We start from the raw sequence: 123,925 nt of genomic DNA, 5'->3' as shown, positions 1-123,925 counted from the left end.
TAATCATAATATATATTACATAGGAATCCTATACGCAGAGACTGTAGGCCGCAACCCAGCAATCCCAGCATACTGGAGAAGGACGGCAACAACTCTACTAATTCAGTCGTCAATCCTTATACGGTTTGGTGCGACACCACATCTGAGCCGTACAAGAATCGGGTCTACGGGTTGGGATCATTCTTCATCAACAACCTCTGCATCTCCATATTGAGGGCTTCATCCGCATCTACCACCACTCCTGTTGAAGTTGAGGACAGCATTGATTTGAGGTTCAGCAGCTGCATCAGTCTAAGGAGAGGTATAATGAGATCCTCGCACGCGTGTTAAACAGAAATTCTCTCAGGCTAGAGCTTAGGCAGGAGCTGGAGCAGATTCAGCGGATGTAGCAACAAATAACGATGTACCACAAGAAGATATGCGTTGGTTGCAGCGGCACTGGTAGTGATAGCAGCGCTATTGGAAGGGCACCAACATTACTGCCTAGTTCGCCGCTTCAGTAGGACCAGGAGGATGTCGACGATGATGACTTTTAGGATCCATAATGATTAGGGTTTTGTTTTAGACTATTTGATTGTATTTTATTTATTTGACTTTTTAGTCTGTCCGTACACTTGATATTTAATAAAATCATTATTTGGTTTCTATTATTTAGAATTTGATTACTAATAGTGTAAAAAACAAATTAAAAGAATTAAAAAATTGAATTTGAATACTAATTGTGTTATAAAAACGAAAAAAATGAATTATACCATCGGATTTATCGGAAAAAAAATCCGACAGTGTTAGGCGCGAAACAAAATAGTGTGGCACCAAATTTCGCCGATAACCAAATAGTTTTTGGTCAAAGAATTGGCCGTAGAATTCACCAGTAAATACCGTCTAATTGAGAAATTCGCCAGTAATTGGTTACTGGCGAGAGTTATACCATCCGATTGTTTCCAATAGTAATATGTTTACCAACAGATTATTTTTGTTATTCCGCCAGTAAATCTAACAATATTTAGTGTTTTTCTTGTAGTGGACACCACACTAACCACAATATACATCTGACGGTCAGTCTTAATTGACTGCTAATATGATAAGTTTATGAAATTAGATCAAATCAATCCCAAATTGAGAGGGACCTTAAGGCATTGAAATCCCTTAATTTGGGGTTGATTTAATCTAATTTTATAAACTTATCATATTAGCTGCCAATTAAGATTATTAGATGTGTGTTGTGATATTACTTAACATGCCATATTAGCAAATCTAGATGCCATTAACAACGAAAGTGACAGAATGACTAATATGAACAACTTAAAATATTTGAAAGACGAAGTTAATTAAAAAAATCATTTGATAATCAATTTAAAAAATAAATAATCTCTCAAAAATAAATTTGACCATTTACTCCTAAAGTTTGACTATTTATTCCTAGAATTTCTATTATAGTCAAATTAGTCCTTAAAAAATAGCTTGTTCTTTAAATTCGTCCTTGAAATATTTTATTAATCAAATTAGTCTTTTAAAAATTTTAAATTAATCATTTTTGTCCTTCAGTTACTCAATTAGCAGTTTTCGTCAACGATTAATGATATAAAATGTTAACTCACATTATATATGACACCTAGCATGTCGAATTAAACACTGAACAAATATATTTATGAAAAGTTATCAATTTAGTGTCATTAGGTTATATTAAGATAATAGTTTATATAATTGAAAAATGGACTAAATTGATAAATTTTTATAAATATATTTGTTCAGTATCCAATTAGATATATTAGGTATTATATATGCTGTTAGTTAATATTTTATATTATTAATCATTAACAAAAATTATTAATTAAATGACAGAAAAATAAAAATAATTAATTTATAATCTTTTAAAAATTAATTTAATTAATAAATTTTTTTAAAAATAAATTTAAAAAATAACTTATTTTTTAAAAATTAATTTGACCATTCCCTCATATTCTGTCCGTCCATACATACTATTGGAAACATTTCAAGTGCACCAGAAAGCACTGGTGTACCAGTTATTTTAACCGTTGATTTTAATTAATATATATTATATATATTTTTTATAATTCAGATCGACGGTTAAAACAACTGGTACACCGGTATTCCCGGTGCACTTGAAATGCTTCCCATACTATTATTATACACAAGAAGCTATATAACTTTGGCAACCAGATTTTGCTAATTGTGTGACGTTGCCCGCAGCTAAATTAATTAAGGAATGACAACTGACAAGAGTACCTCGCCACAAATCTCCAAGGAGTTCTGACAAGTAAGAACTAGATCCGTCATTATCTCAATACAAGCATTATTTCCAGTGAAAGAGTACTCCAAAACTTGCGTTTTACTTTTATAACAATTTAAGTAAAAAATAGAGCCTGGGACCTACTTTCAAAAACATAGAGAAAGAGGCCGAGACCAATGCTTAGACTATCTCTAGTAGGAAACTCATCTCAGTTTTTATTTATGGCCTATCTGTCATAAAAAGTAACTTCATATTAGCTTTTACGTCATAAACAGTAAATAGGAACTCAAAGCATCTCTCTTCTCCATTAGAAAAAATTAACTTTAGTCCCTGTTGTGGTCCCACTTAATTAATTAATTAAAATACTTAAAATTAATATAATTAATTTTTTTAATAATATATTTTAATAGAATTATAATTAATTATTATAATTATTAATAAATTAAATATAATTTAATTATTTAATATAATTTTTTAAATAACTAAATTAAATACTTGCATCATATTTAATTTATAATAATTATAATATTTAATTATATAACTAAAGTTAAATAAATTGATATATAATAAGAAGAAGAACAACTTTTCATTGATAATATATTATGCAACGTTATTAGTTATTATATTAATATCATATTATTTTATTTTTTTTTAATTTAAGTGCTAATGAAAACAAAGTAAATCCCTCTGAATAGGGCCTTCCTTACTTTGAAATATGTGCGAGGACTCATGTATGTATTGTTTTAATGGTTGGGTTTCAACTTTTGTTAGAACAAGGCCTTCATTTTTTTGCCGTTGGAGATGCTCTTATGTTCTCTGTCACTGAACTACAAGTACAGCTGACTGCATTGCATGGTTAGAAAGCCCTTTTATTAATAAGCCTTTTATTAGTAAGTTTCGCATAAAAAACAGTGAATTCTAATTAACTAATTTTTATGTACAGTTGTTTTATTGCACGGTTAGTAAGCCCTTTTATTAATAAGCCTTTTATTAGTAAGTTTCGCATAAAAAACAGTGAATTCTAATTAACTAATTTTTATATACCAGTTGTTTTATTGTTGTTTATTAAATTTAATTATTTTGTTAATTTTATAATTGTATCAAACAAAATAATTAATTTTTTTTATTATTATTTAATACATACATAGCATCAAATATTATTGTTTGGTCTGTTTAGATAGCAAATGGACACGTTTTCCAACCAGTTACAGAGTATCGACTTCTGTAAATTTCTAACGAGTGCCCTGCATCTTCAGGCAAGTTGGATTTCCATATATGATGATTGTATAATTCATTGGCGGGAAGTATACAACTTATACAGCGTTGAATAAATAACCCACAACAATACAACATGCATCTGTGTACAAAATCATTTTATACTTAATTAAAGAGTTTAATTTAATTTTGATGCACTAATATTAAAAATTTATATATTCATTCAATTATATACAAGACTTTAAATAATTTTTTAAGTGATAAATTAAAAAATTAGTTATATTGTACTTTTAGTGGTATAATAATACATAAATGTTAATGGAAGTCAGTATAAATAAATGAGGATCAGTGTCTTTTAACCATCTTTTTTGAATTTGATTCTTTTTAAAAAATGGGAATAAAACTTATTTGTTTGAGAATGCAGTATAAAAAAAATTAGTTATTGAACTTCCGTTCTAATAGATATCCTAATTCAAACCAAAAGCAATATATAATTAATCGTTTGTATAAAACTTTTCTTTTATATTTTCAGATTGGATTAGAGATAAATTAAGTCAAATTAAAGTTAAGCTAGTTTGTGAGTTTTTGATGAATTAAAGTTAAACTTTACAACTAAATTCAATAGTAAATAAGTTAAGTCGTGAACCAAATTTGATTATTATGAGCCGAATTTGAGTTTCATCTGACTTAATATATCTCACTTCCAAACGTTGATTAAAATACAAAAAAAAAGTTAAATTTCATTTAATATCATACAACCTAAAACAAAAAATTTTAAGAAATAAAATTGTCAACAATTATACTAAAATCAATATTGAAAATTCGATGCAAAGTGATAAATAATATTAACACATTTTATATTTTTTTAATTTTCTTAAGCCTATAAATTTCATCTTCCCTCAAAGTAAAATAATAAAATCAAAACTATTTTAGGAAAATAAAATGCGATAGTGGGATCCAATTTATAGAGTTCTTTTTTTATTTTTGTCAATAGTAGTCTTATCTCATTTACAAATTTTTTTTTAAGTTAGGAGTGAAATTTAAATTCGAGACCTCTAAATGAGAATGAGAAAACTATACAAATCTTAATATTAAGGTTTATTACAAATTTAATTTTTAGATTTTATACTTTCAATAGAATATAAATTTTGAGTGTGTCCACTACAATTTAAATATTCTATTAGGATTTTGAATTCTTCCAAATTTTCTTTCATGTCAAATCCAAATTTCTTACGTTGATCGTGGAGGCCTTGCCTCTATAATCAATTCTGGTGACAATGGAGGATAGGACAGGAGGTAAAGTGAGTAAGAAAGAGGATTAGAGACTAGAATCCAAGAGAATAATCTTCTTTAATGATATAGATATTAAGAAAGGTTTGGAGAAATATGATAGAAGTCTGGTGAAAATGTTGCTATCAGATGAAATGTTTAACATTGGAACCATTGAACCTGTAATGATTGCTATATGGTGACAACCTAGTGGCTTTCGTGCTACAAATCATGGGAATAATTTTTAATTCTTTTTTCATAAGGAACAAGACCTAATCCGAATAAAAAAAAAAGTTCTTTGGTTTTTCAAGAATTTCATTCTTAATATGAAGAGGTGGAAAGAGGAGATGGAGATCAAGAAAGAAAATTTATCTTACATCCTTGTTTGGATCCAGTTATGAAAAATATCGAAATATTACAAAACAAATCCATTATCAAGTGTTAAGAAAAAAAAACAGTGAGCTTGATAAAGTAGTTGAGTTGCATGGGGTAGAGGTAGTGGATATAGAGACTGTTAAGCTGGAGGAGCGTGCTAATCCAAATTTGACATCTCAACTTCAGTGAAGTTGTTGATGTAGAATTACTAGGAGGTTGAGGAAGTTCATAACAGTTCACAGCATCTAAAGGATTAAAAAATTTCATTTCTCCAAGGTTTTGTTATTATGCGAAACAAAGAACAACTCATTTTTCGTAGAGCAATGCGAGAAATTATTATAAAACTCGCCAAAGTCACAACACGCATCAAACTTGGAGGACACTGAACTTTCACTTTCCTTTGAATATCCTATCTTAATCTGCTTATAAAACAGTCCCTAAGGGTATCATGCGGTTCAATTTGAATACAATTACTTAAAGCAACAAATTCGGAATAATACTCGCTCACTGTTTTATGTTGTTAAAGCTTGAAGAGCAATTCCCTACAATGAAGGTCCGAACTCGAGCTCGATCACCCTCTTAAGTTGAGTCTAAGAACAAAACTGTGCCGCTCGCTGTGATAATTGAAACCATGGAATGGATGATCCCGACATTTGAAGCATTGCTAAACCTACCTGTTCTTCATCGGGAACTCGAAGACATCAAAATATTGATCCATGAAAAAAATCTAACCCAAGGCATCACTCCCATCAAATTTTGACAGATCACGTTCACCCTTTAGGGTTGCAATCCCACACGAAATGGTAGGTCCCCGGCTGAGCTCGCACCATGTGAGAACTCACGAGAAGGAGAGCTAGAGCGGGCAGATTGTGGAGCAGTTGCGTAATAGAGGATTGAAGCGCGTCAAATTTGAGATTCATAGCTTCAGAGGCTCTGGCCCTCTTTGTTCTATGTTCCTTTGATGCCGATTCAATCATCTGGTAAAGTTTTTTTAATATCCGCCTCCATGCCTTTCATCCTCGTGTTGTCCGCAACAGACATGGTCAATGAAAAGCACCAATGGAAGGGTGTTGTAGTAGAAAATTTCACTGATAAAAAAATATTTATTTAATTATTTATGAAAAAGTAACAGCAATTTCAATGGAACAATAAATTGACTAAGTACTAAATGATGTGATAATAAGGAATGAAGTCATAAAGGAATTAAAGAAAAAAAAGTTCAGCTCCATCTCAGCTACAGCGAGCATCTATCAAGGGACTTGGAAGGGGAGGAAGAGATTTAACAATTAAGAAAGGGAGTAGCAGGGAGAAGAATATAAGAATAAAAGGTTTAGAGAAGTTGTCATCAGAGAGAATTTACCACACACACCTAAAGAGCATAACCTTACAACCTCCCATTAATAGTCTTCTTTCTCGCACTACGCCTTGGTCCCGCTATTTATAACTAATTCAGTATTACAATTTGTGACATTCTCTTCATGCATCTCCTCCTTTTCATTAATAACCATAACAAAATATTTAGAAAAAAGCTTTTTATTCATGAAGATATTTACGAATCACTAAAATGTTCAGATGGATAATTTCTTCTATTACAATATATCTATGTAGATTTATAAATAAAAGATTTAAATTTGTCTATATTTCTACTAATTAAAATTAGTTGTAATCGAATATTATGTCTCTTTTTAGTTTATAGTTCAACATAATAAATATTTATATTCCTTTTAAATTGTAAAACTAATTTTTCTTTTTGTTATTTATAAATGCCGGTTAATTGTGTTTATGAGTGAAAGTTTCTTCTTCCGTATAATTAAAAATTAAAAAAAAAAACACTTGAGTCAATTACATGCTAGATGCTACAGCCCGCAAGTCATTTTTTTTTTTTAACTTTTAGTTCTCGTGTTGATTAATCCCATTTGGTCCACATTCCTTCAATTTATAATGGATTATTCCCAGCGAAACCACCTCATCATGCCATCGTGGTATTATTATAATTCATTGACCTAACTTCCACATCCCACATTTTTTGTACAACCAAAAGCTATGCAACATCTTGAAGACTGTACTCTCTACTCTATGAAGTTTGAAATATGCACAGTGCAAGAAGAGAATGTTAAAATTAACACAACGCAAGTTAACTCCTTGTATTCCTCCTAATCCTTGGAGTAGGCACAACCGCATCACGGCCTGTTTTTAACAAGGCTTGACGATCCTTTATTGTTTTGTCAAATAGCCTGTTCTCTGGATTCTCGGCATAGCACACATAATAACAACTCACACAGGCATGAGGCACTGCCATCGCTATCCTAGTCTGCATTGTCAGCAAGTTTATATATAATGTTAGTGGTTCGTCACATGCCAATAAATTATGAATTTGACAATGATGTTCTTTTTTTATTTAATTGGTTTTGGTACACTATATATTATATTTTAATTGGAGATAATCTTATCCGACCATGTGAGATACCACAGGCATATAAAGAATATAACTCTCTTAGAATAGAACCGATTTTTCAATCTGCAACTCGAGGAAAAGGAGTATCTATTATTACAAGCGGATATGTATTGGATGGTAAGAATATAAAACATATCAACTAAAAAATCAATTTGTGTAAAATATATATTAGAATACTAAATACACAATAAAAATATAATATATTATACAAAAGTCCCAAAACGAATAACATTACATATATGCCTCCATTCATATTTTCTATAAATCGAATTGATTGAATTCGATTTATATATTCTGATACTAAGTCGAATCAATATGATTCGAATTAGTAAGATTTCATGTAAATCGATGTTAATAGATTCGATTTAGTATCAGAATATATAAATCGAATTCAATCAATTCGATTTATATAGAAATATGAATAGAGACATACATGTAATGATGTAACGTTATTCGTTTTGAGACTTTTGTGTAATATAGGTTGGTACTTGGTTTAATTAAGTGTTTTACCCTAAATTAAACACTATATGTATTGATGTATAAATTCATAGTGGTTGATTTGATTATTGATTTTTATGTACGTAGCATTTTTTATTTAATAATAGAATAAAATGACAAATAAATCATTGAGAATTTACATTTTAGATAAATTATTCCCTAAAAAAGATAATAATAAAGTCTTTAGGATAACAAATGTGAAAAAGTTACTTCAAATTAAAATCTTCTATCCTAATCATCAAGGCTAATTTGAAGGTAGTATCTCCACCTCTGCTATCTTGGAAGATTTTATTGGTTTTTTTTTTCTTTAGGAATTAATATATCCAAAGTGTAAATTTTCACTTTACCATATATGATGGAGGAAGAGAAGATTTACACCATAGAGAAAATAAAAATTATTAGATTGGTCTTAAATTTTTTGAAAATTTAGCTGTTAAGAGTATATTTGATGCAAATCGAAAAATTTTAAGACAAAATTAAAACAACATAAAATTTAAGGATATTTTAAAAATTTTTACCAAACTTTAGGGACAAAATATATATTTTACTCATTTTTTTCCTACTATTAGTTATCAAAAAATTTATTACTTAGCAGTTCAATTAGATTCCTTAATTTAATGATTTTGAACCAAACAAAAAGTAATGAAAAGAAAAGGTAGGTCAAACAAAGGGTACAAACCAAAAGGTATCCAATGAAGAATGTGAGGAGTGACAAAGTGGCTGTGAAACTTCGGTGCACATGATAGGTCCAAGCAGCCACCACAATGACACATATAGAACCGCTGCAAACTCCAGTAAGAAAACAAATTGAGCTTGTTATATCTGAGTCAACAATCGGCACCATATCTTCCTTCTCAAAAAGGGCCCAAGTATCTTGAGATGCCATTACAAAACCTTTTCCATATGCTGCTATCTGTTACATGAATTATTAAAATCCAGATAAGATCCAAAAGTAATTTAGGTATGCTTTCCGTTCTTTATTAATTGTCACCTTGGCTTTTTGGTTATTTGGAGATATTTATAATATCTAGATATATTCACTTTTTGATGCACCCAAAAAGTGTAGGTGGCATTTAATTAAGAACAAGGGATAAATAATAGGCGCATTCTAGGATGCTTATGCTATGGTGGCTACAGTATCTTAGAAAATGTTGCTAAAATTAAAATTATGTTTTTTTATTATTTAACAACGCTTTAAAAATATTACTAAAGAAAAAAAGTGTTACCAAAATATAAAAAAAATGTGACTTTAATTTTAATAACACTTATATATAAGCCATGACAGCCACCAAAACGTTCTCATACTAGAATTTGCCTAAATAACTTCCTAAATCATGAATTTTTATCATGCATTCAAGCTTAATAATTTATTAAGTTGAATAAAATTGAGGGAAGAGGATCACTTTCACAGCACCAACTATGAGATAGTGATTGCTAGGTAATACCTTCAGAACAAGGGAAAATTATTACAACGCTATTTGAAACCCAGTAGGGACCATATACAAACAAGAATCTTTTATTTCAATAATTTTTTGTGAAATAACTATTCAATTTACAAATAAAAGTATTCAATGAAAAAAATATTTAATGCAATTTCCTGTCCTCTGAACTCTGAAACCAGATAAATGTTGGCTACTTAGGTAGAATGAAAATTCAATTTTAACATTAAGAAATACAGATTCCATTCTTATCTGGAACCAGCCAATCCTGAATATCAGGCTTCAATTTTAATACTAGGCAAAGGAGTAATTTAGTTCCAAACTTACCAATAAAGGATTATTTTCTATGACAATTATCATGGAAGAACAAAAACTCTTCCAGCATACCCAAAAGCATTGATTCTTTTGACAACCTACCCAAAAGTTGAGTAATTTTGTTGGCGACATGAACTTTGGTGGATAATTTTCCTTAAGGCTTCTGAATATTTTGGTTCTTCCATAGATAATATTGGCAGAGACATAGTATTTGTGCATAATTTTGGTACTTTATTCCTAATCAAAGACTAACAATTCATAAACACCAAATGACATAGATTCATTATGTAACATAATAATATGCAGATTATGCGTAGCTACTAGCTATTACTAATGACGAAAACTTTCATGCAGTTGTCTTCATGAGAAGTTGATAATTGAAAACCGTTATATGATTTTTGACATGTTTGACTAAATTATCATCTAACGATTTTCAACTATCAACTTCACAAGTGCATGTAGTTTTGCCATTACTAATTTATTTTGCAAAATTACCTGTACATATGCCCAGCCATTGCCATTTCTAAAAATCGATTCCATGACATTGAGGCAACAATGAGCACAACAGAACATGAACTCATCTTCCCCCTCAAGCAAATTCAGAGCCCTGGCAACAATTCTCAGTGCTTCAATTGCAGGAACAAACAGAGACCCCAAACAAGCACTTCCAAGATTCCGAGTCATCGCTCTGAGGAAGCAGAATTGGGTACTAGACTGCATTCCCCTCAAGTAATACAATGCAATAACCCTGCTAACTGTGATGTTAACCACATTCCTCATAACCTCTGTGGTCCAAGCCAAGCTCAACACCAAGGCAATGATAATCAAAGGTGGGAAATAGAAATTCAATGACCCAATCACTGCTAGAATCCACAAGGATATCCACAAGAACCCGGCCACAAGCATCTGATATGTAGTCTTGTTCAAGTCGCGAAATTTAGCCACAGGCTGAAGTGAAAGACTCAAGACTTTGCAGCAAAACTTGATCCTATGACTAACCCAACAAGCATACAAGCCGTTCCCGATTGCGAATGCAATGAAACACACACCAACAGCATCAGAGGGAGGCATCTGGAAGCAGATTAATAGAATCCCTGCGGCGAGGGACATAACAAAAGTGCACCATAATATGAAATGGACCATAAAAGTGGGCCATTTCCTGATTGCTTCTTGCCAAACAAATGCAAGAATGATGCTCATGAAAGATGCAGCTTCCACTTGAGGAAGCAAATACTTTAAAACATTTTTTTCTTTTCTTTTCATGGAAGAATCTGATGCTTGGATGAGACCTTGGACCCCCTTGAACACAAGAAAACAGACAAGAACAATTGCCAAGAACATATGCAGAACAAAGAGAAACAAGGATATTCTGTTGGTATATTTTTTAGAATTCAAAGTCACCGGTTGATGCTGCTGAAAAAGGAAACAACAAATAAACAGAATCAACTAATTAAAGCTTAAAAAGGTAAAACATGTTCCAAAAATGCAAGTTACGTACTTGATGTTGTTGTTGTGGGATAGGAATGGGAGATGGAGTTGGAATAGAACGAGAAGGAGGAGGAGGAGGAGGGTGAGAGCGTTGAGATTGATGAGAAGGAGGGGAAGGAGCTGCAACTCTGGTGTTACTGTTAATCACTATCCTTAAAGGGTTTGTTGGGTTCAACCTTTGGAACATTGGGAGCTGAAATTCTTCTTCATGATTGTTATTATCACGCTGCTGATTATTACCTTCATTTTCATGGTGAATCACTCTCTCTTCAAAACCCACTTCACCTTTCTCCAAATCCTCAATTATCTTTGCATCCCTTTCTCTCACTTCAACTTCATTCCCAGTTTCATTCCTTCTCTCAACCACCTACCACATACCCAAAAAATTAGAACGAACGAACTTTGCATATATAAATAGCAAGCTGTTTAAAAAAGAAAATGGAAATTTCATTACTGGTTCAGCAGCACCCATTTGATGAAACTTGAGGCTAGTTCCTATGGTGGTGATGCGTGACGGTGTTGGTGATTTGGAATATTATTGTTGATGATGTTGGTGTTGTGGAATTTGGTAGATGACGTTACTGGCTTTCATTGTTGTTTTCATTTTGGACTTGGATTATCAAATTTTTGTTTATTTATTTACACCGTGCCTCGGCATAAAGTGTAGTAATAATGCCACGTAGGACCCACGAGGGGTTTTGTGGAACCAACGCGATGCAGTAGAGAGTGGTGGAACGCGCCTGTGGCTGCGGGACAGGCCACAGGGCAGACAGCAACTTGTTCACGTGTCAGAAAAAAGTGAAAAACACAGCACGTGGGAATGGGGCTCGTTGTGTGTGTGGTTTTGTTAGGTGGATAGGATAAAGAGACTTTAGGTCATTAAGGGCGTGCGTCCTTCTCACTTCTCACACAGGAATTTTATTTTTAGGTAATTGGCACGATGATATATGATGATATGAAACTTAGAATAAAAAAAATTATATGGAAAAACAAATTTGTGGTTTGCAAAGAAATAGTGTTTACTGTTTAGTGAATTTCTAAAATATAGTGAGTAAAATGAAAATACTAAAGATGTCGAAGAATTTTAAATTTTTTTATTTTAAAGATGTAAATTTATTTGAGTAATTTTATTATTTTTTATGAGAAGTGTTAGAACAGTAAATTTTATAATTTATAATTATCAATTAGTTATCATTAATATTTTTAATGATGTTAAATTATATTTAATGTTATAGAATTATTTATTTTTTTGTTGATTAAATATTTGTCAAATTTTAATAAAATTGTTGGTCTCATAATTTTTTTTTAATTTTGAATTTTCTAAACGAACATGTAAAAAATATTTTTAGTCTATTATCAAACTCATTACAAGTATCTATCATCAAGATAAGTTGAGTTCGAACATTTTTCTTTTAAGGTTGAAAAACCTTATCCAAACACCCGGAATTCGAAGAAAACTATGAAATTATTGATCAAAATTGAGATGAGGATGAAGTTAATTGCACTGTCAAGGAAACATGGCATATTTTTTTCTAAACTAAAATAAAAGAAAATTTAATTTTAAAAAAATTCTATCTTTTGAAAATTCATTTTTTTTTGTTTAGGAGAAGTTTGTCTAATCTCCAATGAACTTTATATAATGCGTGAAGTTCACTTATTTTTTGGCGAATTTTATCATATTCGTTTAATTAAATACACGTTATAAATAAAAAAATAATACCTTTTGTAAATAAAAATGTCATCTACTTCTATCGAATATCTATAATAATTTTTTTTGTCTACATGTGTTATTAACCATTAGCATATACTCATAACTAGAAAATTAATTTAGTTTTAATTATAGACAAATTTTTTGTTACCAACAAAATTTGTCCTTCTGTAAAATATTGGCTACAATATCGGCTATGTAATGTTGGCTCCTAAGACTCTTTTTATATATTTTTTGTCCGATGATTAGACAATTTCCAATCTTAAACATTATAATAAACTCACTCATATTATATTCACACACACAATATTAAGAATTCTATCCATTATTTAATATCAGTCAAGTTTTAAACCTGAATACACTTATTGTAAGGTATAGAAGATGATAAATGATCACTAGACTAAGACCTTGCGTGCTATTATTATTTTTATTTACCGGCGCAAATCCATTGGTGTTTAATGAGTAAACAAAATTTGAACCCAAACTCATTCTTAAAAGAATCTCTCGGTTTCGGTCTATGACCACAAAAAGAGGCCCCTTACAAAAATGTTATCGATTTAAACTTGAGATTAAATGTTAATCGTTACACCCAATACAAGTAATAATATCTTACAAATATGCTTTATTCCAAAATCCATAACAGCTTTTTTTAATGTCCATTTTTTTTAGATGATTAAGTACAAGCTCGACCTGAAATAAAAAAAAGAAACAATTAATGAATATTACTAATTCTTTTCGGTATTGCTATCAAGAATCAGTAATCTTCAGGTTATTTCTACAAAAACAGCAAAGTATGAAAGCACATAAAATATATATATATTTTTTATGTCTTTTTTTTAGGTTGAGACACTAAGACACAACTTATAATACATAAAGTTTTTTAATTCTGTCTCCCTTTTTTTTATTCCCACTTTGTTCATTATCCCCTCTTTTTCAGTGGTATTTTTTTTTGTTTTTGATAGGGATAATATTGACATTTGTAATTTATTGTTTTGTCTAGTGTATAATTACTAAATAAAGTAAAAATGTTGTGTCTCATTACGTTTAAGTTTTTTGTGTCTCTGTCTCAACTCATACATAAACCAAACGCAACATTATATAGTTGTTATTTGGATTCGTTTGTTGAAAACTTTTGGGTTCTCACCTATTGTTATTTATTTCTCTTTTTCAGATATTAGCGGACTTCTGTGATAACCAAGTCGATCTGACGAGTTCTTACTCTTTCGGAATGACTACTCTAATCTTAATTGTCTATTTTCATTACCTATGTAATCACCATGTGTATTAATAGTCTAAAAAACAGAAATTTTGTGCATTCATGATCTGTTTGAAAAATTGTTTAGAGTCTTGTATATATACTGTTATGTACTAAATAATTTATATTAATTAGATTCGAAATTATTATTTGAAATCCTTTTATTCATCTACTAGTGCCAAGTCTATTTTACCTCTAGTATAATATATGTGTATACAAAAAATGGCTCACAAGCTCCTACTTACTTACGTATTGTTAATATCATTGATATATTAAATTAAGAGTTACAAGTTAAAAATCACCATAATGTTCTAGCTAATAACCGATTATGACCTAAATATAATGGGTTTATTAGTTAGGATGTTACACAAACTCCATCTGTCTCTACTTATTTCTCCTAGAATATTATTTTTATCTACCAATCCCAATATATTCTTTCAAGATCCGTTAGACCTATTGCACTTATAATCTCCCACAAAGGTACTGGTATCAACATTATAACATGAGTTAGCAACCTTCTTCCATAGTCCCTCGTCTTCATCGGACAAGCTCTCCATCACCACTTAATCAGCATCGCTGCATTTTTCAGCACCATATTGCCAAGCCCCAAATCCCCATGTTTCTTAGGTTTTTGTATAGTGCTCCATTTAATAGCTGGACTCGCTCTCTTTTCTTTATTATATCCCCAAAAGAATTTGATTTGCTAGACATTATATTCTTTTTCACCTGAACCAGCATTTTTAAACAAACCCAAGTAGTACATTGGAAGGATGTTTATCACCTATTTAATTATTACAATCCTCCTGGCCTTTGTTAGTAAACTAGCCGAACAAAACAGAATTGTGTCATTCACAAATTGAATGTGTGTTAGTGTTATTTTTCTGTTTTCCACTTTCAGCCCTTCAACCACATGCTCTGTCACTACTCGATCAATCATCCTATTAAGAGCTTCTGCCACCAGCACAAATAGAAAAGGTGAGATTAGATCACCTAGTCTAGGTCCTCTTTCCATCATAAACAGCTTAGTAGGAGAGCCATTAATTAAAACGAACATTGTTACTGTCTCTAACATGCTTTGTATCCATCCTCTCCATGTCCTCTCAAAACCCATTCTTTGAAACACATGATCAATGAAGCACCACCTCACTGAAACTTTTGAAATCTAGTTTTAATATCACTCCCTCCTTCCTTGTCTTTTTAAGTCATGCGACTGTCTCACACCTGATTAGGGTTTTATATAAAATTTGTCTACTCTGAAAAATGCCGTTTGCGTCTCTCCAATTAATCCATCCATAAACGGTCTCAACCTTACAAGTTACAACCAGTACTTTTAATACCACTTTATAAATGCTCCCTACCATGCTGATAGGTCGTAAGTCCTTGATCTCCCTTCTGGTTTTATTGCCAACGCCACCCACGTCGTGTTAACTTTTCTTGGCATTTTTCTTTTAACACAATTTTTTTTTTTTACCATTTCTGTGAACTCCTCTCCTATAGTGTCCCACGTCTTCTTTATAAACCTCAAATTGTAGCCATCTGGACTTGGCGCCCTTGTTGATTCACACGACCACACTACTCTTATTTCCTCATCCGTTGATAGTACTTCAATGTTTTCAGCTTGACATATTGAAATATTTGGCATCACTTCATAATATACGTTCAAGCTATATTTCTGTCACATTATTTTTATCATTGAACTTCTCTTCATCTTTAGTGTTTATTTTTATGTATAACTATCAAAATGGATCAAATTCACCTAGCTAGCCTATTTACTTGATTTAAACAGACGAATTTATTTTTAAAATTAATTTCAAAAGAATGGGATACATGGCTTTAGCCCGATTAACATGAAAAAATAATGACTTAAACACGCTATCTGTTTAATTTTTTGTATTTTAAAAAAAATCTTTTTTAATTTGTTTCCTTATTCGACTCAAAGATTTGATTTATATACTAAAAAAGTTTTGTTTGTATAAGGTTTTAAGCCAAAAAGTGGCCTTTTTTGTCCAAATATTTTTCTGAGCCCGAAATCGAATTTTGTCTAAACCCTTTTAAAAATAAGAATAAATTAAAAGATAAACAAATCAAGCTATATAAGTAGTTTTTTTTTAGTCAGATAGATTGGATAACCCAATCTTAATTAAGGCTCATTGGCAAGCTATATAACTAGTTAAGCTAGTTATAAATGATTCGAATTTAAAAACCGAGGCCCATAAACAAACAAAAATAAACGGAACAATCCATACAGCCCACAAAACTTGTATAAACGGTTCGTTTGACGGTCTTACTTTTATAGTTAAAATTTTTTAAAATGCCAAATTGATTATTGACCTTTGAAGGCCACTCAGATTAGCCATTGACTTTTGCATCTATTTAATATTAAAAGGAAATATTTTATCATGATTTTTATACTTTTGCAAAACTGGATTTAATTTGTGTATTACTAGTTAAAAACACAAAATTACATTTTTAAATATGATCTCTCTTCATATAAATTTTTTTGAGTAAAGGACAAATCCGTCCCTGACCTTTTTTTTTTGCGGACATTTTCGTCCCCGAGGATTGGAAAATACTTTAATGTCCCTGACCCCTTGAAAAAGTGGACATATTTATCCCTCCGTTAGAGTCGCTCCGTTTGCCCTGACGGAAAACGGTGACGTGGCTCCCGTGGCGCTGACGTGGCCCCCGTGGCGCTGACGTGGCTGTTATGGGCTGCCATGTTGGATGAGCTTTTGAAAATAGGACGTATTAGTCCCCAGGGACCAAAACGTCTTCGTTTCTCCCCCACCCCCAATCTATGAAATCCTATGAGCCCTAATCCTTCAAATGCAGTGTGAAGGTGAAGCGGATGAAGGAAGAAAGGGAGCATTCCAACTCATGGCATCCGACGGAGCTCGGCCCCAAGTCTGACGGCCAGACCATCGAGTGGCTCCTCCGCCAGGCCGAGCCCTCAATCATCGCCACTACCAGAACCAGAACCACTCCCGCCAGCTTCTCCTCCGTTTCCGTCTCCGTACGCGGCGGTGCTGGCTCTCTCTCTTCTCCTTCCTCAACCTCTGCAGCGTCTTCGCTCGACCACAAGCCTTTGCTGGCTCTCAATCCCTTCATACTCGGCAAGCGCATACGCACCGACGACGACACTTCCGCCAAGGCCGACGGCGTCTTCGTGGGGCCCACCATAGGGTCCTTAGTAGGCCCCGGAGCTCCCGCGGGGCTCTGGGCCCTCCCGGCTAGGCCCGATTTTGGTCAAATTTGGAGTTTCGTAGCGGCTGCTCCTCCGCTGGAGATGGTTGTGCAGTCGGCGGCGGTGTCGGTGTCTCAATAGCAACAAGCTTCTTTGTTCGTTCATCATCGGCATCAGCAGCAGCAACAAGCCATGGGAGAAGCTTCGGCGGCAAGGCTAGGAAATTACCTTTCTGGACATCTGAATTTGCTGGCTTCTAAGTCGGGAGGGCCCGGAAAATTTTAGGTTTAGGACTCTTTTGTTTTTAGTTTTTTTAGTGGAGAAGTCCATGAATTCAATTAGGATTTGTTTTAAGTTATTTATTATGATGATGATGAATTGTTGCAGATTGAGGCTGGAAGCGGTTTTCAGAACCTTGATCATCAGTGTTTGCTGTGTGCAAGTGCAAATGCAGCTTGAAAATTCATAATGTTGGTCGTGATTAAAAGAAAGTAAAATTCTCCAAGTTGGAGAGACTAATAAGCTTTGTAATGATAATGGGATTGCATTATTGGTTGCTTGGTTTTTGAGTTTTTCACTTACTCTCGTCCATCATGTCCTAAATCCTAATGGAGTGTACAAGTTTGGTTGTTGTTGCAGCCAACTCAAGTGCAACTAGTAGATTTAGTGTTAATGGTGGTCAAGCTCAACTCAACTTTGTTCCCAATTTATTGGAGTACACAACTCAACACAACACACCACACTACATTCCAATTCCTGTGAAAGAATTCATGTGTTGTTCTTGTTAATCATATGGGTTTTGGCACAGCTTGATGGATGGTGAGTGGTGTGGTGAGTAATCAATGCTATCCTCTCTCTCAATCTCTCTATTTCTTTCACTTTCACATGTATTGTTCTTGTTAATGATATGTTCTTGTTCATCATGATGTTGTTTTCTAAAGTCACTATAGTGTGGGTGAAAGACCAGTGTTTTTTGAGGTTACAAGATTTCATAGATTGGGGATGGGGGAGAAACGAAGACGTTTTGGTCCCTGGGGACTAATACGTCCTATTTTCAAAAGCCCATCCAACGTGGCAGTCCGTAACGGCCAGGTCAGCGCCACGGGAGCCACGTCACCGTTTTCCGTCAGGGCAAACGGAGCAACTCTAACGGAGGGATAAATATGTCCACTTTTTCGAGGGGTCAGGGACATTAAAGTATTTTCTAATCCTCGGGGACGAAAATGTCCGCAAAAAAAAAGGTTAGGGACGGATTTGTCCTTTATTCAATTTTTTTTAATATTTTGTCTAGATCTCACTTAAAAAGAATATAGGGAGAAAAAAATTTAAATAATCTATTTCCTAGGCCATTGTTTGGATGGTAATAGAAAATAAAAAAAAATAAAAAAAAGAAAACAAATAAGAAGAAACAAATAATTTTCTTCTGTATTATTTAGATATAAAAACTAAAAAAATATAAAAAGAGAATATAAATATATCAAATGAGTTAAAATTGAGAGTAAATTTTGAAAACATAACTTTTTTTTTTGGTCAACGATATCTTCCAGCTCAACAGGATAAAGTCTAATTTGTCGCAAATCTAAATTTCCATTTAAAAACTTGTCGTTGCATCCACAAAGCGAGATTCGAACCATCGACACTTGCATAAACAAAGAGTGAGGTGACTACTCGATCAACCCAAATTACTTGAAAACAAAACTTTTAAACATGCTTTCTTCATATTTTCTTTCTGATGGAGGCAAGAAAATTTTTTTATGGTCCCACAACTAAATTTTGTCTAGTCATTTTCTGTAGTGAATCAGACAGGAGAAAATGTCTTTTTCCCACCCATTTTATTTCCCCTAGTTTTTTTTCTTGCTTATTTTTCTCTTGAATCAAACAATGTGCAAGAGAAAATCTTATACGGTGAGAAATTTTACTTGACAACACTTGGGAAAAAATTGATAAATAAATCATAATAGGGAGGCCAAAAAATATGGAGTAAATTACTAGAAAATGAGCATTGAATGACTACAACTACAATTTCCATCGAGTTACGAAAACTTCGTCAGTTACTATCAACAATACATACTCCACAAAATAAAAACACATGGATAGAAAGGCATCCGAATTGCTCTGACATCACAATTCACAACAAACTCGCTGTGTTACATGCAATGTAGAATCAAATACCAAAACCACCCTTCGTATCAACTATTTATTCGCATCACTTGCAGATTCCGGTGGCAATTTAACTATGCTTAGCTGGCCACCATCCTTCTGAGCAAAAGTAGCGGCTTTAATCTCATTGCAGTGATTAATGAACTTGCTCACCTCCTAATTTTACCAAGGTTGAAACAGAACAAGAATCAACAATTTGACCAAATTGCTTGACATGAGATAAGAAAAACCAGGGGTAAAAGGTTCTATCATTGCAAATATATTATCCCAAAAGGATACAAAAATAGAGGAAGTGAGCCTATAAATATGAATGTTGAGCACAGAAATCGCTACCTGATAAGAAGACATCCTACATCCACATACAAATGGACGTTACATTTGTCGGACTATAAAATCTATTACATATCTGCAAATCTACACGTTGCATAAAAGCCACTAGACACTGAGCAACACTTATGTTCCTCTAAAGGTTAACATTCTATAATATAATGGATGCACCAGACGCCATGTCCAATCTCACTTTGCAATTTAAGTTGTTGAGTGGCCTAATTTGTTTAAGATTCAAAGGACAGAAATGGGTACTGCGGAGAACAACAAAAATTCCTAATGCAAATGTGCACTGAGATATGAAACTGTAAGATCCTGTCATCATTGTAGCTCAACTAAAAGATAAAACAGATAATAGAGTATAGAATAGAAGATGGAATAGAAGCAGTGGAGCTGAATTTGTTGAGTGGCCTAATTTGTTTAAGATTCAAAGTACAGAAATGGGTAGTGAGGAGAACAACAAAAATCCCTAATGCGAATGTGCACTGAGATACGAAACTGTAAGATCCTGTTATCATTGTAGCTCAACTAAAGGATAAAACAGATAATTATCACTATCACTGCAAAACTAAGAACTGCAACAAAATGTTTGCTTCATTACGTGAGTCAAAACATCTGAACTTAGTGAGTAAAATCTAAACCGTTACCATAGGTAAAACCTAGATAACAGAAAGCCTAACCCCAAAAGATCTCACTTTAAAGCAACGCCAAGAAAAACATATGAACTCCCAACTCAAAATCTCAACCACACATTAATTACAAGTTTGGGGACAAAGCACGACAAAGCATTTGACCTTAGAGGGACATTTAAATTTCTAAATGACGTATCAAAGATAACTCTTTCTACATTGGGAGGAGAAGTCAAGAATTCGAAAATAGTTGCAAGCAAAAAAGTCGAGAGTGAACCCAAGTTCTACTGTTAAGGGGTCCTTGGAGAAGTAAGATTAAATGGCAAAAGAGGGACTCTACTTCATTAACATCTCTATCATTCAAGGTTCATAAAAGAGGAACTGCAAGAACGACATCCCGAGAAAATTGACAAACAAAAGCATTATGCAAGAACGATGCGTGAAAAGGCCAAGGGAAAGAACTTGAAGAAAAATACGGAAATCTCAGAGGCCAAATGCCTAACCCCCATCCCAAAAATCTTTGCTTGTCTAAAAACCTGTGAAGGTATGATTACTACATCATAACCAGATACTCAAACAGCTGCATACAGATACATTGCTACAAAGATTTAGCACTCTTCCTTCCTTCCAAAACCAACCTTCCCTTAGCAACCATAAAGAATCCAATATTCCAAAAGAGTTAATGGGATTGCTACCAGTGACCTTCTGCCATTTCTAAATTATCGTTTATGACTGTTAATATGTTTACTAGCTTAGTTAATCGAAATTAGAATATATAATTTTTATCCAAAAAATTAGGGTTCTACACTCTTGAATTAGGAATAAAACTGGAGGTTGTGTGGAAAAACTAAGAAGAAAAAAACTTCAAGTTTCAAAGAATTAAATAAATCTTTTTTTTATTACTTGAGTAGGGCAATCGTTAGTAACATTTGGAGTTCCAGCTAAACTATTTTTTCTTTTTCTTTTTAAACTGAACAACGACTAAAAAAGAAAAAAAAAATCAATGCAAATACATAATTAACATTAAAAAAATAATTTAAAGAAAAAAAAAAAGAGAAAAAGGAACTTACACGATCGGCATCCATCTCCTTTGTTAACTTTGATGGCTTAACGAATCTCTTCCCTATAACACCGAACGAAACGGTAACTTAATTAAGATAGGCCTTCCATTGAATCACTGTGTGCGTGATTAATAGAGATAGAAGAAAGTACCTTTACGAACAGACGGCGCTTTTCCATGGCGATTGGGAGGGACTGATTTATTCTTCTTTTGCCCTTTGAAAAGATTAGATTTCTGTGTCATCTCGTTCTGCCGCTGACTCCACTTGCAAGGGTTTTTGAGTCGGAACTCAGGACTGTGGTTAGGGTTTTAGTCTCTGCAACTGCAATATCTTAAAGGAAAGCTTGCACAATTTTCTTTTTAATGCTTGAAAAAGCTCAAAAAGTCAATAACTGATTATGTTATTACAAAATTAAATTGTTTTTACTTTGGCAATTTCGTCCTCCAATAAAAAAATTAAGGCAATTATATAAGAATTTTTTCTTAAAATAAAAAAGGGCCGTGTAACGAAAGTTTTCATGTTAAATACTACTATTAATTGGAAAGTTCTCTGGTATTTTAGTCTCAAATTTTGGATTTAAAACAATGAGGTGAACTAATAAAAATTTAATAAATGATTTATATTTGCTAAATTTAAATTACGACTAATTATAATTTAATTCCTTTAAATTATTTAATTCTAAATTTAACTAAAATTTAACCTATTGGTTTTTAGAAAATTAATTAGATTGATTAAAAACAATAGGCTTTTTGTTGGCAATTAAACTAAACTCCTCAATAACTTATATACAAATTGAAGAAGTTACTTGAAATAATTAATTCTATAAACTTAGTTTAACGAAAACAATGTTAGATATGTAAAAAATTTTATTATCATTAATCAAGTTGTTAAAAAATTATAAAAACTTATCATGATTGTCTCAATATTTAAAGTCGGAAAAAAAAATCAAAATAAATTCTAATGCTACAACATAATTGGTGACTATTATAATACTTTTGTTTAAAGTTTTGAAACTATGTATGATTTAATTAAAAAAATTAATTTAAAATATTTTTTTGAAGTATAAATTTGTTTAATTATTAACAACTCTATTTTTTATATTTTAATTTTTCTTTTATTTCATCCTCCTCGTTCATCATCATAGTTATCAAATCTGACTCGACCTGGCCAGTTTGATCGGAAATCCGATCACTTAGCCAAGTTGAACTACTCGTTGAATCGTTCATGCAACATATCCGGTCGAATCCGGTTCGACTCGATAGTTTTTATGTAAATCCGGTGATTTGGTTGGTTAATCCAACCCGGTCTAGGTCATGTTTATTAATTTATTTTTGCTTTTTTCTTGAAACGACGTCGCTTCAGACCCATCCCCTCCCCTTCTCCCCTCTTTGAATGAACCCTAACTCTCTAAGCCTCGTCTCTGAGTGGAACCACCCCCAGCCAGCATCATGCCCTCGTTTCTCTGTCTCTTCTCTCTCGAGCTTGGCGTCGACAGTGGGCAGCCTCTCACCCTCACCTCGTAACTCTCTCGAGCTCGGCGCCGGCAGACCCTCACCCTCACCTCGTCACTCTCTCGAGCTCGGCGTCGGCAGCCCCTCACCCTCACCTCGTCTCTCCCATGTCGTCAGTTCATCATTCCCTCAGCGTTGTCAGTTCATCACTCTCAGTCTCTTGGTCTCTCACCTCGTCGCTCTCTCGATCTCTCACCGTGAGTCTGTGACCCTGCGTTCGCTTCGTCGGAACCAGTGAAGTAGCATCTGCTCCCTTGGTTGGTGGTGGTGGTCGTCTTCTCAACTAGGTAAGCTACAGTTTTCGACCTTGTTCTTTCTCTAGTTCAATGTTGATTTCGGTGAATCTGGTGGTTGTTGAATGTGGTTGTTGTTGTTTTATTTAGTTTTTACAGTTGTTGCTGTTATTTCTCTGGTTTGATGCTAATTTTGGTGAACCTGAGCAAATTTTAGAGTTGTTGTTGTTCTTTCTGTGAATCAGATGCCGATCCTTCCCAACCGCTAAGGATATAGACGAAATTCATGTTCCGATTGTAAACTCCTAAGATATTGGTAGATATTCTAGATTTTCTTGTCCGATACCTAGATTTATCACTCTTAGGGACTGTAACATCTACGTAAGTGCCATCTAATGCTCCTAGACAACCCTATCTAATGGAAAAAACAAAATAGTTATTACATACAAGTAAACTTGACCAATAAAAATTTAAACTTTATGCAACACCTCACCTTAAACCATTTTTATTTGGAATCTATACAATCCTTTGGTACAAGGTCTGCCTTTGTAAATAAGATACTTTGGATACGCAAAATCGACCCTAATATCTTATGAAAATACGTACTAATAGTTTCACCAGACCTATAAAACCTAACTTGTACGCTACAATTTTTGGTATGATGAGCTAATATGATTAAGAAAGTTGCTACTTACTCGCCTATGCCAACATGAACATCTTCGTCTAACCCACCTTGAACTTCTAGCAATTCACACAAATTTGCAAATGCATTCAAACTCATTCTTAACCCCCATATGCAATTTCTATCTCCACCCGCTCCAATGATGTTATCTAATGTATCTCGCCTTAATGACAATGCGTTCACTTTTCGCCCAATTAAAGAATGACCCTACCTTCTATTCCTAATATACATATATAAAGTAACTAAAAAAAATAACATCAACGTATCAAATTGTAGTTTTATGATCCAGTAATATCCAACACATAACTTAATTTGTTTAGAACGACCCATCATGGTTTTTTAAGAACTCTTAATTTAGTTTAGTTGCTAATTTTTTTTACAATTGTATATACATAAATTAGAAATAAAATTCAAAATAGAAACATACTGATAGACTTCAAAACTAAGTAATCAACCAGCTGGCTCAGATTCCATAAGCAAAACAGCAAAAAAAAAATTATTGAAATTAATTAAATATATATCAATAGAAATATCACTAAAAAATGATTAAGATTTTATAAGATCTGTACCATTGAATTATCTTGCATGATGCTCTATGTTTGTTTTACCATATCATAACATTATTCTTAGACTTGTATTTATTTGTAAGAATATAATATCTTAGTTTAATTAAAAGATTTGATTTCTAAGTTGATGAAATATTAAAGAAAGCAAACAATGATAATAGTATATAAGATTTTATACTTATCATGCATGAAAGTTTAAAATATGCTATTTAGATGATTCTAATATTAATATTTTTTTATAATATATATATAATTTTTTTATTTTCAACAACTAAATGATGTTTAAGAATTTTTGAGAGTATCACACAGAGATTTGCACAATCATCAAGTAAAGATACACAAAGTTTTATTATCAGAGTAAGTTGAGAATTGGAAATAAGTATAAGAAGCTCTCAAATGGACTCAAAATTATACTTTTCTATCATCAAACTGATTTAAATTGAAACATAATACTCTCACCTTCTCTTTTTATTTATTACCATCACTTATAATCTATTTTATTGATCAGAATAAAGAAAAAAAATAACCCAACATAATACTCCAACTGAGCCCTAAACATAATACTCCAACCAAATTCCATTAAAAATATAATCGTTTCAGATATTGAAAACTATATGTTTATTGCGCATTTACATACCCAGAACAGAGAGAAAAGAAGATTACCCAACACATATGTGCTCGAAAAGAAAAAAAAGATATCAATACAGCAACATATAAACGCAATATACAAATAAACAAAAAGATTACAATTATTTCAAACTTTGAATTAAATTTTCTTGCACAGATGAAAGAGAAAGATTGTGATAAAACAATAAAAAATTTCACAAAATCAGGCGCCACACAGAAGTGAAGAAGACACAAAATTACAGAAAGCCAGAAACAGAGGAGAAGAGATTAGAATTAGTTAGAATTTGTGAAAAGGAGATGGAGACTGTCATAGAACAATAAAAAATTTTACAAAATCAACTAACACATACACACAATAAAGAATGCACGAAGTTTCAGAAACATAAGAAATTAGAGTTTGTAAAAGGAGAATAAGATATTTAAAATTTAAAAAAATTAACGAGAATAAAATAGTTCAAAAAAATTCAGATCTGTGTCATAACTTTAATTTAGTGTCTCATCATTTTAGTGAGACACAAAGAATATATATGTTGTGTATGTTTATAATATACGTATTTTTTTATTTTTATGTCTCACAAATTAAATAAGGTTGCGTTTGTTTTTAGAGACAGGACATAACATGACACTGAGACAGAGACAATAGGAAGGAGACACTAAAAATCATTCTTTGTGTATTGTGTTTGGATACGATGGACAAGACACTGATGTAATGTCTAGTATTATGTTTAGATATACATAGACAAGACTAAAATATTATATGAAATGGCTAAAATAGTCCTGTGATTCCAAATTTTCAACATCAATTACAAATTAATTTAATAAAAAATGAGAGTACAGAGAAGTACAGAACTTGAAAAAAATATTTGAAGAGGCAAAATATTTTAATAAAAAATATATTAGTATTTATATTAAAATAAAATTTATAAATATAATTATTTTATTTTTAAATTTATTATTAATATGTAAGAATACATATGGTTAAGATTAACAAAAAAATAAATTTGAGTTTGATTAATAAAAAATTTTATTTAGGTTAATAAGCCAAATTAATTTTAAATAAAAAATTAGTTTAAAAAAATTCATTTTTACATAAAAAAATAGTTTTTACACTTAATAATCTATTTTTATTTAGAAAATTAATTTTTTTTTATCAAAAAACTGATTTTTCTTTAAATTATATAAAATCAATTACAATTTATAAATTATTTTTTAGCATTTTAAAAGATCAATTTTACTTTTGATAATATTTATCTTTCAAAAGTTTTAAGATTAATTATTTTCGTATTATGAGTAAAGTATCGTTTTTGTCCCCAACATTTGGGGTAAGTCTCAAAGTTGTCCCTAACATTTCAATCGTCCTATTTAAATCCCTAACGTTTCAAAATTGACTCAATGTTGTCCTACCGTTAGGGATCTGTTAATAGAATTGACGACGGGATAAAATTGAGATGATTTTGAAACATTAGGAACTTAAATAGAACAAAAACGTTAGGGACAAAAACGATACATAAAAATAAATTTTAATTTATTTTTATCTTTTAATAATATCATTTTTTTACTGTACATAGTATTTAATTATTTTTTAATTACATCTAACTAAATTACACTTAATTAAATTACTTTCATTTTAAATAAATTTATTTTTTTTATAATTTTAAAGAATTTTGATATATTAGAGAGACAAAAAGTATAATTTATATTTTATTGTATATATATTATTTATTTTTTTACAAATTTATATACTAGTCATTCTACAAATATTTCATGATAACTAAAAATATTTAAGAGTAAAATTATAAAAAAAAATAATTTATTTAGAATGAAAGTAATATGATTAAGTGTAATTTATTTAGATGTGATTAAAAAATAATTGAATACTATGTATAGTAAAAAATTGATATTATTGAAGGATAAAATTAAAATTTATTTCTATGTATCATTTTTGTCTCCAACGTTTTCGTCTTATTTAAGTCCCTAACGTTTCAAAATCGTCTCAATTTTATCCCGCCGTCAATTCTGTTAACGGATCCCTAACGGCAGGACAACATTGAGTCAATTTTAAAATGTTAGGGAGTTAAATAGTGTTAGAGAATCATTAGCATCAATTTAGACCAATTAGTATCGTCTATATTTATATAGTATATCTGTATATTAATTATAGGATTATATGCCTTTATTACTTTGATTCATTTAGCACCTATAAATACCCCTTGTATATTGTACCTTTGATCATAACTCAATAATACACTTTTCATATTATTCTCTTAGTCTCTTGTTTCTAACATGGTATCAAGAGTTTAGGTTCCTTTTTTTTTTTCAATGCATATTAGTTCATAGCCCCATTGTTTTTCTTTCCGGCAGTGTTCTTTGGCCTCCTTTTTCGTTCCCTTCTCGACGCTTTGGTTCATCAACCCCGTAACCATCTTGTTCGCCTTGTCGCCGTGATTCCAACGCAACCGGAACCGCCGCCATCCTCCGCCGGACGCGCCGCCGAAAGACGCTGCCCCGACCAGGTTGTTCTTCCTTCCAGATTCCACCTGTGCCTCTTTGCTCTCGATTTTCGTCTTGTTTCTGACGCTTTGGTTCGTCACCTCCGGTATCATCGTGTTCTCCTCTTCGTCGTCTTTTCAACGCCGCCGAGATCTCCGCCATCAGCTACCGGACGCACCGTCACGCGCCGCTGGAATCCCGCTGCCCGCCTCCATCGTTTCTCCTTCAAAAGGTTCAGCAGCCGTTGGATCCGAGATCCAATCAGACGACCCTCGCGCTGCCACGTGTCGCGTTGTAGCTACCCTTGGCCGACCCGCGCACGCCTGCCCCGACCCACGCACGCCGGTCCGACCCGCCCGCGCTTCCACCTGGCTGCCCGCGTGTCTCTCTCCCTCCTCTCAGGTGCTGCCACGTGTCCTTGTGTCGCTGACGTGGCACTGACGTGGCTGCTGACGTGGCGGACAAGTGGGACCCTCCCTAAGGTTTTTTGGTGAGCTCTTTCCGATTTTGCCATCCGTTTCCTCATTTTCTGCTCAGAAATTGTAGTTTTTCTCTCCTCTCATTGTTTTCTATGACTACTTTTATGGAAAAGTCAGATGTTTTTGCTGCCACAGACAGAAAGGGGGCCTTCTGTCGCAACTGTAATCGTTTCGGGCACCCGTTCTCCAGCTGTCCCTCTGTTGAATGTCGCACATGCCACCAGAAAGGTCATATTAGCTACCATTGTACGCAACTGTTTTGCCATTATTGCAAGCTCCCGGGACATTTGATTACTACATGTCCTACTCGCCCACCACGTCCTGCGCCTGCTTCTACTGTTGAATCTACCACCACTGCTTCTCTCAACTCGTCTCCTGTCTCTCTATCTGATATTGCGTCTCTTCTTCAACGTCTTCTCTCCCTTTATGGTAATACCCCTGCTGCTCTTTCGACCCCTCCAGGTACTTCTAAATGGTATTTTGACTTGGGATGCTTTAATCACATGTCTCCATTGCGTGATCTCTTCTCGTCTCTGTCTGCCACTACAAATGGACCTTCTGTCAGTACTGCAAACGGTTCCCTCTTGCACCCAACACACAAGGGTTCTATATCCCAGTCGACTCTTAATCTTCCTGATACTTATTATATTCCCAAATTTAACTTTAATCTTATTTCTGTTGGTCAACTTGTTGATTTGGATTTTGAAGTCACTTTTTCTGTTTCTGGTTGTCGTGTACAGGATCCTCGGACGGGACAGATCATCTGGACTGGACGTAAGGTCGGAAGGTTGTTTGAACTCGAAAAACTTCATATTCCTCATGTACCGAATCTCTGTGCTGCTTCTTCTCCCTCTACCCTTCACTTATGGCATCAACGTCTTGCCCATACCTCCTTAGGAAAACTGCGTCCTCTTGTGTCTCAGGGTATTTTAGGTCAGGTTCCAAATGAATCTTTTGATTGCATTTCTTGCCAAACTGCCAAACAACCTGCTTTATCTTTTCACAATAATTCATCTCTTGCTTGCTCTCCTTTTGATCTCATTCACTCTGATGTTTGGGGCCCCGCTCCCACTGTCTCTATGGGCGGAGCTCGATACTTTGTCGTTTTCATTGATGATTATTCCCGTTTTACTTGGGTTTATTTGATGATTGATCGCCATGAGTTATCCCAAATCTATATCAACTTTGCTACTATGATTAAAAGTCAATTTTCAAAGGTCATTAAGGTTTTCAGACGTGATAACGCTATGGAATACCGTGATTCCAAACTCTTAACCTTTCTTGCAGAACAGGGTACTTTGTCTGAGTTTTCTTGTCCTGGTACGTCGCAACAAAATGGTAGAGCTGAACGTAAACACCGTCACATTCTTGACTCCGTCCGTGCAATGCTCCTTTCTTCTTCGTGTCCTAAGCGTACTTGGGGTGAAGCTGTTCTTACTGCTGTTCATGTTATTAATAGACTCCCCTCTTCTGTTCTTGGTAATGTTACTCCCTTTGAGCGTCTTTATCATACCTCCCCAGATTATAGTTCTCTTTGAGTTTTTGGATGTGTATGTTTTGTTCTCCTTCAGCCTCACGAACATAGTAAACTTGAACCTCGGGCTCGTATGTGTTGTTTCCTTGGTTATGGCACTGAACACAAGGGTTATCGTTGTTGGGATCCTCTCTCTAAACGTGTCCGTATATCTCGTCATGTTGTCTTCTGGGAGCATCATATGTTTTCTCGGTTCTCATCCTTTGAGTCAATCCCTACTACTCAGTCACCTCTGTTTACTAACCCCAATGTTGATCTTTTTCCTAGTGATGATTCTACAGATTCTATCTCGAGTGACCCTCCACAGCATCCTGTTCTTCCGCCTTCTCCATCTCCCAATGATTCCAGACCAGACGATGATCCTGCTCCTACTGTCATGCCTCCTCCTCCCGCTCGTTCTTCAAGGGTAAGGAATCCACCTCCTCATCTTCTTGATTATCATTGTTTTTCTACTATCCTTCATCAACATGAACCTAAGTCATTCAGAGAAGCCTCCATAAATCCAAATTGACAACAAGCAATGCAGGAAGAAATACAGGCACTTGAAAAGGCACACACTTGGGATTTGGTTGATCCTCCTTCTGCTCAAGAAGTTGTAGGCAGCAGATGGGTATACAAGATCAAGACTCGCTCTGATGGTTCTATTGACCGGTATAAGGCGCGATTGGTTGTTCAGGGTTGTACGCAAGAGTATGGTATTGACTATGAAGAGACTTTTGCTCCTGTTGCTCGTCTCACATCTGTTCGTGCTCTTCTTGCCATTGCTACAGTCAAAAAATGGTCTCTCAGTCAAATGGATGTGAAGAATGCATTTCTTAATGGAGATTTGAAACAGCAGGTATATATGAAGCCCCCTCCGGGTTATTCTTGTCCCTCTGGCAAAGTTTGTCTCCTTCGCAAAGCACTCTATGGGCTTAAGCAAGCTCCTCGTGAATGGTTTGACAAGTTCAGCACTACCATATCCAGTCTTGGTTTCACTTGCAGTCCTCATGAGCATGCTCTCTTTATTCGTAAAAGTGAACGTGGAGTCGTTCTTCTACTTCTGTATGTTGATGACATGATCATTACTGGGGATGATGTTGATGGTATCTCTGATCTCAAGGCCTCACTTCACCGAACCTTTGAGATGAAAGATCTTGGTTCTCTCAGCTATTTTCTTGGTCTCGAGGTCATCTCCACCGATGATGGCATCTATCTCTCTCAGGCTAAGTATGCTTCAGATCTTCTTGCTCGCGCTGGAATTACAGATAGTCGCACTGAGTCTACTCCTCTTGAGCCTAATGTTCGATTTACCCCTATGGATGGCACTGTTTTGGATAATCCGACTCTCTATCGACAGTTAGTTGGCGGTCTCGTCTACTTGACTGTCACCCGACCAGACATCGCCTATCCAGTTCATGTACTTAGCCAGTTCTTGTCAGCTCCTCGTACTACTCACTATGCGGCAGTTCTTCGCATTCTTCGCTACATCAAAGGCACTCTATTTCATGGCCTTTATTTTTCGGCCCATTCCTCTTTGTCTCTTCAGGCTTACTCAGATGCTGATTGGGCTGGTGATCCCACTGATCGTCGTTCCACTACTGGTTACTGTTTATTTCTTGGCGACGCTCTCATTTTTTGGCGTGCTAAGAAGCAAACGTTCACTGCTCGCTCAAGCACAGAAGCTGAGTACCGTGCCCTCGCTGACACCACTGCTGAAGTTATCTCGGTTCGTTGGCTTCTCGCGGATCTGGGTGCTCCTCAGTCGTCCCCTACTGATGTTCTCTGTGATAACCGCAGTGCTATTCAGATCGCCCATAATGATGTTTTTCATGAACGCACCAAACACATGAAGATTGATTGTCACTTTGTTCGGCAACGTATCCTTATTGATGCTATTCGTCTCATTGCTATTGGAACACTAGATCAGACTGCTGATATCTTCACGAAAGCTCATCACCCGACTCGTTTCCGGACTTTGTTATCCAAACTCAAGTTGGTCTCCTTAGCTCCCACTTGAGTTTGAGGGGGGATGTTAGAGAATCATTAGCATCAATTTAGACCAATTAGTATCGTCTATATTTATATAGTATATCTGTATATTAATTATAGGATTCTATGCCTTTATTACTTTGATTCATTTAGCACCTATAAATACACCTTGTATATTGTACCTTTGATCATAACTCAATAATACACTTTTCATATTATTCTCTTAGTCTCTTGTTTCTAACAAATAGGACGATTGAAACTTTATGGACAACTTTGGGACTTACCCCAAACGTTGGGGACAAAAATGATACTTTACTCTTGTTATTATTTTTATTACAAATCAAATAATATAATACAAGGTTAGAATGATATTGAAGTAAAAACGATAAAAAAAGAATTATCTACCCAATAAAAGTTTCTACAGAAAGGAGAGAGTACCTAGAAAAGAAAAAGATAGAGAAAGAGCAGGAAGAAGAAAGTACCTCTATGAGAACAACGCAATAGGAAAAATAAGAAGGGATAATAGTAGAATAATAAAAAATATCCATGGACAAAAAGAAAAACAAAATTTATAAAAAAGTCCGTGTCCACTCTTATAAATTCTGTGTCCATCATTATCCTTGTAAAAGAATGAAGACAAAAGTATAAAAAATTGTCTCAAAAACAACATATCCAATATCTATGTCTCTATTTTTAAATATTTTTTAAACAAGTATCGTTCATATTTCCGTATCCTCCTGTCTCCACAAACGCTACCTAAAAACACGTTCCATCGTGTCTATGTTTTAATCAGACACACACTAAACAAACAAAACCTAAAATACTACAAAAGATGTGTAACTTTTGACAACTCATAACAATACAGGTAAGTAGAATACAAGCTGCGCAAAGACACAGAGGACACCAGCTTTCAAATTTAGAGACGGATCTAATAGCATTGGGATTTTTTACATACGTAATCATTGCATTTCTATTTAAATATACTTGTGTTCTTGTTATTTTTGTTGAATAATTGCCTTGTCATTGACTTTAAATATACTTTATCTGTTTTTAGATGAATTTTTTTTGTCAATAGAATTTTAATTAAGTCCTCGAATCTAATTTTTATTGTGTGATTAATATTTATAGCTTTTAAAAACATTATATAAATGAGTGTTTACAAGATAATGACTAAGATATAAATCAAAAGAGTTAATTTTTTTTATCACTATTAAAATTTATAATTTAGTATACTAATAATCAAGCTTCAAAAATATTTATTATAACAAGATTATATAAACATTATATGTATCTTTTTTTTCTAGTTTGATAAACTCTTTAATATTATTATTAAAATATTAATATTGTTAAGTTTTTTATTTCATAACAAAAATTAAATAATTACATACAGTTTATTTTAAAAAAATTATGATTTTATAATATTATTACTTTTATTAGACAGAACTATCAATGGAATAATAATTTGAAAAAATACCAAATCGATCCTTGATATTTTAGTTGCTAAATATTTACATTCCTAAAAATTTAAAAACACATTTAAGTTCTTGATTTTTTCAAAATTTAGATATATTGATCCTTGTGTTTAATTTGTCCAATTTTAATAATAATAACTCTCTCACGTGTATATTTGTATCAACTGGATCAGTACAATAAGAGTTATGTTCAATTTTTTCGTTAGATCTGACAAATCCAAATAAACATAAGAGATTGATATGTCTAAATTTTTAAAAAAATTAAAATCTTAAATGTATTTTTAAATTTTTAAAATTTAAATGTTTGGAATTAAAAAGTCAACAAGCTATTTATACTTTTCTCTAATCATTTTATCCATTGTTACCAACAATTTAGTTTGTGTTGTTGGAATGGGGCTAATTTTTTTTATTACAGAAGTAAAAGTGGTGATATATCTTAATATTGTAATTTTTGGTGTTTTTTAAAATTGTAAAAAATACATAAATCGAACAGTCTGATTTCTGTACGTCAAATTTTTTAATTTTTTTAACACAAATCGAACGGTCCAAATTGTGTATCTCTCACAAATCGAACGGTCAAATTTCTGTACTTCTAAAAATCGGACGGTCCAATTTCTGTACCTTTAATAAATCGGACGATCCAATTTCAATTTCCCATTTGAATATAACACTCCACCAATCCATATTTTAAAAAAAGACCTCTATCACTTCAATATAAAAAGTTCCCGAATGGGTCGCACGACAATAGACAAAATGAACAAGTAGCTTATCAAAATTGTGGCTCTCCCTCCATAATCCCTCCATTTTTAACTGCCATCAACTCCTCTCGCTAAAATGGCCATGGCTTCCTTCTCCCATATCTCCGCGCGCACTTTCTCTCTTCGCCCTCACACCCAAGCCAACTTCTACCATTGCGGCCACTCTTCTCTACAGAGCTTCGCCATCGTAACCTACCATGGGACCTTCATCCTCTTCAATTCCAAGCTCAATCGCTCATGTGAACCCATCCTCACGCACACCAATTTTCTCCATTCTCCAGCTACTGTCGTTTTCTCAACTGGAAATGGCGGCGGAGCCCCCGGGAACGGCGGGGGAGGGGGCGGCAGCGGCGGTAGTGGTGAAGATGAGGAAGAACGGGACATGAACAGGGAAGAGGCCATGCTAGTGCTGGCGGAGGCCGGAAGGTCGCTGGAGAGTCTGCCGGCGGATTTGGCAGCAGCTGTGGCGGCGGGGCGGGTGCCGGGATTGATACTGCAGAGGTACTTCGAGTTGGAGAAGTCGGCCGGGATGCGGTGGTTGCTGAAGTTCGGAGGATTTAAGGAGAGGTTGCTAGCGGATGATTTGTTCTTAGCCAAGCTTATCATGGAGTGTGTTGTTGTCATCTTTACAAAGGTTTTTTTTTATCTTTTGCATTCTTATTTATGATTGCTAAAATAAGATAACGTTATGAACCGAAGCCTCTTCACACCAAACAATCTCAAAAACAAAATGACCCACCAATTATAAATTATAGAAATATATATTTGATATTTTGAATAATTTTTTATTTTAAATTTGATTATTTTATTATAAAATTCAATTTTTAATTTAAAATATATGCATATATAAATATACAATTATATAATAATTAATTTAATAATTACTTTTTAATATGCATAGAATATATTTTTTTATAATTTTCTTTGTAAAATGCCAATCTATCCACCAAAAGAGTGTAATGCTAACAATTTAATTTTTGACGAAATAATTGAAAGAAAAATATTAGGGAATCAATATTTGATTAATATTAGTTAATATTTTAATCTAATATATTATTTTTATGCTATTAGAATTTAAATTTAGCATTTTAAATTTAAAAGTTAGTTCTTTAGTGTTTAGAACTAAGTAAGTATTAGCCAAAAATTTTAAAAGGTGAAAATTCAGGTGCAGTTAATTTTATGTGAAGTTGATAGTTGAGAATCGTTAAATGATTTGGCAGATTTGACTAGATTATTATCTAAGGACTCTCAACTATCAACTTCACATGAAATTAACTACAAAAATTCACAAATTTTAAAACACTTAATATTGTTCATCTCAAAATTAAAGTGTAAGTAAAATCATTTTCGGGACATTTTGTCAAGTATTATTGGTCTTCGTATTTTTTTTAGAGAAATGGTCACTTTTGTGGGATAGAGAATGGTGGTTCCCTGTAATTTTCTTCAACAGCAACGGAACTGAGGGATAAATAATTTTAGGAATATAAGAGTGTATTAGTGAAGTGTCAATATGTGATAGAATTAAAAATTTATACTGTCCCTCTAGTACTTTGCTTGGAATTAGTCCTCCTCCTTCATTTAGTTAAGAGTTGTTTGAAAATTATTTAACATGAATTTTTTTTTTTAATTTCTTCTGTGCGTTTTCAGGCTGCTGCAGAACTGGAGCGGCGTAAAGAAAAATTTACTAAGGAGCTGGATTTTGTTGTTGCCAATGTGGTATGCTTGTGAAAAATATATAGTCTTCTTTCTTTAGCTTTATCTTTTCACTCATGGTTATTACCTAACAAAGGAATTTTAGAAATTTACAGCCACTCACCTAACTTTGGGTTTGAAATGCTATGGTCTATATATATATATATATATATATATATATATATATATATATATATATATATATATATTCCATCTTTAATCTGACTTTTGACAATAATTCAGAAGGACAAAGACTATGTAATTCGCACAAACTTAGTTTATATTTTACAATACATTAACATCTGTTCTGGTGCTGCAAATGATGCTGTGCTACATAGTCAAAGTTGATTTTACACTATCCAGGTGAATTTGGGCTAACTGGTGAAGTCTAAGACAAAGAACAGGGTTAGATATAGAAGTTTGGTAAATTATGAGTTGTATAATATGATATCTTAGTTCAAGTACTTAATGCCTGGTAGTTTAGCCATTGAAATGAGTCATATACCTCAACAACAGTTCAACATGCCATCTGATCGCTTCTTCTCCTTCTTGCCTCTAAAATGAAATCAGTATTGAACTTAAATGTATACATGCTTAAACATATATGGAACAATATTATTAATGAAGAGAATAACTTGTTTGAAGTTCCAGTTTCCTTGAGAATATATATGGAAGCCTGCTACATTCAAAATCAATGTATATTTTTTATCCCCTTCATTGCTAGAAGTTGCTTGCATTCACATGTTCCCTTTTGTACTGGTCATATAAAATTTTGATGAATTAATGCTAAATTTCTTGCAGTCTGAAGAATTAGTTAGCTCAGCTTAGTGAGAATTCAACATTGTCTAATTCACTTTTTAAATTAATCTTAGGTAACAGGCATTGTAACAGGTTTCGTGCTTGTATGGTTTCCTGCTCCTGCAGTTCCTCTCAAATGCCCTCCAGCAGTTAGTGCTGGACCTATTGCTAAATTCTTCTATGGCTGTCCTGAGAATGCTTTTCAGGTAAGCATCCTGAAAATGCTTTTCATTGTATTTTTTTTTCGAATGTTTTTGTTTTAGCTGTGATACAACCATAATAACTGTAGTAGTTGTAGTACAATTAAATGTTGATTATATTTCAGTTTCTCAACAGGTGGCTTTGGCTGGAACATCATATACACTTATACAGCGAATAGGCGCTATAGTGGTATGTGTTGGATCGTTTAAATATATTTTTTTGAAAGTGATGATCATTTCCATCTCTTATGCAGCGGAATGGGGCAAAACTATTTGTTGTCGGGACTGGTGCATCACTGGTAAATTAGCACCTTACATTCTTCACAAAAGTTCCATTTTAGCTTGTTCTGTTTTTTGGGTACATCAGCAGAAATTGCTCTAATTCAATTAGATCACTCTTCAAAATACCAAACTAAGAAAAAAGATAATAAAAGGTCTGTAGGTGCATAAGCATTCAGCGTTAACGCAAGATTCAGGGAAGGGATGCACCCAAAGGGTGTAATATAGGCAGTGTAACCTAATAATTTGCATGAGTGGCTGATTCAACGGCTTGAACCCGTGACCTTGATTTTGTATTTCCTGCACCATTTTCATTGTCTTGCTTGCTAATCAGGCAAAGCCATTTTATTTCCAAATTGACTTGCTTCCTACTTCACTTCCATTCATTAAAAAAGAATTTATGGAGTGCTTGAATCACATGATATAGTATATAGACCACCTAGGCAACATGGAAAAACAAGAACCGAAAAGAATATATAGGAAATATTTCAGATATGTAGCATATTTAATGGAGAACGTACATGAGATATCACAATTTATTCTGAACACATTGCCTTTGAGGTTGCCTCTTCCTTGGTCCATGTTATTTGTAAGAGGGACCGAGCCAAACAGATATCCTATAGAAATGTGTTTTATCTTCTATTGAACATGCCAATTACCAGAAGTTAGTTACTTAATGAAATGGAATAATAGTAGCTATACCCTGGTGATATAACTGGTGGATGTGCCTTTTCAGGTCGGTATAAGCATTACAAATGCATTGATCAATGCACAGAAGGTTGTTAAAAAAAAATTGGCTTCTGAGATTGAGAACTTACCTGTAATATCAACCAGTGTCGCATACGGAGTTTACATGGTGGTGGTTAGCAACATCAGGTATGCATTCTAGCGAAACCATGTATTATAAATGTTCTTTAGCCCTGTTTTTCTGTTAATTTTCGTTTTTGCTTTCAATATGTCTTTGATGGATTTGGATATCATAATCAAGGCAGTTCCAGGAAATGACATAATTCCTGCTCTCTCTTGTTGAACGAGGATTATTTAGTCTTGTGACTTTGTGAGTGATTCAGGTTAAACCTGTAATTATAAGGACAACCCTTTCCCTCTAACCTCATATACCTTGGTGAATCTCTATATATAGTAGATATACCTTAATTATGGGGCAAGCAAGGGATTTATCAATAAAACACTGGAACAAGAAGTTAAACAGACTGTATGATAAAATAAACCTATTTCTAATGCTGAGTGCTGACATTGGGATTTCTCACTTGTTATAGAGAATCCTTTTTATAGTAGTATCTTCAGTTATATCAATATAACTGAGTTACTGTAGAAATATTAGCTGTCTAGAAACAACTAACCACTCAAAAAATAAAAACAAGTAACTATGTTAACTACGCAACATTTTAAAAGAGCGATTATGGGGAGTGGATCTTCTCAATTTTTTTTAACAATTAAGGGAGTAAAGTGTGATATTTTCCCATTAATTTTATGGGTGGGACCAAGAAAAAACATGAGAGAGAACAATGAAGGGTTAGAGATCACATTTTACTCACTCAATTTTTTTTAACAATTGAGAGAATTCATTCTCCTCTTATGTCAATGTGACTATGATCTAATCAATTACTGGGTAAAAGATTTCCTGCCATTACCTTTGATGAGGGAAAGTCCTAGAGCAACGGTTGAGATGTCTCCATCTGACCTCAAGATCTTGGGTTTAAGTCATGGAAATAATCAATGATGTAACTATCGGATTAGACTCCGTATATTACATCCTTAGGGAGCGGCCCTTCCCCAAACTCTGTTAACTTAGGATGCTTGTGCATTTTTTACCTTTATGATAGATATATGTCAGACTACATTACAAAAGATGATTTAAAGAACTTATGCATAGTGATCTATTCCTTATATATTGAGATTTAAAGAACGTTATTAATGTATGCATATATTGTTTTAACATCATATTAAGGATTTGTGTTCGTGTTTGTGATCAGGTACCAAATACTTGCAGGAATTATTGAGCAACGGATTCTAGAACCGCTGCTAAGGCAAAACAAGCTTATGCTAAGTGCAGCTTACTTTGCTGTTAGAACTGCCAACACTTACTGGGGTTCTCTTCTGTAAGATTATTCATTTACCTCAATTGATTTACTATTGTTATTGTTATTATGCATTCTCTTCCCTTCTCATTGCCTTTTTACACACGTGTAAGTAGGTGGGTGGATTTTGCTCGATGGGCTGGAGTCCAGAAGATAAAAGACTAGGCGTTATTATGCATTACAAGATATTGCAAAGTATGAAAGTAATATTCACTTTGGTCTTTCTCTTGGTAAACGAGAAACTAAAGTGCCATGGCATAAAAGTTTGAAGGTAAATTGTAATTTAAAAATATTATTTGTACACCAAAATCAGCTACTAAAATTAGTCACCAATGTATTTGTATACAAATGTATGTATGATTTAATTTATTTTTAATATGTATTTATATTTTAATATGTATTTTAAACTGATAGCTGATTTTGGTGGTTGATTTTAGTGTACATGTAGCATAGTCGACTTTAATTAATGCTTCCTAATTCCAAACGATTGGTGATTAAATATGTTCCTATTTTGTCGTAAGTTTTTCTGTTGGTTTTTTTTTTTTCCTTTTCTGTTTTCCAAGAACTGTACATCTTGATTACCTGTATATTTGATAATTCATTTACAAATTCCATTTGTTTCCATGTATTTCTTAGCAAGGCCGTATCTTATCCACCTTGTATAATTTGGCCAGTACATGAGTATTGCTGAAAATGGTTTTCAACTAACTGAATTCGGTGAAAGCAAACGAAAAAGGAATTGAATTGCGTTTGATTCTTGGTCAAATCTAAAAAAAAAAAAGAATTTAAAAGTTTTTTGAGTGTTTGAACTTATATCTAGCAGAATGTGTCGGGATCTACCGGAAAGGTTTGTTTTGTTTTCTTTTTTTTTTAAAAAAAAAATAGATTATGAGATTCTTTGTAAAATTCGGTTAAATTACAATTAATAAATTAATTATGAGTAAAGAAGGTTAAAATTTTAAAATTTATAATTGGAGAAAATAAAAATATCTAAAATACGAATTAAAATACTAATTTTAAAAGTTTTGATCTAAAGTTAGACCAACAAGCTAAAACGATTGAACCTGGACTCACTAGGCCTAAGTCCACACTTATAACACTCTCAACACTTCGCTTTCAGCACCCATAACCCCATCTAGTGAGGGAGAGCAGCTGAGGAAAAGAGAAGAGTGAAGAACCAAAAATTCTCAACTGTCACTATTTATCATCATCTTTAAATTCTCATAACTTTCAATTCGAAACTCCACAAAAACTGTTAAGACATAAAGGTGGCATTTTACGATTTTAGAATATTTAACGCTACAATATAATTAACTAAACAATATAGAAGATATTACCTCAATAGATCAGAATAAATCTAGCCTCAACCTAGTATAAACCAACCTAGACTCTTTCTCATGATACGAAGGACTAATTCCCTTCTACCTACAATGCAATCATCTTACTGTTACGAACGAAATAGCTAAAGGTTAGCTATTGCATTAAACAACAAATATGTACCAACTACCAAGACTATAATCTAAGGGCCAACGGACAAACAAATGAATCATATCTGCGGGATCTAAATATGGAAAAATGCCAAAATATCCGTGACTAGAGAATGGTCAACGGACTAGCTAACTGCACCAGGTTTTGGTTTGCAATGCGACACATGCAGCGGTACAACTATACCAACGTGGCAGAATTCTAACTATATTTTTTCAACTCATCCAACTTTACAACATAGGGTAAGTAGCAAATGTGTACTCTAGCACTAGACTTATCTCCAAACAATTAAGTCGATAAGAGCATCATAACATATGCTCGAGTATAAATCCTCACAATATCCTTACTGGCATCTGCTAGGAGAACCCAAATTCTCTGCTGGAACCAAGTTTAATAGATGGTGTGCAGGAGAAAGTTCACCAAATAATTTTTGAAACTATATCCATGCTTGTCTCCCTGCAGACATGTGCAACTCAAAATCTAACAGACACCCACTCGCTGGAAGTCTAAATTAGTAGGCAACATTTTATAATGTGATTGTGTACTCCCAAAAGGCATATGGAAGGTGTGGGCTTCAGAACGTAATCGCTCTATAAATGCACTAATAAGGGTCCATCAAGCTTGAACCCGTACTCGTGAAGCCTAGAAAATTGGTATAACCCAGCAGCCTGAATGTAAGGGATGATGCACTCGTGCAATGGCATCTTCTGCTACCTCCTCACGGTAACAACACAACGACTCATCTACAAAACCAAAATCCAACCAAATGCATGTTTTTAGAGTTTTAACAATAAAAATTCAGCTTTCGGTAATGTGACCTATTTAATTATTTTTTTTAATCTAACGTGCGCTAACTATGTCAGTTCTACAGTTATAAATGTGTTACAATCTATTATAATTGTACAATGTTCTATATAGTAATTCCCATTAGCAATTCACACTATCATTACATTTATTATAGTCAATGGAACAAAAAAATTTTAAAAAGACTAATTTCTTTGTTTATGTTCTTGCGATATGAGCAATCCCATTTGGTCAGTATATAGTTGATCTAGATAATCCATTGCTGCATTCTGTTGTAGTGTTGTGTGGAGACCCACCAAGATCACTAGCTTTTCTAAAACTGTAAATCGTTGCTATGGTTTAAGTTTTTTATCCTTGAAACGGCTCACTAAAATGTGCCTCCTGGTTTTATATATAGGCCACCTCTTTGCATAAATCGTTGGAATCTTGTGTGTTTTAGATATCTATCACGCTAAATCATGGGTGATCTAAAACCCACGATTTATGCTTTATTCGCCTATTGTTTTGTCTCACTCATCCATGGTTTTTGGATTAAACATAAATCGTGGTCTTCCCACGTGAAAATGATAGCTTTTTCTGACATCATCAAAACTTAGCCAGAAGCAACGATTCATGCATGCAAAATAAAAAGCATAAATCATGGTACTTCAATAGGTTTTATATTTTTTTTTCTATAACATGTATATCGACCACGATTTATATAAAAATAAGGAGATAAAATTGTAGTTATAGATTTAGGACAATTAGGTAGTATCTACCTTCAACATACCCTAATTAAGGAAAGATAATTGAGGTTGTTGCACTACAAAAAATATTAGAATAACGATTGATTTTAGCAACCAACAAAATCTGTTGCTAATAGCAATCGATTTAGCTATTGATTAATTTTTTTTTACCAAAAAAAAGTTAGTTGCTAATTTATAATTTAGCAACTGATTTAGCGACTACCACCAAAACCATTCTAGTTGGTCACTAAATTAGAAATTAGCGACCAACATTTTTTTGTCATAAAAAATCAATTCGGCCGCTAATTTTATCATTAGTTACCGATTTAGATATCAACATAAAATCTACTCTGAAAATTTGTTGGTCACTAAATTGGTCACTAAAGTGTTGGTCTCTAATCGGTTGCTAATGATAAAACTAATGACCGATTCAGTGACTAACAAAAATATAAGGCAATAAAAGTAGTTGGTCACTAAAATCGATCACTTATTTATCATTAGTGACCGATTTAGCCACCAACATAAAAATTAGACTAAAAAATTATTGGTCACTAAATCGATCGCTAAAAGCTTGGTCTCTTGGTCGCTAATCATAAAATTAGCGACCGATTCAGTGACTAACAAAAATATAAGGTGACAAAAATAGTTGGTCACTAAAATTAGTCACTAAATTTATCATTTGTGACTGATTTGACGATCAATATAAAAATTAGGCTAAAAAGTTGTTGTTCATCTAATAATGTTGGGTGTGACTGGTGTCTTTGTCTAGCAGTTCGTGACTCAAGTAGGGATGCACATACAGGGGGCGAGTAGAAGCCTCAGCCCCCAATTTTTTTTTTAACAAAATAGTATTAAGTTATTAAGTATGATTTAATTTTTAAAAAATTTATTTAATATTTAGTCTACTATAAATAAAAGTCCAGTCCAACCTAAATATTAATTATTTCTAATATCTAAAAAGTAAGTAATAATATTAAAAAAATTTGAAAAAAAATATTATTACTAATATTTTTTAATTAAATAAAAATTTTTAAATTCCATAAAGTGAATTCTTTTATTTTTCTTGTAACCGTCTTTCTTTATTCATTTTGTATTAATTCTCTCTGTTTCAACTGCTACAACTGAAAGATCTTTCTCAGCTATGAATATTGTGAAAAATGACTCAGAAACAAAATGAAAGATGAATTTCTTTCTAATTATCTTTTAATTATATTGAAATAAAAATTGTTGGAAAATTTGACACAAATTCTATTATCAATGAGTTTTATTATACGAAGAATCAACCACTTCGTTAGTAAAAAGTACACACATATTTTTTGCACTTTAAAATATATTCTTTATCAGTATATTTTTCTAATACATCTTACATTATATAATTTTTTGTATAATATTTTAATATTATATATGTTATTAGCTCCCATAATAATATTTTTGAATCCGTCCCTGGACTCATCAAGTCAATTCATTTTTTTTCTTTTTTTTCTTTAATAAACTAATTATTAGTGATAAGTATGATTTTGGTCTCCAACGTAGAGGTTGAAAATTTATTTCGTTTCCGCCCTTTTTTTCGCTACAAAATGGTCCGCAAGGTTTCAATTTATTTTAAAATCGTTCTTTGGACGAAAATACCCTCCCCTCCCATCTTCTTCCTCAACACCTCTCTTCTTCCTCAACATTAACAGAAGCAGAAGCAGATGCACAAATGCAAAAAAAAAAAAAAAAAACAGCCAACAATGAATAACAACAACAACAATAACAAAATTGAAAATCAGAAGAACCTACCACCACCACCACCATTATCATCATGGTCATTATCATCATCATCAGAACCATCAATAAAATTGAAAATCAAAAGAACCATCAACCAAAAATAGAACATCAAACAGAAGTGAAAGAACAGCAGAAGCAATTTTCAGCAATTCAATAACAGAAGCTCAACAATAACAACAATTCAGCAGCAATTTTCAGCAATTCAATACCCTAAAATCAACTAACAGAAAATTAAAATCCAGCTAAACTAATCCAGAATCAAATCAAGCATCTAACACTAACCAAAAACAGAAATTGAAACAAAATGATAACTGGATTATGAAAATAGAAAATGGATTATGAAAATAGAAAACAGAAAAGAGGGGCCAAGGAAGGCAGTGGTGGAGCGCCGGTGGTCTGGACATGACAGGAAGGGGCTGGAGGAAGGGTAACGGGCGGCGGTGAGCTCTGATTTCTTCTGTGACAGGGATTGAGGGAGGCTCGCTGGCGGTGGTGAAGCAGGGGAGGCTCCATGTTGCTGCGGGATGGTGAAGAAGGAGAGGCTCGCCGGCGGTGAGCTCTGGTTCGAGGAGTCTGAGATAGAGAAGAAGAAGAAGAAGCGGCGGGCGGTGCGGCGGCGGGAAGAAGAAGAAGTGGCGAGCGGCGGCATGGCATCCCTCTTCTCTCCACCCTCCACCCTCCCCCCTTTCTCGCCCCCCTCCCCCCTCCCTCTCCCCCCCCCCCCCCCTTTTCTTTCTTTCTCTCCCCACCCACCTCGCTTCTCAGTATCCCCCTTTATTTCTTTCTTTTTATTTTATATTTATTTTATTTTAAATTTTTTTTAATGAAGGGTAATTTGGTAATAAAAAATAAAATTGGTAAAAAGGACGATTTTAAAACAAACTGAAATTTTTGGGATCATTTTGTAGCGAAAAAAAGGTCGGAGACGAAATAAATTTTCGGCCTCTACGTTAGAGACCAAAATCGTACTTATCCCTAATTATTATTTATGTAACATTATTTCTCGAATGAATATAATATAATGATTTTATTTTTAGTTTTGGAGGTAGGTGATCCAAAGAAGATTGAGCACTTGCTCAAACTAAATGGTGCAAATTAAGGAGAGGTTGCAGCTCTTTAAGACAGATCTTCTAGAACAAGGTTCATTTGACTCTGCCATTAAAGGATGTGAATTTTTCATATAGCTTCAAGTATTTTACTTCATGTTGTTAAAGACCGAGAGGTTCTCAGCATTTTTCTAGCTTTGTTTGGCTTTATATATGCATGTAATAGTAAAGAGTAGCATGAATCTATTTGGAATGCCATATTTCCTCATATGGATTCATCATCAAGCCTACTAAAACGAACAAAGAGAAGCCTGTTAAAGTAGAGGTGAGCTTTATCTCACTCTTATTTATGATGTTTGTTTCAAGTCTTTTTTGGTAATTTCAAAGTATCTAATTTCATTAGGGTTAATAGTTAAATTAACCTCTGAAAAATAAGACATTTTTCAAATTCATCCCTAAAAAATTTCTTCAATCAAATTGGTTTTTTAAAAATTGCGAATTAATCATATTTGTCCTCCAATCACTCCATTAACAATTTTTTTCAAAGATTGATGTTATAAAACGTTAATTAATAACATATATAATACCTGATATGTCTAATTGGATATTGACAAATATGTTTATGAAAATTTATTAATTTAGTCATTTTTTTCAATTACAAAAATTCTATTCCTAATATGACCTAGTGACTAAATTGATAGATTTTCGTAAACATATTTAGTCAACGTCTAATTGAGCATGTTATGTGTCATATATACTATCAGTTAATATTTCACATCATCAATCGTTGACGAAAATTGTGAGCGAAATAATTGAAGGACAAATATGATTAATTTGTAATCTTTGAAGGACTAATTTAATTGAAAAAATCTTTCAGGGACAAATTTGATGAATACCTTATCTTTTAGGGATTAATTTAACTATTAACCCAACTTCATTATTTTGATCATAATTGTGACCTGTTCTATTGTGTTAGTATTATGAAGCAAATTCTTCACACTGATTACAATTTCAAGTTACATGGGAGCCATTTCCAGTGTATTACTTGCTCATTAAATTTTATGCATGTTTCCACTTCTTAGGGAACTTAGTAAGTGCCAAGCAACAGTTGAAAAAAGTTTTGACCCGCTTTCCACCAGAACCCAATGGATATTTGCATATTGGCATGCCTAGGTATGTGATGTATTCATTTATCTTATGAGTAATGAACTAATCATATAACATCTAAAAAATTTAGTGAACTTTAAGATAATTTCTAGTTATCTATATATTGCTTCATATTACACATGCCACTAAAGAATAGTAATATGATGATATCTAAGTTCTATATCTATGTATTGCTCTTGTCGGATAAGTTGATGGCAAACGCTTCATATAAAAGTAACGCCTTTATTAACTATATGTTTTGTAAGCTTCATAGTTTGACCTTAGCTTTGATTTACAAGTACTTGTTTATGATATCTAGATGGACTTCTCTGCAGCACTTGCACTTGTGCTAAAAACAACACCACTATTATTATTGCTTAGCTTGTTGCAAAAAAGCTAAATGATGATGAAGGGTATCCAAGAAAGGTTAGAGAAGAAGCTGAAAAAAGAGAGAAGGAAGAAGAAGGAGTAGAAGAAAGATGTGAACTTGAAGAATGTGAGAGTGGAAAGGGGTTGGAAGTGGATAGCCAAAAAAGAAAGTGTGGTCATTGTGGTCTGTAGAATTCTTTAATTTTGCTTTCTTGGTTCGATAGTAGTTGTAGTGATTAATTATGTAAACATTACTCTTTATTACCTATCTTGATATTATGAATATTATTTGGTATTTGTGTGAAAAGTAGATGTGTCTTTGATTATTTATATATTTTGTTGAATTAAAATTATATTTGAAAATTAAGTTTTAATAGTAATATATGCAAAATTTGATCAAAATTTATAATTGTGGAAGAAATAATAGTAATTGCTTTAGTCACTGATTTAGAAATTTTGAAATAAAGTATTAAATGATCGATTTAATAACTAAAAAATTGCAATCGATTTAGTAACTAAAAAGTTAATAGCTATTTAGTGATCAATGTTTTTAAAGATCAATTTAGTGATCGAAAAGTTAGTTGCTATTTTGCGATTGATTTAACGATCGATATTGTTCTATATAAATTTGATAACCTTAGTTAAAAATCAATTATTAAAATTGGTCATTAATAATTAACTATCGAAATTGATCGCTACTTTTAATTTAACGATTAAAGTTTTAGCCATTATCAAAATCAATTGTTTAATCGCATCGGTTATTATTCTATTAATTTCATGTAGTGTTGTAATTGCTATTATCATATTGGTTTGGTCAACGTATAAGACCCCATCAAGTTGCATTGATAATTTGATATATTTAATTTGTAGGCCAATTTAAATTAAAGACAGTCGGCACTGGCTGCATGTTGAAAAGTTTCTTTCTACTTGTCCCCGAAAATTAAATGTTATTTAATTTGCCTTAGCTTATTAGCCACTTTTATACCTGTACTATTTGAAAGAAATTATTTAATTAGTTTAATAATATATTAATTAATAATGTAAAAAAAATTATACTATAAAATATAAATCAATCAAATTGAATGTTATTACACTGAAAGATAATAAAAAATTAATTTAAAATAGCTTAAAATTATCTTATTTGTATTTTTTAATTATTTCTTATTTTATTTTATATTTTTAATTACTACTAAAATAATTAAAAATATTAAATATAATAAATATATAATTATAAATATTAAATTAAATAAATAACTTTAAATTATTGTCTCCAACATATTGCTCTACTCACCAACTTAATATGATATATATTGGATACAAAACTATTCAATAATGTTTAACCCTAAATAAACTTGTTATAATTAAGGAAATTAAAAAAGTCTTATATTGCTAAACATACATTTAGTCAATATATATATATAATTTCTCTAAATGTAAGTTTGAGGGGTTTTTTCTCCTCTTAAGAGGTTCACAATTTTGAGATAATATAATCTATATTGAAATTCTTATTTGAATTGGACGATATCCAAAACTGCAATATTGCAAACTTAACACACTAAATATACATTATTCAAATATATAATTGGTTTTCTTGTTGTTTGTTGTTTAAGTTCGTTGTTTTTGAGATATGGTAGTTAAGCTTGGTTTGTAGATTATTTTGATGAGTTTGGTTGTCCAGATTGTATTAGACGACTCCCTTCTTTGGCTTCCTTAATTTTTAAGAGAAAAAAATCAAGCATTTAACGATTATTAAAAAAAGAAAAAAAAGAAGATATGAACGGACATCGTGGTCACAATTTTTTAAGTTGAATTAAGTCCTCAATTCTAAAAAATGAAAAAAAAGGGGGGGGGGGGGGGGAGGTTAGTCGCAGACATTAATGAATCAGAGTAATATATATCATCAAATTTGTTAAATATATAATTATTTATATATTTTTTATTAATTTAATTTTTTAGAACATGTATAATATCAGAATTTTTATGATGAAAAGATTTAGAAATTGATCTTCATTACACAAAAGAAAAATAATATAAAGCAAAAAAAATCTTTACAAAAAATTATTTTAAAATAAAAAATTAATAAAAAATTAGTCACTATTAAATTTGTAATTTTATATTGAGTTATTTTACGTGTATACCAAAATCAGCCACTAAAGTTAGTCACCAGTATAAAATACATGCTAGAATATAAATACACATTAAAAATAAATTAAATCACACATGTATTTATACACAAATATATTAATGGCTGATTTTAGTAGTTGATTTTAGTATACAAATAGCATTTTTTGTAAATTCTACTATTTAAATTAAAAAAATAATTATATTCTTACTTTACCAACTTTTTATTTTGAAAGATCTCAAATGTTTAATTCATACAAACACAAAAAAAAAAGACTTTTAGTATAATAGTACATATTAAAGATATAATTATTCCTATATCCCTTTATTTTTTCTATCAGTTTTAACTTTTCAAACAAATTAAATAATTTCATTTCAAGATTAAATATCTTGCCCCAATTTATGATATTCTGAAGGGTTTCATAGCACCGGTTAAATGTTGTAGGCTCCAATGAACAATCTCACCTAAATGCGGGAATAATAATTACTTCCAACCAGATTCTATTTTTTTCCAACCATATTCTATTTTTTTTTTCCATTAATAAAGGATAACCCATGTATCACTGAACATGTGCATTACCAAAGGAGGGCCATACTATGTTAATATGACGAAAGAGGAAGTTTAAAATGAGAGTAAGGAATTAAAATTAAAATAGGCAGACAGTAGCCACCTGAAGTTAGGTGTAATAGTAATCAGTGTTTAAGTTGCACTGTTAGATGTGTTAGTTATATAGAACCGGTGCAGCAGCTATATAAAGCTTTGCATCAGTGTGTTAAGTAACTGAGATCAATCAATCCAATTATGCAGGTGTTTTTGTGAAAGGTTGATAGACAAAGTATTTTTAGTATTAATTCGTTTAATTTGTGTAGATGTTACAGGTAGAAATAATTTTTGAAAGGATAATAAGCTATAATTTCATTAAAATTATTTAGAAAAAATTAGTTCCACTAATAGTGGAATTGTTTGTTTGATTTATTTTGATTGACAGAGTGAATACAAAAGAAAGATTGAGTATAATAGAAATAAAAAACTATGAAAAATAAGGTTTATGTATTGTGTAAGAAAGAGATTGAATATATTCAATACTTATTTTTTAGATGTTATTTTACTTGAGAGGTATAGTGTACATAGTTATTTGTCTTTGACAGATTATAGTCTATTTCAGACACAATAAAAGAAAATTTTGAGAGTTGGATAGAAGCACACAGTAGAAAGGAAGAGCAGAAAAAATAGTATTTTTTTGCTATTGTTTGAAATATTTTATTGGCAAGGAATAAAAAGATTTTTTAGAATGAAAAAAACATGTCTATAAGAGATTATCAACAAATTTTTTTAACCATAAAGAGTAGAGTGATAAAGATTTTTTTAAGGAATAAGTATTATTTTGGTCCCTAATATTTAGGATCAGAATCGAAACCCTCCCCAATATAATTTTTTATTTTGAATCATCGTTAACGTTTTATTTCATATTAAAATCATCCTTTTAGACGATTTTACCCTTATTCCATTTATCCTACTCTCTCACCTCTCTAACCCTAATCCCCAAATCCTATCTTCTCTTCGTCTCCACCATCACACACGAGAGAGAGAGGAAGAAGAAGAAGAAGAGGGGATGGCGAGCCAGTGACCAAGGGGGGAGGAGTCGCCGCCGTGACACGCGTCGCCATCGCCATCGCCATCGTGTCACACCCTGTAACAGCTCAGACCATCCGCTAGCACGATATTATCCGCTTTGGCAGACAAGCCCTCACGGTTTTGTCTTTGACGATAAGGATGATAGCCGAAGCCCCCACACTCACTCGTCAAAACGCGTTATGATAGGAAAAGGTATCCACACCCTTATAAGGCATGCTTCGTTCCCCTCTCCAACCGATGTGGGACCTTACAATCCACCCCCCATAAGGGAGCCCAGCGTCCTCGCTGGCACATCGATCTGGGCTCTGGCTCTGATACCATCTGTAACAGTTCAGACCACCCGCTAGCACGATATTGTCCGCTTTGGCACACAAGGCCTCATGGTTTTACCTTTGACGATAGGGATGATAGCCGAAGCCCCCCACACTCACTCGTCAAAACGCGTTATGCTAGGGAGAGGTATCCACACCCTTATAAGGCATGCTTCGTTCCCCTCTACCTCTCTCTAGCATGACGCGTTTTGACGAGTAAGTGGGGGGGCTTCGGCTATCATGCCTATCGTCAAAGGCAAAACCGTGAGGCCTTGTGTGCCAAAGTGGACAATATCGTACTAGCGGGTGGTTTTGGGCTGTTACAAATGGTATCAGAGTCGGAGCCCGGATCGATGTGCCAGCGAGGGTACTGGGCTCCCTTAGGGGGGGTGGATTGTAAGGTCCCACATCGGTTGGATCGGAGAGGGGAACAAAGCATGCCTTATAAAGGTGTGGATATCTCTCTCTATCATGACGCGTTTTGACAAGTGAGTGTGGAGGGCTTCGGCTATCATCCCTATCGTCAAAGGCAAAACTGTGAGGTCTTGTGCGCCAAAGCGGACAATATCGTACTAGCGGGTAGTCTGGACTGTTACACACCCAGGGGAGAGGGAGATAGGGACGCGAGCCAGTGACCAAGAGGGGAGGAGTCGCCGCCGTGACACGCGTCGCCATCGCCATCGTGCCGCACCCAGGAGAGAGGGAGAGAGGGATGCAAGCCAATGACCAAGGGGGGAGGAATCGCGCCCTCACACGCGTTGCCGTCGAGGTGAAGAATGCGTCGCGCCCAGCCGCCGTTCAATCTCGTCCTGCCGCGTCTCGCCATGGTTGGTCATCCATGAAGCTGCGCAAGGAGAAGGGAGCTGCTGCCGTGGTAGAGGTCGTCGCGTTGCCGCCGAAGAGAGAGAGGTGTGCCCGCGAAGATGGAGAAGACGCGATGGTGGTGGTGAGTGGTCACCGTGTTGCTGCCGCTAGCTTCCGTTGACGTTGCTTCTGGATTATTGTTGCTTTGTTTTATTTTTGGATTTCTTGTTCTTGCTTCTGCATTGTTCTTATTTTTGGTAGTAGATTCATTCTCCACTCCAGTAGTAGCAGATGTAGAATCTAAAAAGTGGAATTTTCAGTTGATTGAATGCTTCTATTAGGGTTTTTTCCCCTCCTGTCATTTAAGGGCACCTAGCTTACAATCATTAGTGAAAGAGCTTCTTCCCCTCCATCCGAAAAGTGAGTAACAGGTGGAAAGACTTTTGTTTTGATAGCATGTAAGGTAAGCGGATATAGATGATAGTTGGGATTTCAGGTTGGAGAGTCAGTCAATTCAATTAGAGCTATTGTAATTTTCTCCAACTTTTGTTTTTATTTTTTATTCTTGAAATTAGATTCTTGTTTCTGATTTTATATTTTTGATTCTTGAAATTAGATCTGAATTTTGTTAATTGTATTTAAAGATTCATAGTTTTGAGTTTTGTTAATAGAGAAAGAAGGATTTGTAGTTCTGAATTGTGTTAATGGAAGAAGGAGAAAATAGTGAAATGGTAGAAAAAGGGTAATTTTGTCATTTAAAAAAATATTTTATTAAAAAACATGATTTTAATATCAAAATAAAACGTTAATGATGATTCTAAATAAAAAATTACGTTAGCGACAATTTCGATTCTAACTCTACATATTAGAGACTAAAACAATATTTATCTTTTTTTAATTATTGATGACAATATTAAAGATAATTTTGAGATTAATATTTTTTTATTTGTTCTACTGTTAGTCTACTTTATTATGTTGAGTTTTTTAATTTCTTTTTTTCAACAAAAAAGGGCTTCCTATATAAGGAAAGATAATTGAGGCTTTTGTAATTGCTATTATCATATTATTGGTGTCTTCAACGTGCCTATTTATAGTGATAAGACCCCATCAAGTTGAATTGATATCGGCCTATTTAATTTGTAGGCCAATTGAAATTAAAGACAGTCACCACTGACTGCATGTTCAAAGTTTCTTTCTATTTGTCCTTAAAATTTAAATGTTATTTAATTTGTCTTAGCTTATAGCCACTTTTATACATGTACTATTTGAAAGAAATTATTTAATTAGTTTAATAATATATTAATTAATAATGTAAAAAACATTTATGGTCCAAATGAGTCAAATTAAATGTTTTGTTTTACATATTACACTAAGAGATAATGAAAAATCTGATTAAAATAATTTAAAATAACTTTATTTATATACTTTAATTACTGTTTATCTTATTTTATATTTTTTAGTTTAATTACTACTAGAATAATTAAATAATATTAAATATAATAAATATATAATTATAAATATTAAATTAAATAAATAATTTTAACTTATTATATATCCCCAGCATACACACACATGATATATACATATAATAAAATTTTGTTCTACTCACTAATTTGATATGATATTTATGATGTATAGATACTAATATGGATATAAAATTTAATATGACATAGGATACGACGACATACAAATTTTAAAATCTTATCAGACATGACGACACACATATATACAAAATATAAAATATTTTTTAAATAAATCGTAACGATATTTTTTATATTTTATTGATATTAAAACATAAATTAATTTTTTAATTATTTTTAATGTCCTATTCTAATTATATTTTGTTTTAACAAATAATAATATATATTATTTCTAAATTTATTTTAAAAATACATATTAAGAATAAAGCTGGATACATTGAAACATGATGATATTTAAGTGTGTATAAACGTGTCTGAAAAATAATTTTTTATTTTTTATTAAAACACAATTGGACATAACACACATGTGTCGGACGAGTATCAATAAATATCGTGTCTGAAATATGTCTAACATGCGGACACAACAACTCAGCAAAATGTCTGTAATTCATAGTATGATATATATTAAATACAAAACTATTCATATATCTTTAACCCTATATAAACTTGTTATAATTAAGGAAAAGAGTCCTATACTGCTAAACATACATTTAGCCAATATACTGTTGGGTATATTAGTATGAGAAGATGGCAAAATTTTATATTTGTGTAGTGGTTTTAAGGCACGATTAGATCGCTTTCTTTAGAGAGATATTTGTCCCCACACTTATTAGTTGTTATAGGGTTGATGACAATACTCTCTCAAGATACAATGAAACCTAATAATTTCTTAATTAGCAATAATAAGAAATTCTCAACTCTCTTGAACAAAGAAAATCTCTTAATAGTTGATTAACATGTACACTTAGTACTTCTTTTCTGAAATAGTGGACAAGGACTTATTTATACATATTACACATAGCAATTATGATTAATTACGTATACAAATGGTTGTGTCTTGTCTATTGCCAATAGATACAATGTTTTGAACATACACAATTTTTAAAGAGTTGTGTCCCTTTAGCCAATAGACACAATGTTTTGAACATACACAATCCTTAAAAGGTTGTGTCCTTTCAACCAAATGGTACTAAACGGTTAGTGACCGTTTATTAATATTCATAATAATATTAACAATAATATCAATAATATTAATAATATTAATTAATCAAATTTGTAAATACCCTTCAATCCCCCACTATTTACAAAATTTAAATGTCATATAAGTATATGTATAAAGAATGTGTCACTAAGATTAAACATTTTTTTAGTGTAAATTTTAAAGTTCTAATGAAGTAATAGGTGTCTTAATCGATTAAACCTATACTCCGTATGCTAGTACCAAAAATCACACACATTACTTATACCCTCCAAGTTCAAGAGTTTACAATTTTAAGCACTTATATGGCCTTGTGCTCATCCTGGTTTCATGAATATTTACGAGAATAAAATCTCTAAAATTCTCGATTAGAGTGGCGCCACTCTTATATTCATATAGGTGGAATCTTTTGATAGATAATATTATCATTCCATTAAGAGTTTAAACTCACCTCCTAATTTATTGTAAATAGCACTAAATCCTATACCTTAGTGCTCCAATTGCTAAATAACTTGTTATTACCCATTAAACCTTGAAACTAGTGGTCTACTAGAATAAGGTTGGGTTCCCATCATTTAGCAATAATAGGTTTTAATCCCATTTTAGCAGTAGTTTCTTTGATTTTATCCCTTGACAAACCTTTAGTCAAAGAGTCTGCTAAATTTTCTTGAGATCTTGCATAAGTGATGGTAATTACACCATCATCTATTAGTTGCCTCACAAATTCATGTCTCAAACTTATATGTCTAGACTTTCCATTATAAACCTTATTATATACTCGAGACATGGTTGATTCACTATCACAGAAGATTGAAATGGCTGTCGTCTGCTGTGGCCATAACTTTATATCATATAACAAATTTCTTAACCATTCCGCTTCTTTACCTGCGGCTGATAAAGCTACAAACTCAACCTCCACAGTAGAATGTGTAATACATGTTTGTTTCTTTGAGGTCCAACTTATTGCTCCACCACCTATGGTGAAAATCCATCCTGAAGTGGATTTGTTGTCACTAAGATTTGTAATCCAACTTGCGTCGGAATAACCTTCTAAAACTGCAGGATAATTACTATAATGTAATCCCAAGTTTATGGTTTTCTTGAGATAACTAAGAACTCTTGTTATAGCTTTCCAATGTTGATTGCTAGGCTTTCCTGTAAACCTTGATAATTTGCACACAGCAAATGCTATATCAAGTCTAGTACAATGCATTGCATACATTAAACTTCCTATAGCACTAGCATATTCTAATTGTGGTATAGGTCTTCCCATGTTTCCTTCTAATTTAAGATTAGGATCATACGGCGTATTGGATTCTTTAATTGTGAGATGATCAAACTTTTCCAATACCTTTTTGATATAATGAGATTGACTTAAAATAAAGCCAATTTCATTCTTATGCACCTTTATGCCTAATATTGTATCAACTTCATTCAAATCCTTCATCTTGAATTTAGAAGTTAGATACTCCTTCGTTATACGAATTCCTTCTAAATTTGTTCCGATGATTAACATATCATCAACATATAAACAAATTATTACTCCATAATCTTTAGTAAATTTTGAGTAAATACATTTATCCGCACTATTATGGTGAGAAGCCATTTGATGTCTAATATTATATGCTTTAGAATTTTGAGCATCCTATAAAAGTGCCTTTTATGCCTCTTGGCCCCAATTTGGTTCTATTTTGATAAGGAACTCAATAAAAGGCTAAACAACCCCATACTTTAAGATAATATAAATTAGGTTTTCTTCCTTTCCAAATTTTATAAGGAGAAACCTTTCTATGTCTTGATGGTATCCTATTATGGATATGACATGATGTCAATAATGCTTCACCCCACAAATTGTAAGGCAATTTTGCATTTAGTAACATTGAATTTACCATATCCACTAAGGTACGGTGTTTCCTTTCCGCCAAACCATTTTGTTGCGGAGTATATGGAGCGGAAGATTCATGCACAATACCATGTAATTCACAAAAGTGATCAAATTCATTAGAAAAATATTCTCCACCTTGATCACTATGAAGAACTTTTATTTTCTTATCATGCATATTTTCTACTTCCATTTTATATTTCTTAAACATTTCAAAAGTTTCATCTTTATTTCTAAGCAAATACATATAAATAAATCTAGAACAATCATCAATAAAGGTTATGAAATATCTTTTTTCTCCTCTAGTAATATTACCATTTAGTTCACAAATATTACTATGAATCAATTCTAATAAATATGTATTTCTTTCAACTTTAGAAAAAGGTTTTTTAGTAATTTTGGATTGTATGCAAATATCACATTTTTTATTAAAATTCTTGTTACTAAGATCAATATAGTTATTCTTTTGCATATATTCAATTGATTTGTAATTTAAGTGTGCTAATCTACTATGCCATAAATAACTAGAATCAACAACATACAAGGAAACATTCACTTTATTAATACTAAGTTTAAACATGCCTTCAGTACAATATCCTTTTCCTATGAATACATCATTCTTAAGCAAGATCACTTTATCAGATTCCATTACAACTTTGAATCATTTCTTACACAAGAGACTAACAGAAACTAAATTTTTTCTCAAATCTGGAACATGAAGTACATTTATTAAACTTAATTTCTTTCCAGATGTAGAATTTAATTCCACAATTCCTTGACCACAAATTTTGGCTGAGTTGTCACTGCCCATCAAGACTTCTCTATTGTTCACTTCTTCATATGTTTTGAATTGGTTGCGATCATTGCAAACGTGAACAGTAACCCCAAAATCTAACCACCACTCAAGTGATTTTCCTTGTGTTGCTATGTTGACTTTTGTAACCATGCCAATATGCATGTTTTGTACCTTTTCTGCAACCATAGCAATTAGATCTTTCTCTTCCACTAAGTTGGTCTTTGGTGCTTCCTTTTTCAGAAGTCTACATTATTTGATATAGTGTCCTTTCTTGTAACAATGATAACATTCTCTTTGTCTCTTCTTATCTTGCTTTGAATCTTTAGAGAACTTTCTTTTCTTCTTATTGGTGTTGTTTTCACCAATATGATTCACTTTAGAGAACTTTGAGAAAGATACACATCATCACGTTTTCGAATTTCCTCCTCTATACGTATATGCCTTAATAATTTCTCAATTGTGAAGTCCTCGCCAAGATGTAAAAGTTTCTTCCTATAACCATTCTAAGATTAAGGCAATTTTGAAATAATTGCTCCAACTTGTAATGATTCAGGGATCACCACTTGTAGATCACGAAGTCTACTTAAAAGGATTTGTAATTCATGAATTTGATCAATGACAGGCATAGTATCATTCATAATAAATTCAAAATATTTCATCATAATAAACTTATCTGTTCCTTGTCGTTCGGTATTGTACTTTTCTTCCAAAGATTTTTAAATCTCCAATGGTGATTGAATTGACATGTAGAGATCATAGAGTCGGTCGGATAAAGTGTTGAGAATATGACCTCGACATGCAAAAATATCTTCATCACGTTTCTTCTTCAATTGAACGATCTTTTCTTTCTCTTCTGGTGTGACATTTTCAGTGGCATCGGCAATTGGTTGTAGTCTTTGGGTCAATCACATATGCAAGATTGAGAACCGAAAGAAGGAACATCATCTTGTCCTTCCAACGGTTGAAGTTTGTTCCATCAAAGCGATCTAACTTTGACAAACTCTTGATTCATGACATTGAACGTGGTGTTTTGATCTTGTGCCATCTTCAACAAATATCTCTCTAAAATTGTTGGGTATATTAGTATGAGAAGATGACAAAATCTTATATTTGTGTAATGGTTTCAAGGTACGATTAGATCGCTTTCTTTAGAGAGATATTTGTCCCCACACTTAGTTGCTATAGGGTTGATGACAATACTCTCCCAAGATACAATGAAACCTAAGAATTTCTTAATTAGCAATAGTAAGAAATTCTCAACTCTCTTGAACAAAGAAAATCTCTTAATAGTTGATTAATATGTACACTTAGTACTTCTTTTCTGAATTAGTGGATAAGGACTTATTTATACATATTGCACATAGCAATTATGATTAGTTACGTATACAAATAGTTGTGTCTTTTCTATTGCCAATAGATACAATGTTTTGAACATACACAATTCTTAAAGAGTTGTATCCCTTTAGCCAATAGACACAATGTTTTAAACATACACAATCTTTAAAAAGTTGTGTCTTTTCAACCAAATAATACTAAATGATTAGTGACCGTTTATTAATATTCATAATAATATTAACAATAATAATATCAATAATATTAATAATATTAATTAATCAAATTTGTAAATAGCCTTCGTATATAATTTCTCTAAATGTAAGTTTGAGAGGGTTTTTTCCCCTCTTAAGAGGTTCATATTATTTTGAGATATATAATCTATATTGAAATTCTTACTGGATTGGACCATATCCAAAACTGCAGCATTGCAAACTTCACACACTAAACAATCATACATTATTCAATTATATAATTGGGTTTTGCTTGTTGTTTGTTGTTTAAGTTCTTTGTTTCTGAGTTATGGTACTTAATAAGCTTGGGTTTGTAGATTATTCTTTTGGTTGTCCATAGATTGTATTAGACGACCCCCTTCTGTAGCTTCTTTAATTTTTAAAAGAAAAAATCAAGCATTTCCGATTATTAAAAAGGAAGGGGAAAAAAAAGAAAGAAAGATATGAATAAGCTAAGTGATTGAACATGGTGCTCACAATTTTTTATTGGTGCTCACAATTTTTTAAGTTGAATTAAGTCCTCAATTATAAAAATTTTAAAAAAGGGTTATCCTGAGTCGTAGACATCATTATATCTATATCGATGAATCTGAGTAATGTCATCAAATTTGTTAAATATATCATTATTTATATATATATTATTGATTTTAATTTTTAAAATAAGTAATTGTATGATATAATATCAAGATTTTTATAATATAAAAAAACTTAGAATTTAACCTTTATTACACAAAAGAAAAAATTTAACATAAAACAAAAACAAAAAGAAAAAACCTTAGCAAAAAAAACTATAAAATAAGAAAATTAATAAAGTAATAAAATAAAAAATTAATTATTATTAAATTTGTAACTTCATATCATGTATAACTCTTTATATTTTAATTAAAAGAGTGATTATATTCTTACTTTTTCATTTTAGAAGGATTTGATCCCAAATGTTTAGTTTATACATTCAAAAAAAAAAAAAAAACTCTTAGTACAATAGTAAATATAATAATTATTCATATATGATATATCCTTTATTCTTTTCAGTTTTAGCTTTTCAAACAAGTTAAATAATTTCAGGACAAAATTAAATATCTTGTCCCAATTTATGATATTCCGATTTCCGAAGGGTTTCATAGCAGGTTAGCAGCCCTGGGGTAAAATGTTGTAGGCTCCAATGAACAAATCTCACCTAAAATGCGGGAATAATAATTACTTTCAACCATATTCTATTTTTTTTTCCAACCATCATATAAAATATTTTTTTTCATTAATAAAGGATAGCCCGTATATCACTGAACATGCATGTGCATTACCAAAGGAGGGCCAAACTATGATATTCTTAATATGATGAAAGAGGAAGTTTTAAATGAGAGTAAGGAATTAAAAAAGGTAGACACTAGACAATAGCCACCTGAAGTTAGGTGTACTAGAATTAGTGTTTAAGTTGCATTGTTAGATGAGTTAGGAGAAAGTATCTGTAAACCACTCTATATGTGGTCAATCTGAATAATTTTTTTAAAATTTTTGAAACATTTTTTTAAAAAATTTATTTTAAAATTTTTAAAATTAAGATTAGAATAAAAAAATAGGCGCTATCCAACCTTAACCCCTGTCTCCCACGGCTGCGATTCCTCTCAAACGCTCACAAGATCCATTGCCCCTTCCGTGCCGCTACGTCCTCCCCCACAGCCCTTTTTTCCGTGGCACTGCGTCCCTTCCTCTCCAATCCTAATCACTGCGACACCGCACCTCTCCATGCAACACCCCCCACCCACCTCTCTCGCTGCAATGCGCGTGCTTTCCCTGCAACTTGTCATTTCGTGACGCTGCACCCTCTCCTCCGGACCTTCTCATTCTTCTTCTTAAGTTTTGAATAATTTTAGTTATTAGTTTTAGATGTTTCTTAATGTCTCATTTTATTTAGTTTTGAATTTTTTAAAAATAATTTTGGATTTTTTTTGTTAAGTCTCAGATGTTTCTATATTAAAAATTGATGCGTTTTTCTTTATTATAATTAAAAGAATTTTAAATAATTTTTTACAATAATTTTAGATTTTTTTTTGTTTTTTATGATTGTTTTGGATTTTTTTTGTTTTAGAATTTATATTTTTTTAATTATTTTAGATTTTTTTAATTATTTTAAATTTTTATTTAGTTTTCGAATGATTTTTTTCTAATAATTTTGGATCTTTCATTCTATTAGATTTTGGATTTTGTTTTTAAAATAATTTTGGATACTCTCTTTTGTTAGGTTTTAAATATTTTTATATTTAAAGATGATGCGTTCTTTTTTACTATAAATTTAAAAATTTGAATAATTTCTTATAATAATTTTAGATATTTTTTTATTATATTTCGGATATTTTTTTGGTTATATTTTAGATATTTTTTATTTTTTGTGATTTTTTTATTAGTTGCTCCTAGTTGATTACTTAATAGAATTGGTATGTTAATTATACAATAATTACCATAATGCTTAAAAAGTGGAGTTAAACTTGTAAAAAAACTTAAAAATTAATATTTAATTTAAAAAATATAAAATAAAACCACATTTAAATATTTAAAATTTATTATAAAAAATAAATTAAACAAACACTAGACACTAAGATAGTAACTTGTACCAACGAATTGACCTAGTTATATAGAGTCGGTGCATGCAGCTATATAAAGCTTTGCATCAGTGTGTTAAGTAACTGAGATCAATCAATACAATTCATAATACCTCATACATACACGTTCTCTTCTCTATTCTCTCTCTGTCTGATCTGTTATCTTTTATGTAATTCTACACTTCTATTTATTTTTAGCTTTTACTTGTGTAGAGCGCACCTATAAGCTCAATTTGGCGCAACAATGGAACCTATTTCCGAGCAAAGCCATGCTTCTCTCTTATCAAAGCTTCTCCTCTCAAAACTCTCACACATCATGTGGTCTTGTACCCTCTTTTTTGTTGCATCTTCTGAACTGTTTCTAATCCTCCAAAAACTGGAACCCAAGCTCCATTTTCTGCCTCTATGTTTTCTACTTACGTGTTTCCTATTGAAGTGGCTTCTCTCAAGGCCTTCTCCCGTTTACATTGTTGACTTCTCGTGCCTTAAACCTCCTAACTATTGCAGAGTGCCATTTGCGGCATTCATTGAGAACGCTTCACAGTTTAAACTCTTTGAACCAAAAAGCTTAACTTTCATGGCCAAAGCCCTCCAAGCTTCTGGACAAAGCGAAAATACTTACCTTCCCTCTCCATTACACTTCATCCCTCCAAAAACAGACCAGAACGAAGCCATTAGAGAGGTTCACAAGCTTCTCTTCCCCATCATTGACGACCTCTTCGCAAAAACCAATGTTTCACCAATTGACATAGACATACTCATAGTTAACTGCAGCTGCTTTTGTCCCTCTCCTTCTTTGTCCTCCATTGTCATCAACAAGTACTCCATGAGAAGCGACGTCAAGAGCTTCCACATCTCTGGTTCGGGTTGCAGTGCAAGTGCACTCGGCATAGACATGGCTCAGAGACTTCTGAGAGTACACAAGAACTCAACCGCCATGGTTCTAAGCACAGAGATTCTGTCAACAGGTTGGTACACCGGCAACGAGATACCCAAGTTGATCCTCAACTGCATCTTCCGGATGGGAAGCGCAGCCATTCTTCTCTCCAACAAGAATGAATTAAAGAAAAATGCAAAATACAGGGTTCTTAGGACACTAAGAACCCAAAGCGCCTTCCTAGACGACGGTTATCTTTCTGCTATATTGGAAGAAGATTCCGTCGGAAAACGCGGATTTAGCGTAAGGAAGAACGTGCTTCACGTGGCTCGAGAAGCCCTTCGTTCAAACATAACCGCTCTTGGTTATCAAGTGTTGCCTCTCTCGGAAACGCTTCGGTATGTTGTGTCCCTCTTTAAGTTGAGGATCTTGAAGAAGGATTCCAAAGGCAAAGGGATTTACGTTCCGAATTTCATGAGCGTGATACAACATATTTGCTTGCCTTGTACGGGCATGAGCGTTATAAGGGAAACGGGAAAAGCGCTGAGGCTTTCTGAAAGAGATATTGAACCTGCATTGGCCACAATGCACAGGTTCGGGAACCAGTCTTCTTCGTCATTGTGGTATGAACTTGCGTACCTGGAAGCCAAGCAAAGGGTTAAAAAAGGTGACACTGTTTGGTTGCTTGGCATGGGGAGTGGTCCCAAGTGCACTAGTGTGCTTCTCAAGTCTGTTACGCCTCTATCTGGTGAACCCAACAATGCTCCATGGGCAGATTGTATTCAACACTACCCTTTGTTAATTCATTAAAATTATCACGTTCTGTTTGTCCCTTGGAGGACCCTGTCTCTAATATTAATGAGTAAAATACGCAAATCAAATAAATGAGATTTAATATTACACGAAGGTCTTAAATCATTTTTACTTACATATTTATCCTATTTTATGCATGTAAATTGTTGCATGTTATAACCATTTAAGCCTCATAAATAAATCGCTTCATCCAACATCGATTTAATAGCAGTTGGTCATAGACTCATAGTACTAAATCATTGTGAACACACTAATTTTTTTTTTTTTTAGAATATAATGAATATAAAAATAAATTTGTTACTTATTTCGTATAAATGAGATACATGTATAATATACATACCATGGCCCAAAATTAAAACTGTAGTCTAGATAAACTAGTCTCATTTTTTAAAAGATCTATAGAAGCTCAATAAATTCAATCAGGTTAGTCCAAAAAGTCATATAGGTTAACTTATCCGATTTACTTAGAGCACGAATGCCATAACTCATGTCCAACCCAACTTACATAACAAGTAAGACTTTGTCATTTATTATTTCAGATAAAATTCACAACTTAACCACTACTTTATTAACATGGAATAACTTTTAAATACTAAAAGAAGAAACTATTTCCACTACAGAGAAAGATTCATGAGTGATGGTCAAGTCATCACCTACTTCTATAAATACCCCATTAAATTCATTGATTTCTTAATTTCAATTCACTTAATTCTATTTAAATCTTTTGTTAACTTAAATATCGAAATATTTTTTATAGATACTATTTATTACGTCCAGACAAGAATATCAAATATTTTACCGTTTCAAAGAACAAGTTTGATCCTTCGTCTAAAAAAATTTGAACCTCACGTCTAAACTCAAATTCACCTTAGTTTCATGTATTGTCTCAAAATATATATCTATTTTATTTCATGTAAATAATTTAATTTAGTCGGATCGACAATTGTGTATAATATTAGGTTGCCAATAAAGTTTATAAAGGTTTTAATGTTTTTTTGAAAATAAACAACATAATTAAATATTTTATTAGTTTTATAAAATTTTAAATTTTTATTGTAAATATATTTATAACCATGGTAAGCACTTCTATAAAGTTTATAAAATTTTAATTGTACTTGTTATGTAACTAAATACAATAAAAAAATTTAAACTTTATAAAATACAATATATTATTTATAGGTCTATATTCTCTACTAAATTGTTAGACTCGAAAACTATTAACCAGGGACGGATTCATTCACTGCTGAGTAGAGACAAATGTCCCCAATAAAATTTAAAAGATTATTAAATACTTTTCAATAAAAAAGATTAGTTGTTCCACTTTTAAAATAATTTTGACTCCACCCCCAAAATTGAAATTCCCAACCTTTCTCCTTTTCAATTTTTGTCTTTGCTCTTCAGCCCTGCATAACTGTGCAACTCGCCGCCCACTTCCTGATCTGCCCTTGTTACTGTCGCAGTGTCGCTGACGTCGCTGGCTCGCTATCTCCTGACCTCGCCTACTCATTGTTTTACGTTCAATTTATCTCCCACCAGTCATTGGCTCCTAACCTGCCCTGCTTACCTACTCCTTATTTCTGCTTTCACTCTTTCTCCCGCCAGTCGTTGGCTCCTTGCTCCGTCATTGTCTCTAGCGGTCTTACAATCTCGCCCACAGCCCACTCCATCATCATCTCTCGCCACTCTGTCTATTCGTCATCGACTCATTGTCTCTAAGTGTCTCGCCACTCCGTCGTCATCTCTGCTGCTCTGCCTCTGCGTCTCCGACTCTCTCGCCTCTCCAGTAAGAATTTGATTTTGATAAAGATAGTGTGAAACTGTAAATTGTGATTTATGTTTGAATAATTGAATAATTATTGTGATTATGTGAAACTTATGAATTTGATGTTATTTGAATAATTGGATTATTTAAATTTGTGTATATTGATGAATAATTGAATTAGGATATTACATTTTGTTGTTGTCGAAAATTAATTTGAATGACGTTTACAGTGGATCTCTTTATTGAAAGATGCTATAAGATAAGGAACAATGTTGTGAAATATTTATTTTTGAGATTCACTACAATTAATTTGTAGTTTGTGCGTTGATGACTCACTGTCACTGTAGTTGTATTGTGCAAGTGCAACATTTACTTTTTTGGATTTTTTTTATTATTTATATTCTTAATTTGATATTATATTATTGTGTCTTTTTCTTATTGTTTGGTTTATGTTTTGTATTTATAATTTTATATTGCACTTTTAAATTTGTATGGAATTGTGTTTTGCCCACCCATTTTAACTAACTCGTATAACAGTTGCAAAAAAAAAAGTTGAAATTGTTTTGTTTTTTTAATTTGTTAACCAATTTGTGTAATATTGTTAAAGCTTTGTATAAACGAAGAGATATGCATCGTGATAGTCAAATGACTAAGACAATTGAAGCATTAAAAAGTGGAAAAAATTTTAGTGGACTTAGTTTAAATCAAGAAATAGCTTTAAAAAAGGCGGAGACACTAGATGGAGTTCACACTAAAATTATATTTAGATTGATTTCTTTTTTTTTTTTTTTCGTAGTCAATGTTCTTGAATATGTTGAGGAAGATAGAAATAATTCAGAACAAAGAGTTGAAGCATGTCATTTATTGAAATGTCATTCAATCTTTTGAATTCATTTTCAACTTGCACTTGATGAAAAATATCTTGGGAGTTACTAATAAATTATCTCAAGCGTTACAAAGGAATTATCAAGATATTGTAAATGCTATGGCATTGGTTAAAGTGTCAAAGTAATTGTTGCAAAATATAAGAGATGATACTTGGTCTCTTTTACTTGATGAAGTCTTACTGTTTCGCGACAAACATAATATTATTGTTCAAAAAATAGATGATATATTTCTGTCACAAGGAAGATCAACACGTGAAGCTCAAAAGATCTCAAATTTGTATCATTTTTCTCATTGAGATATTCTATCAAGTAGTTGATAGACAACCTCAAGAACTCAATAATCATTTTACAAAGGTGAATACTGAATTACTTCTTTGCGTAGCTTGTCTGAATCTAAGATACTCACTTTTTGCATTTGATAAGAAGAAGTTGATCCAGTTAACTCAATTCTATATATCCAAGGTTGCGAGAACTAGACCGGTCATCAAACCGGTCAAGTGACTGATTCAACGGTTCAATGGTTCAACCGAAATTAAACCGTAGTTGAACCGATTTAATTAAATATAGAGTAAATAAAAAATTCAATACATAATTTTAAAAATTTAAATTCAATCATTTCTAAACTAATAAAATTCAAAATTTAATAGTTTCACAAAATAAATTATCTATAATTTATCATTAAAAGTCACCACCACTTCACAAAATTAAAGCATTATGTCTATAAAATCACCTAAATTACAAGAACTTTGAGCATTCCACTCATTTAGGTGTTTTCATGACAAAAATAACATCAAGCACAAGCATGAAGAGCTACCATGAGTAATGGATAAACATGAGTTTCATAACTTAAACAAGCATGAAGAGACAACCCAAAGTGCATTTATTCTTGAACAATTTGCCTAAACAAAGAGTGGTTCAAACTATATGGTAACTACAACATATAATTCAAACTCAAAGCATCACAGAGGCATTTAATCGAACACCTAGCACACAATGTACAAATTCAACATAAACAAACAAACTTCAGCTGCAATGCTTACCCATTCAACAACTTCCACGCTTAATACAGCCAAACACAATAATAAATAGAAGTAACCAAGCTTATATCAGCAATCAAAGCATCAGACAACCAAGACAAGAAATTTTCAATTCTCAAAACTTGCAACAAACTAAAATCTACAAACTGAATACCTTATTCCAACAACCTAGAATCCACTAACGGAAATAAAAAATCCAACTAAACTAATGTAGTACAACTATAGAATTAAAGATTCAACATAAACAAACAAACTTCAGCTGCAATGCTTACCCATTCAACAACTTCCACGCTTAATACAGCCAAACACAATAATAAATAGAAGTAACCAAGCTTATATCAGCAATCAAAGCATCAGACAACCAAGAAATTTTCAATTCTCAAAACTTGCAACAAACCTAAAATCTACAAACTGAACTACCTTATTCCAACAACCTAGAATCCACTAACGGAAATAAAAAATCCAACTAAACTAATGTAGTACAAACTATAGAATTAAAGCTAAACAAAACAACAAGAGAAAATAGAGCAAAAACCTGAAGTACTAGTCAAAGATGGAAATGAAGAAGGGAGGAAGGAGTTGCTGTCGTACTATGATGCTGCCACGACCATAGACGGCAATGAGAGGTCGCCGCCCACCAAGAAACTCTATGAAAAGAGGATGGAACAGAGGCTCAGCTTCGACTCTAAGAGAGAGAAAGTCACAAATTGAGGGAAAGATGGTGGAGGAAAAGATTTGAAAAAACAGAAGAAGAACCATGAACTCAAATCTGTCCAATTCAATGATTCATACAATTTTGTCACCGGATAAACAAAATTAATTGAAAGAAGGAAAAGATGGAAGTACTGACTACTGAGTACTCATCGTGGGAGAGGCCGAGAGCACAGAAGGTCAGAGCCAGACGATGACCCATGCTTCGGTGACGGTGACGGTTCGGTGCCGACGACAAGCTTACGACCACGACGACGCCAAGACGACGACCAAACGACGCCAACACGATGATGCTTCAACTCGCGACAGTGACCTTTGACCTCGATCCGCGACGATGACCTTCGACCCGCGACAGTGACCTGCGACCCACGACGGTGACCTGCGACCTGCGACGGTGATGCTTCCCTACGGCGTTTGTTGGAGGTGACGGTGGCGTAGGAAAAAGGTTGAAGAGAAACCGAGAAAGTTAGGTAGCGTTTGTTTTGAGATACTGAGACAGAGACTGAGAGACTGAGACTCAATATCATGTTTGTTGGTTCAGAGACTGGTATTAAAATTTCTGTCTATGTCTCTAAAATTTCAGTATTTCAGTACCTCTAAAAAGTGGGGACACAGGGGACTAAAATTTTTAGAGATGAAGACTGAAACTTTAATAACATTTTATATCTAAAATACCCTCATTTCAATTAATTAATTTCAATTTTACTCTTTATGCAAATTAAATTAGAGTTTCATTCTTTTTTCAATTTCTGTCTCTGATTTTGCACCAAACAGAATACTGAGATTTATTTCAATCTCTGTCTCTTAGTCTCTGTCTCTCAGTTTTCGTCTTTTCGTCTCTATCTCTCTACCAAACGCTACCTTAGGGTTGGGAAGTCTTCGAAGTTCGAAGAGAAACCATCAAACCCAGGCTTTGGCCCTTCCCCCCTTTTTTTTAAACCAGCGCCAAAACAGCTCCATTTCGTATCTTGGGGAGGAAAACCGGTACTAGCTAAAATCTGGCCGGTTTGACCGGTTCTCCGGTCAACCGCCGATTCAGCCAGTTTTTCCACCGGTTTTTTGCAGAACAGTTTTGTAAGTGAACCGGACCGGTTACTTGACCAATTTTCGGTTAACCCGGTTGAACTGGCTGGTTTGGTCCGATTTTCAAAACCTTGATATATCCATTAGAATTTTTGTCCACTCAACTTTTGGCACTTGATAGTCAACTTAAGAACTTCATATTATTAGATGTATGTTCTAATGATCAATTTTCGGACTTAAATAGGATTGGTGCTCTTTCTCAAAAATTGGTTAAAGACTTGAAAAAAATATTATTTATCCATTAGTATTTCTTCTTTTAAAGTTGACTTTAGTTTTGCTCCTAACAACTACATCAGTTGAAAGAACTTTTTCGGTTATAAACATCATAAAGAGTTGGTTTTATCATTACATGAGAGATAAATTTTTAAATGTTGTTTAGTGACATAAATAAAAAAAAGATATTTGATTATATTGACATTAAAAAGATTATTCAATCTTTTTAAAATATTAAATTTAAGAAAATAAAATTCTAAATTATTTGTTATTATTTTAAATTATTATTTTATTATTTTAATTTATTAATTAAATAATTTAAAAAATAATCATATATTTTATAATATCATAATATAATTATAAAAATTATCATATTTTATATATTTTGTTCTACAGACAACTTTTTAAATCCGATCCGTCATTGCTAATAACAATGGAATGTCATGCTAAATTGTTGGATCTTTTAACCAAGCTCAATTGTGGTTGGTGATTATGCATGGCAGAGTGGTGATTTATCCATCTGCCGTGCTTAATCATTGTAAACTGTAACGTATTTTTCTACTAAATTCTTGGAGGCGACGGTAAAAACTAAAAAGACATCACCTACTAAGAAAAAAATTTGGTAACCAAATTTAGGAATCAAAATCCACAAAACCTTCTATTTTTAATTTTATTTAATGAGATGAATAAAATTTAAATATTATCTATTTACGTACTTATTTTTTTTACTGTAATATTTATTATATATAAAAACATTAATTGCATATATTAAATAGTATATTATAAACATATATTAATTTACATTTTTATTAAATGAATATACATAATTTATATTTATGGTATTTAATTTATATTATAATAACAAAAGCATATTTTTTATTTATTATGTAACATTTATATATTCATACACAAAATTTTCATAATTAATATATTTTTATAATTAATATTATGTAATTCTAAATTATATTTTATTATATATTTTAAATTATTTCACATATGCACTAATAAATCATGATTCAAAATGTTTTAATTTTTTTAAAGACATTATATATTTAAATCAACGTATAATTTTTTAAATCACTATCTTTGATTGATAATTTAAAAATTTATTTCATATTTTTCAAAGTGTAATAATTTATTCTGATTTACATATATTTTCAAATTTTATTTACTATAATTAAATTTGAAAAAAGAATGTCAAATACTTAAATTCATTTATTCAATTAACAAATTTACTCATAAATACACATAACATCCATAGTTAGGTAAAGTACATATAACATCCAAAATTTCATATTAATAACATCCATCATTTCATACTCATAACATTCATACTTTCATACATATAATATCCATAATTAATAAAATTTTATAATTAATATTACTAAATTTTAAACTATGTGTCTTGTTATATATTTCAAATTATCTTACATGTATATCAAAGGATCATAATTTTAATATTTTTTATTTACTATTTATATGTATGTTTATTTATTAATTTTAATATGACGAGTTAATAATTATTTTTAAAATTTTATTTCTTAATTTTTGTTTATATTTTATAATAGTCTATATGTAAAATATGAGTTGTATAACAGAAATTGTTAAATTCTCTAATTTAACATCCATATTTTTATACGTATAATATTTATATTTTATATTCATGATATCCATAATCAATAAATTGGTGCTAATTTATTATTATTTATTATTTTATTTTCAAGTCATAAACCAACAATTTTGGATGTTTATAATTTTCAAAAAATAAAAACTAATAAAATTTTAGATGTTTTTATTTTTTATAAAATGTGTTGAGGTGATTTAAAATTTTTTAAAAATTAAAAATATAAGAATTCAAAATCTTTATTTGGAAGAAAAAAATTATAGAATTATAAATGCATGTAGTAATAATGAGGGAAAAATTTTTGGAATTTGATTCACATTAAATTTGAAATTAACTTTTAGTATAATTAAATGAGGAAAGATAATTAATTATAAAAAAAATTAATTGTGTCAATTAAATTAGAAGATTGATTTACACTCTCTTATAAGCCCAAATATTATTAATCATATATCTTTATTTATTGTCTATAATATTTTAGCTACTAGCATTACTCACCTACTAAATAGTGGCAAAGTACAACATTTAAATGAAAATTGTAAATTATGATATTTTGCAATGATTTACATAAAAGAAAAATGAGACAAAAATATAATCAAATTGAAATAAGAACATTCACATACAATTTTCTCCTACACAATTTTGTTAGGCAATTTACCCTTGATATTATATAACAACATATGTGAAATAATAACAAATATAAAAGATCAAAATACTATATTTCAATTAGAAAGGAGAAAATGTAATAAATTTTTTTCGTTCTACTACGTGTGTATGTATCTATCCATGGAAGATAAACCATTCTAAACTTCCTATGAACATAAATTCCAATCATGTTTCTTCGGAAGAATGATTGATGGTGTACAGAGAACTTTGGAATATCTGCCCATACCTCGTCCAAACACAGCATATCAGGAGGGCTTCTTGCGAAGAAAATCAATCTGCTCAAAAAACCTTTGTACTCATGAAATTTTCCGTTATACTGTTGCTTGTGGGTCCAAAAGTCGAAACCCCACAGGTTTTATATTAAGAAAGAAAAAAAAAAACAATTCAGTAGTGCTGGTTAGTTTATCAGGGAAATAAAGGAAGAGCTGGAGAGAATGCAGGCAGATATTGGGGAAGAGGAGGGAGCAGACCAAAGAGAAAACGAGATTATTGGCAAAATTCTGTTTACCTTATTTTTTCTATATTAAAACAAGGTGCACATTAAGCTTTTCCGCTGCCGTATTTGCTATGATGGGAATAATGACGAAATTTAACTCTTTCAGAAAATATAAATCTTTTTGTAAGCAAACTACGCATAAAGTAGATTAACTACTCGTCGCGCGCTGCCATACACTAGTTTGCTATGATGGGAATAAATACGTTATCATAATGGCATAAGGATTAAGTGTTCACAATAGCGGTTACATTACAACTTAACCAAAAAAATGGACCATTCAAATGCAGTGTATTTAGTTACTGCGCAAAATATATACGGAAGTTAAAAACAAAGCACATTCCAAAAAAGCTCAGATAGACCTGCTTGGTGAATATACCATTAAGTTTTACTTCAACAATGGGTTTCCCCCAAGAGACCGGTGACAATACTCCATCTTTCACCTTCCTCCCATACTAAAATAAAATCAAATAAAAAGATAACGAGCTGTGAGTCAAATAATAATAATAATAATAATAATAATAATAATCCAATGGTCGAGAGGTTACGCTTTGAGGGTTGGGGAATCCAAGGGCCATTAAACACGTTCAATATAGTGCATGCTTCACTATATTGCAGGTCTGGTAGCAATTTGGGGGTAAGCAAGAAACACCTACATAACATTTAATGAAAGAAATTATTTAAAATTCTGCAAAGATAAACCATAATTTCCCAATATCAGTGTTATGAACTATGGGTATATTTGCAAAATTTGGTCCTTTTTTCCTATTATATGTTATAGGTATTGAAGTATGAACCAATCATCATGTGCATACTGGTCAAACTCTCTGCTACTAGTCAATTCCAGGTGACTTGCAATATTGCTAATGTTAGTATTACTTTGAAAGATACCACACTTGTTGAAGTACAGCATCAGCATCTAAACTACTATGATCATATCTGATACAGCTAGATATTACTAATCTCAAGGAATCTTTGAAAGACAAACTGATCCGACATATTTATATATCGTAAAAGCTAAATGAGTGAAAGGAACTTAGATCAAGTATAGTATAGATCAGTTAGTACTCACTGTGGTGTATTGGGCTTGCTTGCAGCTCTGACCAGTTGCTGGAACATCTTTCTTTCGTTTATTGGGTCCATGCCTGATAAAAATAAATAAAGTAAAACTGTCAATGAAGGTCTCTAGAGCATTGTAAAAGATCAATCCATAAAGAATTAACTTCAGTCACTAACCCTGGTTGATTTCATCAACAACTCTAAATGGGACATTAGTAAGATCTTGAAGGGAAAGAAGATATACGATAGTTGAAACTGACCGCTCCTATTATCAGTTTAAGGAAGAATTCAGAATTCATATAGTAGCACCATGAAAAAAGAAAACTTAAGAAAAAAATCCTTCACAATACCCCTCCAGATTGATGATGAGCACTAAGAACTTCAAGTTTTCCATTTTGTCTGTCAATAATGGAGATAAGACATACTGAGAGGTGGGAAAAACAAAGAAAAATAGCTAGGATGCAATGGAGTTTGACAACATAAACAAATTAAGTTGCATGAGTGGTACATATGCCTACAACAGATGAAATACATATTATATTTTGAGAAATGAGAGAGTCGATAGGAGTCAGTTCTGAATCTGACATATTGAACAAAATGAACCAAGTGTACAAACATGTATTTATACAGCACCTTAAATATCTGCAGCAAGCTAGTCTAGGGAGTAGTTTATGAAATCGAAATCATTAGTTACAACTTACTACATCAGGCACCAGCTGTGGCAGTTCAACTAGCTAGCACACATCTCAACTAACTTACGCTAGCTTAGCTTACTCTATCAAAGAGAAGAGTGAACAACTTCATGAATTTCATTTGCTTCAACTACATAGCATAAGCTGGTTTGTATGCAACTATGCATATGCATATACTAAACAAAATTCATCATAAAAAATAAACATAAATACAGGGAATACTGGAAACTATATGATTCCCCTAAATTCTAAATCCTGTATGTGCCCCAATTACAAATTTCACCATGGTGTAAAATAAATGGTCAAATTAAATTGATAATAATACCCTAGTTATTGTTTTCAGCTACATCTGTGAAAAAAAAATCTACACCATACAATCAGGTTTTCAAGTGAAAGCAGATACAGAAAAGAGAATAAAGAGTAAAGGTAGAAATTGGTTTAGATATTCAAACTGTAGTCACCTGAATTTGACTTTAATACAAATTCCATATTGGGCATACTCCTTATCATGCTCATCTAAGAAGAGGTTCAAACATGACATTAGAATAAAAAGACAATGAAACCCAACAATATTAAATTTTAATTAGCAACTTACATACCTAGTGAAACTTCACCAGCAACAGCCATCTCTTGAAAATTACGGCTAAAAGTTTCATTGATCAGTGCCACAAGGTTTCGAAGTGCTGGAAGCCATTTATCCTGCAGAAAAAACTAACATATTGGTGCTTTGCCCATGACAATTTTCGAGAGAATCAAAAGCATGAACAAAAGTGGCAAGTTTTCATTCCAGTAAACATGGAAAAGGGTATAGAATCAAACAACATCCAGAGTCCATCCATTAAAACTACTCACTAATATATTCATGAAAAGGGGACATGCCATAGTTTGGTGTAAGAAGGTTGCAATCCAAAGTTAACATTAGATTACATTCTCTAATTCTCCCAAAAAGCTTAATTCAACTCCACATTTAATCACTTCATACAATCAATCAATGGGAGTAGTTGTGGGCTAACAAGCATAAAGTTTCTGTTGTCAATGATCATTATTTAAGCCCACAATTCATTCAAGAGGAAGAGGATAAAAATGTTCCAGAGTAGGAAAAGGATGTAGCTAGGGTTGAGGGGTATATGAGTAAATCTCAAGAAGGTAACACTACGGATGAAGAAATAATAGAGGAAAATCAAATAAGAGGTAAGTTCAAACCTTATGAAGGGGATGGAAATTTAGATTTAATGACGTCACTCAGGTGGCATGGGTTATGGTGATGGGGACTGTATGTGACAATGGACTGACAAGAGTGGAGGTTGACTGAGGAGGTGATGGTGGTTGGAAGAGGAGTTGGCTGGGATCCTCCAGGGAAGAATGGTCTAATAACAGGTGGTAGACGTGCCCGGGTAAGATGGTTCTGGGAGTAGGTATATAATAGAGTGATGCTATATAACCAAGTATTTTTAGTAACCAAGTCGACTTAATAGTTCATTGGCACAACAAAAATCACCCACATAAATGTATGTGTGAATTGACGCTCTAAGATAAGAGTTGAGGTATATTGGGATATTCATTAAAGTATAATAAGACTTGGTTGTGGACTTGTTTATAAAATTGTTTGTTCATAGCACTTTAGTTGAAGAAAAACACTAATTCTTTATGTATGTTATAACCAATTTATTTAAGAAAAAAATTAACCACTTAAATCTAATTAAAAAGATCGTTCTCAACTGATAATTATACAATTGATAATGACAATATGATTATTATCATAATATTTCTTTATCAAAGGCAATTGCACAAACATAATCCAAATAATTCTTTTGAAAAGCTTTTTTAATAAACAAAAGACATTGCAAAAATTTAACAGCAAGTGAAAATATATTTTATTCTTTGATAAGAGTTATAATTGCTTTTATTGGAGAAGGAAACTAATAATTAAAAGAAATCATACAAAGCTCTACTCAATTCCATAAAGAGTTCTTTTGGAAAAGCTTTTTTGTTAAATACAAAAAGAGATTGGAAAAATTTAATGAGAAAAGAAGGAATAATTTTATTCTTTGATAAGAATAACAATTATTCTTTCACTTAATTTGAGAAGAATAGGGAAGATACTACATGAAGATATACAATCTATAATCAATTGCATAAACTTTTAAAAAGTTGTTTAGATTGAAATGCAACAGAAGATTGCAAAAATTTTGACAGACGAAAGTATAATGTTGTTCTTTTGATAAGAATGATCATGATTCTTTTATTTGAGAAGGAAAACTAAGAAGTTATACGTAAACATAAAAGCTATCGTACAACTCAATTACTCACATTAGCTAGAAGAGAACATGAATGTATAAACCTTTGCTAAACTGTATTATCTTTCACAAATGTTCAAAGTTGTAACTTATAAAATGTGAATACTTTTCTTACAAGTTATAATTATTAACACATTCATGCTTGCTTTTGATTTAAGTCATATTACATTCCAAAGTTTCAATTCTTTAGATAAAAATTTAGCATATTTTAATTTTATAAATTTCACAAGAATTTCAGCTACATATGAAAGCTTTATTTAAACATTTAATTTAGATGCAATAAATTTTAAATAAAACTCATTAAACTACTAAACCAATTAGTATATTATGTAATTTTAATTGAAATAATTATACATCAACACAATCTACAAATACCTTAATAAGATAGACTTTTCATTCATTTTAAAGTATCATTTTTATGGAAAAAAAATGCATATTTTAATCTCGTGCATTGCATGGGTTTAGGCCTGGTATACCATGAAGGCACAGAAATATAATTCCAATGATTAGTACCCATAACGTTTTCATAAAACTAGTAAAAAACACTAGAAGAAAGCTTAGCCCTGTAATTATATTCAGGAATACGTTGAGACAATAAAACAAATGCCCATTAAGTCACAAATCTCAATATTGGATTATCTATTTAGGAAGGTCAATTTATAGTTGCAATTATAGATGCGTTCCCAAGTCCCAACATAACAATCAAGCGCCATAAGAAAGATATAACTTACCTCGATTTCCTTTATTTCAGTAGAAGACCTTCCATATTCTTCCTTCTCTGCAGCGATTTTTTCTGCAAGCTCTTCTATCTGAAAATAAACTGTGACTTCACTTGGCACGTCAACATACTGCAAAGCTAAGTGCAAGAACAGACCAAGTACCTTTTGTCGCCGATACTCATACTCCTCCAATGCATTATTATTAAGTGTAAATATTGCCCGGGCCTCAGAGATTGTTTCTTGAATAGCATTATTTAAATCCTCAATTGTAGTGGGCATCTGCATGAAAAGACCCACATTCTCTCAGGGTGCCCAATAGGTAGGTAAACAAGAAATTACATAGAAACTACTTCAGTTAGAATAAATCAAAAAATAATATCATGACGGTGAATGTGTACTGCAACTAGCATGCATTTCGTTGTCAGATACAATAAGCTTATGGTTGTGGTATCTAGATAATATGTCCTCCTAACTTTTATATTCTATATCATAATAATACTACTATCTAGATAAGAAGAGCATCCAAAATGAGTGCTAATGTCTAAAAACTGAACAGGCCTATAGAACAGTAACATTACCAGGACACTACATTGTTATTAAAGCACATGGTTGAGCCCAAAGAACCAAAAGAAGAATTTAAGAGCCTGTTGCAGATCATCAAAGACAAAGCTTTAAGATTCAAGATGACCAGGCATGTTTAATGGTGTTGCCACCGGATAGAAAAAATGCCAATATGGTCATCGCAAAATGCAAACAGCAGCTTAATGAAAGACAAAAAGCTCAGTCCCCCATTTCTCGGGTTCACCAGGGAGTGTACAAGATTTGTCCAGTGGCACACCGACTTGCCTCAGACATTGTCAAGTACTCTCATTCAATACATATAACTATTGCAATTACTGTAAAAATTTGATCAACTCCCTAAGCCACCTCCAAGTGGTGGATCAAACACACTTTCAGACTCTGTTTCTCCAATTTAAGGTGCAATCTGAGAGTGACCAACATCTATTCAGAACGTGAAGGGACAAGTTTAAATTTAGTATCATTACATAAAGTTTAGAAATCCAATATGTTTGATAGAATATCTGAGAATAAATTAGGATATTATAGGATCAGTTACAATACAGCCGTTAAACTAGAATGTAAAGATTCCCTATTTAGGCTATGTAGGTTAAACCCACAAAATTCTCATGTCTTTCCCTCCTCTCACACTCAACCATGTTAGTTATTAGAATTAAGTGAATCTAATTCAAATCCAAAAGCTAGCTTATTTCTAGGAAATCTGGAACTCTAAGTAACACCCCTCTCACCTAAAATTGGAAACTTGTTGCATGAAGTTTGCATGATCGGACATTTGTGGGAGACCTAGTAAGTAGTAACAACCACAGGATAGATTTTGATGCCATAGTAGACTTGAGTGAGCCGAAATTAACACCCAAAAGCTCAGTCAAGAGAAGAGTGGCATGGGACATCAATATTTATTTGCCGCTTCCTTATTTAAGCTTCAATGATTTATTATCTTGTTTGTAGATCAGACTTCTAATAAGGAGATCGCTTCCTTGTTTAGGATATTATTACCAGAATAAATGAGATTCAATTGTCATGCTTTCTGATATATATTCCTTTGATTAGGCAATTTAAGACCGAAATAAGAGTTCAATAACTACAAGTAGCAATGGTTGAAATGCAAAACATCAATTGTATTGTCATATTTGAAAAGTGCACATTGCATTCCTCATCTGTGACACAAACCTCACGAAATTTGTTCTGTAGCTCAGGTGTCAATGGCGCAATTGATTCAGCAAGATTCAAAGAATCCGTCAGCTGCCGTTCACAAGCCTCAGTCTCTTTCTTAACTGGATAAAATACAAAATAACATCAGCTTTGCTGCACAAGCACAAGTGAAAATATGAGTGTGTGTGTGTGTGTGTGCGCGCGCGCGCATATGATTACTAGATAAGAAGAAAAACCATAGTAGCTTCTCACGGTTCTGAAATTGTATAGTTGCTTCAACGGCAGACCTCTCATGCTGCTTTAAATCTGCCTCCAATTTGCGAATCTATAAATTCAAAATGTTAGTATGTTACTATGTGTGTGTGTGTGTGTGTGTGTGTGTGTGTGAGAGAGAGAGAGAGAGAGAGAGAGAGAGAGAGAGAAGGGGGGAGGGGGAGAGATAATAAATGTAATGTTGCTTTTGTTGTAGAACAAGAAAAAGACCGTAAGCCTAAACCTAAGGAAATCCACCACAGCAAGGATTACACTCCAACCAAATACAAAAAATGGTGGCATTCATAGCAATTACCACATATTTTGCCACATTAGTCCCTAGTAAAGGAATTTCAATCAAGAAGAATGCTAACAGTGGTTGAAAGAAAGAAAGTACAAGAGCTCTTCCAAACACAAAATATGAAATCTAGGGCACACCTCACACTCCTAATGCTAGACATCTGTATAGTTTGCAGGATATGACATTTGCAAATGGCCTGGTAACAATCATAGGATAGACCCTAATACCATATTAGAATTAAGTTGGCCTAATTCAACACCAAAAATCTGAGCCCATGAGGAGAGTGATTGGAATGTAGCATTCTTATTTGAGTTTCAATGATTTGTTACCTTGTTTATAGGTCAGATTTCTAATGCGGTTGGGGATGATGTTTTACTAAAATTTCTCCTACATATGTTACATATGTATAGTCTGCAAGTCCAAACTAAGCCATCATTGAATAGTAACAGGCAATAACAGCCTAATAACTCTGTACATGTGTTTATTACAAAATCTTTATGCTTGATTGAAAGCTTGAATAAACTATGGCTGTTGTAAGGTAGCCCCAACAACCAATGTAAAGCTTGGTCAAAGCTTGATGGTCATATGGACTTTTATGATTCAATGGACTAGCACCAAAGGCTTAGTTATTGCTTTAGATATAATAATTAACCATTAAAAATTTAATAATAAATAGCTTTTAAAAAATAGAAAAGAAAAACAACATTAACCGATACCCGCTACTTAAAAAAAATGGAAATCTCAATTCACAGAAGTGGCAACAGGCAAATATGAGACAATGGCAATATGTTAAGCAATTGGCGAGAAGATTTTGATATCAGTAGTAGTTAAGCTTACACCAGAAGTAATAAACTTCAGGCAACAGGCTTTACCTTAATGGTGTTTCACTATTTTAACTTTCTAGTCAATTGTCACACCATAGGAATTGAAAGTGAAAAAATAATAAATTCCAAATGGATTGTGAGTGATTGATTATGTAAAATTTCTATCTTCTCAATAAAAAACATGAAAATCTACTTAATCCATGGCAACAGCCCGTTAAATGTTTTCTAGTGCAATATCAGCATTAAATTTATCAACAGATTACCTTAGCATCAAATTGAATCGAAGACATCCGTTGTTCAATAAAGCTTCTTCTGTAAGCAACACACTCAACGAGAAGTTCCTGCCAAAAAATTGGGGAGCATCAACAGCAAAATAACTTGATATCCAAAATTAAGTCTATCCTCAATGGGAGAAAGACATTAAAATAGAAAACTTAGAATGTGTTGGAACCAACATCATAAATTAATCCCAACTACAAAGAATAATAGAATTTTAACCTACAAATAACATGAAATTTAAAGGAAAAAAATGAATATCACCTTTAATTTCATTGCATTACGGAATCTCAGAATGTGAAGTTTATTTGCCTGATCAACAAGCTTTGCCATCTCGGTATCTCTATCAATGGGTTCCTCCAATGATTTCAGTGCAGCTCTCTTTTTCCCTAAATCCCAAGAAAGGACATTCATTCATTCATTTAAGAATATGAAATAGTGAAACAGCCTTAAGCTTTCATACCACTGGAACCATGTCATTAGAGGTAGAAACCCTTGTACATAATGGAACACAAGCTGACATCAGTGTGATATCATGAGTCTAGAAGAAGACTATGACGAGGAAAGAAAAAGATACAAAAAGTTAAAGATATCCAAAACCCAGTGCCTTTCGAATCTAATTTTTTACTACACCAACCATCACACACACCTAATATAATAGTCACTCACTACTAATCTGTGTGATATCATGTAATTTGGATATAAGATCAAGCATAAATTTAATTCATTTTCATATTTATGTATTTAAGTCATAGTAGTTATATAAATCTCCCTGTTGTGTAGTTAAGACGCATGGAATTCATGCACTCTTTCTTTCCTTCTTCCATACCAACACACTAGTCTGTCGATCCAGGAGGACCCACTTCCGTCCCATCAAAATTCTTTTCAGAAAACCATGTGTCTTTCCGATTGGTGGAACCTCTCCTCCTGGCCTCAATCAACACCATCATCAGTCACCATCTTCAATCACTAACCACAATGCCGGTTACCTCTCATCGAACATAGTCCAACCACAACTGTTTTGTTGTCATCTAGCTTCACATGCACGTTCATAAACCATTTCTTTTTTTGGCAGTTCTCCACACACTGCCCCATCAAGTAGCACAACTGATGATGTCTCTGACTGCAGCTTCCACCATTTTTATTCCCTCCCTGCTGCCTCTTACCAAAACTGTCCTTTTTTGGTTCATCCAATATTTCATTAAGAAAGAGCAGAATAATACAAGATAGGGGATAAGATAAGAGTTCCTCTTTCCAAGAGAAAAAGACTCCTTTTGTTTCAAACCTCCTTGGTTTTCCCGTCGTCTCCTTCTGGCACAAGTGGAAACTATATTGGGTTATGTTTTCGCCTCCCATTGTAAATCACACCAATGACAATGTTTTTCACTCAGACCATTTTCATGGCTTCTTTTGATATCCAAGTTTTCCTTGCTATTCAGCACATCCAAATGTTGTTCTTGCGAACTCTTTTTGCATGCTTAGGAAATTTCCGCTACATTCAATGCTTTTTTTCAAACATAATCATTATTGGTAGCAGTTTACAGCCTTAATTTCTGTTTTCAAACAGCACTGGTAGATACCTGTCTCTTCTTCCTAATCATGTTATACACCAAGAAACCATCCAAGACGATGGTCATTCCAGCCACCCAGTTGTTAAGATTTATCCAGCATGTTGGCGTTGCCTTGGTAGACTTCAGTGGACGTAACTTTAGACTTTTAAGGGTTAAATTTAACAAGCTAAAAGGTTGGTAAGCATTAGCTTGTGGGGGAGCGTTCACAAAGTTAACTACAAATCTCAATGTTAAGCTTCTAGCAGATCAAGGGAAACCAATATTTGACCATGAAGATATAGAAGACTGGTTTGGAAACTAAATTATCTCACTCTCACTCATCCTAACATCTCATTGAACTCACCATGCAAAGATCATCAGGATACGGTGATCCGCATTCTAAAGGGTCTTCTCAATGAGGATAACAATCTCATAGCTATTGTTGGATTTTGTGATGCTGGACAAGGTGTCTGATTGATAGACATTCCAGTTCTAGCTATTGTGTCCTCAATGGTGGCACACTTATTTCTTCGTAAAGTCATGCAGGATGTGGTTGCACAGTCTAGTGGAGAAGAATAATACTTTGCTATATCGATCAACTCAGGTAAGCTTATATGGCTTAAACAGTTTACTCAAGGAACTGCAATTTGAGACAACTAAATGAACGACCTTTTTATCTGGCAACCAGGTGACTTTGCACATCACTTCTAGCCTAGTTTTTCATGAGAAGACCAAAAATATTGAGGTTAACTGTGTCATTTTGCTAGACAAAAGGGAGACACATTACCACAAGTTTCATCAATTCAAAGGATCATTTGGCTTATGTCTTAAGCAAAGAAATAAAAGGTCCTAGAATAAGTTATCCATGTAAAAAGCTTGGTGCATATGATCTATATGCTAAAGCTTGAGGTAAAGAATTAAAATATCTATGAATATAAGGTTGTCTTTCGATAGTGGGTGTGTCCACCCAACACATGGCATGGTCCACCATTTTGGTTTACCAACACACAGGTAGACACTAATTCACAAAATTTGGGTACCATCTCAAAGCTAGGATGATGAGACAGACCGTGAGATAGTTTTTCCACTATTGTCCCTAATTAGTTTTCAAAATACCAAGTTTATCCCTTTACTCTAAGCCCTATTCTTCCCCCCTCTCTCTTCCTCCTCTGCCTCACCTTTCCAATACCTCCACCCATTTATTCCTCATCTTCCTTACTCCAACTCACCCTCCTAGCTCTGCCTCTGCCTCCTTCAACCCCTCTCATCCTCCCTCTAGTAACCCTCCTACACCTCCTGCATCCCTCTGCATTAGCCACCAATCGCTCTAGTAATGTTGGATCTGCTTGTCTCTGTCCTCTATCAGCGCTCTCTTCCTCTTCCTCTCTCTCACAGCGTACATAAACTACATGGAGCCTTATAGAATTAGAATAGGGGCAGTTACAATCTCTTAGGATCCATTACAATATGGTAGTTAATTGTGTAGATGTTGTAATTATGTATAGATTCACTTTTTAGGCTATATAAACTAGTCTCCATTGTAAGCCAAGACACACAGAATTCTTATTTCTCTCACCATTTCTCATTTTCAACAATTTCATTCACTGAAGATTCTGTCTTCCTGCACAATGGATGTTTAAAGAAAAAAGCCTATGATATCTGCACAACCTAGCCTAACATGTCTTACTGGCTTTCAATTTTCAATCAACACAAAAATAAAATAAAATAAAATAAAAAATAAAGGAGAGAGACAACAAGAAAAAGTCTTCCAACAAAGCAAGCAACCTGATAAAAAAAAATTAGCAGACAACTTCTACTTACCAATACGGTTGTGAATACCTTCACGTTTTTGTTTCTCTAGTTGGAATAATTTATTAATCTCCTCCTAAAAATTTTATAATGAAAAAATAATTATTTTCAAAAATATATAAAAATTTCAATCAGTCAAACTGTGTCCAAAGAACAAACAGTTCCAGCTTAGAGAGAAACCAATACATTGCAATTGAATTATAAATTGTCCATGGCCTACCATCTTTCTACGAAGATCAGCATATTCATTAATTAAGGCCTTTTGCTTATCTCGAGATCTTTTAGCATCTTCCTCCAAGGTAGCAATAATTCCTTCAAGATCCTTTTCCTGGGATTCCAGCTTCTCAATTTCTCCCGCATTTGAACCTAGTAGTACAACGGAAGGGAAAGGAGAGGACAATAAAAGACCAGTATTAAAATTAACCAACATCATTCACCTGTTTAACAAGTTTCAAAGTGGCATACTATTCACTATAAACTTCGGATCTCCCACTTGTTCGACCATGGCTGAGATATGACCCCCATATCTAGACTTAGACCACCGGTAGTGATTTTCCGGTGTCCACAAATTTATAATTCCCAATTTTGGAACCTCGTCAGCCCTCTTATCAGTATCTCTGGATCCAATATACTGAAATAGAATAATTGGAAGACAAAGTGCAAATTATACAACATTAGCTTAAAGCATTTTAAGAAGTCTATAAATTTGAAGTACTAATTTATGAAGGAAGCACAGGAGGCATACAGAATGATCCAAATTAAACTGGCGAATCAAAACCTCCTTGACAGCACTAGGAGCATCAAAAACTTGGTCCAGCCGGGAGTGAATGCCAAGGGCATGCATCTGGTTAAAATAATCGTAAAACTTCAGGTAGCTAGAATGGGGAGTGCAACAAAAATTAACCACCAAACTTACATCTTCAGTAATTCTGAAAGTCTCTCTTTGTTGGTCAACTTCACCAGTATAATTTAAAACTGGAACATCAAAGAACTTTAGGTGCTGCACCAAGAGGTCCCGATCACGAGGATCTTGTGTTATGAAAGACTGGATTTGAACACAGAGAAACAGGCATTATAAGCGCCTACATGATTCATATACCATGCCCCAAAAGAAAGGTGAGCAAAAATGCAGCACTTATAGCAATCAAAATTTATCAGAAATCTTATCTTTAGAACTTGATAGATATAAGGGGTAAAAAATGTGAAATTACAGAGAAAGATCTGCACAAATAACAGAGAAGCTAAAGAAAATTTTAGCAATAATGCTATGTAAACAACTCATTTTGACAATTATACAAGACAACTACACAATAGGACCAAAGTTGTATGTATAAATACACATTACATATGCCCCTCTGCTTTTTTGTAGTTTCTTGTATAGTTGTTGTTCCAATTGTTTATATAGCATTATTGAAATTTCAATAACCCACTTTCAGCTGCACATCACTGGTCAATAGCTGTACTTTCAAACTTCCCCTCAAGCATGAGTGCTACCTTTTCATGGTAAATAACACCAAAAGCACCCATCATTTCATCCACTTGGCTTGAATCTAAAGGTTTATATCACTCTCAATTCACATAATGGGTCCGTCTATTCCTAAACATAAATTTGGTAACATGATTAAGTGTGCTTGTATCTGAATTAAAAGGAGCTTTACCATAATAGTCTTTGCTGATGCTACCCTTATGGGAATAATGTTCAGATGTTGATGATACAGGTTGCAACTAAGGCATTGATTTCATTAATCTAGGATTTACATTCTTCATCTGGTTGAGTACTTTGTGCTTGTAGATGCCTTGGTTACTTATCTTGAATATGTTACAATGCAAATTTGTAAGGCCCTAAGGTTAGCAAGTATGCAATCAATCCTTTGAAGGTGTATTGCTTAATTTTGCCAAGATCCACTCAAGTTTCTCTATACATGCATGGGTATAGTTACTAGTTATAAAAAAAAAATAGTTCTTCTCTGTCAACTGACCATAATTGTTTTAAACATAACTAATTAAAATTTTAAAATTCATAGTTGAAGTAGGACAAAATGAAAAGTATTGGCATTGGCATGCATACAGAGGTAATCACATAGGGAAGGCATTCAGTAACCAATTGGGTGATGTACAAGTGTGTGTGGTTCTTAGCAATGAGGGACATGTTAAAAATCACGATTTTACTACAACAGAAAATAAGAAGCTATTATGCTCCCAAATAAACCATAAAAAGAGAAAATACGAGACAAAACAAAATGGAACAAATCATTCTGCGAGAAGCATCTCTGAAATAAACAAGGCATCCCAAAACACAATATTAACATTTTCCCCACAAACAGGGAAACATAAATTAAACTCCATCTAGCAATTTCATAATAGCTTACACTTAAGAAACTCAATTTAACAAGTCATCAGAAAATAAATAAGCCTCCTTGACCAAACAACTAGATTTCTATTACATAAATAATTAAATATAACGCGCATTCTTTATAAAAAGAGAATGCAATAGGTTTGCATATAACATCTATGGTTACCTTCCAAATATATTGCGCAGCTTGACCCTCTAGATAAGCAGCATGATCTTGATTTGAGACATTCACCTGTAGTTTCACCCATGCTTAACAGACTAAATAAGAAGTCAAAAAGCAATAGGAGCTGAACAGCATAAATGTTGACCATAGGTACCTCTAATAATACTGGGCCATAAACCCCCTTATTGAAGATTTTACGATGTTCTTGGACCCATTTAAAGGCTTCAAAAATTTTGTCTGTCCCTGCTTCTTGCAATACATGCAAACATTTTGTAATTTTATTGTTCATTTCGCTCAACCTGCAAGATTGAGAGAGAAGGGATACATAAGATTTTCACTAATAACAAATGTGTATGTAGAGCATTTCATATACCTTATGACTTTTACCTTTTTTTACATTCATTCAAGGATGTCACTTTATGACTTATTTCCCTCTCTAGTAGTGATATGCAAGGCTTCATCACTTGCTTAGCTTCATAATCGATATCAGAGGCTTTAGCTCTTAGTCTTTGCTGGAACAAAAAAAAAATCCACCATGATATAAGAGTCCAAGTACAGACAAATACAGAGACTTACAAAATAATGTCCAAAGAAATTGATTCATGTGATATGATTGCATATCAGTACAGAAATATAAACACAATTACAAGTGAAATAGTTTCTTTCATTTCTTTTTATAAAAGAAGAATACAACTAAGACAGGGAAAAGAATAATTCAAGAAAAGGGAGGACAAGATATCCTCTCAACAAAAGATATAGACAAAAGATTGGCGAAGCATAGCTTTCCAATCTCCCAACATGTTTGAGACATAAAGTACTCTAAAGAGATCATGAGCTTTTAAGAGATCATTAGCGATAATGTCCAGTGAAATAGTATTGCACACACGAAAAACAGTTTCAAACTGAAAACATTGAAAGCTTTAAGATCTGTTGGATTACAAAGTCACAGTATACATCAAGTTTGAATTTCAATATTTAGAGAGCATGTAAAAGCTGCACAATGTATTTACATAGGCTTAAACTAGTGAAAATGCAGTAGTTTGAATGGTCACAGAGCATATAATTACTAGAAAACATGATTATATCATCTTAAGCTGGCAAAACAGCATGCATGATAGCTGTATAGCTCCTGTCATTTCATAACGAAACAAACAGCTAGCTGGTATAGGCTGTTGGAGATAAACTAGCTTACACTGCGGATAATGATAACTGTATGGCTCCTCATATTTAATATCAAACTTACACCTAGCTGGTATAAGCTTTTGGAGTTAAATTAGCCACACACTACTTAAAAGCTAGTTTTGTATTCTAGGAACTAGGTTATGGCTAGCTATTGGAGCAATATCTTTTTTTTGGGATAAAAGAAGAATTTCATTTAGAAAAGTAGAAGGATAATACAAATTGAGAGATAATGGATCCCTTGTGCAAAAACAAAAGCAAAAAACAAAGAATTTATCTATAAACCATAACTTTCCAATCTATCAACATGTTCGAGCAAGAAAGTCCCTATAAAGATCATGAGCTTTTCACCAACTAGATGCTAGACATCTAATTCTATCCCAAAAAACATGCTTGTCAAAAAATCTGTAATTGAAGGGGTGTGTATTACACTCCAACCAAATAGTGGAGAAAATTGCACATGGCCACAGAAATTTTGCCTCTTTTCTACTAACAAATCCAACAAACCTAGTCGATAGAAATTGGTCTAGAGATACAGAGCACACCCAATATTCATCAAATATGCTAAACAAATTGTTCCATAGGAAAATAGCTATTAGGCAATGCAAAAAAAGATACAAATAATGAGTATACAAAACAGCAACACAATTAAATGTCTCCTTGATGTAAAACTTTACTAGAATTCACCTTGATATTTGAGACAATATAAAGCGGTGTTAAGTACTCAAGTGAAAAAAACAAGAATTTTGCGTGGGGTGGGGGGAAGAAGTTGATAAGTTAGTTAGAGAAGAGAGTGTTCAAAAAGCTCATTTGCCTTTTATTTACAGTAGAAGAATGAAAGAAAAGAGAGTTGAAATTTGAAAATGAAAATAAAGTAGGATCAACTAATGTAACAAATAAGATAGCTGGAAAAGATGATGGAGAGGGCATTTGTGAGCGATGAATTCTATTATAAGAGAGAGGATTGAGAGTGTACATAAGAGGAATGAAGGGAACAAATAGGAAAATAAAAGATTTAGGCTTGACAGGACCTTAGGAGAGTGGTAGCCTCTCTAATGCTACCTTCTTCTCTACTTTTCAGTATTTGGGTATTCAATTCATACATGAAGTGTATCACCTTCATATCCTCGAGCTCCTCTGTTTCTCATCCAACTCTGTTCTACTCATTCTTCTGCTCCCTTCTATAATTCTATTCTTATAACCTCTCATCTTACTCTATTGGCAGTTTTGGTCCAAATTTTCATGGTCCATCTTACTGTGCCATCCATTGTGGAGTATGCCAAAAACTTGTTCAAGGATCATAAGGATATTTGGAGGAAGCATATTTGCTCAAATATGTCGGATGCATGGACTGAGCATAAGCAAAGGTGGATCATTAACTTGGTAATCTCTCCTATAGGAACAAAGTTTATGAAGTCTATTGATGCTGCTAAATTTGTGAAGGTGGGTGAGAAGATATTTGAATTGCTTGATTCCCTTGTGGAGAAGACTAGGGAAGAAAACGTTCAAGTGATAACAGACGATAGTTCCAATTATTTGCTTCCTGGTAAGATGTTGAAGGGAAAAAGAAAGCATCTCTGTTAGACACCTTTTGCTGCCCATTCCTTAGATTTGATGCTTGAAAGCATTGTCAAGATGCCTTTGATGAAGAAAATTGTGAAGAGGGTGATCTTTCTTGTTGTTTTCAACTATTCCCACTCAAGCACCTTGAGTTTGCTGAGACACTTCACAAACAAGAGGAGATTGATCAGACATGTGAATACTAGACTTGCAACCTCTTTTCTTTCATTGGAAAGACTTCACCAAGAGAGGGGGAACCTTAGAAGAATGTTTAAATCCAACGCGTGAACACAAAATAAGTTATCTAAGGAGGCTAAAGGGATGGAAGAAACAAAGATTGTTCTAATGATTTCCTTTTGGAAACATGTGCTCTATATGTATATGAAGCGATGGACAAAGCAAAAGAAGCAATCAAGAAGTCCTTCAACAGCAATGAGAGCAAATATCGTGAAGTGTTCAAGATTATTGATTAGAAGTGGGACAGGCAGCTCCATAAACCATTGCATGCATCCGGTCACTTGTTGAACCCGGAACTCTACTACAATAACCCCAACATTGAGTATTGCCTTGAGATCGTAAAAGGTAGATGTAGTTGCATAAAGAGATTGGTGCGTGATTCAATAGAGCAAGGAGAGATAGTAAAGTGACTACCAATTTACAAGCAAGATTTAGATCTTTTTGGATCTAACTATGCCATAGAATCAAGGAAGACCTTTGCCCCTAGTGAGAACAACTAAACCACTTCATATTATTCTTAGTTTATAATCTTAGTTTTTCTTTTGTTCTAATTTTAGCTACTTTTCTTACATTGCACTCGTGGAATTGTAGCTCAATGGTGGAGGTCCTATGGACAATGAAATCCAAACCTACAATAGCTAGCCATCAAGACCTTAAGCTAGACATGTAGTGCAACTGGTTGAAAATGTAATTGGAGTGTGTTTGAGCTACAATAAACACCCTCAAAATTTTAATTCATAGGCAATTAGGCAGGATATATATTATTAACACATTGATTATACTTGATGTCTTAGCTTCATACTAAGAGGAGGAATAAACTTGACAACAAAACAATGCATGACTTGGTTTATATTAAATCCAAGCTCTAAATAGAAGATATAATATTAGGGATGAAATTGACCCTATTTCACTCAATGATATTAATGAGTGTAGTGAGGGCATGTTGTAGACAAGGAGAAAGATGACAATGATGGACCAAAATATGATTTGGTTTTTGAAGGTGATGGTGATGGTGGTCAGGATTGGAAAAGGTGCATAGGGCATCTGGATTAGGAGAGCCTAGAGCAAATACTAAGCAACAATCTAGGAAAAGAAAAGAACCTTCAAGTGGTGGTGACGAACAAGTGCAACAGGTTCCAAACCTTACAAGACCAAGAGTAAGAAAAGAAGAGAAAAAAATGATTGAAGAGGAAGAAGAACTGTAATTTGAAGATCTTAATGAAACGGAATAAAATGATGAGAATAGATTGTTATTAATATCAAATAATATTTTTTACCAGCTCTTCTTGCTGACGAGGTTCAGAAGGACCTAGATTCTCAAGTTCAAGTTCAGAAGCAGCAAGTTCCTCCCTAATTTTTTCAAGTTTTTTTTGCCTAGTTTCCTCCTGTCTTCTCAAATCTTCCATATCCTTGTAATTCCTTTGCATCTCCACATCCTATAAATCAATTTAAAGAAAAAAAAAACCTTGTAATTCACACAAAATTTTATGCTACATGGCACAGGATAAACCCACAAGTACAACATGGAAAATACTAACTTCTTCCAGTGGCCTTCGTTAAAAATAATTGGGTGCAGACAGTCAACAAAGTAGATGGAAGAAAAGAAAGACACAGATTACAAAAGTGAAAAATTACCAGTTGGCTCTCTTTATCCAGAAGTTCCGTCCGCTTCTTGTAGTTCTCTTTTATACGGCTGTCAACCTTTTTCCATTTGGCATCTAGTGCAGTCTGTTCCTCCTTCTGTTTGCTGCAATGAATGATGGATCATAATCCATTATCAGATCTTAACAACAAATGGTGAGGCTATTTGGTCAGACATTCTACATGCAGTCCTTCCCGAACTAAGAGAATATTATTCTTTAAGATGGAGATGAAAGTGTGAAAGCCTATGAACAAGTGACTTGGGAGATTTCTCAACAACAAATCTTTCAAAATACATCAAGAAAAATGCTAAAATATTTAATGTAACCTTGTGATAGTGGTAAATATAGAAACCTTTCATTCAGGTGTAGAATTTTTGGTTTTCTCATTTTTCTCAACAGTAGATGTTATCTAACAATCTTAATAGAAAGGTAGAGTGTCATTCTTGACGCTTGAATGTCTGTTTTAAAAGAATGAACAGGAAGGCCCTTATGTATACTCATACTGGAGCCTAAACAGAATCCAATTGAACCAAATATCCCATTGTTTATTTTATAAAAGGAACCTGTCCTTACTATCAATGATCTTCTTTAACTCCCAAAATTTTCTACCCTGAAACAACCTACAAAGCATCAAAACATCAACAAAGGACAGGAAAAATTATATGATGTAGTCAGGTGCTATAAGAAATTGGGGTTGGGGGGGAATTCCAAGGCTCCCTCTAAAATCAAATATTTTATATGGACAACTGTGCTTAACAAAATTAATGCCAATGACCTGTTGTAGGTTCAAAGGCCACATAAAGCTATTTCCTGTGATGTATGTGTTATGTGTGGGGTGAATTCAGTGTCAAACTCACAGCAAATTTTGTATTCCCAGATGGCTGATTTTTATGGAACAACTTCATTTGCCTTCTTCCGGGCCCTCAAATACACTTCTAATGTATTTCATTTCAAATTTAACCAAATTCAATCAAGGTTATCAAGATTCCAGTTATGAAACACAACACCAAGCCACAGTTAGACTTCATAAAGGATGAGCCAATGCGCTTTCACGAAATACAGTGGAGGCCGACCGACCTCAACCCATCCCAAAATATGCAACCTTCTCATCTAGCAATTAAAAAATAATAAAGATTTTCGTACTTAATAGGATCCTTAAGATCATTTAGTAACTTTGCAGACTCCTCCATTGCCTTTGCCGCATTATTCTCATGTTGCTTAGCTTCCCAATATTGAGCCTTCTTCATGTCATAGTCAAGCCAAGGCAATTTCTTTCTCATGGTTTCAGCCTTCATGAAAAGAAAAAGTACAACATATTAAGAAATTATTCAAAAGTTGTATTTCAGGAGGACATGAGGATAATTGGCAAGGCAACAGAATCATACTTCGTCTAAAATAAAGTTAGATTAGAAAAGGGAAAAAAATTTAAGGGTATTAGAAAAAGAAGAAAGCATCAAAACCATTGGCTCAATAACCCCTTAGCAAACCAGATTGTTAATAAAGAAGGTAATCAACCAAACATAGCACAAACCTTGGCAAGGATCTCATCTCTTAGACGGACACGCTCAACATCCTTCTCTAGTTCAGCATTTTGTTTCTTCAACAGATTCAAGGTACCTAAATGCCCCTCCATAGACTGGAATAGAATTAGCTAAGTCATTTTGAAGATCACAAAAAAATTTTAGATGATTATTACCATCCTAAGCAAAGGATTAACTTACCACTTCAATATTCCTCAATGCATAACTTTTATGAACTAGTGCACGATGTTGCTCGGGAAGTTGTGGATCACCAACAGCCTTTTCAGTTTCTTCCAGGAGCTGCACTGGAGTTAACTTTGCAAACTCACAGACCCTGTCTTGTGGTAAAAACTACAAATTGCACGAGTCCAAAACAAATCAGTCAGGTAAGATAAAAGATTAAAAGGAGAAAAAAAATTTACACAAAAAGAAAATGTACATTTAAACTTCGAAACCAGATTAACAAAGCTATAAATCCCATATCCGAAAATTAATATACCAAAAGGAATAAAATTACACTATTAAGACAAGGTACCAAGAGAACAGAAAATAATTAAACAAATATATTGGCAGAAACAGAAATATAGGTTTAAAATGAGAGCATCAGCCTTAAGACACCTACACATTTTTCAATCTCAAACACTCATTGTTTACCCTCAATAGTTGAGCTTGTATGGAAAGGAAGAGTCTGTGGTTGGGTTAGTGGTACATCACAGATCATTGCAAGTGATCTTACTCAAAATTAAATTATTGCTGAAGAACAACGATGAAGTTGGAGGAATATTGATTTGTTCATAGGAAGAAAGAAACAACATAAGGATAAACTTGCTTATCCAAATGTTTGTCATAAAAAACGCAAGAGCTACACTCCACCAAATACTAACAATGGCATACACAGCAACATCGTCACAAATAAATGGCTTCCTTCCTGTGTTCAAAACTAAGAGTCTAACAGTGTAAACAACGATCCAGAGAGACACAACTAGCACTCACCAAATTTTTCTTACATCATTTTTCTTTATATATATATGAGTGAGAGAGAGAGAGAGAATACAAGCAGCTATATATGGACACAAGGTCCCACAGAAAACAGAATTTAACAGCGCTATTGAGTATCATATTATTATATTCCTTACCACTAGCCCTTAAATTGATAAATATTTTGGCTAGATGAAATAGGTGAATTTACAGAAGTAGATGGCATCCTCATCCCTAAAAAAGAGGGGAAAATAAAAGAAGGATGGGAAAAAACACAGGTCATAGAGCTTCTAAAATACTTATGCTTCTACCCATACAAGATTATTTAAGAACCAAAACATTTCAATATGCCACATCTCTAGAAATAGATCCCAATTAAATCCATGGGAACATCCTCCAAAACACAGAAAATCTAGAGTGAAGCCAAGTAGATAACCCAATAAAATGTCACATAATATAAGCAAAAAGTAAGAAAAAGGAAATCTAGCAATGAAATGACTTAGTTACAGGTCATCTGCTTACTTGAGTCAAGTTACTGACTTGGATGTTAAACCTTTTAACAGTTTCAGCTATATTACTTTTGGGAACTATATTCCCTGAAATGAACACAATGAAAGATCAGAGAGTTAGTTATCATATTGAGTTATCATATTGTTTAAGCATCCCATAAAAATTGAGATGCACTAACTGCAGTGGCAATCCAAAATTTAAATTCTTGCAAAGAGGATTGTGGGAGAATAATTAATCTGAAATGCATAACAATTTATAAGAAAATGAAAGTGCTCATGAAGATGATGCTACTTTAAGATGAAATTCTGCACCTTCAGACCAGCGTACAAATTGAAAATAATGGACTGTAGTCACTGTACTCAGTATCTAATAACGAGCATAAACATACTGTCAAATTCAAATTTGAAATTAAACAAGCGTAATTCCATAGAATTGATTTTGATCAAAAGTAAATTTGATATTATGTTTGGATGATAAAGGTAAAAATATCACTTCATCAATAATTACAAAAATTTTAAAGAAAAACGGTGAGTGAAACAAAAAGGACAAAAATGTCAAGACTTGGTTTTTATACAATGCAGTTGCATTAAAATGTGGCTTCAAGTCAAACCAGGTTTGAGAGCAAAAAAACTAGAACAAAAAAAGACTAATGGGTAATTTGCCAACTTGACAAAGCCTTATCCCGTTAGCTATAGTCCACTAAATGTATTAAACAAAGACAATGTGCTCTACTGAATGAGTAATTTGCCATTCAAAACAAACACGACACATATTTTGTCTTTAGATATCATGCTCAACCAAATTTTAAAACATTTAAGATAGCGGTCAACAACAACCTCAATCAACTGGTCTTAAATGAGTCAAATCATAATGATTAATGTCAAAAAAAAAAAGAGTACCATCTAGTTAAAAATAAGAGTATCGAAAGTGTTGAGGTTCTTACCATTTAACAACCACTCAGACTTGTTGTTAGTATTTATTTTGCGAGTAATGGCAATACACTCATCTTTGTTATTCCCTCTCAATGTAATCTTAATGGATCCAGACTCCTCTCCCCGCTTCACATATGCCCCGACACTAGTTGCTCGCCCAAGCAACTGCAAGAAATAAAGATTTCATATAAAATGGTTTAAAGATAGAAATTTTGAGAAACCTATTCGAATGCAGAAAAGGACAAACCAACCTGAGGCTCTCCACAAAGGCCAAGTGCAATAGCACACACGAGAGAACTTTTTCCAGAACCATTGGGTCCAACTACAAGATTCAATCGAGGCCCAGGTTTGCATTTCACGTGATCAAAGGTCATAAACTTAGAAAGCTCAATCTCAAGAATGTTTCCGGGCATATAATCATCATCTCCTCTGAAACAAAATTTGAACCATCAGCTCCCTGATCACAACATTCATAACAAGTTGTACTACATTGATTTAAATGTATATAAGAAATATATCAAACGATTTTAGCTTAATGTGAAATTTTATAGCACATGATCAGCTTTGGACGGAAGATTTGAAGGTGGAGTTTCTTATTTCTAAATTGAGGAATAAAATAAAAATGTTTGCAAAACCAAATAAGCTTTGATTCAAGGTCATGCAACGTAATACTTCTATGTTGTTAGTTTTCACTCCTCTCATTTGAAAATTTCTAAAATATTTCCCTAAACAAAAATTTTTTAAAAAATAAAAAAAAAGGCACCCCAAACGGTTAACACTTTCAAAGTTCCCAACTTTAACAATCCCACATTGTTTACTTAACACACCAACAGATTAATGACAAAGCTTACAACAAACACCACATTCCACAGCCCTAACTCCTACAAAGAGGAGTTTCCGAGGAAGCAAGCTAAAGGGGGCGTCACGAAAATCGTTGGATTAAGTAATGCGACGAACCTCGAAAGGAGTATACAAACCTAACAATTTTATGGCGCTTGGGTGGAGGTGGGTCAGCCATTGCACGAAATAAAAACTTGGATCTTTCTCTTTGCACCATAGCACCATCAACAAAAAAAAAAAGAAAAAAAAATCAGCAACCAGAATCAATAAATCAAAATCAGGAAAATCAGCATAAACAACTTAGAATTAGAATCATAGCATAAACAACTCAAAATAAAATAAATTCCAGCATAATGCAGGAAAACATTGCACCGTAGCACCATCAACAACTCAGAATCAGAAAAATTCCAGCATAAACAATGTAGTGAAGCATTGCACCATAGCACCATCAACAATTCAGAATAAGAAAAATCAGCAACCAGCAACTCAGAAATCAGAATAAATAAAATTAACAAAATAACCAAAAATAAACTGAGGCAGCAATGCTTACCAGCGGCGAGGGAGGAAGGAATGTGCCGAGGAGAAAAGTTCGCCGATTGGATGGTGGCTGGGTTCCAAGAAGGGTTTAGGACGTTAGGGTTGGGTTTGTCGCAGTGAGAGAGAGAGAGAGAGAGAGAGAAACGGGCGGGTGGGGTAACGGAGAGCTTGAAGACAGTGATGATGTGCGCAGAGTTCGCGACGACGAGAAAACGGCCGAGCAGGAGCAGTTCCCGACAACAAGAGAAGATCTCCGAGCAAAGGTTTCACGGCGAGGAGAAGCGGGTGAGTGGCAGAGACGTTCGACGGCGAGACGACACCCTCTATTTGTCACGATGCCGGCGGCGACGGTACCCCCGTCCGAGGAGAGGAGTTCGGCGATGGTGGGGGCTGCTGCCTTCGGCGATGGTAGGGGCTGGGTAATGAGTTTTGAACTTTTGATGATGATGACTCGAAACAGAGATATTCAAAACCCTAAGGTTGATTTGGGAATTGGGGATTATCTGAACAAAGAAAGAAGGAGGAGAGTTAGAGTGAGGGAGAAGGTATGAGTGACTGAGTGTGACAGACTGAAACCACGTTTGGCGCCAAATTGACGGATTTTTCGGGGATTGGGCTCGTATGGCCTAGCGCATAGGCATAGGTGTTTAACTGTTTAATTTGATTAAAAAATGAATATTACAAAAAATTTGGATTATATATATAAATAAATGAATAAACTATCCATAGTAAATATAATTTTAAATGATACGGAAAATTAAGTTCATCAATAATTTAAAACTGAGAAAATTTTACTCTTCTTTTTTTAGAAATACTAAAATGACAATTTTTTATTTGTAAAATATACTTGATCATCAAAATTTAATTTAAGATATAGAGTTAGCAACTTTTTTTTGACTAAATTAAATTTTAATTGGACGCGATATATAATATTAAAGTTTAGATCTTGTTTCGTTATGGAATAATTCGTTAGTATATTAGTAGTTTTTATGTTTTTTAAATTGAGTCATTTATAGGAATTAATAGGGACATAAAAAATATTCTGTAAAAATTAATTATCATATATACGGAGTCACATCATTTACTTCTATCTACTTAATATACTAAAATTGGGTTTTCTCCCATCTAATAAGAGTGACGTGTCGCTCTCTTGTGAGTTCGTTTCCCTCCAAAACGAATGAAATTTTTCATCTATTCTAAATTATTTATTATAATTATATTATTATTATATTATATTTAATATTTAATGAATAATATATAATTATACTAATTTAAGAACATATCTTCATTATAATTATATCAAATCAATATTTAATGCACTATTAAACTACTTATCAATTATAATGCGTAATTGCTGTACATAATAAAAAATTGCCTTAATAGTAATTAATTTACATATTTATATTTGTTTTACTAAGGTCTATAAATAGTATTTTCCTGTCGTACATGAATCTAAATTTGATAATCAGTTCATAATTTTATATTTAGTATTTTTTTTACTACTTCATAGAATAAGAATGTATTCTTCGTTTTTTATTGAAATTGATTATTTTAAGGTACAATTTATAATTTTTTATAATGTTTTTCATATACTCATTCTATTATATTATTCTTTTGATAATTTATTTATTGTTGTTACTCTAAGTTATTGTTATCGTCTAATGTTCCAGTTCAATTGTCTTTTGCCATAATCGTTTACAATGCATCACATCTATGAAATACCTCATCGAGTTGTCTTCACTGATTCGGGTTCCAACTACATGAATGTAAGCGTTCAAATAAGGGGCAATAATCTCTACTTTACCGAATGATGGTTAGATCTACTCACATATCTAATGGAATGTGGTTAAAGTTAGCTTTCTTGGGAGGAGCTCGATTTTTTATTGAGGAATTGTTTCCACGAATTTCAACTATTCGTAATATATTTAAATTTTCTTATTTTAAGTTTGTCGTTATTAGAATAATTTTATAACATATTGTGATTTTTTTGAGAAATTACTGGCTTTCTTTTGCATGCATGTAATGCCATTGAGGGGTTTAAGTAATTACCTTACCGCATTGCATGGATAGCGGATGATGAAGCTTATTTAACACGATGATGGTCTGAATTTGCACTAAGGACTAAAATAGATTCAACATTGTTTAAGTAATTTTGTTTTAATATTAGTATTTGATTAAATTAGTATTATAGAATTTTAAATTATTGCCTCAATTTATATATTATGAGTATTTTTCGTGGATGTGCTATTTTTAAATATTTTAATAAAATGAAGTGGTGTCAGATATATTTAAGTTTATTTTTATCCTTTATTTCTTTAATTGTATTTTTATTATATTCGAAAAAAATCTCTACCTAAACATATATTAAATCATTGACCTAAACACAATTTCTTTACCGATAAAAACAGATTTTATTTAGAAAAAATAATGAAACATACATTTTTTGATGATATATATAAAGCGTAATAGAAATATAGTAAGTAAATATTATGTTATAATAATATCTTTAATTGCATAATAAATAGCTCATGAATAATGTATGATTATATTATTTTGGAAAAATATTTTCATTATAATTATATCAAATTAAAATTTAATATATTATTAAACTAATTATCAATTAATGATATTTTTATTTTAATAATAATAATAATAGTCTATCTTTTTATTAAAACACTCATCTAACTGAATTAATCTAAATATTTAATGAAAATAAAAGATGAATTTGTGTTTTGAATGATAATACAATTGTATATTTTTAAAGACTTTAAAGCTGTGAGTAAATAAGTGATATAATAAAAAAAATGCTTCTTAATATATATTCTTTCTGTATTAATATACGTATGCATGTCACCTCCATATTTATATTTTAGATCACTCAATTTTCACTAAGCGTAATAGAAACCATAAAAACTAATAAATAATTACTTGAGTTTTTCATTTTTCCTATATATAGGCTTTATTTTTTTTAATACAGTTTATATCCATTTATATTTATTTTTTATATAACAATAATATTATATATATTTATATATCACTTTTTTTAACTCATTCTTATAAATATTGGCATATAATTAATATAGATAACATATATACTGAATAAATATCTTTATTGAATTAATTATAACAATTGATACAAGATAATAATATAGCAATAACCTAATTATAGCAAGAACTTTTATTAAAATAATTGACTAATAATTTGAATATAATTGATATAGTTAAATTGATATAATCGATATGATTGAGAGTATATGGCAATTATAGCAATTATATCAATTTCAAGCATAATTAATGACTTCATAATAATAATTCACGTGACTAATAACCTATTATGTAATAATAATAATAATAATAATAATAATAATAATAATAATAATAATAATTTCGAATTTATATAATTGATATAATTCTAATTCTCATTTATATGTAATAATTTTATTAGTATATATTCACAATTATAATCAATATATAATAATAATAATAATAATAATAATAATAATAATATATTATTATTATTATTATATGGACATAAGAATAATTAGTTAACAAATTAAATTTAAATTATGGAGTTTTATTTCTCAATCAAATTTTTAATCATTAGTGATTTTATTTTTTACATTTACAGTCAATTTTGACTATAAAAAGAAAAAAAATTGTTTTGATTATTTTCTATTTTATTTATTTAAATTCATAATTAAAATTGATATAATTATAGTAAATCTCTATAATTATAGCAATATAAACCTGCTTCATATATAGCAATAATATTATACATATTTATATACATTAAAACTGGATTTTTCCCCAACTAATAAAAATGAGATGTCGATTCCTCATGAATCCATTTTTTTGCTAAAATGAATGCACTATTTTCTCTTCTAAGTTTATTTTATAAAAATATCTTTATTATAGTTATATAAAATTAATATTTAATTCATTATTAAACTACTTATCAATTATCAATCAAAAATATTTTTAATTATTTTGATAATAATAATAATAATAATAATAATAATAATAATAATAATAATAATAATAATAATAATAATATGATAATTATATAATAACTGTACCGGTTATTAATAACCAATTTATATTTCTCTAAATAAATTTATTTTAGAAAAATATATTTATTATAATTATATTACAATATTGTAATTAATATTTAATGAATAATGTATAATTATACGAATTTAAGAAAATATCTTTATTATCTATTTATTCTATTATATAAAAATCAGATTTTTGCACTTAATGATAAAATTGATGTGGCATGCTCTTGGTGTGTTTTCTTATTTATTTCATTTAATTCGTTAAAGCAAATCAATTATAATTAATTAATTATATCAACTGATTAATTTGATTAGACATTCAAATCTCACAATTTATTATAATTTATATGAATTGATTAATTATAGTTAATTATATCAATGAATTAATTTGGTTAATTATATTAATTATTTGATTTGATCGGAGTAAATATCAAATTTTTTAATAAATAATAAATGTGATAACGAAATATATAAATTAATTTAATTAGTTTTTTTTTCAATATCATCTATTTATACAAGATCAAATAATTTTTACTCATTCGCTCTCTTTCACTCCCTCCCTCTCTTCCTCTCTTTCTCTTTCTTTCGTGTTTAAGGTACAATTTTTATAATTTATTTAATTTTTATTTTTTATCTTTATTTATACATTTTATTTTTTTATTTTTTAAAAATTTTTATTTATTTAATTGCTTCTTATTAGGCGCATACTTTTTTTTCTTTTAGCTTCTGATTAACAAAAAAGATGTGTCATCTTTACATTATTTTTAAATAATCTTACTATAATTTTATTTGTAATATTATATTTTGTCATGTATACTTCAATTCATATATATATATATATATATATTGTTACGGTGGGTAACCGGAGATTAATAAGATGGACGACGTTGGATGGCCCAAGTGTATGAAGGAGGAGAACTCCGGGTGTGTCTGCAACTCGGGAGGCTCCGTCCGACTTGCTCGCGTGCAGGAATGGGGGGTGGTACCTGCAAAGACACTCCGATGCCTAAGTTAGCAAGAGTGTGAGCAGGTCTAGAGAGTATTGGGCTTAGAAATACCTGATTGGTGTCAGTGTACTTATAGTGGTGAGCCAATAACCACCGTTGGTGTAGTGCCGTATCTTTAGGGTGTTAACCGTCCCATTATCTTGGGGAGGTTAAGATATGGCTCTATGAAGTGGTTAGAGAGATTTTCGGGGCGGTTACTCATTTGAATGAGTGTGTATCTGCCAGCTAATCTCATAACCGACTTCTTCATACTAAGTCGTGGTTGACACCGACTTCTTGAGTGGAGGTCGGTGCTTTGCTAGGCTTAATCTATCGGATCAGGCCTTTTGGTTGGACCTGGGCCCTTAGCATTGGGCCATGGTATGAACAGTGCCCCTACTTGAGCCCAAGATCTCTTTTGAGGCTTGGGTTCAAGTATTCAACTCGGGTTCGTAGCCGACTTTCACGGGTTTTGAAACCGACGTGATTTTCGCGACCTTTTGTTTCTGACAGTTACGTCAATTCAAGCGTCGTGTCCGTTGGGGAAGCGTTTAGGGATTGAGGGCATTGGTAACGGTGCAATCACATTAATGACTGCCTCGTTTTTACCATTATGCCCCTTAGTGTGTTTATAAACGTTTTCCCTCTCTTCCCTTTTTCCGTTTCTGCAATCTTTCAAACTTCCCTGTTTCTTGTTCGTGCTGTGTTCTTGTGCTCGAAAGATTTCTGCTCTCTCCAACCTTCATTTTTCGGATAAAGGTCAGTTTTATTTCTTTCGTGTCATGCTTTATGTTTGCATGGTTTGCCTTGTGGGAGGGTAGGTTGGTCTGTAGATTACGGCTTTGTGTCCCTTTTTCTAGGGATTGATTTCCTTTTTCTTTTTCTTTTTGTAGGTTTCTGTCATCTTTTTTATAAAAAATGGCTTCTGTAGACGTTCTTTCTCAGTGGGTAGATGATACGGTCCTTGGGGAGGAACCGTTGGTCGATGCTGAGTTTATTGCTCATCTTCGTACTCACCACAGGCTCTGTACTTCGGATGAGGATGAGCCAAAATATGAACTGATAATCCTGGGTCCCGAAGACCGGGTCTGTTTTGGTAGAGTTGATGAGGCGGCCCCTCATTTTTTCTTTATGTACGAATGTATGATCACCCGCTTGGGTGTTTTTCTTCCTTTCTCGGATTTCGAGATCTCTGTTTTGCACCATTGTAAGGTTGCCCCTACTCAACTTCACCCTAATTCATGGGGTTTTTTGAAGATTTATCAGTTTGTTAGCCACGCTCTGGACTTTCCGACCTCTTTGAGGGTTTTCTTCTTTCTTTTCCATATGACTAAGCCCTTTAGTGGGCTAAACAACAAACAACAGTGGGTATCCTTCCGAGCCATACAAGGTCGGAGGATTTTCACCCTTTTCGACGAGTCCTTTCATGATTTCAAAAACTTCTTTTTCAAAGTTCAAGCCGTAGAGGGTCACCACCCTTTTTTCCTTGATGAAAACTCCTCCCCTCGCTTTCCCCTTTACTGGCTGGCGGCCTCCCCTTGTGCGAAGTATGGTCCGGATGACCTTGACGAGGTGGAGGCGGCTATAGTGGGATTTTTCCGAGAAGCGTGGGGGAGGGCCCCATACTTGGATACCAGGAAAATCCTTCAAGGAACGCCGACCTTTGTTCAAACTCAATTAGGTAGTGCATGCATACCTGATTTCCGAGTTGTTTCTACCGACTTTGAACATTACCGACTTATGACTGTTGGTTGTTTTTCTTGTAGATATGGCAAAGAAGAATGCTCAGGAGGCTTACCAAAGGGTCCAGGAGGCTAAGGCGAAGTCTCGGGCTAGGTCGGGGGGTGCCAGGGCGATCACCTCTCCTCCTCCTCTTCCTCCTCCTCCTGCAAATACTGGGACTCCCTCTCAACCTATTGTTATTTCTTCCTCAAGTTTGTCTCGACCACCCCCTTCTTCCCAAATTCTCTCCGAGCCAGAGAAGAAGAAACGCAAGACTTCAGAGTCTGGCTCTTCTTCTTTTGATGGTGGGGTTAAGGCGGATGCTTTGGCATTCGTCCGAAAGAACATCTATCCTTTTATAAATATGGATGATGTTTCTGTTCGAAACCACCTCACCACCATGGCCGAGGAGAGTTTCAGGACAGCGGGTGTTTGTGGCAAACTTTTGGACATTTTTGAGAAGACTCCCCTCAGCTCTTTGGGGGCATCCTCGAGGGTTGAGGAGTTGGAGGGGGGATTCTTCTTTACGAAAAACATGAGAAGGAGTTGAAGGAGGAGAGAGATAAGTTGAAGAAGGAGAGGGATCACCTTAAGGAGGAGGAGGGTAAGCTGCGGGCTCAATGCACTTTGGAGGCGAATTTGAGGAAGACGGCACAAGACAGCTATCACAGTTTATTTCAAGATATTGTGGCCGTGAGGAAGGACTTACTGAATTCTCGGAACGCATACGCCGAGTTGGAGGACTCTATTGCCGATGGTGCTGAGGAGTCTTGGAGAATTTTCTTGGAACAAGTCAGAGTTATCGCTCCCGACTTGGATCTTTCTCCTCTACATCCTGACAAGGTAGTTATTGATGGCGCCATCGTTTATCCTCCTGTCCCCGAGGTTGTCTCTGAGTCAGATTTGAAGACTCGGGGGCAGAGGATTATTGAGTCTCCTCCTCGAGATCCTCCGAGTTCGTCCTCCGTTCCTCCGACTTCCTCTTCAGCTCCTCCTCCTGGTGGTTCCTCTACTCCTTTGAAGAAGTGACTTTTATTTCTATGGCTATATGGGGGCCCGGCCTGTGGGTCCCCCCTTTTTTAAACTTTATTCTGGTGTTTGTGTTGGTGACTCTTGAACAATTTCTTCTTGGCTTTGGCCGTAAACAAAAAATTGCTGGTGGGTGCCCTTTTTGAATAAGGGTGTAGAAAAATAAATGCCCCTTTTCATTTCGGTTCTAAATTGCCTTGTGTGTGTGCATGCTTTTCTGTTTTTCGATTTATTTTTGATCTTTTCGTAAAGAACCTTTTATTGGCTTGGATTGTTTTTTCTAGCCTTTTTTGTTCAAGGACTTTTATACAGCCTTTAAACTTCTTATAGGTTTCTCAATCTCTTTTGCTATCCTTTATACTCAACTTTTTAGTGAGTTTTTATGACTTAGGTTATTTTTACGATGCGTTTTTCTTCAACTCGGCTTTGTACTCCGATCTATGGATCGAAGTGTTTCCGAGTTTTCCTACTCGGGGTCTCGCTCCGACTTATGAGTCGGGTAGGCTTTCGAGTTCTTACGATCGACTTATATAACCTCTTTACACCGACTTGTACCTCGTCGTTTTATCCTGACGACCATCTAGGTCGGTTCATGGGATTTTCACGTTTTGTCGAGCTTAAGTCGGCGCGTTTCGTAGAAAGACTTAGAAAAATAAAGGAGGATATTGTAAGAGATATTATAAATGAAAAAGACCTTTATTGATTGGGGAGGTACTTTCTTTCGCTACTAAGGGCTTTGATAGTCTGTTCCCTTAGTCTCTACTATGATGCCTCGTTAAAAACCCTTCTCCAGAAAAAACCCTTTTTCGGAAAAAAATCATGAAGTTGGGAAAAGAGTACATCAGGGAGTAGAGTTCGCTTTTAACTATAGTACCTTTTTAAATTACAAGCATGCCACGACCTTGGTAGCTCAGTGCCATTCAGGTCGGTTACTTTATAATAACCTTTCCCTAACACTTCCTTGATTCTGTATGGCCCCTTCCAATTTGCGGCGAGCTTTCCTTCTCCTGATTTGTTGACTCCGATGTCGTTCCTGATTAGGACCAAGTCGTCTAGGGCAAATATTCTTCGAATGACCTTCTTGTTGTACCTGGCAGTCATCCTTTGTTTTAATGCCGCTTCTTTTATTTGGGCCCCTTCTCGGACTTTGGGGAGCAAGTCGAGCTCCTCTTTGTGCCCCTGTATGTTTCCGACCTCGTCATGGAGAATTACCCTTGGGCTTTGCTCATGGATTTCTATTGGAATCATGGCTTCCACGCCGTAGACTAGCCGGAAGGGTGTTTCTCCCGTGGCGGATTGAGGAGTTGTCCTATAAGCCCATAGCACCTGAGGGAGCTCTTCAGCCCAAGCTCCCTTTGCTTCCTGTAGCCTCTTCTTGAGTCCTGCCAGTATGACCTTGTTAGCTGCCTCGGCTTGCCCATTGGCTTGTGGGTGCTCCACCGAGGTGAATTGGTGCTTGATTTTCAGACTGGCTACTAGACTTCTGAAGGTGGCATCAGTAAATTGAGTTCCATTGTCTGTGGTGATGGAATAAGGTATTCCGTACCTTGTGATGATGTTTTTGTAGAGGAATCTGCGACTTCTTTGAGCGGTGATAGTGGCTAATGGTTCTGCTTCTATCCACTTTGTGAAGTAATCTATTCCCACGATCAAGTATTTGACTTGTCCTGGTGCTTGGGGAAAAGGACCTAACAAATCCATTCCCCATTTTGCGAAGGGCCAGGGAGAGGTTATACTGATGAGCTCTTCTGGTGGAGCTACGTGGAAATTTGCATGCATCTGACATGGCTGGCACTTTTTCACAAAGTCTGTGGCATCTTTTTGCAAGGTCGGCCAATAGAATCCTGCTCGGATTACTTTCCTGGCGAGTGACCTTACTCCTAGATGGTTTCCGCAGATCCCACTATGTACCTCCTCCAACACCTCGGTGGTCCTTGAGGTCGGTACGCACTTTAATAATGGTGTTGATATCCCTCTTCTGTAAAGGACATTTCTCACCAGGGTATAGTGTTGTGCTTCCCTTCGGATCTTTTTGGCTTCTTTTTCCTCTTTAGGGAGGATGTCGAATTTCAAGTATTCGACTAAGGGATTCATCCATCCGAGGTTTAAACCGACTACCTCAAGTGTCTCTTGTTTGTCTTCTGTTTTTGCTACCGAGGGTTCTTGAAGGGTTTCTTGAATCAGGCTTCTGTTGTTTCCTCCTGGTTTGGTACTTGCTAACTTGGATAGGGCATCCGCTCTGCTATTTAGATCCCGAGTTATGTGTTTGACCTCGGTTTCTGCAAAGCGTCCAAGATGCTCCAGGGTTTTTTCCAAGTACCTTTTCATATTAGGGTCTTTTGCCTGATATTCTCCGCTTATTTGGGAGGCCACCACCTGTGAGTCGCTGTAGATCGTCACCTTTGTAGCACCAACTTCCTCTGCTAACTTCAATCCGGCAATCAAGGCTTCATATTCTGCCTGATTGTTTGAAGCTGGAAATTCAAATTTTAAGGATACCTCTATCTGAGTTCCTTTTTCATCTACCAATATTATGCCTGCGCCGCTCCCTGTTTTGTTGGAGGATCCGTCTACATAGAGTTCCCATGTAGTCGGCTTTTCCTCTTGGTCCCCTGCGTATTCTGCGACGAAGTCGGCGAGGCATTGAGCTTTAATTGCTGTCCGAGTTTCATATCTCAGATCGAACTCGGAGAGCTCTATCGCCCACTGAACCATTCTTCCTGCAACATCCGTCTTTTGGAGGATTTGCTTCATGGGTTGGTTTGTGCGGACTCTTATTGTGTGAGCTTGAAAGTAAGGTCGTAGCCTTCGTGAGGCTATCACTAAGGAGTAGGCAAACTTCTCTAGTTTGTGGTACCTTAGTTCAGGGCCTTGTAGGACCTTACTGATGAAGTAGACCGGGTGTTGTCCGACCTCATCTTCTCTTATCAGGGCTGACGAGACAGCCCTGTTTGCTACGGATAGGTATAGGACGAGGTCTTTTCCCGGTATTGGTCGGGTTAAGATAGGAGGTTGGCTTAAGAACTTTTTGAACTCTTGGAACGCCTCCTCACATTCCGGAGTCCACTTAAACTGGCATCCCTTCCTTAATAAGGAAAATAGCGGAAGGGATTTTAGTGCCGAGCCTGCCAAAAATCTGGAGAGGGCTGCAAGTCGGCCATTGAGCTGTTGAACCTCTCTCAAACAAGTCGGGCTTCTCATTTCTAGGATGGCTCTGCATTTGTCGGGATTGGCCTCAATCCCTCTTTGTGTTAGCATAAACCCTAGAAACTTTCCTGCTTCCACCGCGAAGGCGCATTTTGCGGGATTTAGTCTCATCCCATGCGACCTTATAGTGTTGAAGACTTGTGAGAGGTCGGATAAGAGGTCGACTTCTTGTTTGGTTTTTACTAACATGTCGTCGACGTATACTTCCATTAAGCTCCCTAGATGGGGGGAAAACACTTTATTCATCAGCCTTTGATACGTAGCTCCTGCATTCTTTAGTCCGAAGGGCATGACCACGTAGCAATAATTGGCTCTTGGCGTGATGAAAGATGTTTTCTCCTGGTCTGGTTCATACATCGGGATTTGGTTATATCCCGAGTATGCATCCATGAATGATAGGTATTGGTACCCCGAGCTGGAGTCCACCAGGGTGTCAATACTTGGTAGGGGATAAGGGTCCTTAGGACATGCCTTATTCAAGTCGGTATAGTCGACGCACATTCTCCATTTACCATTATGTTTTTTGACTAGTACTACATTGGCTAGCCATGTTGGGTATTTGACCTCTCTAATAAAGCCGGCTTCCAAGAGGGCATGCACTTGTTCCTCCACTATTAGGGCTCGTTCCGGGCCGAGCTTGCGCCTTTTTTGTTGTACAGGTCGGGATCCTGGGTAAACCGAGAGCTTGTGGGACATGAGCTCGGGATCAATCCCGGGCATGTCGAAGGCTTTCCATGCGAAGAGGTCAGAATTAGTTCTTAGGAGTTTCCCCAACCTTTGTTTTAGGGTTTCCCCTAGGTTGGCTCCTATGCAAGTGTTTTTTCCTTCTTCCTCTCCGACTTGTATCTCCTCGGTTTTTCCTCCCGGTTGGGGTCGCAGTTCTTCTCTGGCCCTTGTGCCGCCGAGCTCTATGGTGTGGACTTCTTTGCCCTTTCCTCTTAAGTTTAGGCTTTCATTGTAGCACTTTCTTGCCAATTTTTGATCTCCTCTCACCGTTGCTATTCCTCCTGGGGTTGGGAATTTCATGCAAAGGTGGGGAGTAGATACCACTGCTCCAAGGCGATTAAGGGTAGTCCTGCCGATTAAGGCATTGTAGGCTGACCCTTCATCGATGACTATAAAGTCTATGCTCAGAGTCCTTGATTTTTCCCCCTTTCCAAAAGTGGTGTGAAGGGGTAAGAATCCCAGCGATTTTATTGGCGTATCCCCTAATCCGTATAGGGTGTCGGGGTAGGCTCTCAATTCTTTTTCATCTAACCCTAGCTTGTCGAAGGCGGGCTTGAAAAGGATGTCCGCCGAGCTTCCTTGGTCTACTAGGGTTCTGTGGAGATGGGCATTGGCTAGGATCATAGTTATCACCACGGGATCATCATGCCCGGGGATTATCCCTTGCCCATCTTCTTTTGTGAATGAGATAGTGGGGGAGTCGGGTGTCTCTTCCTCGACTTGGTAGACTCTTTTGAGATGTCTTTTGCGAGAGGATTTAGTGAGGCCCCCTCCCGCAAATCCTCCTGAGATCGTATGAATATGTCTCTCTGGAGTCTGCGGTGGTGGATCTCTTCTATCCATATCATCTCGCTTTCTTTTTCCATGGGTGTCCGACCTCTCCATGAGATATCTATCAAGCCGACCTTCTCTAGCCAGCTTTTCTATCACATTTTTAAGGTCGTAACAGTCGTTGGTGGAGTGACCATATATTTTATGGTACTCGCAGTAATCACTGCGGCTTCCCCCTTTTTTATTTTTAATAGGTCTTGGGGGTGGCAGCCTTTCAGTGTGGCAAATCTCTCTGTATACATCCACTATAGAAGTTTTTAGAGGAGTATAAGAGTGATATTTCCTGGGCCTCTCGAGACCGAGTTCTTCCTTCTTCTTGACTTCCCTTTCCCTCTCCTTAGATGAGGGAGGGGGTCCGGGTCGCCAACTCAGGTCTCTTAATTTTGCATTTTCTTCCATGTTGATGTACTTTTCGGCCCTTTCTTGTACATCACTTAGAGAAACGGGGTGCCTTTTAGATATGGACTGTGAGAAGGGACCTTCTCTGAGCCCATTGACTAACCCCATTATGACTGCCTCTGTGGGCAGGTCTTGGATCTCTAAACATGCCTTATTGAACCTTTTCATATAGGCTCGCAAAGTTTCTCCGGCCTCCTGTTTTACCCCCAGGAGGCTCGGTGCATGTTTTACCTTATCTTTCTGAATTGAAAACCTCATCAAAAACTTCCTTGAGAGGTCTTCAAAGCTGATGATTGATCTTGGTGGGAGGCTATCGAACCACTTCATTGCCGCTTTCGATAAAGTGGTCGGGAAAGCTTTGCATCTCGTAGCGTCGGAGGCGTCAGCTAGATACATCCGACTTTTGAAATTGCTTAGATGATGCTTTGGGTCTGTGGTTCCATCATAGAGGTCCATATCGGGGCTTTTAAAGTTTCTTGGTACTTTTGCCCTCATTATGTCCTCGCTGAAAGGATCCTCTCCACCCGGGAATTGATCTTCTTGGTCGTCGCGGGGGTTGTGACCCTTGAGGGAGGATTCCAGCTGTAAGAGTTTTCTCTCTAACTCCTTTCGCTGTTCCATCTCCTCTTTGAGGTACCTTTCAGTTTCTTTCTGCTTCTCCCGCTCTTGCTCCAATTGTTCTAAGCGACTGTGGACTAATCCCATTAATTCGGTTATGTGGGATGGTCCACCTTTTTCCGATTCTCGCTCGTCTGAGGGGTTTGCCTTCGGGTTTTTTACCCCGGAGGTGCCTTCTCTATGTTGATCATTAACTTCCTGGTGGAAGGTTAAATCCACTTTGTCGTTACCTGCGTTCAGATTCTCTTCTTCGGAATCCGTTTCCGCATGGACTTCCTCGTGGGATCTATCCGCCATCGATGGGTGATCTCTCGGGTCCCCGGCAACGGCGCCAATGTTACGGTGGGTAACCGGAGATTAATAAGATGGACGACGTTGGATGGCCCAAGTGTATGAAGGAGGAGAACTCCGGGTGTGTCTGCAACTCGGGAGGCTCCGTCCGACTTGCTCGCGTGCAGGAATGGGGGGTGGTACCTGCAAAGACACTCCGATGCCTAAGTTAGCAAGAGTGTGAGCAGGTCTAGAGAGTATTGGGCTTAGAAATACCTGATTGGTGTCAGTGTACTTATAGTGGTGAGCCAATAATCACCGTTGGTGTAGTGCCGTATCTTTAGGGTGTTAACCGTCCCATTATCTTGGGGAGGTTAAGATATGGCTCTATGAAGTGGTTAGAGAGATTTTCGGGGCGGTTACTCATTTGAATGAGTGTGTATCTGCCAGCTAATCTCATAACCGACTTCTTCATACTAAGTCGTGGTTGACACCGACTTCTTGAGTGGAGGTCGGTGCTTTGCTAGGCTTAATCTATCGGATCAGGCCTTTTGGTTGGACCTGGGCCCTTAGCATTGGGCCAGGGTATGAACATATATATATATATATATATATATATATATATATATATATATTTTTTTTGATCCACAATGTTCGTGTATGTGATTTATTTGTTAATGCCTTTATTGATTTTCTTTATTTTTTTTGTGTGTCTCTTTGTTACTCTTTATTTTAGTTATATTCATTGATTTCTTTGTATTTATATTCTTTTTATTTGAAATATTGTGACAATTTAGAGTGTATATTGTGATCCATGTGATATTTGTTAATTTGGTATATCTTTTTAGATGGTTTATGTTATAATATGTTTAAGAAGTTGACTTAAAATTATAATATGATAAAATTATACTTTTTTTAATTGCTATTTTTACTTTATTTTTAATTATTTATTTTACTTTTACTTCTCATATATAGATTTATTATAATTCATCACAGGTTCTTTTTTAATTTAAGTGATTTTTTGGTTATATTTTACCATTAATACTTTTATTTTGTTTAGTGTATTTTTTTAGTTTGTGTTTAATATAATAATCTGTAAATATCTATTTTATCTATTTTATTATATAAAAATTAAATTTCTACACTTAATGATAAAACTGTCGTGGCATGTTTCTGATGGTGTTTTTTATTTATTTCTTTTAACTCATTAAATTTAATTTATTATAATAAATTAATTATATCAACTAATTAATTTGGTTAATTATTTAAATATCATACAATTTATTATAATTTCTATCAATCAATTAATTATAATTCAAATTGAATGATTATTTTGTTATGAAATTATTATTTTCTAATCTATTCATGCGTAATACATATATTAATTATAATCGTAAATTAAGCTATTTTATATTAAATGACTTATATAATGGTCATCTTATTAATTATCATAAATGCTTAGTTAAATAAGTCATTATTACTTTTAATTTAGAATTATATGAGAATAAAACCAGAGATACTATTTTATTTGGCTTTTGTGTTTAATGGGTGTCACACTCAGATATAAATAGTGACTTTAGAATTTTGGTCCCCAACACATCAAAGCCACATCCATAACTCTTTTTTCCATAAAAGGAATTGCGATTCAACTCTATCAAGGATACAGAAGGTTTTCAAAGAACAAGGAAATGGTCTGAATTTGCACGAATTCTAAATGTTCGAACTTACGATATTGTTTCAGTTGGTTGTCGTTACGGGAATGACTCTAATCTATACGTGTCTAAGGAGTAGAATAGATTAAATATTATTTAAGTAATTTATTTCTAATATTGATATTTGATTAAATTAGTTTTAGAGAAATTTAAATTTTTGACTCAATTTATATATTACGACTATTCTTTTTGAATATATTATTTTTATATTTTTTAATATAATTTTTTCTAATTTTTTAGTTTATTTTCTTTCTTGGATATATGTATCATCTTTTTTTTCTCATTTTATATTTTAGATTAGTAATGTAATTATTAAGAAAATTGTATTTAAAAAAAAATATTAAAACATCACTATTTAAGAAAAAGGAAAGATACGTGAAAAAAAAGAAAACAACAAATTAAAACATCACTATTAGAAAAAAAAATAATAGAGTTGAGATTGAGGAATATATATGGATATAAAAAATAAAAAATTATTGCATGATTGTTGAATAAAAAATAATTATATATATATATATATAAAACAATATAGTTATAACAAAAAATAATTAATATATGTGATTTAAATGTTTTTAATAACCGGTAACATGAAATTTAACAAAATATAATTTATATATTTTTTTATTTATGTATATATATATATATATATATATAATTATTTATGTATATGTATATATATTAAGAAAAACTACTGTAATATATATATATATATGTGTTACGGTGGGTAACCGGAGATTAAATAGATGGATGGCGTTGGGTGGCCCAAACGTATGAAGGAGGAGGACTCCAGATGGATCTGCAACTCGGGAGGCTCCGTCCGACTTGTTCGCGTGGATGAATGGGGGGTGGTACCTGCAAAGACACTCCGATGCCTAAGTTAGCAAGAGTGTGAGCAGGTCTAGAGAGTATTGGGCTTAGAGATACCTGAGGGGTGTCAGTGTATTTATAGTGGTGAGCCAATAACCACCGTTGGAGTAGTGCCGTATCTTTAGGGTGTTAACCGTCCCCATTATCTTGGGGAGGTTAAGATATGGCTTTATGAAGCGGTTAGAGAGATTTTAGGGGCGGTTACTCATTTGAATGAGTGTTTATCTGCCAGCTAGTCTCACATCCGACTTCTTCAGACCAAGTCGTGGTTGATACCGACTACTTACGTGGAGGTCGGTACTTAGCTAGGCTTAATCCTTCAGATTAGGCCTTTTAGTTGGACCTGGGCCTTTGCGTTGGGCCAGGGTATGAACAGTGCCCCTACTTGAGCCCAAATTTTCTTTAAAGTTTGGGTTCAAGTACTTAACTCGGCTTCGTAGTCGACTTGCTTGGAGGAAACATGGGTCTTAGAAACCGACGTGATTTTCGCGACCTTTTGTTTCTGACAGTTACGTCTACTCAAGCGTCGTGTCCGTTGGGGAAGCATTAAGGGCTTTGGTAACGGTGCAATCTCATTAATGACTGCTCCGCTTTTACCATTATGCCCCTTAGCGTGTTTATAAATACTTTCCCTCTCTTTCATTTTTCCGTTTCTGCAATCTTTCAAACTTCCTCTTTCTTTGTTCGTGCTGTGTTTAGACGTACTATACTTTCGGGCTTCGGAGACTTCTGCTTCCTCATTTTCAGAAAGAGGTTAGTTTCTTCTCTTCGTCTTTGCATGACTTGACTTCGTAGAGGAATAGTTTTGTAGTTTTTGCTTGGCTCTTTTTCTCCTCTCTAGAGACCTTTTTGATTTTTTCTTTTTCTTTTTCCTTTTGTAGGTTTTCTTCATTTACCTTTAGAGAAAGAAAAATGGCCTCCGTAGATTGGGTTGACGTTACAGTTTTGGGGGAAGAGCCGTTGGTGGATGCGGAGTTTATTACTCACCTTCGCACTCATCATCGGCTCTGTACTTCGGAGGAAGATGAGCCTAAATATGAGTTGCTAGTTCCCAGTTTAGAGGACCGGGTTTGTCATGGGAGAGCCCACGAAACGGCCCCCCACTTCTTCTTTATGTATGAGTGCATGATCACCCGTCTGGGCGTCTTTCTGCCCTTTTCGGATTTTGAGATGTCTGTTCTACAGCATTGTCGTGTTGCCCCTACCCAGCTTCATCCCAACTCCTGGGGTTTCTTGAAAATTTACCAATTTATTAGCCTTGCTCTGGATTTCCCGACTACTCTGAAGATCTTTTTCCATCTTTTTCATATGACCAAGCCTTTTAGCGGGCTGAATAATAAACAACAATGGGTTTCCTTCCGAGCCATACAAGGTCGGAGGATTTTTACCCTTTTTGATGAATCTTTCCATGATTTTAAAAATTTCTTTTTCAAAGTGCAAGCTGTAGAGGGTCACCATCCCTTTTTCTTGGATGATAACTCTTTTCCCCGCTTTCCTTTATACTGGCTGGAGGCCACCCCTTGCGAAAAATATAGTTTGGATGATCTGGATGAGGTAGAGGCTGCTGTCGTGGGGTTCCTCCGAGAAGTTTGGGGGAGGGCCCCCTATTTGGATACCAAAAAGTTTCTCCAAGGGTCTCCGACCTTTGTCCAATCACAGCTAGGTAGTTTTTTATAGTATGTTGAATTCCCGACTTGTTGACCTAATATTCCGACTTGTTTGATTCTTTAGCTGTTTGTGTTCTTTTTCAGAAATGGCAAAGAAAAACGCTCAAGAATCTTTTCAAAGGGTCCAGGAGGCTAAAGCTAAGTCTCGCGCTCGATCTGGTGATGCCAGGGTTATCTCTTCTCCTCCTCCTCCTCGTAATGTTGGAACTCTTTCCAATCCTATGGTGATTTCTTCTTCAACACCTTCTCAGCCGTCCCCCGTCGTCCGACCTGCCCCCGACCCCAAGAAGCGCAAGCTCCTAGAGTCTGGCTCTTCTGGGGAGGTTAAGGCGGATGCTCTCGCCTTTGTCCGAAAGAATATCTATCCTTACGCCCGCATAGGCATGGATGATATGTTTGTTCGGAACCACCTTACCACCATGGTCGAGGAGAGTCTTAAGGCGGCGGGGGTCTGCGGCAAGCTCCTAGATATCTTTGATAGGGCTCCTCTCAGCTCCTTAGGGGCGTCCTCGAAGGTCGAGGAGCTGGAGGGGAGGCTCCGTATGTATGAAGAGCATGAGGGGAAGTTGAAGAAAGAAATTGCCAAGTTAAAGGAGGAGAGGGATACCCTTCGGGAGAAAGGAAAAACTTTGCAGGCCCAATGTAATATGGAAGCAGAATTGAGGAAGACGGCACAGGCCAGCTACCAAAGCCTATTCAAGGATCATGTGTCTGTGAAAACTGACCTGTTTAATTCTCGGAAGGCATATGAGGAGTTAGAAGACTCTATTACCGATGGCGCCGAGGAATCTTGGAGGATTTTTCTGGAGCAGGTCAGAGTTATCGCTCCTGACTTGGATCTGTCTCCTTTGCATCCTGATAAAGTTGTTATTGACGGCGCCATCGTTGATCCTCCTGTCCCCGAGGTCGTTTCTGAGTCAGACCTGAAGACTCGGGGGCAGAGGATTATTGAGTCTCCTCCTCGTTCCAAAGATGCTCCGAGTTCTTCAACCGTCATTCCGACTTCCTCTTCAGCTTCTCTTCCTGGCCCTGGTGGTGCTCCTCCTGAATCTGGTGGTGGTGATTCCTCTACTCCTCTAAAAAGATGACTTTTATTTTTTCATGGTTATATGGGGACTCGGCCTGTGAGTCCCCCCTTTTTTAAACTTTTATTTATTTTGTGCAGCTCTAACAATCCTTTTTGGCCTTTTAAGGCCGTAAACAAAATATTTTGATAAGTGCCCTTTTTTGGATAAGGGTTTTTAAGAAAGTGAACGCCCTTTTTTGGATAAGGGTTTAAGTTACCTTATGCGTGTATGCTTTTCTGTTTTTGATATTTCAAAAACCCTTTTTTATCTTTCCTCTGAAAACCTTTTCTTTGGCTTGTCTTGTTTTTCGAGCCTTTTAACTTGAGGGCTTTTATGCAGCCTTCAATCCTAGGTTTTTCAATCTCTTTTCATTATCCTTTATACTCAACTTCACTTTAGTGAGTTTCTGTGACTTAGGCTATTTTTGCGATGCGTTTTTCTTCTACTCGGAGTACTTCCGAGTTCGTTTTACTCAGGTTCTCGTCTCGACTTAAGAGTCGGATCGTTCCCGAGTTTTCACGATCAACTCATATAACCTCTTTACGCCGACTTGTACCTCGTCGTTTTATCCTGACGACCATCTAGGTCGGTTCATGGGATTTTCACGTTTTGTCGAGCTTAGGTCGGCGCGTTTCGTAGAAAAACTTAGAAAAATAAAGAAGGATATTATAAGAGATATTGTAAATGAAAAAGATCTTTATTAATTGGGAAGGTACCTTCTTGCTACTAAGGGTCTTGATAGCCTATTTTTCCTTAGTCTCTACTATGATGCCTCGTTAAAAACCCATCTCCAGAAAAAACCCTTTTTTTTTTGGGAAAAAATCATGAAGTTGGGAAAAGAGTACATCAGGGTGTAGAGTTCGCTTTTAACTGTAGTACCTTTTCATATTACAAGCATGCCACGACCTTGGTAGCTCAGTGATATTCAGGTCGGTTACTTTATAGTAACCTTTCCCTGACACTTCTTTGATTTTGTATGGCCCCTTCCAATTTGCGGCGAGCTTTCCTTCTCCTGATTTGTTGACTCCAATGTCGTTTCTGATTAGGACCAAGTCGTCTAGGGCAAATGTTCTTCGAATGACTTTCTTGTTGTACCTGGCAGTCATCCTTTGTTTCAATGCCGCTTCTTTTATTTGGGCACCTTCTCGGACTTCGGGGAGCAAGTCGAGCTCCTCTTTGTGCCCCTGTATATTTCCGACCTCGTCATGGAGGATTACCCTTGGGCTTTGCTCATTGATTTCTATTGGAATCATGGCTTCTACGCCATAGACTAGTCGGAAGGGTGTTTCTCCTGTGGCGGATTGGGGGGTTGTCCTGTAAGCCCATAGCACCTGAGGGAGCTCTTCAGCCCAAGCTCCCTTTGCTTCTTGTAATCTCTTTTTTAATCCTGCCAGTATGACCTTGTTAGCTGCCTCGGCTTGCCCGTTGGCTTGTGGGTGTTCCACCGAGGTGAATTGATGCTTGATTTTCATACTGGCTACCAGACTTCTGAAGGTGGCGTCGGTAAATTGGGTTCCATTGTCTGTAGTGATGGAATAAGGTATTCCATACCTTGTGATGATGTTTTTGTAGAGGAACCTGCGACTCCTTTGAGCGGTGATGGTGGCTAGTGGTTCGGCTTCTATCCATTTTGTGAAGTAATCTATTCCCACGATCAAGTATTTGACTTGTCCTGGCGCTTGGGGAAAAGGACCTAACAAATCCATTCCCCATTTTGCGAAAGGCCATGGAGAAGTGACACTAATGAGCTCCTCTGGGGGAGCCACGTGGAAATTTGCATGCATCTGGCACGGTTGACACTTTTTCACAAATTCTGTGGCATCTTTTTGTAAGGTCGGCCAATAGAATCCAGCTCGGATCACTTTCCTGGCTAGTGACCTTGCTCCGAGATGATTTTCGCAGATCCCACTGTGCACTTCCTCCAACACCTCGGCGATTCTTGAGGTCGGTACGCACTTTAACAATGGTGTTGATATCCCTCTTCTGTAGAGGACATTTCTCACCAAAGTGTAATGTTGTGCTTCTCTTCGGATCTTTTTAGCTTCTTTCTCCTCTTTAGGGAGGATGTCGAATTTCAGATATTCGACTAAGGGATTCATCCATCCGAGGTTTAAACCGACTACCTCAAGTATCTCTTGCTTATCTTCTGCTTTTGCTACCGAGGGCTCTTGGAGGGTTTCTTGAATCAGGCTTCTGTTGTTTCCTCCTGGTTTGGTACTTGCTAACTTGGATAGGGCATCCGCTCTGCTATTGAGTTCCCGAGTTATGTGTTTGACCTCGGTTTCTGCAAAGCGCCCAAGGTACTCCAAGGTTTTTTCCAAGTATTTCCTCATATTGGGGTCCTTTGCCTGATGTTCTCCGCTTATTTGGGAGGTCACCACCTGTGAGTCGCTGTATATCAACACCTTTGTTGCACCGACTTCTTCTGCTAATTTTAATCCGGCGATCAAGGCTTCATATTCTGCCTGATTATTTGAAGCCGGAAATTCAAACTTTAAGGAAACCTCTATCTGGGTTCCTCTTTCATCTACCAATATTATGCCTGCGCCGCTCCCTGTTTTGTTGGAGGATCCGTCAACATAGAGTTCCCATGTAGTCGGCTTTTTCTCTTGATCTCCTGCGTATTCTGCCACAAAGTCGGCGAGGCATTGGGCTTTAATTGCTGTCCGAGTTTCATATGTCAGATCGAACTCGGAGAGCTCTATTGCCCATTGAACCATTCTGCCTGCAACATCCGTCTTTTGGAGGATTTGCTTCATGGGCTGGTTCGTGCGGACCCTTATTGTGTGAGCTTGAAAGTAAGGTCGTAGCCTTCGTGAGGCTATCACTAAGGAGTAGGCAAACTTTTCTAGTTTGTGGTACCTTAGTTCAGGGCCTTGCAGGACCTTGCTGATGAAATAGACCGGGTGTTGTCCGACCTCGTCTTCTCTTATCAGGGCTGATGAGACAGCCCTGTTTGCTACGGATAGGTATAGGACGAGGTCCTTTCCCGGTATTGGTCGGGTTAAGATAGGAGGTTGGCTTAAGAATTTTTTAACTCTTGGAACGCCTCCTCGCATTCCGGAGTCCATTCGAATTGGCATCCCTTCCTTAATAAGGAAAATAGTGGAAGGGATTTTAATGCCGATCCTGCCAAAAATCTGGAGAGGGCTGCAAGTCGGCCATTGAGCTGCTGGACCTCTCTCAAACAAGTCGGGCTTTTCATTTCTAGGATGGCTCTGCATTTATCGGGATTGGCCTCAATCCCTCTTTGTGTTAGCATAAATCCTAGAAATTTTCCTGCTTCGACCGCGAAGGCGCATTTTGCGGGATTTAGTCTCATCCCATGCAACCTTATAGTGTTGAAGAATTGTGAGAGGTCGGATAAGAGGTCGACTTCTTGCTTGGTTTTTACTAACATGTCGTCGACGTATACTTCCATTAGGTTCCCTATATGGGGGGAAAACACTTTATTCATCAGCCTTTGATACGTGGCTCCTGCATTCTTTAGTCCGAATGGCATGACCACGTAGCAATAATTGGCTCTCGGCGTGATGAAAGATGTTTTCTCCTGGTCGGGTTCATACATCGGGATTTGGTTATATCCCGAGTAGGCGTCCATGAATGATAAGTATTGATACCCCGAGCTGGAGTCCACCAGGGTATCAATACTTGGTAGGGGATAAGGGTCCTTAGGACATGCCTTATTCAAGTCGGTATAGTCGACGCACATTCTCCATTTACCATTCTGTTTTTTGACTAGCACTACATTGGCTAGCCATGTTGGGTATTTGACCTCTCTAATAAAGCCGGCTTCGAGGAGCGCCTGTACTTGCTCTTCTACTATTAGGGCTCGCTCCGGGCCGAGCTTGCGTCTTCTTTGTTGTACAGGTCGGGACCCTGGGTAAACTGAGAGCTTGTGGGACATGAGCTCGGGATCAATCCCGGGCATGTCGGAAGCCTTCCATGCGAAGAGGTCAGAATTAGCTCTCAGGAGTTCACCCAACCTTTGTTTTAGGGTTTCCCCTAGGTTGGCTCCTATGTAAGTGTTTTTTCCTTCCTCCTCTCCGACTTGTATCTCCTCGGTTTTTCCTCCCGGTTGGGGTCGCAGCTCTTCTCTGGTCCTTATGCCGCCTAGCTCTATGGTGTGGACTTCTTTGCCCTTTCCTCTCAGATTTAGGCTTTCGTTGTAGCACTTTCTTGCCAATTTTTGATCTCCCCTCACCGTTGCTATTCCTCCTGGAGTCGGGAATTTCATGCAAAGGTGGGGAGTGGATACCACTGCTCCAAGGCGATTAAGGGTAGTCCTGCCAATTAAGGCATTGTAGGCTGACCCTTCATTGATGACTATGAAGTCTATGCTCAGAGTCCTTGATTTTTCCCCTTTTCCAAAAGTGGTGTGAAGGGGTAAGAATCCCAGTGGTTTTATTGGTGTATCCCCTAATCCATATAGGGTGTCGGGGTAGGCTCTCAACTCTTTTTCATCTAACCCTAGCTTGTCGAAGGCGGGCTTGAAAAGGATGTCCGCCGAGCTTCCTTGGTCTACTAAGGTTCTGTGGAGATGGGCATTGGCTAGGATCATAGTTATCACCACGGGATCATCGTGCCCGGGGATTATCCCTTGCCCATCTTCTTTTGTGAACGAGATAGTGGGGAGGTCGGATGTCTCTTCCCCGACTTGATAGACTCTTTTGAGATGTCTTTTGCGAGAGGATTTAGTGAGCCCTCCTCCCGCAAATCCTCCTGAGATCATATGGATATGTCTCTCTGGAGTCTGCGGTGGTGGATCTCTTCTATCCATATCATCTCGCTTTCTTTTTCCATGGGTGTCCGACCTTTCCATGAGATATCTATCAAGCCGACCTTCTCTAGCCAGCTTTTCTATCACATTTTTGAGGTCGTAACAGTCGTTGGTGGAGTGACCATATATTTTATGGTACTCGCAATAATCGCTGCGGCTTCCCCCTTTTTTGTTTTTAATAGGTCTTGGGGGTGGCAGCCTTTCGGTGTGGCAAATCTCTCTGTATACATCCACTATAGAAGTTTTTAGAGGAGTATAAGAGTGATATTTCCTGGGCCTATCGAGACCGAGTTCTTCCTTCTTCTTGACTTCCCTTTCCCTCTCCTTAGATAAGGGAGGGGGTCCAGGTCGCCAACTCAGGTCTCTTAATTTTGCATTCTCTTCCATGTTGATGTACTTTTCAGCCCTTTCTTGTACATCACTTAGAGAAACGGGGTGTCTTTTAGATATGGATTGTGAGAAGGGACCTTCTCTGAGCCCATTGACTAGCCCCATTATGACTGCCTCTGTGGGCAGGTCTTGGATCTCCAAACATGCCTTATTGAACCTTTCCATATAGGCTCGTAAAGACTCTCCGACCTCCTGTTTTATTCTCAGGAGGCTCGGTGCATATTTTACTTTATCTTTCTGAATTGAGAACCTCATCAAAAACTTCCTTGAGAGGTCTTCAAAGCTAGTGATTGATCTCGGGGGGAGGCTATCGAACCACTTCATCGCTGCTTTCGATAAAGTGGTCGGGAAAGCCTTGCATCTCGTAGCGTCGGAGGCATCAGCTAGATACATCCGACTTTTAAAGTTACTTAGGTGATGCTTAGGATCTGTGGTTCCATCATAGAGGTCCATATCAGGGCTTTTAAAGTTTCTCGGAACTTTTGCCCTCATTATGTCCTCGCTGAAAGGATCTTCTCCACCCGAGAGTTGGTCTTCTTGTTCGTCGCGGGAGTGGTGACCCTTGAGGGAGGATTCCAGCTGTAAGAGTTTTCTTTCTAACTCTTTTCGCCGCTCCATCTCCTCTTTGAGATACCTTTCGGTTTCCTTCTGTTTCTCCCGCTCTTGCTCCAATTGTTCCAGGCGGCTATGGACTAATCCTATTAATTCAGCTACGTGGGATGGTCCGCCTTTTTCTGATTCACGCCCATCTGAGGAATTTACCTTCGGATTCTTCACTCCGGAGGTACCCTCTCTGTGTTGGTTGTTATCTTCCTGGTGTTGGGCCAGGTCTTCATTGTCATTTCCCATGTCTAGATTCTCTTGTTCAGAATCTGTTTCCACATGGCCTTCTTCGTGGGATCTATCCGCCATCGATGGATGATCTCTCGGGTCCTCGGCAACGGCGCCAATGTTACGGTGGGTAACCGGAGATTAAATAGATGGATGGCGTTGGGTGGCCGAAACGTATGAAGGAGGAGGACTCCGGATGGATCTGCAACTCGGGAGGCTCCGTCCGACTTGTTCGCGTGGATGAATGGGGGGTGGTACCTGCAAAGACACTTCGATGCCTAAGTTAGCAAGAGTGTGAGCAGGTCTAGAGAGTATTGGGCTTAGAGATACCTGAGGGGTGTCAGTGTATTTATAGTGGTGAGCCAATAACCACCGTTGGAGTAGTGCCGTATCTTTAGGGTGTTAACCGTCCCCATTATCTTGGGGAGGTTAAGATATGGCTTTATGAAGCGGTTAGAGAGATTTTAGGGGCGGTTACTCATTTGAATGAGTGTTTATCTGCCAGCTAGTCTCACATCCGACTTCTTCAGACCAAGTCGTGGTTGATACCGACTACTTACGTGGAGGTCGGTACTTAGCTAGGCTTAATCCTTCAGATTAGGCCTTTTAGTTGGACCTGGGCCTTTGCGTTGGGCCAGGGTATGAACAATATATATATATATATATATATATATATATATATATATAGAGAGAGAGAGAGAGAGAGAGAGAGAATTATTTAACAAAATTAATATATATAAATAAAAAATTTATTCTAATTTTTAAAAATTACACATGAATTCTTTTTTTCTCTCAAATAAATTTATTCTAATTATATTACAATTAGCTCATGAATAATGTATGATTATATTAATTTAAGAAAATATCTTCATTATAATTATATCAAATCAATATTTAATGCGTAATTAAATTACTTATCAATCATCGATATTTTTAATCATTCTAATTATATCAATTGATATAGTTCTAATTTTCATTCAAGTGCAATAATTTTATTAGGAGATAGTTAATGCAAACATTAATCGTGACCAATTTAATTTGATAATAATAACAACAACAACAACAACAATAATAATAAGGTCTACATGGTACATGCATTATATTTTAAAAAGGTAAAATATATTTTTAAAAAAAATTAGGGTACCAATAATCAATTGTGATTAATATCAATATCAATAATTAATTCTTATTATTTTTGTACTACTAAAGGCTATATATAGTATTTTTTTAATAGAATAAAAAAGGTTGTGATTCATAACATTTTCGTAAAATTATATTGTATGGACACAAAATTAATTAGATAACAAATTAAATTTTAATTAATATATTTTATTTTCTGCTCATATTTTTTTATTAATTATTTTATTTTTTATAATTACAGTAAATATTGAATGTAAAAAAGAAAAAAATAATAATATTAAATGTTATCTATTTTATTTATTTAGAGTCATAATTAAATTTGATATAATTATAGCAAGTATCTAGAATTAATAATAACATGATACTATAATTTTAAGTTGTATAATATAATAAAAAAAAATGTAGCAATTTATGTATGCTTCCTATATAGCAATAATATTATATATATTTATATCTCCTCTTTTGGCTCTTTCCTAAACATATTGGCATATAATTAATATCGATAATATATATTGAGTAAGTATCTAAATTATCATAAAGCAAGTATCTCCATTGAAAATATTTGCTAATTATTATCATGTATAATTAGTATATATATATATATATATATATATATATATATATATAAGGATTAATAGTGAATTATTACAATTATTTATCATCTAGAAAATTCGTACCTCATACATAGATCTTCTTTTATTTATTATTTCTCATATCTAAGGGCTACTAACTATGATTCTATTAACAATATTATCTATGGTAGATTATGTAATGAAAAAGTTTGAAAAATAAAGACAAGAATTATAAGGTTATGGAAAGTCCCATCCAAATTTGACAAGAACAAGACGACCTACTTAGAAATGATTCTCATAGATGATAAGGTAAGTTGATTATTTTTCATGATTCTTTCAAGTAATGCTAGGTCCATTTTATAAATATTTTTTGTTCATATTTTAAGTTTATTTGATAAGTAAACCCTTGCACGAATCAAAGACAGTGCAATTTTAAAGATTTATAAGTGATAATAGCCTTTATTTTAATTTGTTTTATATTGTGATAATAGCCAATATATTTGTTGGTGGATTTGACTATTATTATATTATATTTATGATCACATTCAGTATATATGTCTGATTTATTGAAAAAAATAGATTATTAAAACTGATTAATAACTATTTTAGAGTTAATCTAATTAACACTAGATTAAAAAAAAATCAAACAATACATAACATATTATTTTTTTATTAATCAAATTATTATAATTCAAATTAATTTTAAAAATAATTTAAAATTATAATTTCAATCTTATCACGTGCATGGCACGGGTAATTAAACTTGTTTAATATACTAAAATTGAGTTTTCTCCCAACTAATAAAAGTGAGATGTCAATTTCTTATAAATCTATTTTTTCTCCAAAATGAATGCATTTAATTAATAGTACATAATTATACTAATTTAGGAAAATATATTTATTATCTACTTAATATACTAAAACTGGGTTTTCCTCCAACTACTAAAGGTGACGTGTCGATCTCTCATGCCTCCATTTTCCCTCCAAAGCGAATAATTTTTTTTTCTATTCTAAATTATTTTATTGTAATTATATTATAATTAATACTAAATGAATAATATATAATTATACTAATTTAGCAACATATCTTCATTATAATTATATCAAATCAATATTTAATGCACTATTAAACTACTTATCAATTATCAATTAAAAATATTTTTAATAATTTTAATGATAATAATAATATCAATAATAGTAATAATAATAATAATAAATCTTTGTTACCCGATTCATATATATCAAATAATTTTTCTAAATTATTTTATAAAAAATATCTTTAATATAATTATTTTGTATTTAATATTTATGAATAATATATAATTATACTATATCTTCATTATAATTGTATTAAATCAAAATTTAATGCACTATTAAACTACTTATCAATTATCAATTAAAAATACTTTTATTCATTTTAATGATAATAATAATATCAATAATAGTAATACTAATAATAAAAAATCTTTGTTACCCGTGATATGATGAAATTAATATATAATTATACTAATTTAGGAACATATATTCATTACAATTGTATCAAATTAATATTTAATGCATTATTAAAAAATTACCTTAATAATAGGTAATTTACATATTTATTTTTGTTTTACTAAAGTCTATATATAGTGTTTTTTTGTGGTACATGAATCTAAATTTGAGAGTCAATTCATAATTTTATATTTAGTGTTTTTTTTTACTACTTCATAGAATAAGAATGTATTCTTCATTTTTTTATTGAAGTTGATCCTTTTAAGGTACAATTTATCATTTTTTATAATATTTTTCATATAATCATTCTATTATATTATTCTTTTGATAATTTTTTATTTGTTGTTACTCTAAGTTATTCTTATCGTCTAATATTCCAGTTCGATTGTATTTTTCCACAATCATTTACAATACATCACATCCATGGAATACCTCATCGAGTTGTCTTCACTGATTCGGGTTCCAACTACATGGATGTAAGCGTTCAAAGAAGAGGCAATAGTCTCTACTTTACCGAAGGATGGTTGGATCTACTCACCTATTATGACTAACCCAATGGAATGTGGTTAAAGTTAGATTTCTTAGGAGGAGCTCGATTTTTTATTGAGGAATTGCATCCACGGAACTTTATAGGGCAAGTTCAAGTTTCATCCCCTCCATGTTTTTCACGTCTACCCGAAAATC

General features: G+C 34.1%; 5 protein-coding genes and 1 pseudogene across 7 annotated transcripts; 3 read left to right on the top strand and 3 right to left on the bottom strand.

Moving 5' to 3' along the window:
- Window positions 1-5,356: 5,356 nt before the first annotated feature.
- LOC130944791 (protein PNS1) lies at window positions 5,357-11,927 on the bottom strand. Of its 3 annotated transcripts, XR_009072153.1 has the most exons (6): window positions 11,760-11,927; window positions 11,316-11,672; window positions 10,313-11,230; window positions 8,743-8,976; window positions 6,480-7,421; window positions 5,357-6,198 (listed from the first exon to the last, which is right to left on the bottom strand). XR_009072153.1 is itself a non-coding variant. In XM_057873325.1 (5 exons), the coding sequence occupies exons 1-5, from the start codon at window positions 11,775-11,777 to the stop codon at window positions 7,245-7,247; spliced, it is 1,704 nt and encodes a 567-aa protein (XP_057729308.1). In that variant the 5' UTR covers window positions 11,778-11,927; the 3' UTR covers window positions 5,357-7,244. The 3 variants fall into 3 exon arrangements, 2 of the variants coding, with proteins under 2 accessions (XP_057729308.1, XP_057729309.1); XM_057873325.1 differs by having other exon boundaries at window positions 5,357-7,421; XM_057873326.1 differs by having other exon boundaries at window positions 5,357-7,421; window positions 10,313-11,227.
- Window positions 11,928-17,116: 5,189 nt separating this feature from the next.
- Window positions 17,117-17,737, top strand: LOC130946019 (transcription factor TCP7-like; annotated as a pseudogene).
- Window positions 17,738-19,437: 1,700 nt separating this feature from the next.
- Window positions 19,438-22,025, bottom strand: LOC130943999 (uncharacterized). The gene is made up of 3 exons (XM_057872113.1): window positions 21,781-22,025; window positions 21,639-21,691; window positions 19,438-19,768 (listed from the first exon to the last, which is right to left on the bottom strand). Exons 1-3 carry the CDS (start codon window positions 21,869-21,871, stop codon window positions 19,646-19,648), a joined length of 267 nt encoding a protein of 88 aa, XP_057728096.1. The 5' UTR covers window positions 21,872-22,025; the 3' UTR covers window positions 19,438-19,645.
- An 11,882-nt stretch (window positions 22,026-33,907) lies between these two features.
- LOC130946564 (protein RETICULATA-RELATED 4, chloroplastic-like) lies at window positions 33,908-39,504 on the top strand. Its single transcript, XM_057875342.1, has 8 exons — window positions 33,908-34,586; window positions 35,600-35,668; window positions 36,517-36,648; window positions 36,779-36,832; window positions 36,897-36,941; window positions 37,658-37,797; window positions 38,916-39,041; window positions 39,137-39,504. The coding sequence occupies exons 1-8, from the start codon at window positions 34,029-34,031 to the stop codon at window positions 39,183-39,185; spliced, it is 1,173 nt and encodes a 390-aa protein (XP_057731325.1). The 5' UTR covers window positions 33,908-34,028; the 3' UTR covers window positions 39,186-39,504.
- A 21,496-nt stretch (window positions 39,505-61,000) lies between these two features.
- LOC130946018 (3-ketoacyl-CoA synthase 5-like) lies at window positions 61,001-62,443 on the top strand. The gene has a single exon (XM_057874702.1). It carries the CDS (start codon window positions 61,001-61,003, stop codon window positions 62,441-62,443), a length of 1,443 nt encoding a protein of 480 aa, XP_057730685.1.
- An 8,560-nt stretch (window positions 62,444-71,003) lies between these two features.
- On the bottom strand, window positions 71,004-95,432 carry LOC130944517 (structural maintenance of chromosomes protein 5). Its single transcript, XM_057872866.1, has 31 exons — window positions 94,895-95,432; window positions 94,482-94,550; window positions 93,756-93,933; window positions 93,516-93,669; window positions 92,585-92,658; window positions 91,286-91,435; window positions 91,096-91,200; window positions 90,708-90,853; window positions 89,557-89,668; window positions 89,199-89,357; window positions 85,333-85,457; window positions 85,100-85,244; window positions 84,949-85,014; window positions 83,346-83,474; window positions 83,175-83,273; window positions 82,895-83,060; window positions 82,650-82,795; window positions 82,442-82,505; window positions 79,335-79,459; window positions 79,058-79,135; window positions 77,670-77,742; window positions 77,436-77,539; window positions 75,849-75,965; window positions 75,699-75,776; window positions 73,270-73,369; window positions 73,132-73,186; window positions 72,329-72,377; window positions 72,156-72,243; window positions 71,992-72,064; window positions 71,468-71,571; window positions 71,004-71,374 (listed from the first exon to the last, which is right to left on the bottom strand). The coding sequence occupies exons 2-31, from the start codon at window positions 94,520-94,522 to the stop codon at window positions 71,313-71,315; spliced, it is 3,165 nt and encodes a 1,054-aa protein (XP_057728849.1). The 5' UTR covers window positions 94,523-94,550; window positions 94,895-95,432; the 3' UTR covers window positions 71,004-71,312.
- Window positions 95,433-123,925: the final 28,493 nt, after the last annotated feature.

The sequence above is a fragment of the Arachis stenosperma genome, chromosome 8 (assembly GCF_014773155.1).
Source record: "Arachis stenosperma cultivar V10309 chromosome 8, arast.V10309.gnm1.PFL2, whole genome shotgun sequence".
NCBI classification, from domain to species: domain Eukaryota; kingdom Viridiplantae; phylum Streptophyta; class Magnoliopsida; order Fabales; family Fabaceae; genus Arachis; species Arachis stenosperma.
Note: the sequence above shows the minus strand (reverse complement) of the source record. Positions and strands in the feature narration are given on the sequence as shown.

Bases quoted from the DNA above. Each gene is read 5' to 3' on its own strand.
- LOC130946018 (XM_057874702.1), top strand. From the start codon at position 61,001: ATGGAACCTATTTCCGAGCAAAGCCATGCTTCTCTCTTATCAAAGCTT.
- LOC130944517 (XM_057872866.1), bottom strand. From the start codon at position 94,522: ATGGCTGACCCACCTCCACCCAAGCGCCATAAAATTGTTAG. The intron at 93,670-93,755 runs GTTGGTTTGTCC...TATTTCTTGCAG, and splicing joins GCCTTTGTGGAGAGCCTCAG to TTGCTTGGGCGAGCAACTAG. The intron at 83,475-84,948 runs GTAACCATAGAT...GTTCAAATCCAG, and splicing joins CTGCGCAATATATTTGGAAG to TCTTTCATAACACAAGATCC.
- LOC130946564 (XM_057875342.1), top strand. From the start codon at position 34,029: ATGGCCATGGCTTCCTTCTCCCATATCTCCGCGCGCACTTTCTCTCTT. The intron at 34,587-35,599 runs GTTTTTTTTTAT...GTGCGTTTTCAG, and splicing joins TTGTTGTCATCTTTACAAAG to GCTGCTGCAGAACTGGAGCG. The intron at 39,042-39,136 runs GTAAGATTATTC...ACGTGTAAGTAG, and splicing joins ACTTACTGGGGTTCTCTTCT to GTGGGTGGATTTTGCTCGAT.
- LOC130944791 (XM_057873325.1), bottom strand. The intron at 11,231-11,315 runs GTACGTAACTTG...TTCCTTTTTCAG, and splicing joins TCCCACAACAACAACATCAA to CAGCATCAACCGGTGACTTT. The intron at 7,422-8,742 runs GTTTGTACCCTT...CTGACAATGCAG, and splicing joins TCTTCATTGGATACCTTTTG to ACTAGGATAGCGATGGCAGT.
- LOC130943999 (XM_057872113.1), bottom strand. From the start codon at position 21,871: ATGACACAGAAATCTAATCTTTTCAAAGGGCAAAAGAAGAATAAATCA. The intron at 21,692-21,780 runs GTACTTTCTTCT...TCGGTGTTATAG, and splicing joins AGCGCCGTCTGTTCGTAAAG to GGAAGAGATTCGTTAAGCCA. The intron at 19,769-21,638 runs GTAAGTTCCTTT...TGGTAAAATTAG, and splicing joins AGGAGATGGATGCCGATCGT to GAGGTGAGCAAGTTCATTAA.